General features: G+C 40.6%; 1 protein-coding gene across 1 annotated transcript; it reads left to right on the forward strand.

Annotated features, from left to right (window-relative positions):
• The first annotated feature begins 12,615 nt into the window (after positions 1 to 12,615).
• On the forward strand, positions 12,616 to 111,276 carry GLDC (glycine decarboxylase). The gene is made up of 25 exons (XM_046023674.1): positions 12,616 to 13,080; positions 13,622 to 13,700; positions 30,776 to 30,911; positions 36,655 to 36,819; positions 43,608 to 43,685; positions 44,733 to 44,880; positions 45,402 to 45,598; positions 48,686 to 48,782; positions 54,001 to 54,106; positions 56,306 to 56,445; positions 57,011 to 57,091; positions 59,259 to 59,356; positions 60,062 to 60,146; positions 60,309 to 60,350; positions 61,697 to 61,839; positions 76,736 to 76,811; positions 83,457 to 83,582; positions 85,210 to 85,359; positions 86,740 to 86,852; positions 88,252 to 88,393; positions 91,819 to 91,930; positions 99,172 to 99,267; positions 104,227 to 104,399; positions 106,090 to 106,170; positions 110,576 to 111,276. The coding sequence occupies exons 1-25, from the start codon at positions 12,826 to 12,828 to the stop codon at positions 110,717 to 110,719; spliced, it is 3,063 nt and encodes a 1,020-aa protein (XP_045879630.1). The 5' UTR covers positions 12,616 to 12,825; the 3' UTR covers positions 110,720 to 111,276.
• The last annotated feature ends 19,395 nt before the right edge of the window (positions 111,277 to 130,671 follow it).

Consider the following 130,671-nt stretch of genomic DNA (forward strand, 5'->3'; position numbering starts at 1 on the left):
TCTGTTGTTTCCAGAGTGTAGATCCTTTACCTTTTTGGTTAGGTTTGTTCCTAGGTATCCTCTTTTTTTTCTGTTATTGTATATAGAATTGATTCCTATTTCTTCTACTTTAGTCACATTGTTAGTCTTTAGAAATGCAACTGATTTCTGTGCACTGATTTTGTACGCTGCCAATTTGCTGAATTGCTATATGAGTTCTTGTAATTTGGGGTGGAGTCTTTGGAGTTTTCCACATAAAGTATCATGTCATCTGCAAAGAGAGAGAGTTTGACTTCTATTTTGCCAACTTGAGTGCCTTTTGTATCTTTTTGTTGTGTGACTGCTGAGACTAGGATTTCTAGTGCTATGTTGAACAATAGTGGTGAGAGTGGGCATCCCTGTCATGTTCCTCACCTTAAGGGAAAAGGTCTCAGTTTTCCCCCATTGAGAATGATACTCGCTGTGGGCTTTTCATAGATGACTTTAATGATATTGAGTTATGTTCTTTCTATCCATATACTTTGAAGAGTTTTAATAAGAAAAGGATGCTGTATTTTGCCAAATGCTTTTTCTGCATCAATTGAGAGGATAATATAGTTCTCATCTCTTTTGTTAATGTGATCTATCATGTTGATTGATTTGCAAATGTTGAAACATGCTTGCATCTAGGAATAAATCCCATCTGCTCCTGGTGAATAATGCTTTTAATGTACTGTTGAATCTTATTGGCTAGGATCTTGTTGAGTATTTTGTCATCCATGTTCATCAGGGATATTGGCCTATAATTCTCCTTTTTAATGGGGTCCTTGTCTGGTTTTGAGATCAAGGTAATGCTAGCCTCATAGAATGAGTTTGGAAGTTTTCCTTCCATTTCTCTTTTTTGAAACAGCTTCAGTAGAATAGGTATTATTTCTTCTTTAAATGTTTGGTAGAATTCCCCTAGGAAGCCATCTGGCCCTGGGCTCTTGTTTTTTGGGGGGATTTTTAAAAAAAGATTTTATTTATTTATTTGACAGAGATCACAAGTAGGCAGAGAGGCAGGCAGAGAGTGGAGGAAGCAGGCTCCATGCTGAGCAGAGAGCCTGATGTGAGGCTCGATCCCAGGACCCTGGGACCATGACCCGAGCTGAAGGCAGTGGCCTCAACCCCTGAGCTACCCAGGTGCTCCCTGGGGGATTTTTGATTACTGATTCAATTTCCTTGCTGGTTATTGGTCTGTTCAGATTGTCTATTTCTTCCTGTTTCAGTTTTGGTAGTTTGTAAGTTTGCAGGAATGCATCCATTTCTTACAGATTGCCTGATTTGTTGGCTTATAGCTGCTAGTAATAAGTTCTAATAATTGTCTCCATTTCCTTCTTATTAGTTGTGATTTCTCCCCTTTCATTCATGATTTTATTAATGTGGGTCCTTTCTCTTTTCTTTTGGATAAGTATGGCCAGAGGTTTATTGATCTTATTAATTCTTTCAAAGAAGCAGCTTCTAGTTTCATTGATCGGTTCTACTGTTCTTCCAGTTTCTATTTCATTGATTTCTGCTCTAATCTTTATTAATTCTCTTCTGCTGCTGGTTTAGGATTTATTTGATGTTCTTTCTTCAGGTTCTTTATATGTTAGGTTACCTTGTGCATTTGGGCTTTTTCTAATTTTTTGAGAAGGGCTTGGATGGCTATGTATTTCCCTCTTAGAACCACCTTTCAGTATTCCATAGGTTTTGAACTGATATGTTTTCATTTTCCTTGGCTTGCATGAATTGTTTAAATTCTTTAATTTCCTGGTTGACCCAATCATTCTTTAGCAAGATGCTATTTAACTTTCAAGTGTTTGAATTCCTTCCAGATTTCTTATTTTGGTTGAGTTCCAGTTTCACAGCATTGTGGTCTGAAAATACACAGGAAATAATCTCAATCTTTTGGTTTTGGTTGAGACCAGATTTGTGACCCAGTATATGATCTATTCTGGAGAAAGTTTTGTGTACACGCAAGAAGAATGAGTGTTCTGTTGTTTTAGGCTGGAATGTCCTGTAAAAATCTTATGAAGTCCATCTGGTCCAATGTGTCATTCAAAGCTCTTGTTTGTTTGTTGATCTTCTGCTTAGATGATCTGCCATTACTATGAATGGAGTGCTGAAGTCTCCTACTATTAATGTCTTATTATCAATATGTTACTTTATTTTGGTTGTTCCTTGGTTTATATAATTGCCTACTCCCATGTTGGGGGTATAGATAATTATAATTGTTAGATTTTCTTAACAGAGGGACCCTTTAGGTGTGATATAGTGTCCCTCTACATCTCTGACCTCAGTCTTTGCTTTAAAATCTGATTTTTCTGATATGAGGATTGCTACCCCAGCTTTCTTTTGAGGCCCATTGGGGAGATAAATAGCTCTTCATCCCCTCACTTTCAATCTGGAGATGTCTTAAGTTTCAAATTGAGTCTCTTGTAGACAGCATATGGATGGGACCTGCTTTTTTTGATTGAAACATTCAGCCCATTTACATTCAGAGTAATTATTGAAAGATATGGATTTAGTGCCCTTGTATTGCCTATAAAGTTCCTGTTTCTGTAGACTGCCTCTGTTTCTTTCTGGTATATATTACTCTTGGGCTCTCTCTCTCTCTCTCTATCTCTCTCTTTTTTTTTTAATTTCTTTTCAGCGTAACAGTATTCATTGTTTTCGCACCACACCCAGTGCTCCATGCAATACATGCCCTCCCCAATACCTACCACCTGGTTTCTCCAACCTCCCACTCCCCGCCTCTTCAAAACCCTCAGGTTGTTTTTCAGTGTCCATAGTCTCTCATGGTTCACCTCCCCTTCCAATTTCCCTCAATTCCCTTCTCCTCTCCATCTCCCCATGTCCTCCATGTTATTTGTTATGCTCCACAAATAAGTGAAACCATATGACAATTGGCTCTCTCTGCTTGACTTATTTCGCTCAGCATAATTTCTTCCAGTCCCATCTATGTTGCTACAAAAATTGGGTATTCATCCTTTCTGATGGAGGCATAATTCCATCATGTATATGGACCACATCTTCCTTATCCATTCATCCATTGAAGGGCATCTTGGTTCTTTCCACAGTTTGGTGACCGTGGCCATTGTTGCTATAAACACTGGGGTACCGATAGCCCTTCTTTTCACTACATCTGTATCTTTGGGGTAAATACCCAGTAGTACAATTGCAGGGTCATAGGGAATCTCTATTTTTAATTTCTTGAGGAACATCCACATGTTCTCCAAAGTGGCTGCACCAACTTGCATTCCCACCAACAATGTAAGAGGGTTCCCCTTTCTCCACAACCTCTCCAACACACGTTGTTTCCTGTCTTGCTAATTTTGGACATTCAAACAGTGTAAGGTGATATCTCAATGTGGTTTTTTTTTTTTAAAAGATTTTATTTTTATTTATTTGACACAGAGAGATCACAAGTAGGCAGAGAGGCAGGCAGAGAGAGAGAGGAGGAAGCAGGGTCCCCGCGGAGCAGAGAGCCTGATGCAGGGCTCGATCCCAGGACCCTGAGATCATGACCTGAGCCGAAGGCAGCGGCTTAATCCACTGAGCCACCCAGGCGCCCCTCAATGTGGTTTTAATTTGAATCTCCTTAATGGCTAGTGATGATGAACATTTTTTCATGTGTCTGATAGCCATTTGTTTGTCTTCATTGGAGAAGTGTCTGTTCATATCTTCTGCCCATTTTTTTTTATATGATTATCAGTTGTGTGTGTGTTGAGTTTGAGGAGTTCTTTATAGATCCTGGATATCAACCTTTTGTCTGTACTGTCATTTGCAAATATCTCCTCCCATTCTGTGGGTTGCCTCTTTGTTTTGTTAACTGTTTCCTTTGTAGTGCAGAAGCTTTTGATCTTAATGAAGTTCTTGGGGTCTCTCTTCACTTACAGAATCTCTCTTAATATTTCTTGCAGGCCTGGCTTGATGGTCACATGTTCTTTCAGTTTCTGTCAGTCCTTGAAGCTCTTTATCTCTCTGTCCACTCTGAATGAGAGCCTTCCTGGGTAAAGTGTTCTTGGCTGCATGTTATTCTCATTTAGTAACCTGAATACATCCTGCCAGCCCTTCCTGGCTTGCTTGAGTCTCTGTGGATAGATCTGATGTTATTCTGATGTTCCTCCCTCCATATGTAAGGAATCTCCTCTCCCTAGCTGTTCTCAGGATGTTTTCTTTGGCTCTAAGATTTGCAAGCTTCCTTATTATATGTCGGGGTGTTGATCTGTTTTAATTGATTTTGGGAGGGGTCCTCTCTGCCTCTTGGATGTGAATGCTTGTTTCCTTCCCCAGATTAGGGAAGGTCTCAGCTATGATTTGCTCAAATATACCTTCTAGCTCTCTCTCTCTCCACCCCCTTGGGGGTCCCAATAATTCTGACACTGGAATGTTTCATGGCATCACTAATCTCTCTAAGTCTTTTTTCATGGGCTGCTAGCTGCCTATCTCTGTCTTCTCAACTTCCTTCCTTTCCATCAGTTTGTCTTCAAGATCACTTATTTTCTCTTCTGTATCATTGACCCTAGCTATTAGAGTATCAAGTTTATACTGAATCTCATTCATAGCATTTTTATGATCAGCCTGACTGGATCTCATTCTGCCCTTATGCTCTTTTCAGGCCTAGTTATTAACTATATAATTGCTATCCTGAAGTCTATCTGTGACATCTTACTTATATCCATATTGATTAGCTTTGTGGCAGAGAACACTACCTTGGTTCTTTTTTGTGTGAGTTCCTCCTTCTTGTCATTCTGTCCAGGGAATGATGGTTGGGTGAATGAACAGAGTCCAAAATATCAACCATGACCCAAGCAAGATACACCCTAGCAAAATATGGCATGATTGGAAGCCATCACAGAAAAACAAAGCCAAAATGAAACACAAGAATAAAATTTTTTGAAAAGGGAGTAGGGGAAGAGGGACTATAATCTTGCAGTGTGGACAAAGCAGGGTGTTGCACTTGCTTCCTGGGTGAATTTTGTTCTGTGTGTTTGAAGACACTAAATCCCAAAACTGAAAGGAAAGTAAAACATATATATTACAAATATATATAATAAATATATATAATGTATAATATATAATATATAGACTATTATACATAATAGCATATATTATATATTTATAATATATAATGTATAATATATAATAATAAATAATATATATTTATAATATAATACATATATATGTATATACATACATATATATAGTTGAATAGAGTGAAAAAGGGACTAAAATGAAGCATGTATCTATAAATAAATAAAATGTGAAAAAGTACAGGTTAAAAAGTGACCATGAAATACAAGTTAGTATAATAAGCAACTAGTTGAAATGAGAAAAAGGTAAAAGAAAAAAAAAGGGAAAAAGCATAAGAAAAAGAGAAAAAAAAGAAAAGGAAAATTCTTCTGAAAAATAATGAGTTGTGAAGCAACACCTGGATCTCAATATACTCTTTCCCCTGTTGTTGGAATTTTATAGTCCTGTGGGATCCATAGACTTGTCATCCACCTATTTTTTCAGACTGTCTTCTGGGGGAGGGCCCTGCTGCATTGTTGCTCAGGTATCCCTGCCCGGGTGGAGATGTCCCATCCCCTATCAGGGGAATGGGCTCAACACAAACTTGGTCCTCTGTGTGGCTTTTGTTCCCTGGAAGCTTTCTGTGCCTCTCCAGAGGATCAGAACAAACATGGCTGCAGCCAAACCTCTGGGCCAGAACAGAAAGATCACTGTCTGCCCTCTTTAATAAACCCTTCAGGACAAACAGTCTGCACTTCTGTATGAGCCAAAAACTGCAGCCTCCTGCAGTGAGTGCTGCTGCAACTCCCTCAGAGGTAGTCCCAGGGGCCTGGGAGTGCCACTGCCCTTTGTAAATCTAAAACCAGGAATGGGGGCACCTGGGTGGCTCAGTGGGTTAAAGCCTATGCCTTAGGCTTGGGTCGTGATCCCAGGGTCCTGGGATCGAGCCCTGCATCGGGCTCTCAGCTCAGCAGGGATCCTGCTTCCTTCTCTCTCTCTCTCTGCCTGCCTATGATCTCTGTCTGTCAAATAAATAGATAAAATCTTAAAAAAAATAAAATAAAACCAGGAGTGGCTGGCTGCAGGCTTGCAGTCCTAGATCATGGCTGGGTGCTGACCTAATGTCCTTTCTGGGCCACTACCACCCTGCAAGCTTTTACCTGGTGGTGGGTGCAGGCTCCAGTCTTTCTTAGGCTGCTCAGGAAAAGAGGGATTACTGCCCTGCCAGGCTCATGGTTTATGGCACCCTCCTGGGCTCACTGACCATAACCTGCTTGCCAGCTCCACTGCTAGGGCACTGTACCGGTTCAAGCATCCCTGTTCACTCTGTGACTCATCGGATCCCCAGACCACAATGCCCTATCTAGAATTCTGTCTTTTCACTTCCAGAGTCCCTTTCAGAAAGGGATGTCTTCTCTAGAGCAGATTTCTAAGGGTTCTGATTTTGCACTCCAGTGTTATATCACTGTCCAGGAGCCAACATATGGAGGCTCCTTCCCCCTTCCGTTTATCTTCTGATACCTCCCCACAGATTCATGACTCTGCATGTTCTATCTTGCAAAAAGCAGTCGCTTTCCTGCTTGTAGAGATCCAGATATATATTCTTACATCTCAGGCTGATTTGTGTGTTCAAAATGATTTGACAGATATCCAGCTAAATTCTGGGGACCAGTTGAAATGGGGTCTCCTACCCCCCAATCTTGCCTCCCTCTCCCTCTGGCTTTTAAAAAGATTTTATCTCTTGGGGCACCTGGCTCACTCTGTGGGTAGAGCATGTGACTGTTGATCTTGCGGTTGTAATTCTGAGCCCCACATTGGGAAGTGATTATTTTAAAATAAAATCTTTTTTTTCAAAGATTGATTGATTGATTGATTGATTTACTTTTGAAAGAGAGAGCACACATGCAAGTGAGCGGGAGGGGCAGAGGGAGAGGCAGAGAATCCCAAGCAGACTCCAGCCTGGATTGCAGAGCCCAATGTGAGACTCAGTCTCATGACTGAGATCATGATCTGAGCCAAATCCAAGAGTTGGTTGCTTAACCAACTGAGCCACACAAGTGCCCCAACAATAAAATCTTTAAAAAATATTTTCATTTTTTTCCTCGGTTTTCTTTAGTCTGAATATGGTATGCCTAAGTGTTGTTGTATTTCTCTTGCATAGTGTGTTCTCTGATCTTCCTGTGATTTTTGTGTTTAATTTTTGAAAGTTTTCTTATTATTACTTCAAAAATTTCCTTTACTTTCTCTTTTTCCTCCTCCTAATATTCTAGTTATGCACCTTTTGAAATTCTCCCATAGTGCTTGGATGTTCTGATCTTGTTTTTGTTTTTGTTTTTGTTTTTGCTTTTTCATTCTGTTTTCTTCTTCTGAATTTCAGTTTGGGAGAGCTCTATTGACTTATGTTTGCATTCACTAATTCTTTCCTCAGCTGTGTCAAGTCTACTCATCATCACTTAGAAGGCATTCTTCATGTCTGTTATAGTGTTTTGATTTCTATCATTTCCTTTTGATAATTTCTTGGAGTTTCCATCTCTCTGCTTACATTGCCCATCTGTTCCTACAAATCATCTAGTTTTTCTACCAGAGTTTTTAACACGTTAATCATAATTATTTTAAATTCCTTGTCTGATGATTTCTACATCTGTATCATATGTGAGTTTGATTCTGATGATTTATGTCTCTTCAAACTGCTTTTTTCTTGACATTTTGCATGTCTTGTAATTTTTTTGTTGAAAGCTGAACATGATTTTTGTGTGATAAGAACTGAGGTAAATAGGGTTTTAGTGTGAAGACTGATGCTAGTTTGGCTAGGGTTGTATTGTGTTTAATGTTTGCTGTAGCTATAGTGACAGAGGCTTCCAGTTCCTCTAGTGTCCTTGTTTATCTTTCCCCCGTTGCTTGTAGGATTCCATAGTAGTCTTCTTCAGAGACAGCCTGTGTCTGGCAGCAATTTTAGTTGTTTCATTGGAGTCCTATTTATGTGGTGGTGTGTTGTGGTAGAGAAGTGGTTTCTAATGTTCCAGTTAAGTATAGGCCTATGTCTTGGGCTGTGAACCTCCAACTGTATCTTCCATGATATAGCTCTCTCACCCCCACCCCACCTCATACTCCTTTCCTTGGCTGCAGGGTTCCCAATCTATTCCCTCGAAGCACTAAACCTAGTTGAATTTTTTTCCTCCACTATGTGAGATAAGGAGGCTGGAGGAGGCTGGAGTGGGAGGAATTCCCTTCCCTAGCTTAGATAAACTCGGGAAGTCCTTTTCTTTGGAGAATAATTCTTTGTTGTGAAGATGGCTGCTCTGGACATATTTCACAGTGATTATTCTTTTCCTTTTCCTACCAGTGCTAGGGGTGGATATTTCTTGGATTTTTACCCTCACTGTGGTGGAGCTCCTAGAGGTAAAGTCCATGAAAGTGTGGACCCCACTAAAACTGTAGCTCCCAGAAGTTTCTCCCTCTCAAGTTAGTCCACAGTCAGCACCCAATGATCCATCATAATTATCATTACATATTCCTACCAGTTTCTAACTCTAGCAGCTTCTGCTCTAGGCAAGCAAATCTTGGCTATGTCTCTTTGGATGAGCCTGTCTTACCAGATTTCAAGGTGGCATTTTGTCCTGCAATGTCAGTTTTCAGAGGTGTCCCAAAGTCGTTGATTTTTAGTTTATCCAGCTTTTTCTTGTTGTAAATACAGAAGTGATGACATTCATGCTCTTTACGTATTGGAACTGAAGGCAGAAGTTCTAAATCTCCATTTATAATCAAACTTCCATAACATCCCACTACAATTAATGGACCAGAGTAGTTTGTTCTGGATCTGCAGAATTTAGCATTATCTTGGAACCAGGTTCTAGTAACTGCCCAAAGTTTGGGTATTTTCCTTTCCTTGGAGTATTAGTCAGTGTTCTCCAGAAAAACAGAATCAATACTATATATATAGATATAGATATCTATATATACATATAGATTTATATATATCTCAAAAGAAGTTTTAAGAAAATGGCTCCTGTTGGGACACTTGGGTGGTTCAGTCAGATAAGTGGCTGCCTTTGGCTCAGGTCATGGTCCTAGGATCCTGGAATTAAGTTCCATGTCCGGCTCCCTGCTCAGGAGGGAGTCTACTTCTCTCTCTGTCTGCCACTCCCGCTGCTTGTGTGCTCTCCCTCTCTCTGACAAATAAATAAATAAAATCTTTAAAAGAAAGAAAGAAAGAAATTAATTGAGGCTGCCAAGTCCAAAATCTGCATTAGCATGCTAGCAGGCTGGAGACATAGAGAAGAGCTAATGCTATAGTTCATGTCTAAAGATTATTACGGAAGAGCCAGTATTAAATCCAAAGGCTGCCTGTTGCAGAATTTCCCCTTGCTTAGGGGAGATCAGTTTTTTGTTCTGTTCAGACCTTCAGCTAATTGGATAAGGCTCACCCACTTTTGGAGGAGGTCAATCTGCTTTCCTCAAAGTCCACTGATTCAAATGTTAATGTCAACCAAAAGCATTTTCACGGGAACACCAGAATAAGGTTTGACTCTACATATCTGGGCATTGTGGCCGTTTAACCATCACACTTGATAAATGGCCACAGGTATCTTTAGGGGAGTTTAGGAAGAGGATTTTTAGTGTATATGTATAGCAGAGTTATAAGATCTTTTCTCAGGTGTTCTTTTTTAAGATTTCCTTCATTTGGGAGGCTCTGGGTCTATAAACTGGCTAAAGAAAACTACTTGAGAGGCTGTGTCTTTATTTGGGTGACATATCAAATTTTGGTTCACCAGATTAAGGAAGATTTTCTTGGGTTAGTCATTAATTAGCACCAAAGATCCTTGTGGATCAAGCCTGACTAGTTACTACTCTGACTCCGCTGCCCTTTACAGCAAACTTGCCTGCTTTTCTCTGTTTTCTAGTACTGCCACTGGCCCTACCACTCTGGGACTCTATCATTACCACTGAAAACAAGGAGCGCATTTCAACAGTGGTATCTTCTACCATCATCTCATATATGCAGACACAGAAAATACGGGTTGTTTTTTTTTAAGAATACTACTACTGTATTTAAGAATACAACTAGGGTTGAAGAGTACATTGCACATGATGAAACCCCAAGAGGGACATTCTGACAACTAGAGGAAATGTAGGAAGAGTTGTGTGGAAGGATCCAGTCCCTCTTGGCTTCTGGTTTGGGTGTGATTTGTAAATACCTTGTCCCTGCAGCTAAAGAAGTTAAGAGACTTTTTTTAGAGTGGTTGAGCTCTCTAGTTCTCCGAATTATCATTTTATCCTGTAAATTCTCTAGGGCACCTGGAAGCCACAGGCCCTCCCTATAGTCCTTGTAGATATTATTCACACCACAAAGGTCTATGGCAACTAGTTCATCTAACAAAGACGTCTCTTCAATAGTTACTTAATTCCCCATGATATGGGGAATTAAGTAACTGTTTCCATTTCATGACAAGACTATCATTATCTAATTTTCCACTAGCGACAGTGTTATCATGTACTTCAAACAGAACCAGGTCAGACAGTTAATCACAGATTCCTGTCTTTGAGGCTTAATTTCTTAAAGCTACTTTTTGTCTCTGTTACAGGCTCTCCTAAGATTTATTTAGAAAACATGGAGTATTTCAAACAGAGGAGGATTAAAATGCCAGGAATAGGTGGATATAAAACCAGTGAAAGAACTGCAAGAGCAAAAAACAGAGTAGATAGACCACCACTATCTTCAGGTAAACCACTGAAGTTCAATGAGAAATTTCTGCTGCCTCCTATGTTGGAAAACCAAAGGACATTTCCACTGAGGGACACAGCTGCCCTGCTGTACCAGCGTGGGTGGCTGGTAAGAAAGCACTCCATGTCTGCTGTCAGAGAAATAAGAAAATGATTTCTGCTATCCCATTTTCTAGTCCTCACAAAAGTCTATCTTGTTGATAGAAGATTAATAATACCCAGAACCCTGGAGCCAAAGGAATCTGGTAATTATAGTTCTCTGCCTTCTAGTCCCTGTGATACACAGAGTGTACTAGACAGGAATAGGGATGGGATCCCACACTGAGGGTATCTCTCAACTTTTATGAAGGCTGTAATTTCCATTCCAAATGAATGAAAACCTCAAAGACATTCAAACCAGCCCTTCTAGCTCACCACTGTCCCTGCTTGCCAGATGCACACATTTTGCTTACTGTTTTGTTTTATAGTTTCCGCCTCTTTGCCTAGTCTATGTGCCTGTCAGCTACAGAACCGAGAATGTACAGAGGATGATTGAAGGAGGAAGCTTAGAGGAGAAAAGAACAGGTTCTACTTATCTGTAGTCTAAGTGATGTTCTGATGACTTTTGGCCAGTCTTATTTTCCTTATATTAGGACAATCGAAAGTTCATTCTTTGTTGTTGTTTTTTTTTTAAGATTTTATTTTTCAGTAATCACCACACTCAGCGCTGGCTAGAACTCACAACCCTGAGATCAAGAGTCAGATGCTGTACAGACTGAGCCAGCCAGGTGCCAGAAAGCTCACTTTTTAAAAAAGATTTATTTATCTATTTTGGAGAGAAAGTGTATGAGGCTGGTGGAGGGAGGGTGCAGTGGGAGGGAGAGAGAAACTTTAGCAGACTCAGCGCTCAGCGCCAGCTGAAGTGGGGCTCCATCTCACCCTGAGATCAGACCTAGGCTGAAAGCAAGAGTAGCCTCTTGACTAACTGCATCACCCGGGTGTCCCTTCAAAGTTCATTCCTTTTTTTTTTTAAGACTCTACCTATTTGACACAGAGAGATCACAAGTAGGCAGAGGGGCAGGAGGGGGTGGGGGGAAGCAGGCACCCCGCTGAGCAGAGAGCCTGATGCAGGGGCTGGATCCCAGGACGCTGGGATCATGACCTGAGCTGAAGGCAGAGGCTTTAACCCACTGAGCCACCCAGGCACCCCTTCAAAGTTCATTCTTGATAAAAATGTCAAGAGATAGTTGGAGAACTTAGAGGTACACAATTTTCTAACTAAGATGATAGTGCAAAATATATACCTCAATATCTTTTGCATTCCCTCCCTCCCCACCTTATGTATGGGGAGAGATAGAGAAAGAGAGAGAAGTGATTCAAGCCTACTGTTGGGACAGTTCTTTCAATGCATAATCTCTTTAAACCCATCCAGCTGTGAGTTGAAAAAACCTGAAGCTCAGAGGTTGAGTAACTTGCCCACAATCATAACTATAAAAAAAACTTTCATCTGCCCATATGGATTTCCATGAAATATAGGAACGAGACCCTAAAATTAATTAATGGAAACTAATTATTTGAGCCTTGCTTCTCTATCAGAATCATCTTTCATTTCAGCTGAGTTCCCCAAGCACTTCGCCCACAGCTGTGCAGCCGGATCCCGCGCCAGTGCGGTCCCAGACCTTAACCCCAAGCGCATGGATCGCCCTGGTCTTCGCGTGAGCCAGAGACGGAGTAAGAGTGACTGAGGATGGCAGGCTCTGGGCCAGGAGCAAGACTGCCAAGGGCCGGAGACATGAGTAGGGGAGGGGGCGGGACGGCTTGTGCCCCGCCCCTGCCCCTCTGTCCACTCCCATTGGCAGAGCCTTTCCTGGCCCCATCCCACCGCCCGCCTGCAGGGCAACGCTTAAAGTGTGCGGAGCAGGTGCCTCGCGTGGAGCAACAACTTTGCGCGCGTGTTCAGGCTGAGCGCTGCGTCCATTCACTGCCCGCGAGCGTGCATCCGTCTCTTCAGCCGGTGGCCCAACGAGAAGGGGCTCCAGGCAGAAGGCAGCAGCCACCTGGCTGCGACCAGAAGAGGCCGACAGCGCGGCTGACCCTCGCGGGCCGAGGCAGGGGACTGTGGCCGCGACCATGCAGACATGCGCCAGGGCCTGGGGGCTGCGTTTGGGCTGTGGAGTCGGGGGCGGCCGCCGCCTGGCTGGAGGCAAGGGACTGCTCTGGGTGCCGCGGGGCCGTGACAGCAGTAGCTGCGGCGGGGAGAGCAGCAGGGCTGGGGACTCGCGCCTCCTCGAGCGCCTTCTGCCCAGACACGACGACTTCGCTCGGAGGCACATCGGCCCTGGGGACAAAGACCAGAGGGAGATGCTACAGGCCCTGGGGCTGGCGGTAAGGACCCCACCCGGCCTTCTAGGGCCTCCTCCCATCCTGCCCTGTTTCTGTCAGCGGGGCCTCTCGGCCCCGCCCGGAACTCTGCTTTGCTCCGCGTGGGACGGGCTCCCGGGTCTGGGGCCCTGGCATGGAAGCGAGCCCGCGAGTTCGGTACCTGTGCCCCAGCCTTCTCTCACCCATTTACTTTCTCCGCCCGCTCTTCGCGCCTCAGAACCTTACGTTTTTCAACCCAACTCGCCCTACTGATGAACCCTAACTTTGCAAAAGGAGGACCTCCTGGTTTATCCTATTATCTCCGGTTGCTGGCTGAAATCAAACCTGGAGTGGTCGAATCACTAACCGAATTCATTTGCTTTCCTCCAAGTGATTTCTGGTTTGCTCAGTTGCTCTTTTCTCTTAAAAAAAGAAACCGTAATTAGGCGATTTAAATGAGGTTCCCACAAGCCTTTGTAGATGCAAAACACAGAGGTGACTCTTTTTAACTCCCGAAGCACTTTCCTCTCCCTTTAGTGTTCATGAACTTCTGTTTTAATTTTAGAGCATTGATGAACTGATTGAGAAGACGGTCCCCGCCAGCATCCGCTTGAAAAGACCCTTGAAAATGGAAGACCCTGTTTGTAAGTTGCCGGGAAGACTCCCTTAGACTCCGCTTGCTTTGACCTATTTGTCTTCTATGGTCTCTGAAAATACAGCTCTGGGTTAGGATTGCCCAGGACTGGAAATATGTTTATTAAAATAAAACAGCGGCAGGAGACGGTGGAATATTTAGTTCCTGGAGCAGTCAGTTTTGTACCCTAGGTTGGAGTCCATGGCTCGCCTTTCTAGGTTTTTATCTAGGCGCCGCAAACTTCCCATCGGAAGGCAGTGCCCAAACGCGTATGCAGGACTCCCCACTTCCCAGGCAACCATCCCACACCTCGGTTCTCATATCCTTTGGGTTGAGAAGTGTCATCACCTCTGTGCAAGTCAGGATACTCTGAAGGGAAAAAGGAACTGCCAATATCATAGAACTACGGAAGTGGCAAAAACGGGAGGAGATGTAAACTGTCCTCCTAGCCCAATTTTCTTTATAGGACTGCAGTTTCACATTGTTTACTTATCTCAGGTCCAGTTTCATTATTTATGCATAGTTTAAGGCAGCAAGGTAAAATGATTTTTGTAGAGAAACATGCAAATAAGATTTGTGCTTGGTTGAAAAAGCTTAGTTTGCTTATAGAATTAGAATTTTGGTATACATTTAAATCTCTTTAATAATCTGAAGACTAACTTTCAGAGGTATTATTTAAAGATTTTATTTACTAAGTGAGAGCGTGAGAGTGAAAGTGAGAGCGAGCGAGCAAGGGAGAGAAAGCAGGCATGAAAGTCAGGGAGGGCCAGAGGGAGAAGCAGACTCCCTGCAGAGCAGGCAGTTCTTCATCCTGGGACTTGAGGATCATGACCTGAGCTGAAGACAGTCACTTAACCAACTGAGCCACCCAGTCACCCATTATTTTTATGTGAGCACTTGACTTTCATGGACTTAGGCATGAGTTCATATGTCAAAGGATTAGTCAGGCAGAGCTGAAGAGCACTCTCCCTCTCTCTCAACAGGAAAGAATTCTTTTGGGGGTTATCTGGTTGTGAATCATAGAGATGCTGTCTCTTACACTTTTATTGGAGTCAGGTGAAGAGAGGGTACTTTGTTTTGTTTTAGGTTTTAGGACAGAAAGGATATATAGATGGCAGACTTCATTTTTCTAAAGATTTTATTTATTTGTTTGTTTATTTAAGAGGGGGGCGCATTGCGTGCAATCCAAGAGAGGAGCAGAGGGAGAGGGACAGGCAGACTCTGCTCTGAGTGCAGAACCCAGCTGGGGGTTGGATCCTGCAACCCTGAGAGGAACCTGAGTGGAAATCAAGAGTCAGTTGCTTAACTGACTCAGCCACTCAAGTGGCCCAAACTTTATTTTGTTTTAAAATAGACAACTTGAGGGGTGCCTGGGTGGCTCAGTGAGTTAAGTGTCTGACTTTTGATTTCCACTCAGGTCACAGTCTCAGGGCCTTTGAGATCAAGCCCTGAGTCAGGGTCCCGACCTGGGTGTGGACTCTGCTTAAGATTCTCTCTCCCTCCGCCCCTTCCCCCCTCCAAAAAAAGGGGCAAAGAAACAACTTGAGATATGAAGCCAGTCCAACTCCAGTGGTCTAATGTAACTCAAGCTATTATGAGGAGTGCTTCCCTGATTGGTTTCAAATCTGAACCATTTCTTCTGCCAACAGGGATCTTGCCTTTCAAATAAAATCTGCACATTTTGTTCAGTTGAACTGATTGAGACCTAGGGATAGTTGGAAGCTTTATCTGTTTCAATTTTAGGAAATGATAATACTAATTTGCTGGACATTTAAAAAGTGAAGAGTTATATATGTTTTTTTTTTTTTTAAAGATTTGTTTATTTATTTTAGGGAGGAAGGGGCAAAGGAAGAGAGAGAAAGAGAGAAACTCAAGCAGACTCCATAACATAGGGCTTGGTCTGACAACCCTGAGGTCACAACCTGAGCTGAAACCAAGAGTTTGTTGCTTAACCATTATACCACCCAGGTGCCTCAAGAGTTTTACATATATATACGCATTAGATTTATTTATTTATTTATTTATTTATTTATTTTTTATTTATTTATTTTTTATTTATTTATTTTTGAGAGAGAGTGAGTGAGCAGGGAGAGGGGCAGAGGGAAAGAAACTCAAGCAGACTGAGTGGGGAGCCCAACTTGAGGCTTGATCCCACAATGCTGAGATCCTGACCTGAACTAGAATTAAAAGCCAGATGCTTAACCCACTGAGCCACCCAGGCACCCCCCCCCCCCAAATTGTATATATACTTAATATTTTTAAAATTCATTTATTTGACAGACAGAGATCACAAGTAGGCAGTAAGGCAGGCAGAGAGGGAGAGGGGGAAGCAGGCTCTCCGCTGAGCAGAGAGCTGGACAGGGTGCTCAATCTTTGGACCCTGAGATCATGACCCGAGCCAAAGGCAGAGGCTTAACCCACTGAGCCACCCAGGTGCCCCTCCAAATTGTATATTTTTAAAGCAAGCATTAGGTAATGCCTTTCTGAGACTTTCAAAAGTCAGAAAATGTTTAGGTCAGCCCTTTTCACAGTCTACTCTAAAATAGATGTTCTTTAAGAGCATTAGCGCCTAAGAGACTTGTCAAAATTGTCTGTCTAAAAAAAAAAGTTCATCTACTCATTTCCAGCTGAATAATGTGAACTTCGGGGGATTCCATTTTTCCTTTCTCATTGGAACCAAGCTCCTGATAAGTAATATGCAGCTTACTTATAAACTTTAAACCCAGTGGCTTCTGTGAGTTTTGGGGCTGGGTCCCTCCAGTTATTCTGAGGTGACTTAGAGAAAATATTGCACAGTCAGGAGGTCTCCCTGCCACCAACCCTGCCACTTCCTTGCCTTGAGTGGACTGGCTCTCCAACAAGGCTTGCTTCTTGCAAGAGTGAGGTCTGGTTGGGGTAAGTACAGAATGTGTCAGAAAGGCATCAATGTTTTACCAAAGTGTGCACGTGTCATAGTTAATGAATGTTCTCCACATGGAGAGAACAAATTGGTCCATGTAACTTCTCGTAGTAGTATTTCTGTAGCAGAGCCGCATTATCCAAATGGTTTAATGTTGAATGCTTGTGTTCTGTTGTAGTTAGAGAGGAATTCTGGATCTAATATTTGTTCACTGTATACACAGGAAACTGGGAAGAGCTAGTTAGTTACATGAGTCTTAAATGCCCTCATTGCTGAGTAAAAAGAAGACTGAGAGCTGTAAGTACCATGGAGATACTTGGATTAGTTCTTACACATAATTTAATAATCTCAAACATTTATGCAGGGCTTACCCTGTACTGGGCACTTTTAAGCGTGCCTTTTTTCTTTCTTTCTTTTTTTTAAAAAGATTTTATTTATTTATTTGACAGACAGAGATCACAAGTAGGCAGAGAGGCAGGACCCTGGGATCATGACCAGAGCCCAAGGCAGAGGCTTTAACCCACTGAGAACCCAGGCGCCTCAAGCGTGCTTTTTCATGTGTTAATTTAGTCCTAAGTGCAACTTTTTGAGGTAAATACCATTTTCTGTTCTAAAGATAAAGATATCATGGCATACAGAGGATATGTTATGACTTGCAGTGGAGACAGAATTTGACCCAGGCAGCCTAACTCCACTGTCCACCCTCCAACCACTAGTTTAAACCACTGTCTTCATTGTTTACAGTTATGCACAAACCCAGTTATACCAGATTCCCCCTGCCATTACCAACAGCTCTGGTGGAAATGCAGTGGCATGCAGAGAGCACAGATGTGGGAATAGCCAGCCACAAGCAGGGAGAGGGAAGAGGTCACAGGTGCAGGACTAGGGTTTGGGTATTGAAGGATGAGTAATGATGCTCTGCTGGGCAAGGCTGGTGGAAGGTGCTACAGGTAAAGGGACCATTACGTACAGGACAATGACATGACAGAATCAAGAAAGTACAGATGATTCATCTATCATGAAGATGCTCCCCTCCCCTAGGACATTTAAGTGCTTTGAAAGAATACCTTATAAGTTGGCTTCTCAGCAAATCATGCTTCAAAGAAATAAGGAAAGCTACTCGATTCAAAACCCTGTTGTCATCCTGTTCAAGTGAATCCACCCTCTCTCACCCACATACAGACATAAAAAAAAAAGAAAGAGAAAAAAGGAGCATTTATTTCCCTGGATGGGCCATGTTGCTTGATTTTAGCTTTCTTTTTTTATTACCTTTTCCTAGATTTTCTACAATGACTATATATTTATTTTGTAATTACTACCAAATTTAAAAGTACTTTATGAACCAACTCAGTCACTTTTAGCTATGGTATGCCTTAAACTGTGTAGTATTTTCAGTGAAGTCATCTCAAGCTAACTAGACTGAATTAGCTCATAACTTCACAGAAGCTGCAGGGTTTAAAGTTTACACAAAATTGCACGTTGCTTATTGTGAGAGTGCTTAGGTAGAGAGAGGAGAAACTTACTCCTCTAACATTCAGATTATTCAGCCAGAACCAAGCAGCTGAGCTGTCACAATGAAACTTCTGATGAACTTGTGGGAACTTAATGTTCGCCACATCGTTTAGAGTGGTGTTTAATAAATGGTTAATAAAGGGGACGTTGTGTAATGTAGCTGCAGGTGGTGATTATGTCATCTAAGTTGGGTTGGGCACTCTCCTGCACTGACCCCAAGTACACCTAAACAAAACAGCTGTTCCCCAGACTGTGGATGTCAGGTGTCTTTCGGCTGAATGGTATCTATCCTTGGGTTTTGCGTGTAGACTCTTCTAAGTTTGTTACAAGGCTTTCCCTTGGCTTATTCCTGACCAGGTTTCTGGCTTAATATTAATTATTTTGTCTTTAGGATAATACCAATGGATTTTCCTTATATGTTTTCCTTACATATGAAAATAAATGAAAACCAGCCAAAAGAGAAAAGTTAAGACTATTTATTCTGAACTTATTGTATGAAGGGAGTCAGACTTTTGTTTTGGCAGAGGAATGAGAAAGCCTTATAGTGAAATAAAGGAAGGACTTCAGAAATGCCCATGCATGCCTATTGGCATGCAGAAGATGTGGGGGTGGGGCGCAAGTAGAAACAGGGGATCCTGTGTGATTGGTTAAGGATGCATATTTAGGGGCTCCTGGGTGGCTCAGTGGTTTAAGCCTCTGCCTTCTGCTCAGGACATGATCTCAGGGTTCTGGGAGCGAGTCCCACATCGGGCTCTCTGCTCAGCAGGGAGCCTGCTCCCCTTACCCCGCCCCTGCCTGCCTCTCTGCCTACTTGTGATCTCTCTTTGTCTGTCAAATAAATAAAATCTTTTTTTCAAAAAGGATACATATTTGGCTTTATATGGTTGGTCCTATATTGGAAGCCAAGGCCAAACTTCAGCAAGCTGTCAATTATTAATCAAGTCCTGGCCAATAATTTTTTTTAATATTTTATTTATTTATTTGACAGAGAGAGAGGTCACAAGTAGGCAGAGAGGCAGGCAGAGAGAGAGGGAGAAACAGGCTCCCCACTGAGCAGAGAGCCCGACGCGGGGCTCGATCCCAGGACCCTGAGCCCATGACCTGAGCCGAAGGCAGAGGCTTAAACCACTGAGCCACCCAGGCGCCCCCCTGGCCAATAATTTTGGTCCACTACTATATATGTTATTGTGCTGGATTGTCACTGAAGATAGCAATTTGGCGTTCTGCAAGTCTAACTTAAGCAGGCTGGCTTCTGGTATTTTAGAAAGAAGTGTTGGTTTCTTGAGCAGGTTGCTGCAGGTTGTGGGTGAAAGTTACATGGTAATAATATGGTCTAGCCATTGTCTGTTTGTGTATTCAGTCTCACAATAGAATCTGTCTTGTCCTTAGATTTTTGTCATTAATTCTTTTTAGGTAGACAGCTGCTAATCTGAGTGATATCTTGGACAGTGGGTCTATTGCCTGAATTGCTAAATGTTCATTGACCATCTAGTATGTGCAAAGCACTGTGAGGAAAAATAGGTGAATAAACATAATCACCATCCTTGAGAAGCTTATGTCAGAAAGTTTAAAAGTCCCAGGTGCTGTAAGAACTATGGATAAATGCTGAGTGCTCAGAAATGTGAAGTTGGGAGAGAAATAGGGTTTCTGAAACAATGTAAAGAGTTAGAAGCAAAAGCAATTATCTTTACATTGACTGTTTTTTTGGTGTGTATATAAGGAAAAAATGCAAAGAAATAAAGATAGTATCTTCACAGGGAAAAAAAGGCAAATACAACATGACAAGCACAATTAGGGAAGTATTTTAGTATTGTTGGCATCTCATCATTGATGGAATCTTATCAGAATACTTACACTGTCATCATTTGGGGATTCTGGTGTATGTTCAGTTCAATCAACAAAGCAATTCTTCAACCAGGTGTTTTACAAATTCAACTCAATTCTGACACTATCTACCTGGAGATAGCATCAGATCCTACAGGGTAAGGGCTTGGTTCCATGAAACTGTCCCCTCTTTAGATGCCAATCCCAAGTCCACCTGTGCTTCTGACCGACAAGCTATATTTTGGAGGTTTCCACAACCCCATCCTTGAGTCTGATTAATTTGCTAGAGCAGCTCACAGAGCTCAGAAACATTTCCATGTTTGTCAGTTTATTTTAAAGGATGTTATAAAAGATACAGATGAATCACCAGATGAAGAGGTACATAAGGTGAGGTTCATAAGGGTTTTGAGCACAGGAGCTTCTTTCCTGTGGGACTTGGGGTTCACCACCCTCCTGGCATGTGGATGCATTAGCCATCCCAGAAGATCATCAAATCTTGTTGTTCAAGAGTTTTTATAGAGCATAATCTGTATTTTCCCATCCCAACCTGTTTCCTTCCCAGAGGTCTGTGGGGTGAGGCCAACAAAGTTCCAACCCTCTAATTAGTAGGTTTTTCTTGGTCTTTCTAGCCAGCCCTATCCTGAGGCTATGTAGGGCACCACTCTAAATCACTTCATTAGCATAAGACCAGGTGTGATCAGAAAGGCTTTAAAAAAAATTATTTATTTGAAAGAGAGAAAGAGTGCACCCCTCAAAGGGCTTCTTATGAATAACAAAAGAATCCTACTGTTCAAATTCCAAAGACCATATATATATATAATATATTTTTTACTATACCACAGTGACATTTCAGTTAAATGGTGGAGGCATATCCCAATAGAAGTGGAGAAATGAAAACAATAATCTTAAAAGATGCACCCTTGGAGTGCCTGGGTGGCTCAGTGGGTTAAAGCCTCTGCCTTTGGCTCAGGTCATGATCCCAGGGTCCTGGGATCGAGCCCCTCATTGCGCTGTCTGCTCAGCGGGGAGCCTGCTTCCCCCTCTCTCTGCCTGACTCTCTGCCTACTTGTGATCTCTCTCTCTGTCCAATAAACAAATAAAATCTTAAAAAAAAAAGATGGTACCCTAAAATAATCATTTTTCCCTTCTTTTTAAAGTAAGAATTCAAACTTGGTATCTCAGTCTTTATAAGTTATCATTTTTAGCATTGAAATGTTTTGGGGGTGCCTGGGTGTCTCAGTCAGTTAAGTGTCTGACTCTTTATTTTAGCTGAGGTCATGATCTCAGGGTTGTAAGATTGAGCCCCACGTTGGGCTCTGTGCTTGGTGTGGAGTCTGCTTGAAATTTTCTCTCCCTCTCTTTCTGCTCTTGCTATCTCTCTCTGTGTGTGTGTGTCTTTCTTTCAAATAAGTAAATAAATCTTTAAGATTTTAAATAAATCTTTAAGAAATAATAAAATGTTTTAGACTTCCTTCTTTTTTGACATATGAAGGATACAAACATGTAAACATAGTGAACAAATAAAATAGGTCCTGTGATGGGGACAAAGAACATGAAATGTAAAACCAACTTTCCCCCTCTCCATCTTGATTCCAAAGGATCATGGAATTTATCCAGTATCATCAAATACATTTTATATAAATGAGGTTACTTCTTTAATATTAATTTAAAAACTGACTTTTCTGGGGGGAGGAAGCTATTTTATCTATTATCTCTTGTTGTATAAGAAATTAACTGCAACATTCTGTGACTTAAAACAACCCTGAACATTTATAATCCTCACCATTTCTGTGGGTCAGGAATCCAGGAGCAGCCAAGCAGGATGGTTCTGGCTCAGAGTCTTTTGTAATATTGTGGTCACATTGGTGGATGCTCATCTGGGTCTGGAGGAGCCACTTCAAGGTGGCTCACTCACAACAGCTGTTGGGGGAGGTCTTAGTGCCTCCTCACGTGGGTCTCTCCTTCAGCTGCAGCTGGATTCCCTTAGAGCCAGTGATTCAAGAGAGGGAAAGAAAGCCAGGAAAAGCTACCCTTTTTATGACCTACCTGTGGAATTCCTTTAGCATCACTTAACACCACTTTCTATTGATTAGAGTGACTCATTAAGTCCGGCCTGAATTCAAAGGAAAGGGAATTAACTTTCACTTAAAAAAATTTTTATGCTTGAATATAGTTGGAACACAATGTTACATTAGTTTCAGATGTACAATATGGTGATTTGACAAGTTTATGCCTTTTCTGTGCTGACCACAAGGGTAGCTACCATCTGTCACCATAGAATGCTCTTATTATATCATTGACTGTTTTCCTTGTACTGTGCCTTTTATTCTCATGGCTTATTCATTCCTCAACTGGAAGCCTGTATTTCCCTTCACCCATCTTGCCCATTTCCCCACCCTTCCTCCCCTCTGGCAATGATCAATCAAATTCTCTATATTTATAGTTCTGATTTTATTTTTTGTTTGTTTTGTTTTTTAGATTCCACCTATGAGTGGAATCATATGGAGTCTGTCTTTCTCAGTCTGACTTCACTTAGCATAATATATCCAAAATATATAAAGAACTTATACAATTCAACACTAAAAAAAAAAATCTGATTTAAAAATTGGCAGAGGGCATGAATAGATATTTTTCCAAGGAAGATATGCAAATGGCTAATGGACACATGAAAAAATATTCAACATCACTAATCATCAGGGAAGTACAAATAAAACCACAACAAGTTATCACTTTATACCCATTGAAATGGCTAAGATAAAAATAAGAAATAACAAATGTTGATAAAGAGGTAGAAAAAGGATCACTTGTACCTTGTTGGTGGGAATGTAAATTGGTACAGCCACTGTGGAAAACAGTATGGAGGTTCCAAAAAAAGTTAAAAAAAGAGATAACATATGATCCAATAATTCCACTACTGGATATTTAACCAAAGAAAATGAAAACACGAATTCAAAAAGATATATGCCCCCCTATGTTTATTGTAGCATTATTTATAATAACTAAGATATGGAAGGAGCTGGGAGATTGTTGGAGAGTTTAGAGGTGGTATTTGAAATGTGCATTAGTTCAGGTCCACCAAAATGTACTCACCAGGATGACATTAGATATGCAAAAAATTTATTGGAAGTGGAAACAGGAGAAGGCAGGGGGTCTTTAGACTGCCTTGGAGTTCTGACCCTGGTGGAAAGGGAGAGAGATAGAAGGGGAGGAATGGCTAGAAAAATCTTAGGCTGCAAGCACAGATCTAAGAAAGTTTTGATCAGTCCAAATGGGAGTACTTGAGCCAAAGTCACCCACATCTTGCATGAATGGTTCTGTATTAGTTCTCTTGATGTTCTTAGTAACTGGCTGTGAGCAGCCTATGGGAATTATGGTTTTAGTATAAACATGGTGTTGATCCAGAGGGGCAACAGGTGGGCTGTTAGTTTCTAGATTGAGTGTCTGGAGGTGATGGTAATGTCATCAACAGGAAACGGAGAAGCAGAGGGTCCTGGAGGAAGGAGAGATCATGAATGTTTGAGCAGAATTAGAATTGTTTGAGGTATTCATGGAACATGCATTTGGAAGTGTTGAAGCAATAGTTGGAAATAATGCGTCTAGAACTCAAAATAGAGATGAGAGATGGGGTTCCAGATTTAGTGAGTATTCTATTTTTTTTTTTAGATTTTTATTTATTTATTTGACAGAGAGAGATCACAAGTAGGCAGATAGGCAGGCAGAGAGAGTGAGAGGAAAGCAGGCTCCCTTCAGAGCAGAGAGCCGGACGCGGGACTCGATCCCAGGACCCCGAGATCATGACCCGAGCCGAAGGCAGCGGCTTAAACCACTGAGCCACCCAGGCGCCCCTTTAGTGAGTATTCTAAACAAATTCATGGGAAGTGAGATGTCCTGGGGATGGAATATGGGGAGCAATTAGAAGTCAGGATGTTGGGAAACAGAGCATGTAAAAGGAGGCAGAGCTCTCTGAAGTGAAGTAATTAAAGAGGTTGGAGGATAAAATTTCAGTCAGGGGTTGTGGACCCCACTGGCATATTCTGGACTTTTCTTAGACAGAAGAAGGAATAAAGTCCACCTGAGGATATAAGGACACTCTGAAGTAAGAAGAGTTGAAGGGTTGCCTGTCTGATGATCTGAGTGAGGGACGGAAAACGTGAGACTGAATGTTAAAGAAAAATGGGTTAAGGTTCAGAATAGCTATTGTGAGCATCCAAGTGGAAAGAAACCTGGTATTTTTACAAAAAAAAAGTATTTTTGATATGCCCATATCATCAACATAAATTTAACAATGAGGAAATACAATTTCTAAGATTCTGAAATTAGTTGCATTAATTAATACACAGTGTTATTTCACAGAACTTAATAGCTATGGTTTTCCATCCATAAATGTCTCTCTGAAGCCCATACTTTTAGGGATGCAGTTGAACTAAACACGAAAACAGTTTGTGTATTGCTTTGTCATCATGAGATTTTGTGATGGGTGATTATGGTGAATATTTGAGCTAGCTATATGTGGGAATTTAGGCAAGTTTTTATTGCAATGCTTTGATTCATCTGTATTTTCTGAGCACCTGCTTTGTGCCTAGCACCCTGCTATGCTCCTGCTCACAAAGAGATTCTAATTTAGTGGGTGAGATTCTGGGTTGGACTATAACTTTCTCCTTATGCCTATTTCTTTGGTCTATAAAAAATTATCTCTTTCTTGCAAGCATGTTAGATTGTTTGAGTTGGACTCCTAGAACATATCCTTCCCTTCTTGTTTTTGCTCTGCTGGCTATAACAATGTCCCCACAGGGCAGCAAAGAGGAAAAAAAATATTCCAGGACTTCCACCCTGATTCTCATTTCAAACTCACCATTTGGCCTGATTATATAGGTAAATGGGTATACCAGATAGATGTGAATTGCAGTTTCTCTGTAAATTTCTTTTAAAAATGTTCATATATTAAATGAAGAGAGGTGGTAGAGGAGGCCTCCCACAGAAAGTAGTGTGACCCAAGACCAAGGAGAAAGTGACATATATGGTGCCTCTTGTCCCCACTTCCCCACTGTGGGATGTTCTTGTCTTCTTACAGTTAGTATTAAGATCTCAAACCTGTATTTTGGGTGAATGGGAAGGGCTGTAGGGACTGCTCACTCCTATGGAGACGAGGGACCAAGGAGCCATCACAAACACAGGTTGGACCTGCCTCAGCTCCTTTTGGCTTTGGAGGTGTCCGCTGGAGGGCTTTAACCCCTGGGGGTAATGAGGGGCTGGGTGCAGTGGAATGTTAATTAACTGAGCAATAAGATGGGAAAGAATCTGGCAGGATTAGGGCCAGGTGGATCAGAGCCCCAGTCAGGCCTGCATGGTCCTGTCCCAAGCATATCTTGTCACAGGTTTCCCTCTGTGAGTATCAAAGAGTGTTCAATTTAAAGAGTTGCTGTGTCCCTATTCTAAATGACACAGAGCTTACAGATTGGTTTACCTTTCTGGAATGGAGAAATTCTGTGATTCACAGACTTTGTTTGTGAAACTGTTCTTTGTTGGGGGAGGAAATTTAACACATAAGAGGGAGTAGCATTTATGGGTTCGGTAAGTGAGTTTAAGTCAGGCGGTTATGGGGGAGGAGTGGGGTGCTGCAAATGATTAGGCGATGATACAGAAAGGCTACACATTACAGTGGAATTTGTACGCAAATTCCAGGTTCAACTCAGAAAATCAGAAAATATCCTGACAAGGGCTATCATTCATGGTCTGTTTATCTTGATTGAGACCCTTGACCCCACCCCATGGTTTTCTAAGCAGCTTTGAAGTCAAGGATCTGCAGGTTGGCAAGAAAAATATGCTAAGGCAGTCTCTGTCCTAACATTCTGGCCCCAGCTTTCCCCTTCAGCCTCTGGCAGAAAAAGGCCTTTCTGGGCAAATTCAAATATGATTGTGTTGGTTTTCAGTCCTGATGATTTCCTTGGAGATCTTTTCTGAGTATCTTGCCAAGTACACGAAGGGCAGGGAGTGGGAAGGAGGCTCTGACATTGGCTGAGTGGCTGTTCTGTGCTGGGTGCTGCTGGACTTCCCGGAAAATGCCCTGTGGACCTTTGGCCACTGTGGGGACTGAAAGGTGTCTGCACTCATATATTTCACAAGGAGGATTTTGTTCTGCACATAACATTTTAATTGAATTTTTAATTTTTGGATAACATAGGCATATTGTCCAAAATTTTAAAACACAGGAAGATATGTAGGAAAAAGCAAGACTCCTTCAGTCTTATCCTGTCAGTTTCTTGAGAATCAGTCCCAAGATATTCTGTTACTATGTAGCATATGCATATGTATTTATTCTTTTTTTTTTAAGATTTTATTTATTTATTTGACACAGAGAGATCACAAGTAGACAGAGAAGCAGGCAGAGAGAGAGGGGGAAGCAGTCTCCCTGCTGAGCAGAGAGCCCGATGTGGGGCTCTATCCCAGGACCCTGAGATCATGACCTGAGCCGAAGGCAGTGGCTTAAATCCACTGAGCCACCCAGACGCCCCTTATTCTTTTTTTAAATATAAATGGCAGAATCCTTTCTTTTCTCTCCTTGGAAACTTTGACCTAAGATTTTAAGATTGCCAAGAAACAAAATAAAGCATGGGTACATTTTTTCATATAATTGACACAAAAAGTAATCATAGCGTTATGTGTTAGGGATAACGACTCAAGGGTGGGGAACAATGTGTGTATGCATGTGTGTTTCAGTATAGCAGGAACATTGACCATTACAGCCTGCCTGTCTATTCTAACGATATTTTTTTCCAGTTCTGGTCAAAATTCACATACATGGAAAATTAAGACCTGGGTGTATAGTACATGGAGTATTTAATACCTAATTGGCTTGATCCTGTTAGGAAGTATTTGTTTGGTGTAGTGGTCAGTACAAAGCCCCCCGTGGTATTTTGGGTGCTGGTGACAAGGGAGTTGCTATTGGAATTATGTTAAGGAGGAAGCATTCATTCTGAATTCTGCGAAGAGGAACAGCATGGAGATCCACCTGCAGATTCTTAAGAGAGTGGTGCCCAGGTCACTGAACTCTGTTCTTGGTACATTAGAACCAGGGCATTATGCAATGCTCAGAGGCAGAGGAATAAACAAGGTCAGAAACAGGCATTCATTCCATAAGAAAAGAACATATTGCTTGAATTCCTGAAGGACTACTAGAGGACTTTTGTGACCGAGGTGGCACAATAATGCACAGTGACAGACTGTAGGCAGGAACTTGGATAGTGACACATTGTTTCCAAGTGTTTCTTTCTTTTTTTTTTTCCAAGTGTTTCTTAATGGACACTCCCTTTCTCTTTCTGTCTCCTTTCCCCCTGGTCAGTTTCAAAGCCATTCATAAGAAAGATAGTTACTGGAATTGGGCCTGTTTACAGGAGGAAGCTGTTTTTGTCAGATTGGATGGAAGAGTGAGAAGAATGTGCACGGCTGTGGGGTTTGCTGTGGAGTAAAATGGGAAGCATTTCAGCAGCATGGCCAAGAACCTACACTACTCTTGATGACTCAGGAGTGTCCATTACCTTGGTGTACAGATGTCTGCTCATTTGTTTAACTCACTTTGTTCCGAAAGAAGGTAAATAAGAAAAAGTCAAGCTTGAGAAGCAAGGCTTGTTGATCCTATAATCTTCTGTCCTCATATGGTGTTCTCCTCATATGTGTAGCTCTGCATCCAAATTTCCCTTTTCTTATATGGACGGCAGTCACTGAATTAGGACCAACCCTAATATAGTATGAGTTCATCTTAACTTGATTACGTCATTAAAACCCTATTTCCAAATAGTATCATGTTCACCTGGGGTTAGGACTTTAACATATCTTTTTAGAGAACACAGTTCAATTCACGGCACTCCTCTGCCCATCTCCCTTCTGGACTAATGTACAAGCTTCTTACAATATCTCCATGTTTCTAGGGTCTCCCCTCTGACCTAGCCACCTTATCAGTAATTATCTTTCTGTAACATAGAAAAGATATTATTCATTACTCTGTTATTCCTAAAGGATAAACTCTTTAAAAAAAAAAAAAAGATTTATTTATTTATTTATTTATTTATTTATTTATTTATTTGACAGAAAGAGACACAGTGAGAGAGGGAACACTAGCAGGGGGAAATGGAAAAGCAGGCTTCCCACCAAGCAGAGAGCCCGATGGGGGACTCGATCCCTGGACTCTGGGATCATGACCTGAGCAAAGGCAGACTTAATGACTGAGCCACCCAGGTGCCCCCACCTAAAGGTTAAACTCTTGATTTGGCAGATAAAGCTCTTCACAGACCATTCTCATTTGGGAGCTAGACCTTTTGTCCTCATGACATAATACGGAACAGGGATCTGTCCTTCTTGCACAAGATCTTAATTGAAGCTGGCCTTGCTGAATTGTGTGCCTACCAGGCACTGCTAGTCAATCCCAACTCGAAATGGGTTCTCAATCACCCTCTCCTAAGAAAGCTTTGGGAAGTGAATGAATTTCTTTCATGACTGCTTCTAAAGATGCTGCACTTGCATAACTCCTCAGATATTGGTTTATTGAACTTTCACTTATATTTCCTAAACTTTCAATGGAAAAAGGTAAAATTGTCTATCATAAGGCAGTTGGATGATATTTACTCATGGAACTGATAACCTAGAAAACTGTCTTCTCTTTCCTTAACCTAGACTGGCAAAATGACACATCTCTTGTGAATTTACTTTTTGTGAAAGCATGTGGGGTGGGAGGGTGGGATGGAGGGTAAAAGTGTTTTCGTTGAGGATAAAGAAGGATTAATGAGAGCAATAGTCACAGAGTACAGTAGGATTAAAACAAAGTGAAGCATCCTCTTATCTAGTTTGCCATTTTAGAGACTGCTGTATATAGATTTTTCTCTGACATAGTAACAATAAAATCAGACAATTCTAAAATTTAAGTGACTGAATCCCTGAGAAGATCTTAGAGGAGCCAGATATTTGCCCAAGTAGTTAAATTTTTACTGCAATAATGTATCTATAGGCAGAGGGGCAGAAAAAGAACCATGTAAGTTCATTTGTATCTAGAAACTATCTTTTAGTCTAAGCGCTATGCCTGAAGCTGGTTTGTACCTGGCCTGCTGGGGAGAGTGTAAAATCTGGAGTCAGACAGACTGGGTTGTAACCATTCAATTGAAAGCCATGTAGCCTTGGGCAAGTGATCCTATACATGCCTGATTCCTAAGGTGCATGAAAAGCATTTGGTATGATTCCTGGCAAAGAGTAATGCTCAGAGGTCAGATTTTGTTGTTACTATATGAATGACCCCAAATAGGGTCTCACCTGCATCCAAGAACTTTTATAATTCTTTCTTAATTATCGAAGTGTCCTAATGGGAATGCTGGTTAAAACTGCATCTTCTATTACAGCTGTTACTTTACACTGTTGGGTGAAGGACTTTTTATAAGTAGCCCTGTAAGTGACACAAAGGAAAAAGCATCAGAGTTAGTAGAGGAGTTTTAGAGAAAAATATAGGTCATGTGTTATTTAAGACTTATATCAATATTGGTATTATAAGGCAATTTAAGAAGGAAAACAGTATTTTACTAAGAGAAAGCAGAATTTACTTTTTAAAAAAATTTTAACATATAATGTATTATTTGTTTCAGGGGTACAGGTCTGTGAATCATCAGTCTTATGCAATTCACAGCACTCACCATAGCACATACCCTCCCTAATGTACATCACCCACTCCCCATCCCTCCCACTGTCTTCCACTCCAGCAACCCTCAGTTTGTTTTCTGAAATTGAGTCTCTTACGGTTTATCTCCTTCTCTGATTTCATCTTGTTTCATTTTCCCTCTCTTCCTCTATGATCCTCTGTCTTGTTTCTCAAATTCTTCATATCAGTGAGATCATATAATTATCTTTTTCTGAGTGACTTACTTCACTTAGCATAATACCCGAATTCCATCCATGTTGTTGGAAATGACAAGGTTTCATTTATTTGATGGCTGCATAATATTCCTGTGTGTGTGTGTGTGTGTGTGTGTAACTGATACTTTTATATACACTTTGTATATATATGTATACACACTACATCTTCTTTATCCATTCATCTTGGATGGACATCTAGGTTCTCCGGAGTTTGGCTATTGCGGACATTGCGGCTATAAACATTGGGGTGTACATGCCCCTTTGGTTCACTGCATTTGTATCTTTAGGGTAAATACCTAGTAGTGCAATCACTAGGTCATAGGGTAGCTCTATTTTCAACTTTTTGAGGTACCTCCATACCGTTTTTCAGAGTGCCTTCACCAGCTTACATTCCCACCAGCAGTATAGGAGGGCTCCCCTGAGAAAGGTGAGGTTTTAAAAAATATTTTATTTATTTAGTGGGGGGTGGGAAGGAAATGAGAGATGGGGAGGGAAAGGGACAAACATGCTATACTGAAGAGAGAGCCCAGCATAGGGCTCAATCTCACAACTCTGAGATCATGACCTGAGCTGAAATCAAGAGTCCAACACTTAACCAACTGAGCCACCCAGGTGTCCCAAGAAAGTAGAAAGTGTAAATACCATAGGAATGTAAAGGGAACAGTAGAAACTCAGAATGAGGCAAATATTAAAATTGGGCAAGTCTAACAAAGCCAAAAAAAGAAGAGCCAAAAAAAAAATTATGGGAAACCATACTGGAGGGGTAATTGAGTGATGTTTTGGGATTTTTTAAAATTTCTGCATGCACTACGTAGTATTGTTGGGGGATTGACTCTTATATTTTTCATATAACTGTTTTCATATATATATTCAAAGAAAACAAAGCTCTTAAACTATAGTTAGAGTTCTCTTTTGAGATGTTTTTCTGCTTATAATATTTCTCTCTTTTTTATAATCAGGTGAAAATGAAATCCTTACAACTCTGCATGCTATTTCCAGCAAAAACAAGATCTGGAGATCGTATATGGGCATGGGCTATTATAACTGCTCTGTGCCACAGACGATTTTGCGGAATTTACTGGAGAATGCAGGATGGTAATGTATTACTAGATTGAAAACAGGAGTACTGTGTTTTGATCTGCGTGAGTTTCCCCATTTCCCCACATAAGCTTGTTTTTCCCCATTTCCCCACATAAGCTGGTTTCTGTGTGTTTGAGTCTGTGAGGAGTTGATGTTGTGTTTGGTCATCAATACACGCTGTCCTCCTCTGCTGCCTCAAGTCCAGACCTGCAGTTCTGAGGCACAAAGCATTTGTCTAGGCTAGGGCAGAGGTTAGCCTGGATGGATGAGAAGCACAGCACCTTTGTATCTTTTTCTGCTTTGAATAGCAAAGCAGTCCTGGTTCATCAGAGTGCTTTGTCCTGGATGAAGTCGCTCATGTCCCATCATTAGAGGAGCCAAATTTATTGGCCTAATCACTCCCGCCTCCTGGCCAGAGCTTTTGGTTTCAATATGCTCCATTTCTTCATTAGTAGGAGAACAGGAAAGAACCATCAAAGAACTAGGTGCATTTTGTTTTTGTTTTTGCTTTTTTTTGCTTTTACTGTGTGTGTGAATAATTTGCACTGCGGAGGTTTCTTTTCCACTGTGGTATTGACAAAAGTTTGCATGGTTGAACTCCAAGTTTGATTTCAAAAGCAAATGGCCTGTCTTTCCCCTTACAAAATAAGCCTCAAAAGTACATGAATGAGCTGCAGCATTTTAGCTCTCTGAATACTGGCCAGAGGCCTTCACTCTTGGTGGCCATAGAGAATATTCACCATATTGCTTCCTGGCTGTGAGTGGATGTTTTAATTTACTTTAGGAGCTGCCAGCATTTTGAGAGGGAAACAATGTTGTTTTGCTTTTTCAGTCCTGGTTTTTGGGCACATTTTAAATGCTGTTGCTTTCCATTCACTGAAAGTCGATTTGAATCTCAGAGAGTAATACTGTACTTCACCAGCACTGATAGAGAGGGCTGTGCACATGAGGGTGAGGAGATTTCACAGTATCACCCTTCTGAATGGTTTCCATAGAGACAGAACCAACAAATTCCGGTGACGTGAGGTGAAAATAAATGGACAACATAGCTTCAAAAGAATACAAACATTTGGGCTCTTACTAGAAAATTTACATCAGGTCCAGAATTTTATTTTATGGGGTCCACTGCTAAAACAAATCTTTCACTGCTGATAACATCAGTAACTAATAGAAAAAGACTTATATTTTCCTTGTGGCTGTTTCTGTTCTGTGTAACTTTGGCGCTGGGATTTAAAGGAGAAAATCTCATGAATGTTTGTCCTACTGCACTACCTCCTTCTTTCCCAATCCTACAAGAATGTCACAGCCCAAAATCGTAGAAAATACTGATTATTTTGGGATAAATGTTAATGCCATGTTAAATATATCAAGCATCTTGTTTGAGCCAGATAAAATGCTTTCTTGGATGTGCAGATGCTTTAAAAATACATTAAAATACATCTAGAAGCAGAAATGAATTGAGTTAGTCAGTTGAAGTAAAGAAAATGTAGGGATGGGTGGCTGCCTCTGTCGGTAGAGAATGAGACTCTTGATCTCAGTGTGGGGAGTTTGAGCCTCATGCTGGGTGTAGAGATTATTTAAAAATAAAATCTTTAAACAGAAGAAGAAATAGAAAATGTAGGTCACAGACACCCCATCTTAATCACCACATTTTGCCTAATTGAGTCAGCAAAACCTTTGTATAGATGACAGCAGGCCCGTGTTAGCATTTTTCTCCTGAAATGAGGGTTTATTAGTGTCCTTGGGCCTCAGACTCACTGTCCTGAGTTTTTTAATAGAGGCTTGTTAAGACCTTTAATACCTGTTATTATAGTCCAGAAAATGTGTAGACCAAAAGAAGTTCACAAATAAAAGAAGTGGGATCATATATTTATTTTTGCAAGAAAACAATTGTAAAACTCTCTACCTTTAGCAGGATTAATTACCTTCAGTCTAAGTTTGGCTTATTAGAGTGTTGAGCAAAGTGAGAAAAGCTGGCAAGAGAAGAAAATATTGAATCTCAAAGTCTGTTATCAAACGAACAGTGTGGTTTCAGGTATGGAGGACTGTACTTGGGACATCTGGGTTTTTTTCCTGCAGGTAATGGGGAGCCATCTCCATTTAAAAAGGGAAGTCAAATACTACACACTTCGGCACAACAGATTTTCAGTAAGTTCCTCTTTTAAGCACAGCATTAGGGCAGTAAGACAACAAAGGGCACGTTGTGGATATGGGGCATTGGAAGGAAGATTAATGGGAATTGATCATGATTTGGGCTCAGAAAACCTGCAGCTTCTACCTTGAGAACTGGCACAACACCTTTGAAAGAATAAGAATATTCAGGAAGAGAAACTAGTGTATTTGGGAATCTAGTTGGAAGAAGAATAGGCAATGTGAAGCTGACTAAGATGTGATAAATTTTCAGAAAAAAACCTTTCCAAATAGGAATACCTAATAATATCTGAGCAGAATTATGAGTAAATCCTCTTAAAGATCAAAATAAAGGAAAAAAAAACCTTTTTAAGACAACTAATATTTGGGCAGGATTTTACCATTTCCAAATGCTTTATATGTATTAACCTCCTTTGAATGCTAAGAACATAACGATATAGGTGATGTTATCTTCATTGATCACCAAGAGAAATTGGGAGAGAGAGATTTGGTTACTTGTCCCAATTCATAGGTAGTACGTTAAAGAATTAAGGCTGAAACCTAGGGCTTCTTAATCATAATAATGATCATAATAATCATAATATCATAATAGTATCATAATAATGCAGGGAAATGTGTGAATCACTATACTACTAAATAGAGTACAGAAGGGTATGATCTTTCTGGAGAGGAACATGGCAATATGTACTGAGAACCTTAAAATTAATTATCGATATCGTATATCGTATAGTTCAAAATTCTACTTTTAGCAATTTATCTGAAGGAAATAAGACAGGGTACTTAATTTGAGGGTACTTAAATAAATTATGATAAATAAGATGATTTAATGCTACATAACAGTTAAAATTATATCATTGAACAATATTAAAGTTATTAGAAATTATTCATGGGATAATGTTAATAAATAAAACAGGGCATAAAACTTTACACAGAGCATAATCTTATTTTAAATATAAATATGATTATGATGTAGAAAGAGTAAATTAATTAGCTTGATTGTGGTAATCATCTATCAGAATATGTTTATCAAATCATTATATTATATATTTTATTTTTTCTTATTTTATTTTATTAAGTAGGCTCCACACCCAGTGTGGGGCTTGAACTGACCACCCTGAAATTAGGAGTTGGACCTTCTACTGACTGAGCCAGCCAGGTGCCCCTGTACACTTTAAATATATACCATTTTCTTGATTATCTCAATAAAGCTGGAGACAAAAGAATTATAAAGAAAAGTCACAAGTAAACCGGGGGCAGATAGAACAACAGAAAAATGGGCAACATACTTGAGTGTGCCTGTCATAAAAGAGAAAAAGAAAAAACATTGAAAAGAAATGCATTTAAATGATGACTGTTGTTATCTTGGGAGTTTTCAGATAATGGGTGATTTTATTTTCTCATCTGAGTTTTCCAAATTTTTATAATAAAAAGGTGTAAGATAATCAGAAAAAGGTAAAATTTACAAAAATGGGATCATGATAGTTGACACTTGCACTTTAAATACATATATCAGAAGCATCTTCATGTCAGGAATTATTCTTTTACGCATTTTCAATAAATGTGTAGTATTATGTATGCATAATTCTCTTTTCAATGAACGCTTAATTTTGTTGCTTTTTGTTGTTGTTATTACTCCTTTTTCAATATTCAGTGCTGTGATGTATTCTTTGGAACATTGCTATCTCTATTCCTATTGTATATGCTGTGTCCATGGGTATTCTGAATCTTTCCTATTTATTGGATGGACCAGCTAATTTGTGTATGCTCACATGTGTGCCTGAGCAAGTTTGTGTGTCTGTCTATATGTAAAATAACAACTCTGAATAAAATGAAAGTTTCAGATAGCCAGGCAATCTAAGCACGTCTTTGTGGTGGCAGGCTATGCTGTGTGTGAAAGTCTTATCGGATGTGAGGTCACAATTGTTTCTTGTCTTTGCCTTTTGTGTGACCCCATTTCTACTCAGATTCCTTTTCTACTTTGTCTGCAACATGTATTGTGTGCCTCATTCATTCCAGTTCACCACCCACTTAGAATTTGGCAAACTGATTTACAGTTGCTAAGCCAGTCTGTTCAAGGAGTTAACTGGAGCAAAAATGTGCTCTGCTATACACCTACACACACACACACACACACACACACACACACACACACACAACTGTGCCAGTTAAAAGTTCTAAAATTATTTCAAACTCTTGACGTTGGACTGCTTGGTTAGGCAAGTTCCCCCACCCACTCCCCCTCAAACACAAGAAGTATTGATTTCAAAGCCTTCAGAAAGGAAAGAAAAAGGATGGAAATATCCTGCACATGATTACCAGAGCAAGACAGAAAGGGATAGGGCTTAAAAAAATACTTTTTTTCCCCTAATACTTTTCTGGCTTAGGAGAACAAAAACAATAGAATTATAAAACAATGTCAATCCCACGTGGGAGCATGGACCCCAATCTGACCCACTTTGGTGGTAGAGTGAATGGATTCTAGGTGAAAAGATAGCAACTGTGTCACGAGTCCTCAGTCACCCTCTATCATATCACCTGATTTTATTTTCTTAAAAAAAATTTATCACTCTGAAATGATTTCATTTATTTATTGTCTCTTTTCCCCCCATGACAGCATGTTATTTAGATCAGGGACTGTTATCCATTTTTTTATAATGTATCATGAGCAGAACATAGCTTAGTTCTTGGTGCTTACAGGCATGTAGTGAAGTTTGTAGGATGAGTGAAGTAATGAAAAAAAGGATGAAGGTACAAAATGGATTAGCTCAAATGCCTGAAGAAATACTTCTGGCTAATAACTAGAGGATATAAGACCAAAACTCTTGCTGTGCTGTCTTCTAACCATTTATATCCTTGAATTTTGATAGCTGCAGAGTTAACTTCTCCAGACTCTTAATAACTGAATAGTCAGGATTCTTAAATAGACCTCTCTTAATTTCCTAGGAGCACATAGAATTTCTACTGCTTAGTATAGAAACAAAGATCCCATAAAACAACACTTTTATGGGGCACCTGGGAGGCTCAGTGGGTTAAGCGACTGCTTTCAGCTCAGGTCATGATCCTGGAGTCCCAGGATTGAGTCCTGTATCGGGCTCCTGGCTCAACAGGGAGTCTGCTTCTCCCACTGACCTTTCTCCACTCATGCTCTCTCTCTCAAATAAATAAATAAAATCTTTAAAAAAAAAAAACCAACCATTTTTGAGTATAGATAGTAAATTCTTAGATGCTTTCCGGTTGTGGACTGTGATTGAGATAGGCTTTTAGCTAGAAGAAAGATACAGGAAGTAAAACTTCTGTTTATATTACTGTAGGTAAACTCACGTGGATTTAAGAACCGGGTTACAATAAAACACATACATATGATAAGATTATTAATACAGATATGTAATATTAAAAAGTAACTTAAAAAGATAGAAATGTAAGTACTGAATATGCCCAAACTGAAGATAATATTGTTACTGTGATTTAAGTCTAAGCATCCCTACTGATACACAATTCTCAAAGAAGGCAAACTTAATTCCAGTTACTGAATTCCAAAATGAACACATCCTGTGCACTTTTCTGATGTGAAGTCACAGTTTGGACATGACCTTTGTGTCTTTCACAGGATCACCCAGTATACTCCGTACCAGCCAGAAGTGTCTCAGGGGAGACTGGAGAGTTTACTAAACTACCAGACCATGGTGTGCGACATCACTGGCATGGACATGGCCAACGCATCCCTGCTGGATGAGGCCACAGCAGCCGCAGAGGCGATGCAGCTATGCCACAGGTGAGAGGCCCATGGACCGAGGGCTATTCTCCAGTGTCTTCGGCTGTGCAGGTAGAGCTGGCCCTGTTGGTGTCCAGTGACTCACTCACACACACACACACAGAGTAGCATTATACCAGTCAGCTGAGAGAACTAAAAAATCTGCAATAGTAGCAGCTTTAGAAAAGTGGCTTTTTAAAGCCGCTGTTGCTTACCATTTAACATGAGAAAACATTTGGCTCCTCTCATCCATTGTGTTGGCTCTGGTCATCCCTAGTGTTAAGTTCAGGGATGTTACAGCAGCTCTGAGATAGCAAGCTCCCTCTCTGTGCCATCTTCAGTGTGAAGCCTTTGTCCTCATGGTCACAAGATGACTGGTGGGGCTTTAACCATGACCTCTGCACCCAGGAAGGAGGAAAGGGGCAAGGGTGCTGCTAGCTAAATAAGGTCTCTTGAAAGAGTTTGTTGGAAAGTTGCATTCAGCAACTTCATGCTTTATTGACGACCCGTACCTATGTGACCTGGGGGAATGCAGCTTTTATTAGATGGGCGCACTGCTGCCCCCTGCGTTCTGGAGTTCTGTTCCTGTTGGTAAAGGGGAGAACGGTTATAGGGTAGGAACTGGTGATCTGTATTGTTCAAATACCATTTTCTTTCAGGAAGCATATTGTTTTAGGTTGTACTTAAATGTTGTATACCTTGTTTTCTTGTATTTAACAATACATTGTGAGAAGATTTGCTTTAGTCAGCTATCTAGGACATGGCTTTTATTGTCTACCTGGTATTACTCACTTGCATGAAAGTACCATAATTTATGTAACCTCATCTCTTTTGTTACACATTTACTTTGATACCATCTTTTACTGTTACAGATGCTATTGTTCTACATCTTTAGAATAAATTTTGTCAAGAGTTCTGATTGCGGGGCACCTGGGTGGCTCAGTGGGTTAAAGCTTCTGCCTTTGGCTCTGGTCCTGGGATTGAGCCCCACATCAGGCTCTCTGCTTGGCAGGGAGGCTGCTTCCCTTCCTTTCTCTCTGCCTGACTCTCTGCCTACTTGAGATCTCTGTCTGTCAAATAAATAAATAAAATCTTAAAAAAAAAAAGTTCTGATTGCATGGAGCACTGGGTGTGGTGCATCAACTATGAATCCTGGAACACTGAAAAAATAACAACTTTTTAAAAGAAACCTTTAAAAAAATTTTTTAATTCTGATTTTTTTAATATTTTATATTTTATAATTTTAAATGAAAAATTTTTTAAAAGTTCTGATTATTTCCTGAAGATGCTTTTCTAGAAATAGAACTGTTGGGTCATGGTATAGAGTTAACAGTTGCTTTCCAGTTCCTCACCTTCCTTTGTTCTTGGCTTTGTGAGTACTTTTGAGCTTACCTTCCTGGTAGAATTCTCCCATAGATGTCATCTGGTTGGGAAATCTGCCCATATTCATGGTATGTCTGAGATTTTGTGCCTCTGGCTCTGAATGCCCATGTAACTCTCTTTCTTGGCTTCCAGATGGTTAAATTGGTTCTGGTACCAATTCTAATATGTGCATGGAGGTTTTCCCCACACCAACAAACGATTCTTTGAAAACAGCAGGGTGTCTAAGAATACCTCTCAATTCTGACACTATCTAGAGATAGCATGGGATTCCAGGGCTTAAGGGTTCAGTCTCACAAGATTGCCCTGCCCCCTCACCACTCTCCACCCCACCCCACTTCATATGCCCATGGCAAGCCCATGTTATTTCCTTTGCTTCTGAGTGCCTGGCTATAAACAAGAGGTTCCCAGGACACCCTTAGTTAATTTGCTAGAGCGACTCACAAAACTCAGAGAACTCAGAGAAACATTACTTACTCGATCACTGGTTTATTATTAAGGAAAAAAACAGGAATAGCCAAATGGGAGAGATACATAAGACAAGTTATGTGGGAAAGGTGTGGAGCATCCATGCTCACTCTCAGCATACACCATTCTCCTCCAAAATTGCCACATATTCATTGACCTAAAGTTCTCCAAACATTTGGGTTTGATAAAGGCTTCATTACATAAGCAGAATTGATTAAATCATTGGCAGTTGGGTATTGATTTGACCTCCAGTCCCTGTTCCTTCTGAGGTCAGGGAGTAGGACTAAAATTTCCACCCCTCTAATCACATAGTTGATTCCATTGGCAACCAAACCCCATCCGTGGACATTTTCCAAATTTAATTAACATTAAAAAAGACATCTTTGTGTTCTCCACAGTTAGGAAGTTTGGGGAGCTATGAGCCAAGAACTGTGGATGAAGGCTAAATATAAATGAAAGTATGAAATATTTGGTATTCGATATATTAGAAACTTGGTCATGACCAAATATATATTTCTTATAAATCACAACATTGCAGTAGTGAACCCCAAACAAACTTGCTTAGCGGGTATGGAAAGCTCTAAATTTCCAGCCACAGGTTATTCTGCTTCCCGAGCAGCAGAGGTGGGTTCAGACTCTTCCACCTGATCCTGGGTGGACAGCCAGAAAGAATGCTTCTCTGTTCTCAGCTGTTCACATTTTCATCTTATCTCATCCTTATCCCCCTTCTTGCTGCTGCTTCATCTCCCTCTGCCTCTTTTTCTAAGCTTCCATTTCATACTTGGAGAACCTGAGGCCTTTCTGGTTGATGGTTCAGGGATTCGGTCCTGAACTGATTTGAATTAATGAGCTACAGCTCTGCAAATCCTCGATTTACTTCATCTCTCTTAATTCTCATACCTTCGGGCCTATGTTTAATTTGACCCTCGAAAAGTAGCTTTGTGGTTTTTATCTTTAGAAAAGATAAATAAAATAATAATAATAATAATAAATAAAAGTTAAAATAGCAGTATTTTTGTTTCCAAAAACAGATGGCTCTTTTCTCCCAGTTTAGATTCACACTGTAAAGAGCATTTTGCTTTGGATAATTAATCACTTTTGTATCTACCCAACTCTACTTAATCCTCTATTAAATTTATGTTAATTATAAAAATACCTGTCCAGAGGGGAAAATTATGTAAACAGTAGAGAATATAATGAAGTGAACCTACTGTTTCTCAGTCCTGTTCCACTGAGAAAGCTGTTGTTAACTGGTCAGTGTGTATCTTTCTGGGAAATTTAATGAATGTACATGTCGTGTTCCCCATCCTTTCTACCCAGATGTGCTCATGGTACATGCACTGTTATATATACTATTAAAAAAACAAAATTCAACTGAACATATCTGAAGCATATCTGAATTGGCTTTATTATTAAACAGTTCACAAATTGGGCAGCATTCTACCTAGCAGGTAGAAAGGCTCCCTGGGGAGTTGTACAAATGAAAGCTTTTTTTTTTTTTTTTTTTTAATAGGAAGGAGGGTGAGGCAAGAATGTGATAGGCAAGATCACCTTCCCTTAGGGGGAATGACTGGGTGTCTTATTATGCAGATGACCGCTTATAGCCTTTGGTCAATGGAGAAAGCCCACGTGACAGATTACCTCCTTTGTGCTTATCAGAAAATTCCTGACTCAGGGTTAAGACTACATTTCTGGAGGAGGTTGCGAAACTGCAATTAGTTTAGGTATTAAGCCCTGGTTTGGTGACTGGGCCTGGTGCAAGAAACACCATTTTGGGCCTCTGGTTTTCTTTTTTTCCCCTTTTTTTCCTTTTCTTATTTGACAGAGAGACAGTGAGAGAGGGAACACAAGCAGGGGGGGTGGGAGAGGGAGAAGCAGTCTTCCGGCAGAGCAGGGAGACATTGGGGGGGTGGGGGGGTGGGAGAATTCATCCCAGGACCCTGGATCATGACCTGAGCGGAAAGCAGATGCCCAAAGACCAAGCCAGGGTGATGCCCCACCCCTTCAAAAAAATTTTTGGTTTTCTTTTTAACAATCCCCATCAATTTTGGGGGCTTACCACGGAAGGGAATGGCTCCCTAGTGGTTTGCATAGGGGCCACTTGGAATCTTGTTGGTCCCTCACGGAGACATACTTCACAGGGAGAGTGTGGATGTGTGGTCGGTGACTCTGCCCCCCAGATGCTGAGGTGCATGAATCCCTGGCGCGGGTCATTACTGAGCTGTAGTTGGAGTAGGCTGTACCTTTTCAAGCGGTATCTATTTACAATGAAGTTGCAGTCTCCAGAATTCCAGTCACTGTTCACAGAAGGATTGAAGAGTCTGACAGAGTTATTTGTCAACAATCTCCATCAATTTTGTTTCCTGAAATCATGAACTTTTAGAAAACTCCCAGGATTTAGGTCCTTTGGTAGCTGTAAGGTACTGCCCAGGTCACTTCTCTGAGCCCTTTTCATGAATGAGGACATTTGGTTTAGATAATCTCCAAATGCTTCTTTGGCAGTAAAATTCTCAGATGTTTTTATTTCAACCTTTTTTTTATTTCTACTTGTACCCAGTCATTATCCTGTTTTTATTTCTTTTAACTCTTAACATATTTAAAAATTTAAGCAAGTTTAAGATTGATTTTGCTAAATAGGGTTGGAATAGTGTTTAAAAAAAAAAAAAAAAACCCAAATTCAACTGAGCAAATTTGAAGATCTAACTGGCTTTATTAAACGATTCATGCATTAGGCAGCATCCCCTCAAGCAAATAGAAAAGAGTGATAAAGGGCTACAGAAAGGGAAAGGTATTTTTAAAAAACATCTGATGATTTAATTTCTTTTTTCAAATTTTTATTTAAATTCTAGTTAGTTAAAGTGTAGTATTAGTTTCAGGTATAAAATTTAGTGATTCATCACTTTTATATAAAATACCCAATACTCATCACAAGTACCCTTCTTAAAATCTTTTTTGTTGTTGTTGTTGTTTTAAAAGATTTTATTTATTTATTTGAGAGAGAGAGAGAGAAAGAAAGAGAGTATGAGAGAGAAGCAAACTCCCTGCTGAGCAGGGAGCCTGATGGTGGGACTTGATCCCAGGACTCCAGGATCATGACCTGAGCCAAAGGCAGTTGCTTAAACAACCAAGCCATCCAGGCACCCAACAAGTGCCCTTCTTAATACCCATCATCTCTATTCAGCCCATTCTCCACCGATTGCCCTTCCACAACTCTCAGTTTGTTCTCTGTGGTTAGGAGCCTGTTTCCTGGCTTTCCTCTCTTTTTTTTTTTTTTTTCTCCTACATTCATCTGTTTTGTTTCTTAAATTCCACATATGAGTGAAATCATATGGTCTTTCTCTGATTGACTTATTTGGCATAACATAATACTCCCTAGCTTTATCCACATCGCTGCAAATGGCAAGATTTCATTCTTTCTTTATGATCAAGTAATATTCCATTGTGTGTGTGTGTGTGTCTGTGTGTGTGTGTGTGTGTGTGTGTGTGTGTATCTTCTTGATCCATTCATCAGGCAATGGACACTTGAGCTGTTTCCATAATTTGGCTATTGTTAATGTTGCTATAAATACTGGGGTGCATGTATCCTTTTGAACCAGTATTTTTGTATCCTTTGGGTAAATACCTAGTAATGCAATTGTTAGATTTTAGGGCAGTTCTGTTAACTTTTTGAGGAGCCTCCATACTGTTTTCCAGAGTGGCTGTACCAGTTTGCATTCCCACCAACAGTGTAAAAGGGTTCCTCTTTCTCTACATGCTTGCCAAGACCTTTTGTTTCCTGTGTTGTTGATTTTAGCTATTCTGACATGTGTGAAATGATATCTCATTATAGTTTTGATTTGTATTTCCCTGATGATGAGTGATGTTGAGTATCTTTAGTCATCTGGATGTCTTCTTTGGAAAAATGTCTATTCATGTCTTCTGCCCATTTTTTAACTGGATTATTTGCTTTTGGGGTGTTGAGTTTTATAAGTCCTTTATATATTTTGGATGCTAACCCTTTATCAGATATGTCATTTGCAAATGTCTTCTCCCAGTAGATTCTTCAGTAGATTGCCTTTTAGTTCTGTTGATTGTTTCCTTCCCTGTGCAGAAGTTTTTTATCTTGATGAAGATCTAGTAGTTCATTTCTGCTTTTGTTTCCCTTGCCTCAGTTGACATATCTAATAAGAAGTTGCTTTGGCCAATGTCAAAGACATTACTGCCTGTGTTCTTCAGGATTGTTGTGGTTTCAGGTCTCATATGTAGGTCTTTTATTCATTTTGAACTTATTTTTGTGTATGATGTAAGAAAGTGGTTCAGTTTCATTCTTTTACATGTTGCTATCCAGTTTGAAAGAGAAAGGTTTTTATTTTTTTATTTTATTTTATTTTTTAAGGATTTTCTTTATCTATTTGAGAGAGAGAGGGAGAGAGCATGAGCAGGGGGAGGGAGTAGATTCTCCACTGTGCAGAAAGCCCAACCATGGAGCTTGATCCCAGGACTCTGGGATCATGACCTGAGCCAAAGGCAGACACTTAACAGACTGAGCCACCCAACTGCCCTGAAAGGAAAAAGGTTTTTAAGGAAGTTACAAACAAAAGAGGGATTACTTAGAGCAATGTCACTTTCCTTTGGAGGACAAAAAGGGTCTTATTAGGTGAATTACCACCTCACTGGTGCTTACCAGGAAATTCTAGGCTGACCAATTAATATTGTATTACTGGGGATGTTTGAAACTATAATCAGGTATGTATTAAGCCCCAGTTTGGTGACATGAACCTAGCACAAGTGACTCTATTTTGGGCCTTTGGTTTTTTAAGAATAGAAATTGGATTTCAGTAGAATTCTGATCAGTAGAATTAATGACTCATTTTTTACATTGCATTCAGAGTTTCCCTAAGTACCACCTTTGCTTTGCATTCTTAGAAGCCACTTTGATTTCTTTAATGTTCATGTTTGAATGTGATTTTCCTTTTCAACAGATACAACAAGAGGAAGAGATTTTTTGTTGACCCCCGTTGCCACCCACAGACAATAGCTGTCGTCCAGACTCGAGCCAAGTAATTAATTTCAATCATATTTTGAACTCAGGGATAATATATATCATACTCATCTCTGTTGTTTCTCTCTGTTACTTTCAAACTGATTGGAGGTGAACCTGGTTTACATTGAGGTTGTTCAGTTTTACTTTCCCTCCCATTGTCTTCCTGAGATCTTGCCTTGTAAGTAAAATGTGTCAGAATGGAGAATATAGAAGTGGCTTTAGTTGCCTTTGCTTTATATTGAGTAACCATGTTGGTTGTTTTCTTTTTTAAAAAAGAAAATTAAAAATACTAAAATAATTTCAGCAATGTTCTGGAAAGCTTGAAAAGTAGGGGGGAAATGGAATTCTCACACAATTGTTAGAATTTAGTGTATACTACTGCAAACATAGTTTATAGGGAATCCAAGTAAAACCTAGGTGTGGTATGATATAGACAAAAACAAGCATACTATATTAGTTTATTGCGGTAATCAGATAAACACAACACAACTGTCCCTGGCCGGTGTATTTGTTTGCTTTTTTCTTGTAAGAACTGGGCAATATTATATTCCCCAACCCCAAACCACCATCCCTTCAGAAAGGTTGTTCTCACATAGGATTGGAACTGGATGGTTAAGAAAGGTCTTTCTCTTTGTCTTATTGATGGTTTTCCATTCACCTAAAACTGATCCCAGGTGAAAGTGGTGACTGCTGTCTGAAGTTGAGTTCTTTAGTCCTAGGAAGCCATGTTCCTGACCCTTTCAGGAGCAGGTTCTAGCAGGAAAGGAGGAATGAGAGTGGTAAGGGTGGAAGAGAGAAACAGAAGCCAAGCTGTTGGAAGCACTTGAGATGGTGTGAAGCTCTGTTAACAATGAAAGGTCAGGTGTGAGATGGGCATATGCATGTGTGTGTGTGCGTGCGCCTGTATGTGTGTGTGTGTCAGGATGAGGTGGGGTGGGGGACAATGAGGAAGGACATGGAATATGAACACTATATCACTGAAAATAAATAAATAAAATAAAGGGATTTTTATTTTCTCTTGAAAATCAAAAGCATGATTGCTCTTTGTCTTCTGTCTTTCCAGATACAATGGCGTTCTCATTGAGCTGAAGTTACCCCATGAAATGGACTTCAGTGGAAAAGATGTTAGTGGAGTGCTCTTCCAGTATCCAGACACTGAGGGGAAGGTGGAAGATTTCACAGAGCTTGTGGAGAGGGCCCATCAGACTGGGGTAGGCAAATCTCTCCTTGTGGGGGTCCACGGAGGTGTATCCCAACTTTGAATTAATGATTTTAATGCATCTTAGTTTCTATACCTGTATGGCCTAGAATGTTAAATTCTATCCTTCCTGCCTTTTTTCAAGTTTATTTTGTTCATTAATTCCTGGCACTCAGTAATTTTTTTTTTTTTAAGATTTTATTTATCTGAGAGAGAGAGAGAGCATCCGCATGAGGAGGGGGAGGGGCAGAATGAGAGGGATAAGCAAGCCCCCTGCTGAGGGAGGAACTCAATGTGAGGCTTGATCCCAGGACCCTGAGATCATGACCTGAGCTGAAGTCAGATGCTTAACCGACTGAGCCACCCAGGTGCCCCTTTGTAAATATTTTTGAATGAATCAGTGAGTAAATGGAATTCACTGGGTATGAAACAGCCCTGTCTGTCTGCTTATATTGAACATAATTTACTACTCTCCAACTGCTCTCAGGGGAAGGTGACAATTAACCACCACTTTCTCTCTTGTGTCCTTTCTAGAGCCTGGCCTGCTGTGCTACTGACCTTTTAGCTCTGTGTATCTTGAGGCCTCCTGGAGAGTTTGGGGTGGACATTGCTCTAGGTAGCTCACAGAGGTTTGGAGTGCCACTGGGCTATGGTGGACCGCATGCGGCCTTTTTTGCTGTTAGAGAAAGCTTGGTGAGGATGATGCCCGGGAGAATGGTGGGGGTAACAAGGTAACACAGCTCATGTTTCTCCACGTTTTGATTGTGCTTATTGTTTTCCCTGTCTCGTCTGATTACAAAAGTTGTTGATTTTTCTCTGAATTTAATCGGGCCATGCACGATAATTTACAGCATATTGGTATTGAGTCATATAAGTTAATTTAATTAGGTTGACAAAAGCATTGAAAGACTGGACATTTTAGGTGTATTTTATATCTAACCACTTTTATTCTCAAAAGCATTACCATGCCACACAGTTAGGTAAAAGCCATGCACAGTGAGAGATTACCATGTACACACTGTTATCTACATTATTTCATAGAGGCCTGCTACTTGTTTTTTCTGGTAATTTCTAAATGTATTCTCTCTAGTGCTTCTCATTGATATACTTCATCAGATTAAGAATTTAGATGAATGTTATGATTAGACCTTTCATTGAAGTTGGACTTATTAGCCTAAGTGAATAGTCTATATTAGTGAATAATTTGAATTTTTGAAAAGCAGCTTACCACATAATAGCAAGAAGCACCTCGATTTTTAGTGTAAGAATAGTTTCTTCAAGTATTCTTTTTTTTTTTAAGATTTTATTTATTTATTTGACAGAGATCACAAGTAGGCAGAGAGGCAGTCAGAGAGAGAGAGAGGGAAGCAGGCTCCCTGCTGAGCAGAGAGCCCGATGCAGGACTCGATCCTAGGACCCTAAGATCATGACCTGAGCCAAAGGCAGCAGCTTAACCCAATGAGCCACCCAGGTGCCCTCTTTTTTTTTTTTTTTAAGATTTTATTTATTTATTCAACAGAGATCACAAGTAGGCAGAGAGGCAGTCAGAGAGAGAGAGAGGGGGAAGCAGGCTCCCTGCTGAACAGAGAGCCTGATGCGGGGCTCAATCCAAGGACCCTGAGATCATGACCTGAGCTGAAGGTAGTGGCTCAACTCACTGACCCACCCAGGTGCCCCAATTTCTTCAAGTATTCTTACATTTGCTTCTTTCAGTGATGTATCTTCACCAGGCAAAATGAGGCAGAAAATTTTCTAATTAAAAAGAATTTAATATATTGTTGTCTGCTGATTTTTTTTAAAGATTGTATTTATTGGGACGCCTGGGTGGCTCAGTTGGTTGGATGACTGCCTTTGGCTCAGGTCATGATCCTGGAGTCCGGGGATCGAGTCCCGCATTCGGCTCCCAGCTCCACGGGGAGTCTGCTTCTCTCTCTGACCTTCTCCTCGCTCATGCTCTCTGTCACTGTTTCTCTCAAATAAAGAAATAAAATCTTAAAAAAAAATATTGTATTTATTTGTCTGGGAGAGAGAGCACAAGCAGTGGGAGAGGCAGGCAGATGGAGAGCAGGCTCCCCACTGAGCAAGGAGCCGGATGTGGGGCTTGATACCAAGACTCTGGATCATGATCTGAACTGAAGGCAGATGTCTAACTGACTGAGCCTCCCAGGCATCCCATCTGCTGACTTTTTTTTTTTTTTTAAGATTTAATTTATTTATTTGACAGCACAAGCATGGGGAGCAGCAGGCAGAGGAGGGAGAGAAGCAGGCTCCTTACTCAGTGGGAAGCTTAATGTGGGGTTCCATCTCAGGACCCTGGGATCATCCATGACCTGAGTTGAAGGCAGCCACTTAACTGACTGAACCACCCAGGACCTCCTGTCTGCTGATTTTTAAAAAATTTTTTTATTTTAGTTATTTATTTGACAGAGATAAAGAGAGAACACAAACGGGGAGCAGCAGGCAGAGGGAGAGGGAGAAACAGGTTCACCGCTGAGCAGGGAGCCAGTTGCGGGGGTCATGACCTGAGCTGAAGGCAGACACTTAACGGCTAAGCCACCCAGGTGCCCCATATCTGCTGATTTTTGTATTGAATTTCTTATCTCTCTGAAAAATGAAGCTTGATGACCCCAGAGCTTGATGAAATAAAGGATAGGACTGTTGAATCTTTCTTTTTTTTTAATTTTTAAATTATGTTATTTTTAAGATTTATTTATTTGTCAGAAAGAGAAGAGAGAAGAGAGCACAAGCAGGGGGAGTGGCAGGCAGAGGGAGAAGCAGGCTCTCCACTAAGCAAGGAGTCCAACTCCAAACTCCATCTCAGGACTCTTTATTAAAGATTTATTTATTCGGGCGCCTGGGTGGCTCAGTGGGTTAAGCTGCTGCCTTCGGCTCAGGTCATGATCTCAGGGTCCTGGGATCGAGCCCCACATCGGGCTCTCTGCTCAGCAGGGAGTCTGCTTCCCTCTCTCTCTCTCTCTCTCTCTCTCTCTGCCTGCCTCTCTATTTACTTGTGATCTCTCTCTGTCAAATAAATAAATAAAAATATTAAAAAAAAAAGATTTATTTATTTATTTGAGAGAGAGAGAAACATGAGTGGGAAGGACAGAGGGAGAGCGAGAGAGAATCTCAAGTAGATTGAGTGAGGAGCCCTACTCAGGGCTTGATCCCACAACCCTAAGATTGTGACCTGAGCAAAAACGAAGAGTCAGTTGCTTAACCAACTGCACTACCCAGGTGCCTCTATCCAAATTCTTAATTATAGTAGGAAAGAAGGAAAATTTTTCTTAGAGATAAGTGGTAAGATTATTAATATTCTTTTTTTAAGTTCTTAAAATCCAGGTAATATACAGTGTAATACTAGTTTCAGTTGTACAACTTATTGATTCACCACATTCTTTTTCTTTGTAGCAGTGCAGTTGCTTTAGGTTCTAGTGCAGAAGTTGATTCCTTTATCAGATATTTCCCTTTTTTTCTGTGTCTGCCAAGATGCTTAAAGTGAAATTTAATTTTCTCTAAATTTAATTTTAAATTGAATTCTCATTCACCATCATTATATTAGTCTGGGTAATTCCTGGGAAGTTTCCTTTCAAGGTTGCTAGTCTTATTGTACATATCTCAGTTCCTCCCTCAGAGTATATACTAAAAATTATTAGTCCTATTCAAAACAGGATGGCTTAGGAATTGTTTCTTTATGGCCTTGCAGCCAAATACATTTTCTGGGTTCCTTTCAAGCTGGGAAGGAAAGAAATAGGTCCATTTGTGACCACGCTTGGTGCTATGATCATATGTATTAACTAAGTATTTTATTCCCGGACCAGAGATGCCACTGGAAAAGAAGTGTATCGTCTTGCTCTTCAAACCAGGGAACAACACATCCGGAGAGACAAGGCTACTAGCAACATCTGTACAGCTCAGGTAGATCACATGCCTGCCTTGCCCACTGAATCGTTTAGAATCTACAGAAATGAGCTGCTCATGCGTTCACTCAATTGTTCTTTCATCCATTTACCACCTACTGGCCAGTGTTTGCATCAGAAATGGTGTGATCTTACTGGTAGAGAAGCCCTGTGGTCTTGTCAGAACCAAAATATAATGTATTTTCCTGGAGCTCTGTGTACGAATATTTGATACTTCAGTGTTTCTAGCATTCTTGGCCATTGGGCCAGGTCCATTATGGGTGGCGTGCGATTGGGCACTTTCCTTAGGGTTGAAATGGAAGCCCTCTAGGAATGTGGTGAGGAAGGCAACATGACTATGCTTGAGGGGTAATGAAGATTGACTGTTTGGTGGTGGTCATGGGGTACTCTTGCTGGGGACTCAGGATAAGCATTCCTGAAAGGATGGAATAAAAGAGGAGTAGCTTCCTAAGTTCCTGATGATTTTGGAAGTTACCCAGGGTTCATGTGAGAGGGAGTAGTGTTTGAGACCAGGCCAGTTTCTGGGCTTAGGTGGAGGATTCTTCTGGGCAACCAGTCCATTCTAGATCCATCTTCTCCTTCAGGGTGAGAGAAAGAGCTCTCTTCGACACCTCAGTGGGCAATACAGTGTTTTTTTCTCTTAGGGCGTTGGCTCAAAGCAACACCACAAGGTTTTAGAAAGACTCTCCAGGGGCAGTAGGTGATAAGATCTTATATTTGGTTCTATAGCCTTTGGTCTTTGGTCTAGTTTCCTCAGTAGGTTTTCTTGTTGTATTGCCTCAAAAAGGCGGCTGCTGCTTTTTAGATAGTTAAGAGCTCTTCTGTTATCACAGGAAGGAGCCAGCTGTCAAGAGTTTTTCCTCTGTTGATAACAAATTGAACTTTATATGATGCTATTACTTTCTGTAGTTTATCCCTCATTTGTTGAATTCCCTGCTTGCATATTTCCCCTTCCTTTGAAACTACTTATTGTTCCTCATTGTTCTGCTCATGTACTTGCAAAAGATATCTGTCTGGTTATAAATGCATTAAGGGGTTTTCTGCCTCAACGTTTGACATTAATTTTACAGGTGAACTTGGGCTGAACAAAGGTCTCCATCTTTTTCAGTGATTATTAAAGTGATGTTTGCCTTGGAAATAGCCCAACTCTGTCTTCTTTGATTTTTTTTTTGAAGATTTTATTTGCTTGTTTATTTATTCATTTATTTATTTAACAGAGATTGAGAGAGAGAAAGAGACAGTGAGAGAGGGAACACAAGCAGGGGAGTGGGCGAGGGAGAAACAGGCTTCCTGCAGAGCAGGGAGCCTCATGTGGGGCCTGATTTGAGGACCCTGGGATCATGACCTGAGCAGAAGGCAGATGCTTAACAACTGAGCCACCCAGGTGCCCCTTCTCTGATTTTTTTTTTAAAGACTTATTTATTTATTTTGGGGAAAGAGTGGGGCGGGGGCAAAGGAGTAGAGGAAGACAGGAGAGAGAATCCCAAGTAGACTCCACCACAGTGGGTGTGGAACCTGACGTGCTGCTCAATCCCAGGACCCTGGGGTCACGATCTGAGCTGAAAGCAAGAGTTGGACACTAACTGACTATGCCACCCAGGTGCCCCTGTCTTCTCTGATTTTTATCTTCTCATTCTGGAGAGCTTCTAGCTATCCATTGTCTATTTCATTTCATGAATTTCTTTTCATAATTGGTTGCATAAAGCAGTTGCTCATAATTCCAGTGTCATTTTCTGTAAGCATGTAATTAATTTTTTTGTTAGGAGGTGACTGATAATCTTTTGAGATGCTCTTTGAGCACTATTGCCTTTAACTCCAGCTCTCTGCTTCTTTAGCAACTGCTCTGTGTTCTCGTGACTGCCCCTTTCCTCTTGAGAATAGGCTCCACGCTGGAGTTGTCTTAGTTGTGCACTGTTGGAAGTACAAAGCCTTTTTTTTTTTTAAATCTCAAAGTGTGTTTTTGAATTCTTTTTTAAAATTCTTTCTATAAACTTGTGATACTTCACAGACATCTGACTTTGCATCATGTCCTGTTCTTTATGTCTTTTTTTTTCTTGGGTTCTACTACCACAAGCAATTTTTTCCACTAGCTTTTTCTAAAGTCATTGTGTTGAGGTATAATTTACATTTCATTAACTCTTTCAGTGAGCTATAACTCTTCATAAAATTTGCCCATGTGAAGAATACAGTTCAGTGGTTTTTAGTATTTTTGTGAACATTGTCATCACCTCAAAAAGAAACCAGTTTATGAAGCAATCATGCCCCATCCTTCTCCCCTCCCTGCAGCCCCTGAGAACTACTAATCTACTTTCTTCCTATATGTAGTTGCCTATTCTGGACATTTCATATAAATGGAATTTTTACAGTATGTGGCCTTTTGTGCCTAGCTTCCTTCACTTAGTATAATGATTTCAGGGTTCATCCATATTGTGGTATGAATCAGTACTTATTTTTTTTAATGGCTGAATATTATCCCATTGTATGGACATGCCATATTTTGTTTATCCATTTATCAAGTGATGGATATTTGGGTTGTTTCCACTTTTAGGTATTTTGAATAAAGCTGCTATGCACATTCACGTACAAGAGTTTATGGGGTCGTATGTTTTCAGTTCTCTTAGGTATATACCCAGGAGTAGAATTACTACACTATTTTATTTACCTACATTGAACTTTTTGAAAAACTTCCAGACTGTTTTCCAAAGGGGCTTCACCATTTTTTATTCCCTCCACCAGGGAATATTTTATTTGAGGGCTGTAATTTCTCCACATTTTCGCCAGTGCTTATTATTGCCTGTCTTTTCAGTTATAGCCATCCTAGTGAGTGTGAAGTATTATCTCATTGTGGTTTGAATATGCATTTCCCTTATAACTAATGATTCTGAGCATTTCCTTTATAACTAATGATTCTAAACTAATTATGAAGTTTTGATTATACTTTTTTATTACTTTATTTAAGTATATTAGTTATGTTAAGTTTGTCCAGGTTATCCAGGAAATTTGAATTTTCTTGGTCTTTATTTCTTTGAACTTTGGAGTTCTAAAGCCTTTCTAAGATTTCTAAAAGTGATTTTATATTTGTTGTCAATTTGTTGGCCAGTCACTTGATACAGTTTCCTCTTTGTGGAAAAGAACCATCTCTACATTATGCAAGATTGTTGTGATAAGAGGATTCCAGAGAATTCTGTGAATATCAGTCCTGAGTTTCTATTCCTCAGAAGTAGTCATAAGCATTTGGATATGTAGTGTCATGGGTTGTTGACTTGCCCTTTCCATGACTAGAAAGTATTGTAGTGCTTCTATATTTATTTCTAATTGTTATACAGAGTCCACAGAGCTTCTGTACTCTCTTGGGGGAATTTTTGTAAGAAAGTCTATTTCTGTGTTCTCAGATATCTTCTTCTTTTATAGAAAGGGAAAGAGAGGGAGAGGGAGAAAGGGACTCTTAAGCAGGCTCTATGCCTAGTGCGTAGGCAACGTGGGGCTTGATCTCAAAATCCCAAGATCATTACCTGAGCCAAAATTAAGAGTTACGATGCTTAAGAGTTAAGATACTTAACCAACTGAGCCACCCACGTGCTCCAGATGTCATCCTTTCCTTTGCATGTTGGCTTCACTTTTTGGCATCTTTTTTATTTTTATTTTTTTGCTAGAGAGAGAGTGAGAGAGAGAGAGCACAAGTAGGGGAAGTGACAGGCAGAGAGAGAAGCAGGATCCCCACTGAGCAAGGAGCCAATGTGGAATTCGATCCCAGGATACTGGGAACATGACCTGAGCTAAAGGCAGATGCTTAACTGACTGAAACAGCCAGGTGTCCCTTTCTGGCATCTTTTGAGAACTGTTTCTTGTTTTGCAGTGGTCCCGTGGATTCCTTCTGGCAGCCTCGCTGAGAAAATCATACCTAACAAAATCATACCTAACAAAATCAATCCAGTATTGAATATCATCCAACTTTAAAGCACTATGTTTCTCAGGTTCCCTTCCTACTCCATGGTGATTGGCTGTGAAGATGACTTGAACTAACTACTGACCTACTTACTATCTTAGGAGAAAAGTCACGAATGGGACTGAAACCTTCAGGGTTTATAGTGCTTACCTAGTAAAATGGGTGTGGCAGTGGGAGAATAGAGTAGGCTGGGCAGGGTAGGAATCTGAGACCTGAGTTGGGACCAGTTTCCTAGGGGGCCGGGATGGTATTGCATGGTTAGAAGATTGCTAATTGGCTGGATCTAGGGTGATAACGGAAATGAGGGATGGGACCAGGAAGAAGAGAAAAGCACGAGGTGGGCCTCCATCAATTTTTGCCACATTGTAACTCCTGTTGGTCTCTTATCCTAGCTATCTTATTTTATCCTCTTCCCTGACTCAACATACCATCACAGTGGGTCCTTTTCCTTGTTTCCCATGCAAGACTTTCTCACTGAACCATCCTTGAGCTGACTGTGCCCCTTACTCTGAGAAATTCCAGTGCCATTCCTTTCTGTTTTTCATCACACAAAACACAGGCTTCCCTGTAATGTTTTTGTGAAACCTCAATCCCGTGGTCAAGGAGATATCTTTGCCTGAGAAAGTGACCTTGCTGTGAACAGGGAACAGCCAATAGGTGCTGATTTTCTCTTTCTAATGTATGTCCTGCCAATTGATTGTGGCTTTATTCCCCTATGTCTTGCATTTTCATTTTCGGTAGTCCTTTTTCACACAATCTCTTCATCCGTTGTTTGGCTGAAATTCAGCTTCTAGCACTTTATTTAAGTTTTCAGGAGAATTGTGTTCTCTGAGTTCTTGTGTATTTGAAAATTGCTTGTTGCTTTTATCTTTGAACTGTTTGAGTATAAAATTCTTAGATCTCACTTTTTTTTTTCCTGATACCTTTATTACTCCATTGTCTTCCTATATGAAATACTACTTCTCAGTGTTTAATGACAGCCCCACCCCCCCTTATGGGTGATATGATTATAAAGTTTCATCCTCCTCCTTTATGGTGGTCAAATTTGAAGGTTTAGTGTCATGACTCCAGGGTGTCTTGGATGCTGTGTTTGCCCCTGAGATAGGCAGATTATAAATGGTCCCCCACTATCATAGAGAATGCAGGCAATCTGATCATTTTTTTGATCCCTGTTTTCAATTTGGCATTTCAAGTCAAAATAATATTTCTTCTCATAATTGTCTTCATCACATTGTTGAGCATGATTCCTTAAATGTTCTTATTGTTTTAGGCTCTCTTGGCAAACATGGCTGCAATGTTTGCAATCTACCATGGTTCCCGTGGGCTGGAGCATATTGCTAGGAGGGTACATAATGCCACTTTGCTTTTGTCTGAAGGTGAGTCACTTACCTGTTTAAAACTTTGGGACATAATAAGACTGATAAACTTGAGTAGGTAAAATAGAAAAATTGTGTCCAATACTGTATACAAAATTGGAAGTCAAATAAAGTATTTCAACATTTCTGGGACGCCTGGGTGGCTCAGTTGGTTAGGCCGCTGCCTTTGGCTTGGGTCATGATCCCAGTGTCCTGCGATCGAGTCTCACATCAGGCTTCTTGCTTGGCAGGGAGTCTTCTTCTCTTTCTGCCTCTGCCTGCCACTCTGCCTGCTTGTGCATGGTCTCTCTCTCTCTCTCTGACAAATAAATAAAATCTTAAAAAAAAAAACCCAAAACTATTTCAACATTTCTGATAGACTGGGTGTTAAAAATTTTAATATGGAGATCTCTTACTTGGCTCCCCAACACCATAAACATCTGAGGAATGATCACTCAGAGAAAAATGGGCAAAGGACATTATGTGTAATTTTATTGTTTACTTTTTCTTTTAAGATTTATTTCTTTTATTTTAGGGAGAGAGAGAACCAGGGGGAGGTGCAGAGGGAACAGGAGAGTCTTAAAGCACAGAGCCTGATGCAGGGCTCAGTCTCACAACCCTGAGATCACAGTCTGAGCTGAAACAGAGTCAGACGCTTAACTACGTCACCCAGGAGCCTAAATGTAATTTTTTTTTAAAGATTTTATTCATTTACTTGACAGACAGAGATCACAAGCAGGCAGAGAGGCAGGCAGAGAGAGAGGAAGGGAAGCAGGCTCCATGTTGAGCAGAGAGCCCGATGCGGGGCTCGATCCCAGGACCCTGAGATCATGACCTGAGCTGAAGGCAGAGGCTTTAACCCACCGAGCTACCCAGGTGCCCCCTAAATGTAATTTTAAAAAAAGCAAATATACAAATAAATGACCAATAAACATAAAACTTCAACCTTACTGTTAGGGAAATGTAAATTGAATCAATAGTGTTTCTCCCATTACTTGGTAAAGATTAAAAAGAATGCTGTTGTTGGTATAACTTTTTTTAAAGATTTTTATTTATTTATTAGAGAAGGAGGGAGAATACAGACAGAGAGAGATGGGGAGAAGCAGACTCCTCACTGAACAGGGAGTCTGACAACACGGGACTCTATCCTACCAGGACCCTAAATCATGACCTGAGCTGAAGGCAGATGCTTAACTGACTGAGCCACCCAGACACCCATGCTGGTATAACTTTTATGAGGGCATGTAAGCAGTACATTATCAAAAGCTTTAAAAATGTGCCTAAGTTTGAATAAAAAATTCTATTTCTTGGGGCGCCTGGGTGGCTCAGTGGGTTGAGCCGCTGCCTTCGGCTCAGGTCATGATCTCAGGGTCCTGGGATCGAGCCCTGCATCGGGCTCTCTGCTCGGCAGGGAGCCTGCTTCCCTCTCTCTCTCTCTCTCTCTGCCTGCCTCTCTATTTACTTGTGATCTCTCTCTGTCAAATAAATAAATAAAATATTTAAAAAAAAAATTCTATTTCTTACTTCAAGTAAGGATGTAAAGGATATCCACTGAAGCATTGTTTGTAATACCACAATCTTAGAAACAGCCTTAATGTTCAATAGTAAGTGATTAAACTTAAAAAGATGACATAGATATTGAGCTATAGAAAAACAAAATGTTCTTTATGTATTACAAATGTTTTAAAATGTAAAGAACCGTATGTGATATATCACACACACACACACACACACACACACATACACACACCCCAATTCTAGAGTAATATACAACAAATTGTAATCAGCAAGTATTTCTGGATGGTGATTATGGTGATTTTTCTTTTTTTTAATATGTATTTATTTTATAATATTCTATAGCATAGTAATAAGCATTTAATTTCTTAAAAAAAAAAAAAAAGCAGCTATCTAAACACTGGCTAAGACCAGGAACAGACTATAGGTAAAATTTACCTCTTGGGTCCCCTGGGTGGCTCAGTCAGTTAAGTATCCTACTCTTGATTTCAGCTCAGGTCATGATCTCAGGATCCTCAGGGCTCAGCGCAGAGTCTGCTGATCCCTCCCCTTCCCTTTGCTTGTGCTCTCTTTCTAAAATAAATAAATAAATAAAATCTTAATTAAAAAAAAAAAAAAGAGTTTACCTCTTTACTTCTCTGTGAAAGGTCAGGGGCTGCCGAACAGATTTCTGTTGGGGATTCATGGCTCTCCTGTCTTGTCTAGGTCTCAAGCGAGCAGGGCATCAACTCCAGCATGACTTGTTCTTTGACACTTTGAAGATTCAGTGTGGCTGCTCAGTGAAAGAGGTCTTGGACCGGGCCGCTCAGCGGCAAATCAATTTTCGGCTCTTTGAGGATGGCACAGTTGAGTAAAACTTAACCGCTTTTTTAAACTGCTTCAAAATTTCCTGACTTTTCTTATTAAAAATTTTCTTCTTAAAAAAATAAGCATTGGAATTTTGGGCACAATCTATGTTTTTTAAACAATCTTCATTTCCCACTAGAACATTGTGACTTTTAAATAAAGGATAATTCATTCTTAGCTTTACTGGAGGCTTTGTGTTTTCATGTATGGGACTCTAAGCCACATATTTTCTCATAATACCCTTCACCATATGACTGTTGAAGGTAAAACATGATAAGTGATATAATATATTAAGGAAAGGAAAGGGTAAGTGAATTTAGTGTCAATAGAGGTGACCTACAGGCACCAGACTGTTAGAGCCTGGAGGTGGCTCCGAAAACTCTAAACTTTGTGAAGCCTCAGACTCATCTAGTCATGGGCCAACTTGGATACAGTGGCACCCAGATATTTTGGAATAACTGAGGGTTTTATCCAGCATCTTCCTCCCTTTGACCTCTCTTGGGGTTTCTCCACTGGTCTTGGTGTTTAGGGCTGATGTTTGCCTTTTCATTTTCATTTCTGTAGCTTGGGATTTCTCTTGATGAAACAGTCAATGAAAAAGATTTGGATGACTTGTTGTGGATCTTTGGCTGTGAGTCATCTGCAGTAAGTAAATTAAGAAGGTGCATTTCTCATAATAACTGTTTGAGATGTTGTCAAAGATGACTTGGCCTCTTGTTCCATGTGTGACATTGGGTGCCTGCGTCTTAAAATTATGCCACTGACCATCCCTGATAGCTGACGGTCACTGCTGTGGGCCCTAGCTAGTACCTTGCAGCCAGGCTACATGGGAGGCTTGTTAATGGTGTTTAATTGAAACTACCCTAATATGGAGAATCATGACATTGGTGTCTTGGTTATGTCAGTTTTGGGAAAATACTCATTCATGTAACATTCATGTAACATTGAACACCTAAAACGTGGCAGTCCTGAGGCCCTGAGGATGGTGGTGAGTTAGACATGATTCCTGCCCTGACAGGGACTCAGACATGCACAAGATTAAAATCCAGGTGATAGGTCACACTAGGTGATGTCTGAAGATGCTCTGTGAGGAGGAGCTTCTCCCCAAGAGTTGGAGAAATTGTCCTAAGCTGAGTTCTGAATGATGATGGGTAGGAGTTATCCGATCGGAGATGGCACAATTGAAGAACAAGGTGGTTGGGGCCAGAGGTGTTCCGGACACTGGGTAGAACAATAATAAATGCTTAGAGGAGAAAGATTACAATGTGAACTAGGGGCAGTTCAGTGTACCGAGTTGGTTTCTAAAGCAGTGAAATAGCAGGGCCATGTGAGGAGAAAGGAATGAAGATGATAGAGAGAGCAGTCAGTAGCTACCTAAACCCGTGGCGAGATGTTAATCACAACACTCTACAGGACCGGGTGCACAGGAAGCACTCAGTAAACACTGTTGAATGCATCAGTGGAAGGAAACGTTTCCTATACAAGTAGAAATAGGTTCCAGAGTGCTGAACAGTGCCATCCTGGTCCTCTCTGTATTGTTTAAGAGAGGATTTCAGTACCAGATAACAGTTGTAAACCATCAAAGAGATAGCACACTGTTCTTTTTTAAGCCTTAGTTAATGAATCAGGAGTGAATAAGCTATCTTCTCCCTAGAACTCTGCATTTAATTTAACCCCAGTTTCCATGCATTTAAGGAATATTTATGGAGCACCCACCAAGGGCTCTAGATAGCTGTACTATTAGCCTGCAGCAGAATGAGGAACAAGACATGCATTTATATAATCTGGATATTAAACCCTTATCAGATACAATATGCAAACATTTCTCCCATTCTGTGGGTTGTCTCTTAATTCTTGATAGTGTCCTTTGAGATGCAAAAGTTTTTAAATTTAATTGAAGTCCACTTTATTTACTTTTTCTTTTGTTACTCATGCTTTTGATGTCCTATTTGAAAAACCAAAATCCAAATCCAAGATCATGCAGATTTGTGCCAGTGTTTTCCTCTGGGAGTTTTATACTTTTGGCTTTTAAATTTAGGTACTTAATTCACTTTGAGTTAATTTTTGTATATGGTATACGGTATAAGGTAAGGGTCCAACTTCATTCTTTTGTATCTGGATACCCACTTTTCTCAGCATTGTTTGTTGTAGGGATTATCCTTTTGCCCACTGAATTGTCTTGGCACATGTATTTTATTAGAATTGTTTTCACAAATGAAATCACTGACAAGGGAGAATACTTATGTGAGTGTTGTCATCATAACTTTTTTTTTTTTTAATTTACTTATTTGAGAGAGAGAGCGTGAACAAGAGCATGCACGGAATTGGGAGGCAGACAGAGAGGGAAAGAGAATCTCAAGCAGACTCCCCGCTGAGAGTGGAGCCAGAAGCAGGACCCTGAGGTGGTGACCTGAGCCAAAATCAGAGTTGGCTGCTTAACTGACTGAGCCACCCAGGCGCCCCCATCATAACTTTTCTGATAGCCCTTTAAAAGAATTTACTAGAACTTGCTTCATTACTCAAGGAACATGCAGGAGAAGTCTTACTGGGAGTTGGGGGAGGCAATAAAAATTGTAATTTTTCCTCTTTTCCTGTGGCAAATGTCGATAGAACTTAAAAATGATGCTCTGGAGAATTGCCACAATACAGGACTCCTGATACCTGTTACCTCACCATGCCAGATGCCAGGGGGCTGGGCAGTGGTAGTAGATCTCTAGTACTTTGTTGGGGTACATGCCGACCAGAAGCCTGGATCTCCACAGGTGGTTCCAGGCATGCTTTCCACTGTCTAGTCTGTGGTCTCTCCACATAGGAGCTGGTTGCTGAAAGCATGGGCGAGGAGCGGAGAGGTATTCCAGGGACTGCTTTCAAGAGAACTAGCTCTTTCCTCACACATCAAGTGTTCAACAGGTTTGTGTGGTTATGTGCACTGTGTGCTATGGCTTGGGAGTATAATGGAGAGTGGCTCCTTAATTTGTTTTAAAGATTTATTTATTTGAGAAAGAGAGCAAGTGAGAGTGTGCAAGTTGGGGGAGGGGCAGAGGGAGAGCATCTCAAGCAGACTTCCCACTAAGCATGGAGCCCGACATGGGGCTTGATCTCACAACCTATGAGATTATGACCTGAGCCAAAACAAAGAGTGGGAGACTTAACCAACAGAGCCATTCAGGCACCCATAGAGAGTAGCTTCTGGATCTAACCATGATACGCTCAGGTTATTGTAGCTCAGCCATGGATGGCTCTCTAATAAACCATCTCCATAAGGATTCTGTTCCTGATTTGGGCAAAGCTACCTCTTGGTGGCTCTGCTCCATTGGCAGTGTAACCCCGAATCCCACTTGTCAGGAAGAGAGGACTGTGGATACCCAGGAACTCAATGTACTCTTCTTCCCAACCGTCCCTCCTGCCCACAGAAGCTTCTTGTCCTACTGCATCCCCTGAGGTTCGTGGGGGTTCTGTGTCTTTCCTTCCCTCTGATGCTTTTGTTGGCATGTTGCCTATGGCTCAATTTGATCTGTATTTTGAAGGTGCATCTGTGTGTCTTAACTTTCAGGAGGATGTGTATAGACTCTTACCTCATAATAATGCCCCAAATCATGTGTTTTGTGTTCACAGCTATCACTCAGAAACAAATATTGTGCGATACATGAAGAAATTGGAAAACAAAGACATTTCCCTTGTTCACAGCATGATTCCACTGGTAATTGTTGTCTTTATTCCTACTTCTAACCCTAATCCTGGTCCCATCTCTTTGGATTATATCTGATATGCTGCAAGAGGGATGAAGGGATGGCCATGTGGGGAGATCAAAGGGTCAAGAGGAAATCACTAATGTAATACATTTTGGATATGCTTCTTAAAGGGGTCCTGTACCATGAAGCTCAACAGCTCATCTGAACTCGCAGTAAGTAGGATACTTCTCTTAAGAGGGAACTTAGTAGGAGCAGTGTTTTACCTTGTACATAATTAGGTAACTAGAGAAAGCTACTGGGATTGTGATTTAATAACTACCTGAATAATTCTTTACCTTGCTTCTCTTTTTTTTTTTTTTAAGATTTTATTTATTTGTTCGAGTGAAATAGAGAAGGAGCTCGAGTGGGCAGGGAGGGACAGAAGGAGGGGGGAAGCAGGCTCCCCACTGATCAGGGAATCTGATGCAGGGCTCAATCCCAGGACCCTGGGATCATGACCTGAACTGAAGGCAGACGCTTAATTAACTGAGCTACCCAGGCATCCCATCTTTACCTTACTATTCAACAATTTTAGGAGAAACCCCAATTTTATTGCAACTTGATCATTTAAATTTGAGTAAAATTATCTGAAATTAATACTCTATGTGAATTAATTGAATTTAAATTAAAATGGTTAAATATTATAATATTCATGCCTTACTACCCCCTATTTATTTATTTGTAGATTTTATTTTTAAGTAATCTCCATACTGAATGTGGGGCTTGAACTCACAGTCCTGAGACCCAAGAGTCACATGTCTACTGACTAAGCCAGCCACTTGCCCCTCCTATTCCCCCTTTTAAACCTGCAATGCTTTTATCAACTTGTAGTTGTTAAGCTCAGTAGAATTCAGAACCTTAAGTCTTCTTTCTAGAAATCCATTCACAGTGCCAGAAGGATAGAGACTGCAGGTTGTGATTTATTTCTTGTATCACCAGAAGATTTGTGTAACTTGCTCTTGTGGTTGATAACACAAATGTGGTTGACATCTCTCCTAGGCTAGGATCCATTTTAGAGCTGTCTTCTTCCTTTTTTTCCATAGGATTATTCTGATATGACAAACACATCAGACAAGAAAACCATTTTGTATTGTGATTGGAAGCATTTTCCCCATTTGCTTTTGTTTGTGTCTTGTTCTGCTCAGCGAAGAGTGGATAAATATATGTGCCATAAACCATACCGGAAACAACTCATTGGGTTTCATGGATATAAATCTATTTCGGGGACTTTTTGTTCCCGAAAAGATAGAAAAAGTTTATATTTTTGTGTAAGTTCCCTTTCTAGGCCTTTCTGACACACTTACAAAATGAAGGTAGTAAGAGTACTTATCTGGTAAGACTGTGGTGAGATTTAATGAATTAATGTATTTAAAGTGCTTAAAACAATGCCTGGCACATAGTAAACAGTCTTTGTGCTAGCTGCTGCTATACTCATTATTGTCATCATTATTAAAGTTAGTATTGTTCTTACTATTACAGTTGTACATATGCATGGGTTTTCTCCCCTGTTGCTCTTTAGCCTATCACATGGAAAGAATTTGCAAACATTCACCCATTTGTGCCTCTGGACCAAGCTCAAGGGTATCAGCAACTTTTCCAAGAGCTTGAGAAAGACTTATGTGAACTCACGGGCTATGACCGATTCTCCTTCCAACCTAACAGGTAAGAGATTTCTTCTGTCTTTTCCGCTATCTCTTTTGGTATATTACCCCCCCCCCCCCAAAAAAAAAACTTTGAGACTTGAAACAACAATTTCGTATCATTCTGAGAGTTGAGTAGACAGTTAACTCCAATGGGGTGGATGGCTAGAAGGTCCAGCTAGTAGCCACATTCACATAGATGGCAAGTTAATGATGGGCTGTTGACTGAGAGCTCAGTGGAGGATGTTGCCCTGGGCCTTGGTTCTTGTTCATGTAGACTTCTCCATGTGGTTGCTTGAGGCTCATTCATCCTGGAATGATGTCTAGGTTCAAAGTGGTGTGTTCCATGATGGAAGAATGTGGAGGCTGCAAAACCCCTTAAGGCTCAGCCTCTGGAGTTTCACAGCATGACTTCCAGAGAATTCTGTCTATTACAGCAAGTGACAGGGCTAGCCCAGTTTGAATGCAGGAGAGGACAACACATAGGTATGAATGTCCAGAGTTGTGTTTCATTGTGGGCCATCTTTGAAAACCAGTTACTATATCCATCAATGACATAGCATTAGAATTAGAATCAAGTACACATGTTAACTCCTAGCAAGCAGCAATGTCTCAATCCAGTAGGGTCAGGAGAACCTAGATCCTGGTTTGTGCTATCACTAATAACTTTGAAAGTTCCTGCCCCAATCCCGGCCTCTTTCTTTATCTGTAAAGTAAAAACTCTGAAGAACAGTGAGTTTGTTTTTTTTTTTTTTTTAAAGCAGAGGGCTCTAGCACCATTTTTGGGGTACTTAATAAAATACAAATGTCTGTGTCCCACTGTAGCCCTACTGATCATAATCTCCAGGAGTTAGGACTAAGACACCTTATTTTTAAGAAGCAAACAAATGATTCTGATATACATCCAATTTGGAATCCAGTTGGTTGTGATCTGTCTTCAAGGGAAAAGAGAGAGAGATGGGTAGACACTTTTATCAGCATGAATTCACATTTTAGGTATCTTCAGAAGAGTTGCGTTTCTGTGGCTGGATTCGCCACCTTCCGCTACTTGAAGTATAATAATTCTCCACCAGCAACCTCAGCATTTACATCACTCGGGAGCTTGTTAGAAATGCAGACTTCAAGATACAAAAATCAAGGGGAAAATAATACATTATATGTTGATAAAAATAATTTTAAAAATATACAAAAATGAATGTCTTTTTAAAAAGATTTATTTATTTGTAGGGGGTAGTAGCAGAGGGAGAATCTTCAAGCAGACTTCCCGCCAAGTGAGAAGTCTGACAGGGGGCTTGATCTCACAACCCTGAGATCATGACATGAGCCCAAACCAAGTGTTGGAGGCTTAACCAACTATACCACCCAGGCACCCCAAAAATCAAATGATTATAAAACTGAAACATTTATTGTCTCACTCTCTGAAATAGAAAATAATTAGATCTTAGCTACAATCAAGCCCTACCTCCTATTTGGTAACATAAGCTCTACAGCAAAGTCATGCACTTTGTAAAAACATACATCCTATAGAATACAAACCCTTTAGGAAGGGGGCATATGGCAAATGAAAGGACACAGAGCTCTTTTAATAATAGCTTCTCAAATCCTGATTTTATAAATAGGAAGGAATGACATACATGAAAGTCAGGCTTCATACCTTCATTAAAACATCATCCGTCAGCCCCTCCCCCTTTTCAAAGGAATAGAGGAACCTGAGTGAATTATTAATCTGTGGCAATAATACTTGAATGAAATGTTGAAAATGAAGAAACTTCGCCCTCTAGTGATGGAATATGATTACATCTTCTGTGTCCTATGGGAGAGTAATTGTTCAGGACTATTTTAAGTCTTAAGCCCTTAGCTTTTGCAGCTCAATGAGGGCCCAACTGGGGTCCTGAAAGATGGGACCTAAGGACAAGGAAGCTTGCCTTCCCTTAAAGCAATGGTTCCCAACCCTGGCTGGAAATTGGGAGTCATGTGGTGAGTTTATAAAAAGATTCTGGTGTCCAGATCTCAGTCCCAGATGGAATTGTAATCTTAATAGAGAAGGGCAAGGTAAGGGACACAGGAATGAGTGTTTCTATAAAGCTTCCCAGGTGATTCCAGTTTGAAGGCAAGGGTAAGAACCACTGTGGTAGAAGTTTCTCTTGTTTTTCTTATTATGTCTCTGTCCTGCTCTCCTCACTGGCAGTGAGATTCAGTACCCTGTCTCAGTTTTGTAGGAGGGAAGGAGATCGTTATTAGGATGTCCTTTCTGTCAGTGATGCCTTCTCCACCTTCACAGATTCCCAGATGTAACCCTCATTTCTAAGAGCTGATTTGAAAGTGACATGAGCCGTGCCGAAAGTTGAGGCTTATTGAGGGATATTTCTGGTTCTTAGCAGAGGCTGCTATGACAGATGAGGAAATGCCCTACTCTTTTGTTGGGAAAATCATGCTTCCAGAGATTAAAGTTTGGGGGAAAGAGGAAGAGGAAGGGATACACCATTTATTCTCTATGTGAGGATTTTATTTTTATCTTGTTAGAATCCTCTTGGTTTATTTGTGCTGATCTTCTCTCCACAAGTGAATTATATATCCAGGTCACATTATATTCTAAGTATTATAATTAGTCTACCCACAGGGCTAACTATTTATTGGTTAATTCATCATAATTTACTGCTGGCTATTGACCACTCCAATCCAAGGTATTGATGTAGCCTTCATATTTATTGTAAGAAGAAATATAAGTTTTCCTAGGTATTCTGTATTGAGGGAGAATTTACTATATTGTGTCAGCCACTGAAATTATACTTCTAAAATATGGGGTGAAGTTGTAATTATCATCAGGAGACTATTTCTTGGTGTTTTCATTTATACCTAATTGGAGTTGGTCAGTATATCCGTAGCGTTCTAGAGCCTAGTCACTGAAAAGTTTTCCATCTAAAATTTCTTTTCCTTTTTTGTTATCCTATGATTTTTATGATATAAACATGATATGTCATATTTATATTTATTATGGCAAAATTTTAAAGAAGTAGCATTAGAATATTTTGCAACTCTAAAATTTTTTATTGTGGTAAAATACACATGACATGAAAATTTAGCATTTTAACCATTTTTTTTAAAGAATTTATTTATTTGACAGAGATCACAAGTAGGCAGAGAGGCAGGCAGAGAGAGAGGAGGAAGCAGGCTCCCTGGTGAGCAGAGAGCCTGACGTGGGACTCGATCCCAGGACCCTGAAATCATGACCTGAGCCGAAGGCAGAGGCTCAACCCACTGAGCCACCCAGGTGCCCCATTTTAACCATTTATTATTAACCATCTATTAAGAATTCAATAGCATGAATTCACATTGTTTTGCAACCATCAGCACCATCCATCTCCAGAACTTTATCTTCCCAAATCAAAGCTCTATATCAGTTAAACAACAACTCCTCATTTCTGTCTTACCTCAACCTCTGGCAACCATGATTTTATTTTTTTGCTGCTATTAAGTTGACTACTAGGTATGTCATGTAGGTGGAACTATATAATATTTGTCTTTTTCTGTCTGGTTTATTTCATAATGTCTTTATCCATGTTGTAGCATATGTCAGCATTTCCTTTTTAAGGCTGAATAATATTTCCCTGTATGTGTGGCCCCACATTTTGCTTATCTCTGCCCATTGATGGACATTGGGTTCTTTCCACCTTTTAGCTGTTGTGAATAATGTTACCATGAAAATTGGTATACAAATACCTGAGTCCCTGGTTTTAATTATTTTGGGTATATACTCAGATGTTTTTTTGAGGCATGGCCATACTGATTTATATATTAATGCAGAGGTGTAGGTGGGAAGAGGTATATGAAAAGAAGGACAGTTAGTTTTCTCAAGGTGGTGGAACTTCAGTGCTTTTTGTCCTTTTTTAAATTTTTTTTTTTTATCTTGGTTTTCCCCTTCCCTGTCCTTATGCTTTGGTAAATTACTAAAAACTTTTTTAACCATGATAAATGTTAGTATATAATCTAAAAAGAAGTTAATTTTATTGTGGGGAGTATGCACACTATGAAACAATTAAACACAATGTAAGATGCTTACAGATTCATTTCTACCCTGGGTCTTCTGATCTCAGAGCATTTCTCTGTCAGCTGATGGCTTGATGAAGCTGGCTTTGACACCTGCCCTGGGTTTCGTTCCAAACCATATACTACCTCAGTCTTAGCAGCAACATAGTATTCAAACATAAAGTGAGAAAGTCTTGCAGCAAGGGCATAGGAAACAAGCTCTGCAGAACAGAATGAAATTTAACACCAAGTGGACTCGTAACACAGCTCTCTGGTTCTAAGATGATTGTGTAGGAGAACAGTTTTCAGGCATGAACCTGAGTGTTCGGCACGTGGTCCTGACTGCTCCGCCTCGTCTTTGCTGCTGGGCCTTTCTGATCTGATCCAGTAGAGTTCCACATTATGCTCACAGACGGCTTTTGGTCTTTCCATAATAGTTCCTGCCTAGGTATATACTGCCACAGGATCTTTCCCTTCAGTGGATTTTTTTTTTTTTTTTCTGAAAGGGAATTCAGTAACTCAAAAGAAGGGTTAACACCCAGAAAATGTGATACCTCCAAAGGACTTCCTCCTTAGACATAATGTAGGTTTCTACATTATGAAGAAGCAAGAAGGCACATGCTGTTATTGATCTGACTGAAACTTAATTGAAGAATGGCTGATGATTATGGTTGATAAAGGATTTTATTATGATCAACTGTGGCATGAAATCTTTAACTCATATGGCTAAACTTTTACTTGCTCCATTTCCTGGGACTGTTAGATTCCAAAGGTGTTTAAGACTTGAAACAAAAATGTTAAGAAGCTTGTCCCCATTTCTCGTATTTATTGCTGCATCCACAAACCTGGAGAGCATTTCCAGTTTGGTGAAGAAAGTAACCAGATCGAATTTCATTATCTTTCCATTTTCTACTGTGCCCAGCATGGCTTGCATTGGCTTTTTCCCCCAAAACACTGTGACACACTTAAAATAATTCAGCAGCACACAGGTACACTCCAGAAATTGCTGGGTTAGAGTTACGATGTAACGTTTAAGGCAGACAGAAACCGTAATTAACACCTTTCACTGATATCTAAAATGAAAGACAAACCGGGATTATTATTAGCTCCCTTGGCTTATAATAAGAGTAAGGAAGTTGTTTTCATCTTTAAAAACAGCAAACTATGATCATGAATATAGAGCTGTCAGTTAGTTTCCCAGAATCTCCACCTGGAAGGTTCTTAAACAAAGGTATAAACAGAATAATCTATAGATCTCAAACTTTATTGTGTGGGAGAATCACCTATGGGGCTTGTTAAATTGCTAAACTTCTCTGTCAGAGTTCCTGATTCAGTAAGACTGGATTGGGGCCTAAGAAACTGCATTTCTAGCAAATTTCTGGATGATATTAATATGCTGGTTTGGCCACCATACTGTGAAAAACACTGGAGTTGCAGGCATTCACAGTCCTGGCTGCTTATTAGAATTAGTTGGAGAGCCTGTGGAGAATTCTGATGCTCTCCCTACCCTACAAACTAGTATCAGAATCCCCCCCCCCGGGGGGGGGGCGGTTCAGGAGTCATGGTTTTTAATACCCAACCCAGGTGATTCTAATGTGCATCATTGTTCTGGAGAGCATGTTGCCCTGAACAAACACCAAAGGGGTAAGCTTAGTTAGATTAGTTAGTTAGAATATCTTCCAGTGATCTGAACTTTGAAAGTGCCCTTTGAAGACTAAATCACAACCGTCATGTGCCTATCAGGAGATAGAGCAAGGAGAACCAAACACCTGATAGTTGCTACCTCCCACAACCCCATCCTTGAGCTCATGATTGATGTCACTAATAGCTCTTTTTTTTTTTTAAAGATTTTATTTATTTATTTGACAGAGAGAGATACAAGTAGGCAGAGAGGCAGGCAGAGAGAGTGAGAGGGAAGCAGGCTCCCTGCCGAGCAGAGAGCCCGATGCGGGACTCGATCCCAGGACCCTGAGATCATGACCTGAGCCGAAGGCAGCGGCTTAAACCACTGAGCCACCCAGGCGCCCCACTAATAGCTCTTAACAGGACTCATACCATTGATAATCTCTGATCATACTTCCATGGAGGCTGGTGCAACTCCATAACCTCTCTCTCAGAACTCTGGGAGGCTAGGTAGCAGAGACCCTCCTCTGGTTAGAGACTGATTTTCCAGAATCCCAGGAAGAAGAGAATGGTGAAGGATGAAGAGAGGCATCTTGGGGTGCATGGGTGTCTCAGTCCTTAAGCATCTGCCTTCAGCTCAGGTCATGATCCTGGGATCCTGGGATCCTGGGATCAAGCCCTACATCAGGCTTCTGTCTCAGTGGGAAGCCTGCTTCTCCCTCTCCCACTTCCCATGGTTGTATTCCCTCTCTCACTGTCTCTCTCTCTGTGTCAAATAAATAAAAAATCTTAGAAAAAAAAAAAAAAGAGCACCATCTTTGAAGACATAGAACACAGTAAGGAGAAGATCTCCCCTTCCCCGATTTCCTTAACTCTCAAAAGTATATTTTGATTTTTGAAGTTTGTAGGGTTTGGACAATGGTTTTCTCACTTGGTCACACCCAAAAGATTTTTTTTTTTCCTAAAGATTTTATTTATTTGTCAGAGCACAAGTAGGCAGAGTGGCAGGTTAAGCAGGCTTAGGGAGAAGCAGGCTCTCCGATGAGTGAGGAGTCCGATGCTGGACTTGATCCCAGGACCCTAAGATAATGACCTGGGCCTTTGGCAGCTGCTGAGCCAACTGAGCCACCCAGGCATCCCCCCACAGGATTTTCTGATTCAGTAATTGAGAACTTGAATTTCTACCAGGTTCACAGGTGAGGCTGATGCTTTGTTTGGGAACTTAAGTTTGAGAACCCCTGCTCGAGGGTACTCTTCAGATATCAGAATGGTTAGAGCAACTGGATCTCTTCAGATGTTTCTTGACCATAATTTGAAGGTTAAGTATAAAATTCAGTTTATGTCAAATTAGATAAATATTGGTAAGAAAATTCCAGAATGATCTTTTGAGAGGTTTTTATTATATCCTCATTGGAAAGGAGATCCAGGCAGCTTTTGGGTGGGTACTTGAGGTAAGCAACAGCATTAGACTGATTAAATCCTATTGCTTCCAAAGTATGTGTATTGGAAAAGTGTCAGTTAACCCTGTTTATTCCATTCATAAGATAGGGATCAGTGCCATTTTTTTTAACCTTATTTTCTTAGGAGTGTCTGATGATGTTGCCATGGATTGAAAACTGGGATCAGTTTCACCATGTCAGTTCCTTAGCTAATGTTTCACTTGGATCACTTAGTCACTTCCTGAGCACTTGATGGTGGTATTTTTAAAATAAAAAAGTTTTTGGATGAGGGGAGTTTGACACCAAAATGTGCAACATCAAAAGAAATCATTAATTGGGTTTCCTTCTGGAGAGTGGGACTGGTAAAATAGGAGGGAGTTGCTTGTTTTACTGACACATATTTTTAAATCACATGAATGCATGATTTTTTAATAACAATAACAATAATAATATAATATAATATAATATAATATATAGTAGCATAATATAAACTTAAATCCACATATGAATTAGGTGGCAAGACCAAGGGAGACTGGCAGCAGAGATCAGGATTATTCCAGGGGAAGAGTCACCACTACCACTGGAAAATCTGTGATTGTCCCATTCCTTGTGTCACTCTTTCCAGATTGATAAAGTCCCAGGCTACTGGAGTATCCTATGGTTGGGAGTGGGTCATGTGTCCAACACTTTGTTAATGGGTAGTGATGGAATGTCTGGTCCCTTCCTGCTTCTACGGGTGGCTTTAGGACCCTGCCTTTCTCCTAGGCTCACACAAAATGGGAAATTCCCCTAATTAGTAAGGGGACTAAAAAACTTTGCATTCCCACATACACATAAAAACAGCAACAATGGGGGCGCCTGGGTTGCTCAGCGGGTTAAAGCCTCTGCCTTCGGCTCAGGTCATAATCCCAGGGTCCTGGGATCGAGCCCCGCATCGGGCTCTCTGCTTGGCTGGGAGCCTGCTTCCTCCTCTCTCTCTCTGCCTGCCTCTCTGCCTACTTGTAATCTCTATCTGTCAAATAAATAAATCTTTAAAAAAAAAAAAAAAACAGCAACAATGAATACCCAGTGAATCTCCAGCATCCTAATGGAAACCTTTCTCAGTATTTTTTTTTTTAAGATATATTTATTTGTCAGACAAAGGGGCATGAGGAATATACAAGCAGGGGGAGTGGCAGGGAGAGGGCGAGGGAGAGGCAGGCTCCCTGCTGAACAAGCAACCAGATGTAGGACTTGATCTTAGGACCCTGGGATCATGACCTGAGCCAAAGGCAGATGCTTAATCGACTGAGCCATCCAGATGACCCTTCTTTAGGATTTCTAAGTGCATTTCCATGTTGGATCATCACAGCACCATTTTCTACTTGGGCTGTCTTTGATGTCTTTACTGTTTATTTGATAAGTAGTTTGCAAATATTTTCTCCCACTTCGTAGCTTGTCTTTTTGCCATTTTAAAAAGGTCTTTTGCAGAGCAAAAGTAATTATGGTGAAGTGTAATTTATCAATTTTCCTTTTATGAATTGTGCTTTTGGTTTCAAGTCTGAGAACTCTTTGTTTAGTCCTAGATCCCAAAGATTTTTTCCATTTATTTCTAAAAGTTTTATAGCTTTATATTTTACATTTAAATCCATGATCTACTTTGAGATGATTTTTTTATAAGGGTGAAAGTCTTAGGTGGACCTACACGTGTCTAACTGCTCTAGCACTACTTGTTGAAAAGGCTACTGTTCCTCCACTGCATTGCTTTTGCAACTTTGTAAAAAATCAGTTTGGTTTATTTTTTGTGAATTGATTTCTGGTTTCTGTATTCTAACCCATTAATCTACGTGTCTGTTCCTCCCCCAGTAACACACAATCTTGATTCCTGTAGGTATATAATAAGTCTTGGCATCAGATAGACTGATTCCTCCCACTTTCTTCTTTTTCAAAGTGTAACTATTCTAGTTACTTTGCCTTGCATATGAATTTTTGAATAAACTTGTTTATATCTATAGAAATCTTATTTTTTTAATCTTATTCTTTAATAATGATATATATTCTAGCTTCCAGATGTTACAATACATACAATGAGCTAGAAGCTAGTTGTTAGATATTATAGATGAAGGGAAACAATTCACTTCATATTTAAATGTATAATTTATCATTCATAAAAGAATGATTTCTCAGGAAGAATGTCTTTTTAAATGTAATAGCTAAAAAAATACAAAAGGAAACTTATCAGGAAATTCAAATATTATTAAAAATAAAATAGGTTCAGGGCGCCTGGGTGGCTCAGATGGTTAAGCCTCCAACTTTTGGTTTCAGCTTAGCTCATGATCGCAAGGTCGTGAGATTGAGCCCCATGTCAGGCTCTGTGCTCACTGAGAAGTCTGCTTGAGATTCTCTCCCCTGCCCCCTCCTACTTTCTCTCTTTCTTTCAAATAAATAAATAAATCTTTATTTTTTTTCTTTTTTAAAAAGATTTCATCTATTTATTTGAGATAGCACAAGCAGAGAGAACTGCAGGCAGAGGGAGAAGCAGGCTCCCTTCTGAGCAGGAAGCCCAATGCATAACTCAATCCCAGGATTCTGGACCATGACCTGAGCTGAAGGCAGATGCTTACCTGACTGAGCCACCCAAGAGTCCCAATAAATAAATCTTTAAAAAAAAAATAAAATAGGCCTACTGACTTATAAGCAGCATAAAAGAGAACTTCTCTTAAGTCACACACTAAATGTGGCCATCAGTGTGCAAAAAATAATAATGGGAATAAAAATGGAAAATTATTTCCATAAGAATATCTAGAGAAAATTAATATAGGAACAGATCTGGTAAATCTAGGTACTTGATAATTCAAAAAAAAAGTATGAATCTTAAATTACTGACACCAAATTTTAAAATGGCAGAATCCATAACGTGATCATTTTCTTGAGAGCACATTTTTAGCTGCTTTTGATTTGTATAAATACAGTATCCTCCTAGAGAACACAAAGACTGTTTTCTTAGTACAGTTGCAGTATAATTCAGCAGGACTTCTGGTGACTACTGGGGTCACCTTAAATCATGAATTATCATATTCTGCAGTCTTGTAAAATGTGTTCTATGTATAAATATAAAAACCATGACATATTTCTTTTAAAAATAGTAGCTTTAGGGGTGCCTGGGTGGCTCAGTGGATTAAGCCTCTGCCTTCTGCTCAGGTCATGATCTCAGGGTCCTGGGATAGAGTCCTGCATGGGACTCTCTGCTCAGCAGGGGGCCTGCATCCTCCTCTTACTCTCTCTGCCTGCCTCTCTGCCTACTTGTGATCTCTGTCAAATAAATAAATAAAATCTTTAAAAATAACAGCTTTAATAATGTCTCTAAATATTCCAAAACAGCGAAATCCTGAGGAATTTCTATGGTGTCTATAATGTTAGCCACCATATTCTTTTTTTTTTTTAAGATTTTGTTTATTTATTTGACAGAGAGATCACAAGTAGGCAGAGAGACAGGCAGAGAGAGAGGAGGAAGCAGGCTCCCTGCGGAGCAGAGAGCCTGATGGGGGCTCCATCCCAGGACCCTGGGATCATGACCTGAGCTGAAGGCAGAGGCTTAACCCACTGAGCCACCCAGGCGCCCCCAGCCACCATATTCTTTAAGCAGATTGAGGAGTTTTTCCATGTCTCGTCAAAGATAACTTCTGTAATCAGTGATAAATATACACAGTAACTGACCAAAATTCCTTCTTTACAGGATGCAGTTCATTCATAATCTTAATCCATCATAGTTCTATGCTTAGGAAGTGCTCAGCTTTCTACCTGTGACCACTGGCCATGCATGTTCTGCACAGTCTGTAAGAGCATGCCATGTTCCTTCATCATATATAGACTGATCATCTGCTGTCATATTTCTAACATCTAGCAGAAGTCTCTAACTTTCCCTTGGGATTGATCTTGTGTAAGGGTCCAATAAAAATTTGTTCCAATATCTAAAAATGTAACCCTTCCAGGTATAACTAAGCTTTAGTATTTCTAAATTCCAACCTTTTTGCCCAGGGTTTTTAGCAAAGATAAAGGTAAAGTGATAAAAATCTTTGACGTTTATTGTGTCCTTAAACTCTTGTTTAGTCTTGGCAAAAGAGCTGAACCTTGGCCCTGTCAGATCATCTTCAGATTCCCCCTCCCCCTTCCCCTTTTTGATATTCACATTGAGTAGCTGCCTGAAATTATCTTGAGGATGCTGCACTGATACTAATAGAGTCCATGTTAAATCATTAAAAAACTGTGGAATTCAATCAACTCCATCTTATTTTCTCCCTGTGGGACTTCTGGTCTCTAGAGTGAGTCTGGGTTTTGCAGGAAGTCATCTGCTAGATTTCACTCATTCTGTGTTAAGCAGTATAATATGTAGCAGTCTGAATAAATACCAAAGTCTTTTACCAGTCTGAATAAATACCATGACTGGAGGACTTTGTTTTTCTAAGATAGTTTAAGCCTGTGATCTGTGGGTCTGAGTCTCCCCACCCACTGTTGTCCTCCTTTCTGTTGCCAGCTCTGCAGGTCCAAGCCACCAACGACTTCCGATTTAAAAGATGTCAGAAAACCACTATCCTTGCAGCTACTCCACGTGTAGTTTTCTGATAGACTTTCAATCTGGGTTATGGAGCCAAGCAGTTATTTTTCATAATACTTTTCCACCAACAGGTGGCACTAACAATTCCCCTTACTTTATTTTTCTTCTTCTTTTTTAAAAAAATTCCCCTTACTTTAATAGAACCGCAGTAATAAGGTTTATGTGGCCTTTAGAACATATATTTTGCACTTTTTGAGTTGCTTCATCCAGCATTTATGATGAAGTCTTTAGCGTATTTCCTTTCTCTTGGATTGCCAGCTCATAGTTCCAGTCTCTTTCATTCTTGGTCTGAATACTTTGGCTCTCCAACAAAACAAGATGAACAGAAATTGTGAGAAAAACACATGGCCATTCGTTGAGGCCCCTTTCCATGGAAGAAAGGATGACAGTGCTGACTGCCTGGGCTGGAGATGAAAACTCAATTTTGAACAAATTTATTCAGCATTTATTGCAGAGCTACTCCATGCAGAGTACTGTTCTATGTATTCTGAGACTTAGATCCTACTCTCAAAGCTTACACTCTGAGACAAGACAGGCACACAAAGTAAATGTGAGCTCTATAACCATTTTCAATGTACAGTACATGTTTAGGATTGTATTAACAGAAGAGTGAGCAAAATACTCTTGAGTGCATATGGGTGCAATTTATTATCCCTGTTTTAAAGATGAGAATACAGAGGCACAGAATGGCTAAGTAACTAGGAGTGTGGGTGGTTTGCTGAAGCATATTCATTTTTCTACTCCCAAAATAAAAACATCATGTGAACTACAACTATTTCTCCAAAGCCCAGAAAGTGGAAGACTGGTGTCTGCCTCACTCCCTAGAAGAGAGCAGAGAAGAGTTTTTTATTAAAACTAAGCAATGAGGAACTGGGTGCCTCAGTCTTACAGGGACAGGTCTTCTTTTATGTGTAGTTAAACCTCCTCATTCTATCACTCAGATAGGGGTTCTGTGAAGGAAAACCGTAACTCTGACTCCTTTGGGAAGCACAGCATACTCAGAGGAGTAGCACAGCTTACCTGGGAATCATCAGCCTCCTTGAGAGGCTAAGTGGTATGAAGTGTAAAATCTGCCACTGTGGGCCATTGGGCATGTAATACTCAGACCTCAGTTTCTTTTCATGCAAAATAGGAGCAATGGTACCTACTTCATGGGAGTATTGGAACGATTAAATAAGATAATGAAAAATGCTTGGTGGCAACCACCACAAGGGCTACCATTTCCCAGTGCTTCCTTTGTGCACTGTTCCTGGTAACTAGGACATGCTTGGTTAATGGAGCAGTTTATACTTATTACTGTTACTTAGCTCATCTACTCAATTTTATGGCTCTGCAAATCACCACTTCCCTTCTCTTTCTCCAGCCACACTCTAAGCCTTTCACCCCAGACGCTTCCCTGTTCTATGTCCTCCCCTAAGTCCTCAATGATCCTGTCTCCTGACACCAGATGATCAGTGTTCCACAGTAGTTTGCAAACATTTCAAATCCAACTAGTTCGATCCTTGTGTTCTCTTGAAAAATATTCCAGTACTCAAAATTTTAGCTTTTGGTTTATAAATAAAAGTTTATCTAGTTTGTCCTTAAGCCTTGTGCTTTTAGAGTATGATCTCAATATTGTGGGGTGATTAGAAAGGATGAATGCCAAAACCACTGGGCTTTCTACAGAGTTAAAGAATAGTATAATTTTGTGAAATAGAGGAAATAAGCATTTGAATGGGATTTAAAAACCTATTACTCACTTCCCTTTCTTTCCTGCAGAGATTACTGAGAACATTAAGTAACAGTTTATGATTGAGTCAGCACCACTCACTGGACTGTTAGTCATTAAGTGTGCTCTGAAAGTAGTGCCTTCCAGTACTGCTTAGTTGGGTATGGCGGGCCTAGCAACCACATGGATGTGGGGCCTGGGAAAGCTCACCCAAGAGACTAAAGGGAATGTTGACACATTCAAAGTGCATAGTTCCTTTGGGGTAATCTGATCACTGACTAAAAATGCGGTGGTCTTGAGAAATTGTGGTTTTAGGTGTAATACTTGTAGTTACCTATATATATTTTTGAAAAATTTTATTTTTATTTTTTATTTATTTTTATTTTTTAAAGATTTTATTTATTTGACAGAGAGAGAGAGAAAGAGAGAATGAGCACATAAGCAACGGGAGTGGCAGGCAGAGGGAGAGGAAGAAGCAGGCTCCCCACTGAGCGGGAAGCCTGATGCAGGGCTGGATCCCAGGACTCTGGGATCAGTGACCTGAACTGAAGGCAGACACTTAACTGACTGACCAAGCCACCCTATTATTTTAATTTTTAAATTTAAATCCAATTAATTTACATATAGTGTATTACTAGTTTCAGAGGTAGAGGTCAGTAATTCATCAGTCTTATATAATACCCAGTGCTCATTACATCACATGCCCTTCTTTATTTTAGAGAGAAAGTGAGAGAGAGAGAGAGAAAGAGAGAGAGCATGCATGTGGAGGGGAGGGACAGAACGAGAGGGAGAGAGAAACCCAAGCAGACTCTATGCTGAGCATGAAGCCCAGTGGCGGGTTTGCTCTCACAACCCTGAGGTGAGACCTGAGCTGAAACCAAGAGTTGGATGCCCAACTGACTGTGCTACCCAGATGCCCCTGTAGCTATATTTTAAAACACAGTTGTTATCTTTGAAAGATAAACAGTGAAGTTTGAATTGATAAAATGATATGATGCTTGAATTTTGCCTCAAAATAACATGGTTCAGGGTTGCCAGGCTGGCTTAGTCCATAGAGCAAGGAACTCTTGGTCTCAGGGTTGTGAGTTCAAGCTCAGTGATGGGCATGGAGCCTACTTAAATAATAATCTAGTTCAGAGTAAGGGGGTTAGTGAGGGATATGGTTGGAAAAAGATTGACCATATCTGAGAATTGTTAAAGCTGGGTGATAGGTACATGGCAGCTCCTTATATTCTTCTATTTTTGTATAATTTTGAAATTTTCTATGATAAATGAAATCTTAGGTGCATGGTCCCAAGCAGGGCTTGAAAGGCACTGAGTAGCAGTGGTTAAGCTTTACTACAAAGACCAAGAGCCATTCTGTGGTTGTTCAAGAACTTTTAGGCTGGTGCAGCGATCCTCGGTAAGCTTTCAATGGTATCAGGTAGTGTCTTTAGGTTGCATGTTGGTGAACATGCCACCCATGCCCAGTGAATATTGAATGAGTAAATGAAAGCAAAGAGCTCTGACCCTCTTCTTATCTTTACAGCGGAGCCCAGGGGGAGTATGCTGGGCTGGCCACTATCCGAGCTTACTTTGACGGGAAAGGAGAGGAACACAGGACAGTGAGTATGGACAAGTTGTGGTTGCTTACCACTGGCTGGCGGTGGGTCCCAACTCTCAGCATCCTCTTTGTTCTGTGGTAAACTTCCTCTGAGCCTTCTTGTAAGCAGCTAGGGAACATACAATCAAGAAACAGATGTCTTTGAACTGGCCATTGCGGTCCTTACCCCAGGACATTTCATGGGACCATTTTAAGGGAAAACATTTGGAGATAAAGGTTTTTGCTCAAACCCAGTGTGTAAAAGTCAGCCAGTTTTTAGATTCTTCATTGCAAAATACAGGCAACTAACTAGCCATAAACAATCTTCTCATTTTAATAAAACCAGAAATGGGGCGCCTGGGTGGCTCAGTGGTTTAAGCCACTGCCTTCGGCTCAGGTCATGATCTCAGGGTCCTGGGATCGAGTCCCGCATCGGGCTCTCTGCTCCACGGGGAGCCTGCTTCCCTCTCATTCTCTCTCTGCCTGCCTTTCTGCCTACTTGTGATCTCTCTCTGTCAAATAAATAAATAAAATCTTTAAAAAAAAACAAACAAAACAGAGGTGAGCCTAAGACTTGCTCATTTAAAAAAACAAACAAACAAACAAACAAACAAACAAACAAACAAAAAAAAACAAACCAGAAATGGACTGAGGTTGGGCCACCACCTACTGTACCCACTTACTTGGGCAGCCAGAACAAGCCTGACACCCTTTTCTCTAACTCTCCTGGAAGCAAAGGAAGGAAAAGACAGGAATGTTACAATTCCAGGTCTTGGGTCTGGACAAAGAGCAGAGACCAACCTTTAATTGTTCTGTAACTCCTACTGTGACTAGGCACAATTCTACTTTCTGTATGCTGAGAAAATTCTTATCAAGGGGTGCCTGGCTGGCTCAGTTGATGGAGCATGTGACTCTTTTTTTTTTTTTTTTTTTTAGGATTTTATTTATTTATTTGACAGAGACAGAGGGGGAACACAAGCAGGAGGAGTGGGAGAGGGAGAAGAAGACTTCCCACTGAGCAGGGAGCCCAATGCGGGGCTCAATCCCAGGACCCTGGGACCATGACCCGAGCCAAAGGCAAATGCTTAACTGACCAAGCCACCCAGGCGCCCCGGAGCATGTGACTCTTAATCTCAGAGTTGTGAGTTCGAGCCCCATGTTGGATGTAGACATTGCTTTTAAAAAGTTTAGGGAGGGGCACCTGGGTGGCTCAGTGGTTTAAAGCCTCTGCCTTCAGCTCAGGTCATGATCCCAGGGTCCTGGGATCAAGCCCCACATCGGGCTCTCTGCTCAGCGGGGAGCCTGCTTCCTCCTCTCTCTCTCTGCCTGCTTCTCTGCCTACTTGTGATCTCCATCTGTCAAATAAATAAATAAATAAATCTTTAAAAAAAATGTATAGGGAGAGGGAGAGAGAGAATCCTGAACAGGTTACCTGTCCAGCACGGAACCCAATGTGGCACTCAATCCCTTGACCCCAAGATCATGACCTGAGCCGAAATTTAACTGACCGACCCACCCAAGCACCTCATAAATAAATTTTTAATAAAATATTTACTGAATAAGTAAATTCCCTATTGAAAATTGTCATCTCTAAGCAGCAGAAGAAGTCATGGAGCAGAATTCATGGTTCTGCTTCAGTTTTTGCTTGGAGTATGAGAGTCTAGTCTCTAGGGACCAGATTGCTCTTGGAGCCTATATAGGGACTGGCAGAGGTGCTAGTGGGCTTGACTGGACTCCAGTAATGCCCAGAGGCAGTGCTTGTAGCAGTTATACAAACTTTGCTTCCAAGTGTGGTGAAAGGGACTGTGTTTTAGGGAGGTCTTCATTTTGGTGATGACCAGCACTAAGCTAGAACTTCCACTGAGTTGTAGACATGGGCTGTCCACATGAGCTGTAGACTGAGCTCCCTCTTAGACCGAGCAATGGATAGGTGTTGGGAGCAGGACAAAAGTGACTGCCCATCCCAGGAGAGCTAAAGAAAAGGGTGCCAGGCTTGTTCTGGCTGCCCAAGTAAGTGGGATACAGTAGATAGTAGCCCAATGTCAGCCCATTTCTGTTTTTTATTAAAACTAGATTATTCATGGCTAGTTGCCTGTATTTTGCAATGAAGGATCTAAAAGGCATTTCACCTCTCTTTCAAAAAGGAGGGAAGAAAGAACATTTTCTTCCTCCTTCTGTTCATTTATCCTGATTCCACAGGTGTGTTTTCCCAGGACTTTACCCTAGTTGGGCAGTAAGTAGAACTGATTTTCAAAGAATTTTGAAAAAGAGGACATTCATTACAGTAATTATTCAATACTGGTCATACACAAGGTACTGTTTGTACCAGTCCAGAGTTACATCAAGTCATAACTCAGATAGACACAGTCCCTGATACACCAGTTTGGTTTTTTTCACTTGGGTTCTCTAGTGGATTTGAATTCTTTCATTTTCTTTTTTTCTTCTTTCTTTCTTTCTTTTTTTTTTTTAAGATTTTATTTATTTATTTGACAGGGAGAGAGCATAATCGGGGGAATGGGATAGGGAGAAGCAGGGAGCCTGATGTGGGACTCAATCCAAGATCCTGGGAAGGCAAACGCTTAACCTACTGAGCCACCCAGGCACCCTGAATTCTTTAATTTTCTAAGGAAGGGTTAGTTTAGAACTACTATTATTCTTTAGCATCATAAAGGAAATACTGAAGCTCCTGTTGTTCAGGGAAAGGATGCCATGTGACTGACATTAAAAGTCCCCCATCTGTTTTTCCTCTGTGGCTTCCTCAGACTGAGATAGCCACTAGAACTTCCCCTTGTTATACTTTTCAACGACAAGGTATCTGAGAATCCTGGGAAGGGATCCATTCATCCAATGTGACCACGTTGCCTCCTTTGCCTCAGCCCCCTCCTTCCCAGAGGCTTTATAGAGAGGCCTCAGAGATCTACACTCTGGTGCTTATGGAAGGCAAGCGATGAGCCTACCTTCTAATAACTAAAAGCCAGCTAACATACACTTTCTGTCTACTCCGTGATGCTTCCCACCCCTCATTGTTTCCTAGTTCTCCAGTGTGATACCAGGAAGTATCTGTGAATGTTCAGGAGTTGGGGACCAAACCAGAAAGGTCAAGGAGAAAGGATGAAAAAACTTTTGATTGCACCTGAGCGGAGATCTCAGACTCATAGATTTCTTTCTTGCGCCTTTCCCCTCTATGTGTTTTTCAGTCCTTCCTTCTCTCTCTGTCCCCTGTGTGTGACATTTCCTCTCTCACCATTGTCTACACTGTTATCATCACTTGTCCTTGTTCATTCTGAAGGACAGAGGGGAGCTAGGTGCAGCAGTGTGGGGAGGGCTCTGGAAAGGAGAGGCAGGGAAGGCCACTCAGAGCTTATAGAAATACAGAATTCTTAAGTTTGGAGATGTTAGCATCCTTTCTAGATTAAAGATTTTAATTAAAGCCAATGTTTTCAGTTGGAGAACAAGAAAATGACTTATTGCTCAAATAATCAAGGATTTTTCCACATCAGAGAAGTCCAAGGCAGCTGCTACTGCACAATAGACTCTAATGGAATCCAGTAAAATATATCCTTTTTTTTTTTTTGAAAAGGAGTGTGGGGAAATCATGTGCCTCAGAACCTCCCAGGTTCCTGATGGTTCTCTTATTTCAAGCTGTTGGGTAGTTATTTTCACACTTGCTCTTAGGTTAAATTTCAGAGGTTCCTAAAATGCAACAGCCAAGTTCCTGATTTACCAGTTTAATTTGGGGGAATATAAATTTATTTAACAAATACTTTCCAAGCACTCTCCAAAGCCCTTTATAATTAATAATTCAACTTGCTAGTCAAATATTAACTTAGATTTGCTGATCAGAGATGAGATTCTTATACAAAGAGAAAACATTAACCCCTAGAAAACACCAAAAACCACTCACTACCCACAAATGTATATGGGAATATTTTCGCTTCCCACCTGCCTGAGATGAAATAGTAGACTTTGGTTGTTAGATTTTATTAGTGATAAGAAATTTATTTCCCTTACAAAGGAACATTGCTCCTTAATCCCTCACTCATTCAGCAAGTGTTAGAGGATGAGCTCTAGGTTGGGTCTATGCCAGGTACACTGGGGAGTTGGAAAAACATAGCATCCACCTAAATGGGCATGAATGCACCAAAGAGGAATGTTTTATATAAACTAAAGCAACAAATCTGGGTCCTACTATTCCTATGTTCCTTGTGACCCCATAATTTTAAAGTGAGAGAAAATTACCATTAAAAAGTCCCCCCCAAATTATTAAAAATAAAGTTTCCTATTTCCACATAGAAAATCAGAAATATATAACAGCAACATATAAATGATCATTGACAAAACTGCCGAGACTTTTTTCTTTCTGCTGCCTTATGTCAGGATATGTATTAGTTTCCTGTGGCAGCTGTAACAAATCCTCATAAACTTAGTGACTTGAAAAAAACAAAAAATTATTTTCTGACAGAGTCCAGGAGACTAAAATTGGATTTCCCTTGGCTGAAGTCAAGGTGTTGGCAAGGCTACCTCCTTCTGGAGGATTCAGGAGAGAATCTGTTTCTTTGCCTCTCTAGAGGCCTCCTGCATTCCTTGGCTTGGGGCCCCTTCCTGCCATCTCTCCATCCTCCCATTCATTCATGAAATTTTCTACTTACTTCATAGTCAAACCTCCCTCTGCTTCCCTCTGCTGAGAATACTGGGGAATATATTTAGGGCCCAACTGGTAACCCAGATTTCAAGATCCATAATTTCTCCTCTGAAGAACCTGATTTAATCAGTCACAAAGTCCATTTTGCCCTGAGATAACATCCACAGATTCTGGGGATCAGGTATGGACATTTTAGGGGATACATTATTCAGCTTACCACAGGACAGTTGACATTTTTAGCTTGAATGCTTTTTTCTTTTTTTTCAGCAGAACTTCACTGGTACAAATTCTAACCAATATTTTATATTTATTCAAAAATTTTTAACTTGAATAAGTTGACTATATTAATTTTTCATATTTGCCTTTTCCTTCTTGATCAATGTTCTGCCCAGAAGATGTCCTTTTATCCAAAGATTCTGTGATAGAATAAAAATACTTCATAGGAATGGACAGGTGACTTTGGTTGAGAAGTTAAAGAAAGTCAATACAGTAGGGAATCATTTAAGCTAGAAAAAGGATTTGAGGACACCCTGCATAATCAGCATGAGACCAGTAACCATTCAAAAGAGGCACAAATGTTCTGTCAACAGAAAAGTGACAGTTTGCCTTGTGTACGCACGTTTTTCTTCAGTAGACAGCTTTGATGTTTTTGAGGAAACAGCTGTAAGCCAAGTTTCCCCTTCATAAGCCTGTTTCTGTAATGCCCATCCATTTCTCTTCAAGGGGTTGCAGTGATGGTTCTGGGATTTAGAAATAGGAGGATTATTTTCAGGGTGATCATTGCTTCTCCTGCTGCTTTCTGTTGGGAAAAACTCTTTGATGCACTTTCCTGTAGTGCAGCGTCATCACATCTACCCAAGGATATGCGTTTGCTTGCGACCATGTGATTTGTAGGAGGAAATGAAAATGATTTAAATCTGGGAATTCTAAAATTGTACTCACCATCCACCTTCTGTAAGAATTCAGCTCATCTCTTTTTTTTTTAAAGATTTTATTTATTTATTTATTTATTTTTTTTCCATTTTATTTATTTTTTCAGCGTAACAGTATTCATTCTTTTTGCACAACACCCAGTGCTCCGTGCAAAACGTGCCCTCCCCATTACCCACCACCTGTTCCCCCAACCTCCCACCCTTGACCCTTCAAAACCCTCAGGTTGACAGAGAGAGATCACAGAGAGGCAGGCAGAGAGAGAGAGAGGGAAGCAGGCTCGCTTCTGAGCAGAGAGCCCGATGTGGGACTCGATCCCAGGACCCTGAGATCATGACCTGAGCCGAAGGCAGCGGCTTAACCCACTGAGCCACCCAGGTGCCCGAATTCAGCTCATCTTTAAAGGATAGCTTGGGCTCTAGCTCTGGAAACCCTTTCCCTTTCCCTCTTCCGCTTGAAGTGACACCCCCTTATTCTGAGTTCCTGGGGCCCCTGTTTATACATTTGCTAACATTGTCCATGAACACATGGCATGCTTTCCTTCTCACCTTATGATTTGTGTGACAACTAACAATTCATTGCACAGGTTAAGCATCCAGTAAATGCTGACATAACTGATGTATCAGCCCTGGAAGACCTTGGAATTATGTCTGCCATTGCCATCTCTCCTGGATCTCAGCAAAGCCATGCTGAGCACTGAAGCTGTGATTTGGGCACTTGGGTCCTAGGGTTTAACTTCCAACCTCATGTTCTTATAAGATGCCTTCTTTCTACATGTTGTAACTGTGATAAGGTCACAGTAAACCTGGGTCTGGTTTTTGCTATGCTGAGATAAGGGAGGAGAGTACTAATATTACATGAGTCTTTAAAGAGCAATATTTGTGGATTCAAAGGCAGACTCCTTTCGGACATTGTTTTACACTAGAGTAATACCGAAATAATAGCAGATTTTAAGGCAGTAGTGACTAATAAACTAATAGTTTAAATAGTTTAAATAAAGCATATGGTGCCGATTTAATCTGTATTCCAAGCATTTGTAGGACTTTTCTGCCATGAGTAGCCGGGTGATGATTTTTTCTCCTTTTCATTCCTAAGGTTTGCCTTATTCCAAAATCAGCACATGGGACCAATCCCGCAAGTGCTCACATGGCAGGCATGAAGATTCAGCCTGTGGAGGTGGATAAATACGGGAATATTGACACAGCTCACCTCAAGGCCATGGTACCCGTCTTCCACTAAACAGATGGGCGAGGTCTGGGTTGGGAAGAGGTAGTGGGGAGAAGGGACTGGATGGTTTATATCAATTCTATCTTTCTTTGCATTCTAATTAAGAGACTGCAGTTCCTCCTCTGAATGGGGCTGGGTAAAATGGTGTAAAATCAGAAAACCTAACCATCTCCATTAGAAAAATAAAAAGCAACAGTCACGTTTTTGGTCCATAATAAAACTGAACATAGTCTACTTTCTTCACTAACCGGGAGAAGGTCCTTTAAACTGAAATCTCATCCTCTTAATGCATATGTAAGAAACTGAATGAATTATTCATGGTCATAGTAAGGCGACTCCTTGCAGGGCCTGCCTGCCTCCTCCTTTCTGCCCATCCTTCCCCCGTTTTCCCCATTAATAATCAAACTAGCGGTCACAGTTTATTCTCAATCTTTGTGTTGGGAATTAAAACATAAATGTAGATTTTGCAAATGTGTGTGACTGTCCCAGTTGTTACCTGCTGAAATTCAGGCAGCATTCCATCTCCTTCCTGCAACATCAACCCCCACTCCCAACCTCCCAACCTCCAGGAAGAGGTTGCCTAGCAACTGTATCTGCTTTCCACTGGTGGACTGGAGGCTGCATCTTTAAGAGAGAAGGAAATCAGTTGAATAGCAATGTGATTTTGTCAGGATTACTAGGCATGGAGACTGAGAACTTCATGTAACTGCCTTCAAAGGAAGCTGAAAACATACAGCACTGCTTGTCTCTCCCATACATCCCCCCTTCCGGAGCCCCACAAAGTTTATACCATCAGATATTTTGGGGTAGTAGTTGTAATTACTAAGTTTCCCCAATATAGGATATGACCTTTAAAAAAATTTTTTTTTCATTTCCACATAAGCGTGCTCTGACTCACTGGCCAGAACAACAGGAATGTGCTTTTTATATATGTTTGCTTTCTGTGAAAAGGAAATGTGAGGGAGATTTCTTTTTATCAGAGCAGAACACTCCTTATGGGAATTCTAATTTCAACAGAATGAGAGGGAAATGGAATAGTGGTGGATATGGCAAGATGAGCAGAGAGAGATTAACTGTGAGAATAGACATGTCTGGAACCAAAAAGATCTGAAATAATTATTCAGATGACTAAAACCAAGGAAAACCTTGGGGAGTTGAGCCTAAAATACCCAAAAATCTTTTTTAAAAAATATTTTATTTATTTATTTGAGAGAGAGAGAGAGAGAGAGAGCGAGCATGAGAAGGAGGGTCAGAGGGAGAAGCAGACCCCCTGCCAAGTCCCTGATATGGGACTCAATCCCGGAACTCCAGGATCATGACCTGAGCTGGAGGCAGTTGCTTAACCAACTGAGCCACCCAGCCGCCCCCCCCCCCCCAATCTTTCCAATAGTCTTTTAGGTCTTGATCTTGGAGACCTAACCTTAAAGGCATTTTGTTATTTCTTTGGAATGACTTAAGAAAAGACTAATGGCTGTGAATTGTATTGCCATGGTACTTTGAGAAAATTCCAGAAATGGAAAGTCCAAGATTTCATCTTTCCTAATTCTGTAAAGTAAAAAGAAAGGGTTTGGCCAATAAACATATCCTCCTTTGTCTCCCTCTGCTCTTTTCTATCCAACAGGTGGATAAACACAAGGAGAACCTGGCAGCAATCATGATTACATACCCATCCACCAATGGAGTGTTTGAAGAGAACATTGGTGACGTGTGTGACCTGATCCACCAACACGGAGGACAGGTCTATCTAGATGGGGCAAATATGAATGCACAGGTAGGCAACACAAAGAGGGACTCCCTGGGAAAATGGTTAAGTCAGAAAAAGATTTCTCCTCTGACTGCTTGACAGTTGTCTTAAAACATGATACTGAATTTAGAACTGTGGTTGACTTTGTTTATTGCCAATTTCAAGCAAAGTGCTTCAATTTCTCGGAGGTTAGATTTGAAGGAGGTGATAGTGGAGGTTGGGGAGGAGATAAAGAGAACAACAGGATATAGGGAATGAACTGAGTGTCCTTAGTTCATCAGAAGTTGGGATCTCTCTCGGGGTGCTACTGGTAAGAAGGTCACTTGACTCCCTGCCTATGGGAGTTCAGACCCAAGTTCTGGCCACTCTGGATGTTGATCTCTCACAGTATCCCTTGACAATGAACAAGCCATTAATCTGGCTTCAACTTTTTCAGTGTAAAGTGGCTGAATAGTTCTGTCCCTGAAGAGCCAATCCTGATTACTTACATGGTGTGTGTGTGTGTGTGTGTGTGTGTGTGTGTGTGTGTGTGTGTGTTAGAGTGAGAGAGGGAGGGAGGGTTGGATAGGGTTCTGTGTAATATACAACCCTGAGCAAATGCTATAGGGGCATTAGAGCAGAGGATGTCATGATCTTTCAGAGTTTTCCTAACTTCTTGGTGATTGTTTGTTGTTATGATCGTGGGTTGGTTTTGTTTTTTGTTCATTTTTGGTTTCGGTTTGTTTTACTTAGCCATTTCAAATTCTTCCTGCTTTTCTTTACTTCTGTCTGATTGTTTCTATAAGTGTGGTCCAGGAATTGTCTGTTGCTTCACTAGCATTAATGCACGCTTCATCTTTGGCTACATTGAAAATTAGTCCTAATGCCGAAGTGACAGGAAGGCCTGTTGAATGTTGTGGCTGGTGTTAGGGTGGTCTCAGGAAAACTGTCAGTCTCCCTCCCTTCCTTGGCTCAGCATCCTCTCAGGTGGCCTTTCATCCCCTTCCACTGGTGTGCCCGAAGTACATGATACTCAAAGCCAACCACACAGGAGGAGGTAACGTTGCTAGGGTGAAAGTAATCTCTCTGTGCAGCAAGGAGGTACTTCCCTTTCTTTTGCTTAGGGTGCTTCCTCTCCTCCCTCTTGTGGTGGAAAATTAGGAATTGACTGTATATTCAAATCTGCATTTTAAAATCTAAATTAGGCTAAATGGTCAGTTGCTGTTTCCATAGAAACTATAAGCCAGGCTGCCTGTGGGATGTGAGGTTTTGACTGCAGAACTTGGCCAGTATTGAGAAAATTTCTGTGAACAGCTCTGCCTGCCTTTTCCTCTAAAGGGAGAGGCTGCAGTAAATAGGATGGCTACCTTTCCAGAGCACCATTTCAAGCTCTTGACTTTTGATTTTGGCTCTTTCCTTTTGTGGTAGGTGGGAATCTGTCGTCCTGGAGATTTTGGGTCTGATGTCTCACACCTAAATCTTCACAAGACCTTCTGCATTCCCCATGGAGGAGGCGGCCCTGGCATGGGGCCCATTGGCGTGTGAGTTCTGGGCTGCTTGTTTCAGGAAGGTTTTAGAGACTAAAAATGAAAGAATGCCCCTAAATTTGCTGTTCTTCTCATCAAGGTCTTCAAGTGTCATGGACACCTTCATATCTAGTGTGCTTGTAGGGGCTGGGAGAGAAGCAGTGAGAAGGGTGATTAAGGGGATGCTCAAAGAGGAGCATAAGTAGATTTTATTAACCATAGTGCTCGATTGGCTGCACTAAGCTCCTAGTCATGTGTAGACAGAGCCGTTTATTAGCAGAGCAATGAATAGGGAGTTCACTGAGGCATTACGTATCTGAACTGGAATATTAGCACCTGCAAGTGTCCCTTAGACTTTAATAGATTTCCAAGAAGCTTTTCTTTTTATTCATTCTTTTTAAGAAAGAAATCAGCTGATGGTTATGTTGAAAGTGAATTATCTATCAATAACAGAAAGAACTCATAGGAAAAAATTGCTTGCCAGGAGCTGGGGAGCTGGGGGTGGGGATGAGTGGGGAGAGGTTGGTAAAGGGTATAAACTTTAAGTTATGAGATGTGTAACATGTAAAACATGTTGATTACTATTGATAACACTGTATTGTATATTTGACATTTGCTAAGAGAGTAGAAATTAGATGTTCTCAACAAAGAAAGAAAAAGAAAGAAGTGAGTTGCATGTAAAGTGTTAAACACTTTGCAGGCTGGATTCTTACTATATCTGAGAGAAGTCAGAAGGAAACAGACCTTAATACTAGAAATAATTAGATGAGGTCAGAATAGCACTAAAGGAGTGTCTCATAGCTGTTGATAACTTTTTACACTGTGAAGTTGAATCATCTTGTGAAAATGATGCTGAGTAGCCATTTCCTGAGTTTCTTCATTTTTTCAAAAATGGACCAAAGGTCCCAGACTTCAGGTTGCTGGGAACCTGTCCCTCTTGGTTTTTCCTGTTTTTCTTTTTGATTATTATTATTTGTAACTAGTGGGGTCACCTCAGTACCTCAGCTGTGGGGAGGTGGGACAGTAATGTTCAGTGCTGGCCTCTGATGTTTAGGCCCATAGGGCTCCCTCTCAGCAGCACTTTCTGTCCCTTAGATGCCTCGGGAAAGAATATGGGGCGTGAGGCTGGGAGGTCCCCACATCCTGGTGAGTTCATTGCAAGCTATTTCACAGCTGCCTATCTGCCAAGTCATCTGCCATAGTTCTCTGGTGAGCCACTGGGACACTGATGACTTGTGAAGAGGAGGAAGGAAGGAATATTTCCTGAACATCTGTTTCTTAGCAAGTGTCGGGTCCTCTCCACTCTGAGTTCCTCTACTAGGAATAGAGCTTTTGGAGAGGGCTTAGCACTTGCCTATTTGTTTGGTCTGGATCTTTTCATTATATCTTCTGAATTTGTGTTTAAAAATAACAGGAAGAAGCATCTTGCCCCTTTCCTGCCCAGTCATCCCATCATCTCGGTAAAGCCAAGTGAGGATGACCGACCTGTGGGTACTGTTAGTGCAGCCCCATGGGGCTCTAGTTCCATCTTGCCCATTTCGTGGGCCTATATTAAGGTAAGGCCTGTGACTGTGTTAGGCAGGCAGGGAATGTGATATGTGGGTGGGAAACTAAGACTTTCTCCTTGACTTAAAAATGAAGAAATCCAGGGGTGCCTGGGTAGCTCAGTTGCTTAAGTGTCCAACTCTTGGTTTCAGCTCAGGTCATGATCTTGTGGTTATGAGATCGAGTCCCACATGGGGCTCTGCACTCAGCTCAGAGTCTGCTACAGATTGTCTCTTCCTTTGCCACTCCTCCCATCTCTCTTTCTCTCTCTCTCTCTCTCCCTCTCTGCACTCAGTCAGAGTCTGCTACAGATTGTCTCTCCCTCTGCTCCTCCCCCACCCAAATAAATAAATAGATAAAATCTTTAAAAAAGAAGAAGAAGAAATCCATGACCTGAGATGTGGTTCAGTGAAGATTGCTGACTTAGGTGGAAGAAACCTTCTTAAAGAGATGAGATAAATTTTATTTCATCTCTTCTCACAGTGCTATTTCCTTTGGTTTTTCATAGTGGGTTTAACATCACAGAAACTAGACATGCCAGATATGTTTTTCCAGACCAAGTTAAGTTCCATGAGTCATATGCATGTTCTGGCTACGTCATTTTAGTTTCCTGTAGGATTTGTATAGCCTCTTGTAAGTGAAAAACAGTGCATGTACTAATTATTATACTTGGTTGAAATCCTGAGGTAAATCTTTAGGAATAAATCTCATGTTGCTTTTTATTTCTTAGGTACCTTGAAGATAAGACTAAAAAATAGCAGAAATTTGCTTATGTGGTAGTTTCCCAAAGCTCTTTGCCCTTTAGAGCCTGTGGAACTATAACTCTATGGAGTAATTAGACTTTGTTAGAGAACAGCTTTCCTTTCTTTGTGTTTCTCCAAAAAACTCTAGAGCCAGAGTTTATTTCATACAGCTCTTGTTCAAATGGGCCTGCCCACCTCCTGTGCATTGGATAGGAACACTTGTTCAGCAGCTAATTAAGCAGCATTCCCAAACTGGCTTCCCTCCTTAAAGGAAGAGTGGCTTCTAGTGAAATAAGACTCCAAAACTCAGCTATTCAAGTCATGCTGAATGGCTCTCTGGGGCTGGCTATTACTCTGAAACAGTGCGGCATTTATGATTCTTAATGAAAACTTTCTGGGAAGCTGAAACAACAATTCTGTACCTCAGAGACTAAGACCTCCTTTTAAAAGTGATATTCGAGGGGTGCCTGGGTGGCTCAGTGGGTTAAGCCTCTGCCTTTGGCTCAGGTCATGATCCCAGGGTCCTGGGATCGAGCTCCGCATCCGGCTCTCTGCTCGTCGGGGAGCCTGCTTCCTCCTCTCTCTGTCTGCCTCTCTGCCTACTTGTGATCTCTGTCAAATAGATAAATTTTTAAAAATCTTAAAAAATAAAAAAATAAAATTTTTTTAAAAAAAGTGATATTCGAGTTGTTTTACAAATAGTAACAACAAAAACAATCATAGTAAAGGTCTGCTTCTTTACAAACAGAATCTTATTCTCAGGTTCCTTTTGGTTCTGAGATCCTATAAACCTGGATTATTTATTATGGTTATTTTTGAGTTAGAGAGTATTTCCCACATAGCAGAAAATAATGTCCCAAGTCTCGTTTGGCCATATGCCAGGAATACCAGACATTTATAATCTCCACTATAAATGAAATAAATAAAATAGGTTTTAAACTACCCCCCTCTCTTTATTTCAGGCTGTTGCCTGGGTTCTAGAACTACCTTCTTCCCTGCTTCAGTCCATCTTGGACACTCTGTAGTATAGCAGGATTCCCCTAAAGGCCCAGATTATCTTCTAGTTTCCTTTTGCCTTTTCTGCTCAGTCTTATTAGCCTACACAGAGTCCTTAGGGGATTCTTCGCAAAATGCACATGCCTAGGCCCCATCCCAGAGGGAATCAAATTCAGCATGTGGGAGGTGGGGGTTGGGTCATCAAACTTTCCAGGTGACCCCTGAGTTGAGAGCCATTGACTGGCTGAGCCAAATCCAAGTTCTTCATAGCAAAGGTTTGAATCTTATAAGAGGATTGTCACAGCCCACCACCTCGACAGTAACCCCCAGACTGCAGCCCTGTGCCTTCACTTCCACGCTGCCATGGTTTTTGTCATTCTTATCACCTGGAGCTCCTTCCCCTTTCTTTTTGCCTCTCCAAATTCCACCCATTTTTAGATTTCCACTCAAGTTCTGACTCATACTCTGGTAACCCTTCTTTGTCCAGCTTGGCAAGATATGTCCTCTCCTTACTTTGGACATTGGTGTCACTGTTTTATTTGATGCTTTCTCATGTGCTTGATACTAATTATGTATTTAATATATGCCAAGCCTCCATCATACATGAGGTATTCTGGAAAGAATGTCAACAATAAAAATTGGTGCAATCTTGATTTTAAGCTCTTTGCTGGTGATAATGTTCACCCTGTGTAACCACAGGGATTTAGAAAGTATCAGAAAAGGATAATATCAACTCTGGCTGTTGTTAAACATATAAATGACCCTGAGTATGGACAACTGTAAGACAAACCACACAGAATTGATTCGGGGGGATTTGGGTCAAGATCGCATGAGATTTCTGGCAATTACCAAGACATTTCAAATTCACAGTAATTCACAAACACAAATTCACAGTAAATTCACAAACATAAGCTCTCCCAAGTGCATGTAATCTAAGATGCTTTTTCCTCTTTTTTTTCTTTTTTTAAAGTTTAAATTCAGTTAGTTAACATATATTTTTTGTTTCAGAGGTATAGGTCTGTGACTCATCAGTCTTATATAACACCCAGTGCTCATTACAACATATACCCTCCCAATGTCCTTCACCCAGTTACCCATCCCTCCACCTTCCTTTCCTCCAGCAACTCTCAGTTAATTTCTTGTGATCAAGAGTCTCTTATTCTGGGGTGCCTGGGTGGCTCAGTGGGTTAAAGCCTCTGCCTTCGGCTCAGGTCATGATCCCAGGATCCTAGGATCAAGCCCTGCATGGGGCTCTCTACTCAGCGGGGAGCCTGCTTCCCCTCTCTTTCTCTCTGCCTGCCTCTCCACCTACTTGTGATCTCTGTCTGTCAAATAAATAAATAATAAATCTTAAAAAAAAAAGAGTCTTATTTTTTTTCTTCCTTGGATAAAACACAGCCAGCAACCAATTTTACCCTGTTGTAAACTTTGTTACTTTGTTCCTTATTGTTACTTTGTTACTACTTTGTTATTTTTATAAGAAATATAAAGTTATGTTCCAAGGAGAAAACTAAAATTAATTTCAGACTTAGAAAAGACTGGCAGACCTCCTTGTTGGGATTTTATACCCATCTGTAATCCAGAGTGATAGTGGGATGACTCCCTTTGTAAATCAGATTTATTTGGGTGTGTCTTTGATTGGTGTCCATTAGTTTTACTTATTCTGTGGTTGATGACTCTTTCTCTCTCTGTTGCAGATGATGGGAGGCAAGGGTCTTAAACAGGCCACAGAAATTGCTATATTAAATGCCAACTACATGGCCAAGCGTTTAGAAAAACACTATAGAGTCCTTTTCCGGGGTGCAAGAGGCAAGTATCAACCTTAATTTACCATCACCTTGGTTTTTTTCTTGACCAAGTTTGACCTAATGGTTTTCTACAGTGGGTAGGAAACTTCCGTTTCTTAGCATATACCAGAGGAAAGCATAGATTTTTTGGAAATAATTTCTATTTAGTGAACAGTTTAGGAGTATTAGTATTAGTATTTGGAAGGCTGTGTAATGCCATTAGTGTACACAGCCCAGGTCAACAAGGAGCCACACCCACTGAGAGATGCATACATAAATATTGAGAGCTTATTACCTCACAAAGTGCTATGGGAATGCCTCTTGAAGAGTGGAGTAATTCAGACTGGACAGAGGAGGGGCAGAATAATTGGGAGAGACTTCTGGCAGGAGCCCCTTGAGATGAACCTGGATGAGAGAGGAGCAGACCCCAGTAAACAGAGACTGCAGCAAGCCAGAGTTGTCTAGGTGGTGGGAGGCTTTGGCCGGGGTTGATGGATGGGATAGGAGGAAGGGAAAGAGATGAAGAATGAAGTTGGAGAGGCAGCTTGGGGCCTTGAAGGTCTCAGAAGGCTCTTAGCTTTACCCTTGAGTCAGATGACAGCCATGAAATGTTTTTTTGATCAGAGGAATGACAGGATTAGGAGAATGATAAAGTCATTAAGAAAATTTGCAGGGGATGAACATCCTATTAGAAGTAGAATCAATAGGACTTAGTTACTGATTATTTGAGAGTGAAGAGAATTTCTGTGTAAGCCTCTTAACTCTGATAATAGAGGTACAATAGTTGGAATAATAGAAAGGGGAACAAAGTCACCCTGGAAGATGGGGAGGGGATGGAGCCAGACATATCTGCAGAAATTTAGCTTTGGGCACAGACTCTACAAGCAGACTCTTAGAAATGGTGAAACCCAAGAAAAGAGTTTTGAGAAACTAGAGCAAAACCCGTCAAGCAGATGGTTCCATTAACAGAGATGAGCAGGAAAGGGGCACCTGGTGAGGGAGGATTCCATGCTTGAGGCAGCCTTAGGGCCTCTGCATTTGTCACAGTACCTCTCCCAAGAAAAGCCCCTGCTTGTCCTGTGTGTCTCTGTTCTGGCTTCACCTCCCCCCTGAAGCCCTATTTTCCTGGCAAAGAGAACTACTCCTTCCCTTGTTCCCTCCATGACTGAAGATTTCTCCCTCTCCGTTTCTTATCTGGCTCTCTCCATCTGACCTTGACTCCTGCAGGATAAAGACTGTCTGCTTCCACTCTCTAGCACCTATACCTGTCAGTCATGCCTGGCCCACCATAATGGATATACCAGGATCTAGGTATGCAGTGTTGCACAGCAGAAACAGACTGGTCTTATGACATGAGTCTTAAAAAGAACCTTGCCTTTAACAATTATGAACATTTTGGTCACCTTTGAAAGAATTAGGACAAAAATGATAAGGCAGATGCCAAATGGAAGTGAGCTGAGAAATGGACTGAGGGTGGGGAAAAGAAGGGAGAGGCATTCATGGTTTGGGGGAGTTTGGTGGTGAAGGCAGGGGACAGGTGGAAGCTGCTCCAATAGGACGCAGTTTTGTTTTGAAATAAGAAAAGAACATGATTTTAAACTGCCAGAGAAAAGGAATTGAAGAGGGGAAAGCGAAGCTACAACAGAAGGAATAATAGATGGGTGAACAAAGTCATCCTGGAGGTGATAGGAGGAGAGGGTGCTAAGAGCCAGGTAGATAGGCAGCACGTTGGTTGTGGGCACAGAATCAGAGACAGGGAGGGATGGGGACTTGAAGCTTGGAGCAGAGAGACGACAGTCAATAAGCAGCATGGGCCACAAGAAGGAGGCCATTCTGACTCTGTTTCTCCAGCTCAGGTGGAGTAATATCTACATCTGGGATCTTGCCTTAAAAATATGTATTGAAAGGGTTAGTTCTGGAGTTTGAAAATAGAAAAGAGCTAAATAACTAGAAGCTCTGGTTAGGAATGCTCCCCAGAGATTAGGGAAGAAAATTGTGGACCATACGTCTCTAAGCAATACAGTAAAATGCTTCTGAGGTGGGTATTGAAGAATCTACAAAAGCTACTAATTAATTTATTCAAACAGAGCTCCATGCATCCTGCTTATGTATTGACCTTCAGGATTGATTTAAGTATTTGTTTCGTCAGCGTATGTAAGTAATTTGTGTATACTGAACAAAAAATTTGGGAAGATAAAAACCATGAGGAAAGAAATATAAATGATCTATGGTTTCGTTGAGCAGACATAACCACAATTAATATTTTGCTATATTTTTTCTTGAAATCACATTACAAATACAGTTTGTGTACTGTTTTTTAAACTTATCTTATATTGTGATCATTTCCCCTTGTCATTAAATGTTCTTTGAAAGTAGCTATGTTGATTCTATTATATGGATATACCAGGATCTAGGTAATCCTATAATGTTTTCCCCCTCGTTGTTTGCTTTACATTTGTAACAATGCTGTGACAAATCTCTTTTTTATTTAGATTTCTAAAAAACATTTCTGATTATTTCCTGAGTTTAGAGCTATAGAAGAAAAATTGTTATCTCAGAGAATGAATGCATTTAAGCTCTTTGTATGTGTGGCCTGGTTGTCCCCACAGAGACTTTGTACCAATTTATTTCATGCTATTAGCATATGAAGTAACCATCACATGAGGGCCTAGTGAATACCAGGAGCCAGGCTGAAAAGACACCACCAACAAAAACAAAGTTATCTTTGCCATTCTGGTGGTTGAAAAAATGATCTTTTTGCTTTTTTTTTAAAAAAGATTTTATTTTTTTTATTCGACAGACAGAGATCACAAGTAGGCAGAGAGGCAGTCCGAGAGAGAGGTGGAAGCAGACTCCCTGCTGAGCAGAGAACCCAATATGGGGCTCGATCCCAGGACCCTGAGATCATGACCTGAGCTGAAGGCAGAGGCCTAACCCACTGAACCACTCAGGCACCCCCTGACCTTTTTGCTTTAATTGACAAGCTTTAGGGGTTTTTTTCTGTTCATTTTTTTAAGGTATTTGAAATTTACTTATGATTAACTTTATTTGAAAACTTCATTGAGGCAGAATTCACATACTATACAAATGACCCACTTTAAATGTACGAGTCACAATTTTTAGTGTTCACACAGTTGTGCTGTCTGAAGTTTAGTTTTTTAAAGCAAGAATGCATGTAATCCAAAAAAAAAAAAAAAAAAAAAAGAATGCAAGTATCTGGATTGCATGGGGGGGTACAATGGCAGCCTAGCAGAGAAAGTAAACAAGCGTCTCTCAGGTGCCCACCATGAGCTTAGCATTTGAGTGACTGCTTTAAGCAGAGACGGTCTCAGTCCTAGGGTATTTGCAGCACAAAATGATAGATGCAATTTCCATTTGTTTTGACATTTCATCCCAGAATTAAATAATAAATTGTATTTCTCATCCCACGCAGAGATATATTGGTGATTACAGATTTTACTACATAATCCCAAAGTTCATGAAATAAAAAATTGTCTCATGTTTGGTCTGGTAAACACATTCCTTATATAATTTGAAGCTGAGTATTCTAGGGCCTAGAAAAGAATTGTCACCATACCTCCCGAGGGCCCAAAATAGAAATGTTCTTAATAAACACATTGCATTCCAACATGTCTAATGGCAATGTTAAAAGACCATTATTCATCTTAATCATATTTACTAGTTCTATATAAAGGACTTTGGAATTACAGATGACTATGAGGCAATAATTTTAATGAACTCCAGGCTTCATAAATATAATGAACTCCTGGTTCATAAAGGAACCAGGATCAATGGTTCCTTTATGAACCATTTCTTTGAGAGATTTGAAAATACCAGCTAAACCACTGAGGCTTATGGTTTTCTGAAGTAAGGAAGTGACAAGCAAGAATTGGGTTGGGGAAAAAGCAGTAGTATTTAGAATGAGGAAAGAAAGGAATTACCTCAGGTAGAATGGTATCTTTTTTTTGTTTGTTTGTTTTAATGATAAATTCTTATTTATTGAAGAACAGGGGCTCCTGGGTGGCTCAGTGGGTTAAAGCCTCTGCCTTTAGCTCAGGTCATGATCCCAGGGTCCTGGGATCCAGCCCTGCACCGGGCTCTCTGCTCCGTGGGGAGTCTGCTTCCCCTCTCTCTCTGCCTGCCTCTCTGCCTACTTGTGTTCTCTGTCAAATAAATAAGTAAAAAAATCTTAAAAAAAAAAAAAAGAAAGAAAGAAAGAAAAGAAAAACATCCAGTTGAGTGTTTTTTGTTTTAAGATGGTACCTTTTTTAAAAGGAGGAATTAAAAAAATTCATAGATGTCTACTCTTGTGGGAGGCTAAGCTTACGGATCTAAATGGAGTTTTTGTCAGTGGAGTAAGCAACTTTATTAGTATCCCAAAGTTTTATTTAGGTTTTAATTTCTTAAATGCCTATCCCTTTTTTTACCTCAGACAAACCTAACACTGCCTGGAAATTCCTGTTCCTCAGTTGGTTTCCCAGTGGCCTTTATGGGCAGACATGGGCCTCAGGGGATGGGCCTACACATCCCAGGCCAGGAAGTGACCCTCCTGAGGCCAGAGGCCCCACCTACCCGACCTCATTTCCAAGGAAACATTCAGTTTTGCAGTTTTGATTCTATTAGTTATGGTCCCTGGATTGCAACTGAAAAGCTTGACCAAGCCCTGATTGCCCTCCTAATAAGCTTTATGAGCAATTAGTCAGTGAGTTCCATTTATTTTTTAGGTAGTCACTCTGAGGATGCGGAGCTTAGAGCCAAGCCACTTTTATTCTGGTTTTCCATCATGCCACCCTCCCCTCCTTGGTCCTTTAACTTGTTATCTTTTCAGACTCTCAGCTATAGTCATGGTTAGGCCCAGCAGGAACATCAACTCCAGAGAAAACTAAAACTTGTGCTGATCAGTTTATGTAATTTCTACTTCAAGTTGCCCTGACTCACCATATGCCATAGAAGGTTTGTGTATCTTTTCTCTTTAAAAAATATAAACAAAGATGAACATCTTGGGTTCTGGCCTCTAACAGCCACCAAGAATCAGTTTCACCCCCTTCAGGGCTCAAGTACAGAGAGAGAGAGAGAGATACACTGAAATTACACTGTTTCCATTTGAACACCTTAGGATATGGATTTAGAAAATAACATCTGAACCTTATTTTGAAAATGGAGCTCTTTCCAAACCGCCTGGCTGTGGTGGGGGACTTGTGTAACAATACCGGGCGGGGCTCTGTGAGACTGAACTTCTCTTTGGAAGACTGCCCTCTGCCTGCCGGCGGGAGTGACTCCTTCCCTTCATCATGTGTCCCTCTTCCCCTTTAGCCCACTGAGCATCCTTCAGAGCAGTGAGCTCTGTTAGCCTTCTTTCTTGGGTCAGTGTCACAGTGGTGGGGTAGCTGCCAGAGGCTCAGGGAAGAACGGTTAAAGGTTGAGGCTGGGCTACCAAAATGGGGTAGGGACAATTTTGTATTTAGGATTTCTAGACTTACATGATCTCACCATTCCCACTCTCCTTGGCCACCCCCAGCCCCCTGCCCCACCCAGCACTCCCAACTGGTCACTCCTTCTAGGTACCTTTTCCTCCCTGACTACCTACCTAGGAATACAGCCTTGTACTTTGGAATCCCACTTCCTACAAATTTAATCCCCATCATTGTTAGGAAGAATATTTTAAAAATATTTAAATATAAATAGTTAAATATTTAAATATATTTTATTATATTAATTATAAATATAATATAAATTATATATATATAATATAAATATATATAAATTATATATTATAAATATAAATTATTTATATTATAAATTATTTATATTATTATATAATTAATATTATATATTATATTATTATATATAATATTAATTATATAATAATATAGTATATATTATATATATAATATTAATTATATAATAATATAGTATATATTATATATATAATATTATATATTATATATATTATATAATATATAATATATAACTGTTTTCAGTTCCTGAAAACAGTGTCAGTGTATCTTTAGCTCTAGAAATAATTTTGTAATAAAAGAGTCAGGCCCATGATGATATGTTTAACTGTTGGAATTATTATAAATTATTTATATTATAAATATAAATTATAAATATTAATATATTTTTAAAAATTTAAATATAAATATTTAAAAATATCAGTGACAGTATATTTAAAGCTTCAGGTTCTCATACTTTCGTTTTCTAACAAAACCAGTCCCTTCTCACCTAGTCATTACATAAGAAGCAGAGCAGTTACAGATGGTCTCAGGAGCTAGTAATGACTGGAGCTGTTCTCAGGCTTGAGGAATTATGTCCACTCTGTATTTATAAGTAAGATTCATTGTTTGCTGAGATTCAGGAAAAGTAGGTTAAGACGAAGGTGTACATTATTATCTCAGGAGCAGATACTTTCTTAGAAGGAAACTCGTCAGTTGTGTGGACCAGGGAATTTGGATTCCCCCAGAAATGTTGTTCTATTTATGAAAATGCTGACTTAGTTGATGACTTATTCCTGCTGACGGGTGGGTGATCAAATAGCTCATGCTGAGGAGATAGCAGCCTGGGCCTGGAGGGCCATTAGTGCAAGGACTAGAGCAAAGTGAACTGACTTCCAGAGCCTTTGGCTTCTTCAGCTTCTTGCCACTTGTGGTGTGGTGTTTGACAGCCCCAATTTCTGATTCTCAGCTTGAAGCCTGAAACCAAAATCCCAAGAGCCCCTTTGAAGAATCACATACGATTACATATGTGCCCTACAGATACAGGTTTACTATATATTACATAGACTCAGAAGAAAGTTATTTGATGCTGGGAGCAGAGTTCCTTAAAACAGTGTCAGTGTATCTTTAGCTCTAGAAATAATTTTGTAATAAAAGAGTCAGGCCCATGATGATATGTTTAACTGTTGGAAGTAGATTTTATAACCACAGAGGAGAAGAAATCTCATCCCTAGGAACCTCTAGGCAAATCCTGCAGCAGTACATCGGCACCTGAGTCCCAGCTCCATCAGCCTCTTGGCTCAGGGGTGTGTTTTGCACTGAGGATTGGACACACTGACCTGATGTGTTAAAAACATCTTTATTTTTACAATTATTTTTATATTTTATATTTGATAAAGTGGACGAGGTCTTTGTTGCCAGCAATAAGTTTGGCAAGTGACCATGGCTTCTTGGTACTTTGTTGATATGTGTTAAAAAGCTGATTTATTTGTTCATTTGGTTGGGTAAAACAAACTGATGCTAATCTTGAGCTGAAACAATTTTCCAGGTTATGTGGCTCATGAATTTATTTTGGATACAAGGCCCTTCAAAAAGTCTGCAAATATTGAAGCTGTGGATGTGGCCAAGAGGCTTCAGGATTATGGTGAGTGAACTTGTGGGAGCAACTCCTTTTAGGGCAACTCAGGTTTTTGACATTCATGCAGTTTTCCATGCTGGCTGTGGGCCCCTTCCTCAAGGCACTAACCACATGTGCAGGAACCATAATAAACCGACCATTGGCTAAACGGTGAGCACTGGGTTCTAGGCAACCTTCAAAATGATGAGGAAACACTTTCCCTATGACTGCATTGGTAATACCCTTCAAAAGATATTGAATCATATATTCTGAATCGATTGGCATCCTAGAAAAGAAGTCTTTGTAGTTAACATAATTAAAAACCCCAGAGAAAATGGCTGCTATTTCCTATATTTCTTTATTTTTTTACATTTTTTTTTTAAAGATTTATTTATTTGACAGATAGAGATTACAAGTAGGCAGAGAGGCAGGCAGAGAGAGAGAGAGGAGGAAGCAGGCTCCCAGCCAAGCAGAGAGCCCGATGCGGGGCTCGATCCCAGGACCCTGGGATCATGACCTGAGCTGAAGGCAGAGGCTTTAACCCGCTGAGCCACCCAGGCGCCCCCATTTTTTTACATTTTTAATTAAGTTTTTAATTTAAATTCCATTACAGTTAACATACAGTATTTGTCAGTTTCAAGTGTACTATGTAGTGATTCAACATTTCCATATATTACTCAGTGCTTATCACGGTATAAGTGTACATTCCCAGCACCTATTTCACACATCCCCCCCACATCCCCTCTGGTCACCATCAGTTTGATCTCTGTAGTTAAGAATCTGTTTCTTGGGGGGCGCCTGGGTGGCTCAGTGGGTTAAGCTGCTGCCTTCGGCTCAGGTCATGATCTCAGGGTCCTGGGATCGAGTCCCACATCGGGCTCTCAGCTCAGCGGGGAGCCTGCTTCCCTTCCTCTCTCTCTGCCTGCCTCTCTTGTGATTTCTCTCGTAAAAAAAAAAAAAAAAAAAAAAAAAAAAATCTGTTTCTTGGTTTGCCTATCCCTCTTTTTTCCCCTCTTTGCTCATTTGTGTTGTTTCTTAAATTCCACATATGGGTGAAATCATCTGATATTTGTTTTTCTGTGACTAATTTATTTTGCTTAGCATTATACTCTCTAACTCCCATCTATGTTGTTGCAAATGGCAAGATTTTAATCTTTTTTTATGGCAGAATAATACTTCATGTACAACATCTTCTTTATCCATTCTGCAGTTGGTGGACATTTGGGCTCTTACCATAATTGGCTATTGCTGATAGTGCTGCTCTAAATACTGGTGCACTTGTCCCTTTGAATCAGTAGTTTTGTGTCCTTTAGGTAAATACCTACTAGTGCAATTGCTGGGTCATAGGGTAGCTCTATTTTTAACTTTTTGAGGACGCTCCATGCTGTGTTCCAGAGTGGCTGCACCAGCTTGCATTTCCACCTACAGTGCAAGGGAGCTCCTTTTTGTCCACATCATCGCCAACGCTTGTTGTTTTTTGTGGTTTTTAATTTAGCCATTCTGACAGTTATGAGGTAATATTTTAGAGTTTTGATTTGCATTTTCCTGATAATGAGTGATGTCAAACATCTTTTTTATGTATCTTGTGGCCATTTGGATGTCCTTTTTGCAGAAATGTCTGTTCATGTCTTCTGCCTTCTTTTAATTGGATTATTTGGTTTTTTGTATGTGTGTGTTGTCTTGCTTATGTTTCTGGTAAATTCTTACTCCTTTTCCTCTCTTGGTAAACAAAGGAGTCCATAAAGAGATAAGTTGATGGAATGGTGAGGAAGTAGAGCAGGTAATGAATGTAAGTGTTCGAGACCAATGAATGGCATTTGAGTGTTACAAGCACCTCAGTTGTGGCATAGCTGTTTTAGCTGTTTCTATAGATGAAGGAGTAGGCTTCCTTCACCTTATGAAGAATTTCTTCCACCATAGGAATATGGTTTCATAAAGACAGTGCAGTTTTCTGGGAAGAATTTTGAAAGACACAGGCCCTTCGTGAATTAGTGGATGTTCATTCAGCACAGTCCTTATTGAAATATATGTTTTAGTGCCATTATCAATAATATCAAAGACACTTCTATTCTCAGGCTAAGGTGGGGAGAACTTTGCCTTTCAGTGGGTGTGGAGTTCTATCTGAATTTTAATAATTTGAATAACTTCTCTTAATAAGGAAAGTGAAAGCTTCAAAAATTTAATAGTTTCACTAGTGCATCATAATGGGAGTCCCACATGTGTGGCTCATTCCTCTCCTGAATGCATGATCTTATTATGCAGAGTTATACTGATAATAAATGGGAAAGCCAGAGAAAGTTTTCATTAATGAAATTAGCAGTTACTCCCTCAAAATCTCTTGGTTGCTCCTGTAACCTGACGTGGCCTTCTGGCTAATGATGAGTGATGGGCGGATTCACGCAGGCTATAGCTGCACCTCTGAGCTTTCTTGTCTGCCTTACATGTCTGGCAGCAGCAGCATCTGCAGAGAGGGACAGGGCAGGTGAGGAGGAAGTTGTAACTGAAGTTATGACCCAGTACTTCCAAGTCTTGGTCTATCTCCAACCTTGACATTATTTTGACATTTGATAGGGTGATTGCCATACTTGCCCCAAGTCTAGGTTGTACACGTGCCTTTGTAAACACCTCAGAACGTACGTGTTTAATAAGTGAGAGAATGAGATGCCTGGCTAGCTGGCTGTGGAGCATGCAACTCTTGACCGTGGGGTCGTGAGTTCGAGCTCCACACTGGGTGTAGAGATTACTTAAATAAATAAACTTTAAAAAAAATGTGAGAGAATGAGTGAATAGCTAAGTAAAATAAACAAACAAAAAACCCATTAAAAAACCCCAAAACAGCAATTGAGAATGACAACACAGATTCTTAATCACACCTACTGGATCAGAGTTTCCAGGTAACCTGTATATTTAACAAGTACCCCACAGATGAGTACCCCACAGCCCAAAGATGGAGCACGCTGCCTTGGGGGAGAAGTTTCCAAACTTAGTAATAAAAGTCACCAGGGAGTTTTTAAGACTCATAGATTTCTGAGCCTTACTTTGGACTTCCTGAATCAGGGCGAAGATACAAGAATCTGTGTTCCTAAGATAATTCTGATGGTGTTAAGATACGGGAACCGCTATAGCAGAATATATTGGGCTGAATTTGCTCACACATGAAATTGAGGTTGGACTTAATGGGTAATGAGATTAGCTTGTTTTTAAAAAAAATACATGTTTTTCTGGTTTGAGTGACATAGTTATATGTCTTTGTGAAAACTTAACTAAATAATTTCAGATTTGTGCATTTTACTTTATGCAAATTTTATCACAAATACATGTGAACAAATACTAAATTCTAGTTCATAATATGCATGCTGGAGTATTTAAAAGAACAGTGCACTGATGACTGAAGCATACTTTGAAATGCATCAAAACTAAGGTGGAGGGGCGCCTGGGTGGCTCAGTGGGTTAAAGCCTCTGCCTTCGGCTCAGGTCATGATCTCAGGGTCCTGGGATCAAGCCCTTTGTCGGGCTCTCTGCTCGGCAGGGAGCCTGCTTCCTCTTCTCTCTCTCTCTCTGCCTGCCTCTCTGCCTACTTGTGATCTGTCAAATAAATAAATAAAATCTTAAACCCCAAAACTAAGATGGAAGAATGAATACATACGTGATTAAGCAAACAGCATCATTTTAGAATCTAGGTGAATGGTATATGGGTATTCATTCACTCTGTAGTCTTCTCAACTTACTGTTTGAAAATGTTTATAACATGTTGAGGACACAGTCCCTTCAAGCACATAAGCATGACCCTAAAATACCCCATGTGATTTATGCAGATCAGAATTTGGGAACTATTTAAATTTAACTGACAGGTATATCAGCTTTGGGGCTGTTCATCATCTTTTAACAGTTTCATAGAAGAAGGTAAGAAATGGGAAAAGGTGTTTTTTGGCCTTTGTCCAAGAACTCTCTCTGAAGCCTGTGTCTTGTTGATTCATTTTACATATGAAAACTTTTGGAAACAGAAATACCTTCAGCTTCTATTCAGTGTAAAGACAAAAGGCTTTCTGTGTACTGGTCAAACCTCAGTTTCTTCATCTTTGGCTGTTAAGACTCATCTGTGGGGGGTGACTGGGTGGCTCAGTCATTAAGCATCTGCCTTTGACGCAGGTTGTGATCCCAGGGTCCTGGAATCGAGCCCTACATCAGGCTCCCTGTTCAGCAGGAAGCCTACTTCTCCCTCTTCCACTCCCCCTGTTTGTATTCCCTTTCTCGCTGTGTCTTTCTCTGTCAAATAAGGAAATAAAATCTTAAAAAAAAGACTCACCTGTGGGATGCTTATTAAATACACAGGTTACCTGGAAACTCTGATCCAGTAGGTGTGATTAAGAATCTGTGTTGTCATTCTCAGTTGTTATTTTGAAGTGAGTCATACTCACTTCAGGCTTATGGTTGCTATATTGTTATTTAACTTGTGACAGGCTATGATATTTTAATTTCTCTTAATTACCTGTAATACATAAGCATTGTAGATTCTGAAACAAAACCAAAGGAAATAAAAATAGTTTATATTTTGGTGATAACCCCTATTAAAATTCTAGTATTTATTCTTCAAGGTGTCTTCCTTCGTAATAAATACTTTGTCACTTTTTTTTAATAAAAATGGAATATCATTATTATGTAGCTTGCTTTTTTTGACTTCATATTTTTTAATGTTTACCCAATTTACAAATACAAATTTACTTACATTTGAATGGCTGCATATTTATTGTTTGGATACCCTGTAAAACTTAGTTAACTGATCGTCTATTGTTGGATGTTTATTTCCCCTGTTTTTCTTTTTTCTTGCATACACAGTGCTGAGATGAATCCATATACATATGCAAATTATATATGTAAGCACATTTATCCAGTGATTTCCTTAGGGTAAATTATAAGACAGAGAAGGTCTCTTCTAAATTGGGGAGGTCAAAGTTAATGACACAAATTCCCCTATTTCCTTTGCAGGCTTTCATGCCCCTACCATGTCCTGGCCGGTGGCAGGGACTCTCATGGTTGAGCCTACTGAGTCAGAAGACAAGGCAGAGCTGGATAGATTCTGTGATGCCATGATCAGCATTCGTCAGGAAATTGCTGACATTGAGGAGGGCCGCATTGACCCCAGGGTCAATCCACTGAAGGTGAGTAGGCACTGGTACTTTATCCAAAATGTTCCATAGAGAAGATTGGGTATGACAGTGTGCCAGCAACTCCTGAACTCCCATCAGAAGATGAGATTATTCTTGCCTAGAATAAGATGATTCTTCTGAAAAAGTTCATTACTTGCAAATTTAAATCTTCTTGAACAACGTAGTAGCAGTTACTCAAGCAAATGTGGATGTTTTGAGATATGTTTAAATTTTGTTTATGTAGTTGTTTTGTCATTGTGGGAGGTATATCTCCCACATGCACCCGACTGGTTGCCAAAGGAGGGAGCAGAGGCTGAAGAACTATGTAGTTGGGGAGTCTTACTATTCTGTGTCTCTTTGATACACTCCAGTGAGATTATTTACCTCACAAACTCTGGATAAAGACAAGTTCTTATATAGGAGCAGTTATCGCTTAGAACAACTAATTGGTACTTGGCCTTTTATAATGTTATAGCCTATTTTGGAGAAATCTGAAACATGTTTGTTGTGAGCTTGTGAGCCGTAAGTCTCTTTTTAGGTCCAGACATTAAGCTGGGGGTGGGGGGTCATGAATTGAAAATACTGTGAAGACTGTGGTTGTGCTATTATGGTCCCAAGTCAGAGAACAAGTCTGAGATGATTGGGGAAGCTCAGTCAAGTTCCAGAGTGTCCAGCTGAGGGTAGAGTACCTGGGCCAAAGGCTGGCAGGAGAAGGGATCTTGCTTATTATTACTTCTCTTTTCTGTGGATACTGCTGATTCTAAGGACTTAGGCCATTTTTAAAAATGGCAGTAGAAATCTAAAGAACATAATACCAAATTACAAAAACAAGTGGGGAATAATATTCACAGGATGATAATTAAGATTTTAAAATGTGCCCAACTGTGCTATATGCTATTTATGCATATATGCAGTAATAATATAAAAACAACCAGCATGGTGAACACCAAATTCAACACAGTGGTTATCACCGGGGGAGTAGGGTTAAAGATGAGATGGATGGGATATATAGGCAGCCTCAACTGTATCTGCAAGTTTTTTTTTTATTTGACACAGAAAAGGAGAGCACAAGCAGGGGAAGGGGCGGGCAGAGGGAGAAGCAGCCTCCCCACTGAGTGGGGAGCCCTATGAGGGGCTTGATTCTAGGACCTATGGTTCATGACCTGAGCTGAAGGCAACTGCTCGACCAACTGAGCCACCCAGGTGCCCCTGTTTATTTTTTTAAAGACTTCTTTATTTTGAGATAGTGAGTGAGCACATGTGGGGATGGGCAGGGGCCGAGGGACAGGGAGAATTCAAGCTGACTCCCAGCTAAGCATGGAGCCTGACACAGGGCTTAGTCTCAGGACCCTGAGATCATGATCTGAACCAAAACCAAGAGTTGGATACTTACCTAAAGGAGCCAGCCACCCAGGTGCTCGTCTGCAATGATTATTCTAAAAAGTTAAGCAAATATGACAAAATGTTGATTTATGTTGGTTGGGTGGTAGATGTTCTAATATATTACCATAACTTTCTGACATTTGAAATGTTTCACAATAAAAAGTATCCTATCAATTTTTTCCCCCTTAAGTTGAAATTAAACAAAACAACAGCCCTGTGTCCCTGGGCTTCCATCAGCTAGCTCACTGGCTGAAACAAAGCACAGGAGGAGAAGGCATGTTCTAGTCTGATCCCTTTCCCATCTGTGTGTCTGTTTCAGATGTCTCCACACTCCCTGACCTGCGTCACATCCTCACACTGGGATCGGCCTTATTCCAGAGAAGTGGCAGCATTCCCACTTGTAAGTTCTCCTCTAAAGCTGCACGCACCAGCTGATAGTGTTCATATGTGTATGAAGGGCCATCGCTGATCCAGTGGGGCTCCCATCCTTGCAGCTGCATTATAGTAACTATATGTGGGATGCTTTTTTTTTTAATATAAAGATTTTATTTATTTATTTGAGTGCAAGAGGGAGAGAGAGTAGGGGGTGGGGAGGAACAGAGAGAGAGGTACAAGCAGACTCCATGGTGAGCACAGAGTCCAATGTGGGGCTCAGTCTCAGACCTTGAGACCATGACTTGAGCTGAAATCAAGAGTTGGATGCTTAACTGACTGAGCTGCCCAGGCGCCCCTATATGGCACACTTTCTTAAATGGGTCATGACAAGTGATGCAGAGCACAGACATTGGCTTTGAGAGGTCTGAGGTCAGAGTGTCAGCCATAGGTTTGGGAATCCACCAGGTACACGGGGGAGGAAGACCAAATAGGAAGGAGTCCCTGCCAAATTTCTACTGTCATCCAACAGGGAGATAGCTCCAAATGCACTAAATATAGTCTTTGTTTCATTTCTGATTCTTATATGTAAAAGATGCTCTATAGTCTGTTTGGCAGGGTGGAGATAAGAGTCAAAAGTTGGGATTTTGTGATAAGCCATTGGCCACACTAATCCAAAAGAAAGAGAGAAAGCCCAAATTAATAAAATTATGAATGAAAAGGGAGAGATCATAACTAACACCAAGGAAATAGAAACAATCAGAAATTATTATCAACATTTATATGCTAATAAGCTAAGCAACCTAGATGAAATGGATGCATTCCTGGAAAACTATAAACTCCCAAAATTGAACCAAGAAGAAATCGACAACCTGAATAGACCGATATCTAGTAACGAGATTGAAGCAGTGATCCAAAACCTCCCAAAAAACAAGAGCCCAGGACCTGAAGGATTCCCTGGGAAATTCTACCAAACTTTCAAAGAAAAAATAACACCAATTCTTCTGAAGCTCTTCCAAAAAATTGAAGCAGAAGGAAAACTTCCAGACTCTTTTTATGAAGCCAGCATTACGCTGATCCCCAAACCAGGCAAAGACCCTACCAAAAAGGAGAATTTCAGACCAATATCACTGATGAATATGCATGCTAAGATTCTCAAGAAGATCCTAGCAAACAGGATCCAGCAGCACATTAAAAAGATTATCCACCATGACCACATGGGATTCATCCCTGGGTTACAAGGATGGTTCAACATTCGCAAATCAATCAGTGTGATAGAACAAATCAATAAGAGAAGAGAGAAGAACCACATGGTCCTCTCAATTGATGCAGAAAAAGCATTTGACAAAATCCAGCATCCGTTCCTGATGAAAACGCTTCAAAGTATAGGGATGGAGGGAACCTTCCTGAACTTCATAAAATCTATCTATGAAAGACCCACAGCAAATATCATCCTCAATGGGAAAAAGCTTGCAGCCTTCCCGTTGAGATCAGGAACACGACAAGGATGCCCACTCTCACCACTCTTGTTCAACATAGTATTAGAAGTCCTAGCAGCGGCAATCAGACAACAAAGAGAAATAAAAGGTATCCAAATTGGCAAGGAAGCAGTCAAACTCTCTCTCTTCACAGATGACATGATACTTTATATGGAAAACCCCAAAGACTCCACCCCCAAACTACTAGAACTCATACAGCAATTCAGTAACATGGCAGGATACAAAGTCAATGTACAGAAATCAGTGACTTTCTTATACATTAACAATGAAAATACAGAAAGGGAAATTAGAGAATCGATTCCATTTACTATAGCTCCAAGAACCATAAGATACCTGGGAATAAACCTAACCAAAGAGGTAAAGGACCTGTACTCGAGGAACTACAGAACACTCATGAAAGAAATTGAAGAAGACACAAAAAGATGGAAGACCGTTCCATGCTCTTGGATCAGAAGAAAAAAACATTGTTAAAATGTCTATACTGCCTAGAGCAATCTATACTTTTAATACCATTCCAATCAAAATTCCACCGGTATTTTTCAAAGAGCTGGAGCAAATAATCCTAAAATTTGTATGGAATCAGAAGAGACCCCGAATTGCTAAGGAAATGTTGAAAAACAAAAACAAAACTGGCGGCATCACGTTACCCGATTTCAAGCTTTACTACAAAGCTGTGACACCAAGACAGCGTGGTACTGGCATAAAAACAGACACATTGACCAGTGGAACAGAGTGGAGAGCCCAGATATGGACCCGCAACTCTAGGGTCAAATAATCTTCGACAAAACAGGAAAAAATATACAATGGAAAAAAGACAGTCTCTTCAATAAATGGTGCTGGGAAAATTGGACAGCGATATGTAGAAGAATGAAACTCGACCATTCTCTTACACCGTACACAAAGATAAACTCGAAATGGATAAAAGACCTCAACGTGAGACAGGAATCCATCAGAATCCTAGAGGAGAACATAGGCAGTAACCTCTTTGATATCAGCCACAGCAACTTCTTTCAAGATATGTCTCCAAAGGCCAAGGAAACAAAAGCGAAAATGAACTTTTGGGACTTCATCAAGATCAAAAGCTTCTGCACAGCAAAGGAAACAGTCAACAAAGCAAAAAGGCAACCCACGGAATGGGAGAAGATATTGGCAAATGACAGTACAGACAAAAGATTGATATCCAGGATCTATAAAGAACTCCTCAAACTCAACACACACAAAACAGATAATCATATCAAAAAATGGGCAGAAGATATGAACAGACCCTTCTCCCATGAAGACATACAAATGGCTATCAGACATGAAAAAATGTTCATCATCACTAGCCATCAAGGAGATTCAAATTAAAACCACATTGAGATACCACCTGGCACCAGTTAGAATGGCCAAAATTAGCAAGACAGGAAACAATGTGTGTGGAGAAAGGGGAACCCTCTTACACTGTTGGTGGGAATGCAAGTTGGTGCAGCCACTTTGGAGAACAGTGTGGAGATTCCTCAAGAAATTAAAAATAGAGCTTCCCTATGACCCTGCAATTGCACTGCTGGGTATTTACCCCAAAGATACAGATATAGTGAAAAGAAGAGCCATCTGCACCCCAATGTTTATAGCAGCGATGGCCACGGTCGCCAAACTGTGGAAAGAACCAAGATGCCCTTCAACGGACGAATGGATAAGGAAGATGTGGTCCATATACACGATGGAGTATTATGCCTCCATCAGAAAGGATGAATACCCAACTTTTGTAGCAACATGTACGGGACTGGAAGAGATTATGCTGAGTGAAATAAGTCAAGCAGAGAGAATCAATTATCATATGGTTTCACTTATTTGTGGAGAATAACAAAGAACATGGAGGACATGGGGAGATGCAGAGGAGAAGGGAGTTGAGGGAAATTGGAAGGGGAGATGAACCATGAGAGACTATGGACTCTGAAAAACAACCTGAGGGTTTTGAAGGGGCGGAGGGTGGGAGGTTGGGGGAACCAGGTGGTGGGTAATAGGGAGGGCACGTATTGCATGGAGCACTGGGTGTGGTGCAAAAACAATGAATACTGTTACACTGAAAATAAATAAATAAATAAAATTTTTAAAAAAGTATACCAAAAAAAGTATACAAAGATACGTGAAAAAGAAGTTGGGATTTTGGGGGACAGTAACAAAGGGGTTGTTTTTAGCTTTTTTTGTATTGGAATATAGTTGACAATGTTCCCTTAGTTTCAGGTATACCGTATAGTGATTTGACAACTTGGTACATTGTGCTGTGTTCACCACAATTGTAACTGTCATCTGTCACCACACAAAATGCTCTTATAATACTCTTGACTCTGTTTCCTGGGTTGTATGTTTTATCTCCCTGACTTATTCATTCCATACCTGGAAGTATGTACCTCCCAATCCCCTTCACCCATTTTGTCCATTCCCCTTCACCCATTTTGTCCATTCCCCACACCCTCCCCTCTGTCAGCTGTCAGTTCTCTGTGTTTATGGTTCTGTTTCTTTTTTGTTTTTTAGATACATGTAAGTGAAATCATATGATACTTGTTTTTCTCTGATGTATTTCACTTAGCATAATACTCTCTAGGTCCATCCATGTTGTTATAAATGGCAAACTCTCATTCTTTTTCATGGCTGAGTAACATTCCTGTGTGTGTGTGTGTGTGTGCGCGCGCGCGCACGTGCCCGTGTGCACCTGCATTCACCCACATACATATACATACACAATGTCTTTATCATCTGTTGGACACTTGGGTTGCTTCCATATTTTGGCTACCAAAATTATGCTGCAATAAAAATAGGAGTGTGGGTTTTACCTTCTTATACTTTTGGGCACTTATTGGGGGTTAGGCTATGGGGACATCACTCTATCTCTTCTTTCCCCAAGAGAAATGTTTCATAATACCCCAGAACATTTCCATCTTTTGTCCCTTGCAGCCCTTTGTGAAACCAGAGAACAAATTCTGGCCAACCATTGCCCGGATTGATGACATCTATGGAGATCAGCACCTGGTTTGCACCTGCCCACCCATGGAAGTTTATGAGTCCCCATTTTCTGAACAGAAGAGGGCCTCTTCTTAGTCCTGTCTCCCTAAGTTCAAGCAACTGACTTGATGTCTTACTCTGGAGCATTTGATGAGCAAGAACTGTATAATTCTCCATCCCAGACTCAACTTGGGGTTTTGTATACTGTGTATATTTTTGTAATCTCTGTCAAGGTAAATGTAAATACCATTAGCACAGTGAGTGGAAACTCATTGGAAGCCTGATATGCCTCAGTGGCTGCTTCCATATGTAGTAGTTGATGTTCAAGTTGCCTTGATTGGGGGCCATTTAGTTTTTTGCATAGAAAATTTTGGGTGTGCTAGGAACTTTAACTTTCAATGTAGGAAGTTCAGAGACATGATAGAGATTATACTTTAAACTCTGATAGATTCTTGTTCCAAATAAGTCCTCGTGGACTGTGCCATCTGTGAGGAATCCCAGGGCAAATGTTTACATTTTATATACACTGAAGAAAATTTTTCTCTAATTTGCCTAATCTATAGTAGCATTTCTGAGTGTTTTCAGTTTCCCAGGTGTGTGGTTTGCATTTATCTGCAATTATTAGTATTCTAATAAAAGCATTTCAGTTTGAAGAATGCCTTCTTGGTCTGTCTTTTCGATCTTATTTCCACATAGCCCAGGTTCGGAGAGATTTGAAGGGCAATGAGAATACCCAACCCAATAGCCATTTTTTTTTTTTTTTAAGATTTTATTTATTTATTTGACAGAGAGAGAGCACAAGTAGGCAGAGAGGCAGGCAGAGAGAGAGGAGGAAGCAGGCTCCCTGCGGAGCAGAGAGCCCGATGTGGGGCTCGATCCCAGGACCCTGAGATCATGACCTGAGCTGAAGGCAGCGGCTTAATCCACTGAGCCACCCAGGTTCCCCCCCAATAGCCATTTTTACATGAACAGTTTTGTCTAGCACTTTTTCCTCATTAGACACTAACACAAAGATAATAAGCCAAGGTCTAGTGTTCTTCAGTCTTCCTGTGCCTTCCTTTGCATGTTGTCATCATCCTCATGGTCTTCAGATGGCTGCTGCATAATGACATCACATAACCATTCTAGATAGGAAAAAGGGAGGAAAACAAAAGGCAAATTCCATCCACATTAACTTCTTTTGAAATGCTTTCTCAGAGGTTCCACCCAGTAACTTCTGCTTGCTTTTACCTGGCCAGAATTGTTTCACATTGCCGCTTCTAGCTGCAAGGTAGTATGAGGAGGTGTTTTACCTGGCTATGTTAGTGCCCCAAAGAAAATCAGGAGTTTGTTAGATAAATTAAAGGGAGGAAATGGGTTTTAGGTACAAAACAGCACACCTGCCACAAAATAACTTTCCCCTAGAAACAGCAAATATTTCAGAGTTTCTTCCCTGAGTCCCCATTGTTCGATTCCTGATTCCTGATTACTTTGCAGCTTACTCTATCGACTGTTATTCAAGCTATTACGATAGTCATCAGAAGAAAGATCTTAGGCTCTATTGAATACTCTGCAAGTGGACCACTTATTCACACACTTAAACATTTGTAGAATAATTTATTACAGCCTAACTAAGCAATAGAGAAGTGATGAGATCCATGTGTGGGTTTTTTTTTTTTTTAACATTATAATTAAATGGTTAATATTTACTGAGTTCTCTGGGGTCAGGTAGTATTCTCAGCGTTTAAGTTGTATTATCTCATTGGAGCCTCACAACAGTCCACTTTTACACAAGAGGGTATGGTGTAATGCCTAAGGTCACACAGCTGATTAGAGGGAGAACTTGAATTTGAACCCAGGCTGCACAACTCCAGTGGCAGCTGGTCAAAACAGGTTACCACACTACCACGGTCACTGCATATCTGGAGACTGTCCTTCCTGAGCTGGAAACCAGGCTGTCAACACAGACTAGCCATCAGGGTATGGAAAAGCCACTCTGGAGGAAGGACAGGATATGAAAACAAATCACCGAAATGAACAGCAGCTCTTTTCTTACCACTGTAAAGTATATCAGAGGTGCAGGTGAGCAAATATTCAAATTGTCCTTGACTGTTAAGTCGCTCATATATTCACATGATGCTTGTACCCATCTTTCCCGCCCCTGGGTCTCTCCCTGAGTGGTGTCCTCCACCTGGAGCACTCTCCCCTCCTACCTTTGCTTTACCAGCTCCTGTTAGTTCATCTTAGCATTTCCTTAGGAAGATTTTCCATAGTCTGCTCCCCACCCCTGGAGTAGCTATGAGAAAGCAGAACCAGGTTTCATACATGTGGCCAGCCAAACCGGTGTTCTTGGCCTGCTTCAGAGAATGGGTCAGCTATAGGGAGGAGCCTACCGCAGGAACCAAGGTGAGCCCAGGCCAGTTATGTCACCTCAGAAACATGGGCTGCCCTGCCACTTCCGGCTTCTTCCTGGACTTGGAGGCCAGGCTGATCCTGTTCAAAAACCTATAGATTCGTAGGCCCAGGAGGGTATTTGTCATTTTTCGTAGTGCTGTCGTGTTCTTGAAAATGACTTAATGCCAGTAAAGAGCTTTGTCCTTGGTAGATGGTTAAGAAAGATCACTTTTCCTCTCTCATCTTATTTGCTTATCCTAAAACCTATAGTTAGCAGGATGAGTGGTAGTTTAGTCCCATTTTCCAGATAAAGAAACTGAGGCCCCTTGATCAAATGACCTGTTGTCCTAGGTCTAGAGTCTGCAGCATCTTTGGAAGAATGCCATGGATCTCTTTTTATGCTTTGTTGTTTACTGCATCGCCTCTCCCTGCCCCCCTCCCCCCGCAACAAGCATGTTTAAGAATATCCTAGATCTAACTGAGCCCTGGGTGGTTCAGTTGGTTAAGCAGCTGCCTTTGGCTCAGGTCATGATCTCAGGGTCCCTGCTCAGTGACTTAGCAGGGAGTCTGCTTCTACCTGTTCCTCTAATCCTCATCCTTTCATGTGCTGTCTCAAATAAATGGGTAAAATCTTAAAAACAAAAACAAAAACAAAAAAAACCCCCACCACCCTGGATCTAAGTAGAAGAGGAGCTTCAGGAAAGAACAACACCTGAATAGTTTAGGGATGAGGATTGGTGGGAATCAACTTCTGAACCCTCCTAGGGGCTAATTGGTTCACACCAAAACCTGCCCTACTTTGAATAGGAAGAGACTGTTATGCATAGGTATTGTGTGGAGAAATAAAGAATTCACTTAGGGAAAAAAAAAAAAAAGGTCTTCCACACATCTGTGAAATGTGCTATGATTTTGTATCTTGGCACTCAGCTTGCTTTTCTTTACCCTTAGCACAAGTAATTACCCTGTTTACTTGGTTTTCTTCTACCCCAGCAGACTAAGTTCCCTGAGAGCAGGGACCGTAAATCTCATTCATCATTAGATTCCCAATGCTGAGCCAGGGTCTTCCACATAGTATACACTTGCTCAACAGCAAGAAATAGGAATTGAGTAAAGGAATGATTTTTTTTTTAAGGTTTTATTTATTTATGACAGAGTGAGAGAGGGAACACAAGCAGGGGGAGCAGCAGGCAGATATAGAAGCAGGTTCCCCGCTGAGTAGGGAGCCCAATGTGGGACTCAATCCCAGGATGCTGGGATCATGACCTGAGGCCAAGGCAGATGCTTAACAACTGAGCCACCCAGGCGCCCCTGATCTTTTGTCTTAAAGAGGGACACTCTTATGGAAACCAGTATTTCCAGTGCCTGCTGCAAGTAGTTGTTCAAGTACAAAATGCCAGGCCTTAAAGACAAAGCCTCTAGATAGGCTTTGTATAGGATGCTCCCCTGTCCCCACCTTTTTTTTTTATTGTGGTATAGTATACATAAAATTTACCATTTTAAATTATTAAATTCAGTAGCATTAAGTACTTATACAGTGTTGTGTCGAATGCACCTTTTCAGCAGATTTGAAGATGAGGATCTGAGGTAGACATGCACATGCTTCGTATAAATGGGGCATTCCCCTCTGCCCTCTACCAGCCCTTGGAACAGGAGGCCACTGTTGGAGCAATCCTTGCCTTGCTGCTGTGAATGATAGAGGGCAAGGACCCAGTGTGGAAACCTCACGAAACCACTCTGTAAACATAGGGGTCAAGTGTTCCAATGACAAAACTGGTGCCCATCATCCAAATAAAGGATGGAGGTGCCACTTTGGGGTATAAGAAGCCATCTGGGACAAGTCGTTTGGGAGCTGAGATGTTGGCACTTTCGGAGGGTCAGAGGACTCTGGGTCAGAATGCGTAGGGTTTTTAATTGGTCAGGGATGTGTCCTAAGGCAGTGATTTTTAAACCTTAGCATGCATAGACCACTAGGAGGGCTTGTGAGTCCCTGGCCTCAGTTTGATACAGTTCTTGGGCAGGACCAGAGAATCTGCATTTCTAACATGCTCCAGGTAGTATTTCTCAGCCTTCTTTGTTCACATTTCAGACTTTAAAGGATGGGTTTTGAGAGGCTGAAGGTGGGTAAGAGGCTGGATTTAGTCAGCCTTGCATTTTTTTGTGCAAATCTTACCATTTTGAGAAAAATGCCTCTTTCCCCTGCTGTCATCGAGGATCCTAAGGCAGGAGAAGGCTTTTCAGGAGTGGAAGCAAGCAGGGCTTTGGCCACGTTCTCTGATCTAGTAGGCTTGCTCCTACCAACGTGGTATCAAGGAATTTTTCTCTTTCTCTCTTTCTCCCTTTCTTTCTTCTTTCTCTTTCTTTCTTTCTTTTTTTGAGTTCAAAATAATCAGCTTTATTACTAATAAAGCTGATTGGTAAATGGTGTTTTTAGTTGAATCAGAAGGGCTTGCTCTCCATTTTTGTCACTCTGATGATTCTCCAATCTAAGCCTGGGATAGCCACTCAGAGAGACAGTTTGGGTTTATGGAGCAGATGCACCGGTGCAGAAGTGCCGCCCCATGCTGATCCCAGGTGAACAGGGGAGATACCAAGGGGTCTCCCCTTACTAGTGGAGCACCATGGATGAATGGATGTGATCATCAGTTGTCTCCTCGACGGACAGCAGTGAAAAGTAGGTCAAGAGGCAGGACTGTCCCATTACCTGAGATCATTCCATGAAGAAAACAAAACCCAGGAAGCAGGACTTAGTGCCCAACACACAGTATTCCACTCTTCTTTCTGAGAGTAGTGCAGGATGGCAATTAGAGTACTTGCTCCAGAGTCAGATCTTAGCTTCCCCATATCCCAGCTGGATGACCTTAGGATAAATAGCATCTCTCAGCCTCAGTCTTCTTACCTGTAAAATGATATTACCTACCACTCCTAGGTGAAGTGTCAATATATTGCTCCAAACAGTGCCTGACACAACATAAGTGTTTATTAAGTTAGCTTACTTTCATCTTCATTTAGGATCTTGTGTCCTATACTGTAAATCCCTGCACTCTCTTCTCCAGGAGTGGGATGCTGACCCCAATTGGACCTACCTTGCAATCAGATCCATTTCCTTTGCTTTCCTTTCCATTTCCTCTGGATGGCCAGAGAAAGTAGAAGGAACATGGGCTGAGACTTCATACAGATCTAGATTAAATTCTCAGATATGCCAATTTTTTTGAGACAAAAGGCAAATTCACTTATCCCTTCTGCATTTGAGTTTGTTAAGGTTTAAAATAGCAATAATATAGTACTTATTTTAATTAGTCTTGTTCTAAAGATTAAATGAGATAACACAAAGTGAGCACCTAGCATAGTGTTCATAGAAATCATGAACATATTCTGCGAATTCTGACCGAGCCATTTTGTACCAGCACAATTCTAAATGACACCTCTTTCATGGTGCACCAATGCTAGATGTACAAAGAGACAACACATCAATCAAGACTTCAGTGTTAAATATTCCTTAGAAAACAAAAATCGAATGGTATGTATGGGGGATTTGGAACCTTTTCACACTGGGTGGGTAGGAAAGGATTCTCTGAGGAGGTGATTGTTCAACTAAAATCTAAAGAAAAAAAGAAGCCAGCCATAACTAGATGTGGGGAAGGGGTAGGGGAGTGTTCAGGAATAGAGAGAAGCATGTTTGAAGCACGTTAGTATCTCCATTGCAGCACTTGGTGATTTTCATATGTAAAGGTTGAATCCCTGGGAAATATGGAGAGAGAGAAGATGAGGAATAAAAGCTGAGGCTGGGGAGATGTGTGGGACTCCTTCCAGGAGTTATGAGTGGTGAGGAGGGGTTTTAGCCTAGAGTCAAGATCACAGGGAATGAAAATAGGGTCCAGAGAAGAAAGGGACACTGATTCAGGTGAAGAGTTTTGAGGAAAAGGAAAAGGAGAAAAGAAATGGGGTGGATGGAGGTCCTTGGGTCGGGAAGAGAGGGAAGGATCTATAATCGGGGACAAGAAGGGAGAGAGTAGGATAGAAAGTGGGAGAAATATGCAAGAAGGAAATGGTTGAGGAGGTAGAGAAGGGCCTCTGGTAGGGATGGGGACAAGGAAGGGATTAAGATGTGGAAAGAGGAAGAACATCATCAGCTCAATGACTAGACAGAAGAGTCAGGAAGTGCTGGGGTAGGAGAGATGGGAGAAGGCTCTCACAGTGGGAAGTAAGAGAAGGGAGTCAAGAGCACGAGAATGCATGGATCAAAAAGTGAGAGACGACTCTGTCAAATTAGGAAGAGGACAGGGAACAAGATGAGAATGGGAAGGGTGATGGTTAATAAATATGCTGAGTGCAAAAGTCTGGGAGGGTCATTGGTCAACTGCAGGCGGCCTCTTAGTAAAGGGGTAGAGAGAGAAGCCCGTGATTGGAAGGGAAAGGTGTGTGAGAGGGGAGGACCCTGAGAGAAGAGAGGAGGTAAATCTTTTTTGGAAACCAACTAGGCAGCGAGATTGTTGAGGTGAGGGAGCCTAAACCTGAGGCCAGAGGTAAGGAAGCAGAAGGCAGGGAAGGGAATGCCCTAGGGTTAGAATGTCTGCAAAATTGAAATCTGAGCCCAGGTTGCAGCAAAGTCCTGAATATAAGGCTGGTGGAAACTTCCCAGGACTATTGCAGTAACCCAGAATGAGAGGCTGAGGTGCTGGAAGACCCACTTGCTCATTACCAACTTTATACATATACAGGTGCCCTGATATGCATGATTTGTGTAGTGTGTTTATATATATCAGAGTATGATGTGCTTTTCCTACTGCTGCCTTTTTCTTCCTGCTCCTGTTCATACACAATTCTCATTGCTTGCTTCACTGAATACTCTATCTTACCCTCTTCCCCTCCTCCTCATGTCCTCCAGTCCTTCCGTTCAGGGGTGCTTCCAAACTGTTGCTTTACCTTGCCAAGCTTTAGCCATCCAATTTTGTATACATTGTTCCTTTCATCTAGTGATTTCCCCATAGCTCCCACCTCTCATACATACAACTCACTGGGGATGGAGGTAAGTCTCTGATATTAAAGAAGTTACAATTTGTGCTCCTGGCTCACCCATGCCCAAATTTGGAGAAATTTAGTTGTTTTGGGACAGGGATGGACTCTGGGGCCTGGGATTGGCAAGGGATACCTTTTCCATAAAAGCAGTTTTGCTAAATTATGGTTTAATAGGCTTCTATACATTAACCTGGGAACCTACCCTTTTCCTCTGTATCATTGTTCCTATAGGTAATATTTGTACAAATTCATACAAATGAGATTATTACATTTTCAACCTACATCGAGTCAAAGATCATGGCCTTCATTCTTTTACAAATTAACTTCTAAAATGCAAGTTGAAAATTGCCTGAAATTTCTTCTAAATTCAACAGAATTGATGGAGGGTTGAAAAAAATGAAGTACAAATTTTTTTAATGAACCGATCTATCTGACTCTCTGGGTGTCTGGACCTCTCTTATTTTCAGAACCAAAGCAAGAGAAATCTTAGTGTACTTTTGATCTGTTTGTGGCACTGTATTTTAACCTTGCCAATAAAGTGTTATCATTCAGGGTGTGGCAGATCATTTGGGAAAAAAAAAGAAAACATAAAACTTGGTGAGATTTCAAGATTTAAGGGCTTTAAGTAGCAGCCAAAGTTATAAATTCCCGGAAAAAAGGGTGTAATCCAAAAGCACCAGGAGCAATGTCAGTCATCCTAAAAATATGCAGACTTTCCCCCCAATAGTGCTGCCACTGGGAACTTGATCCAAAACTGCTACTCACTGCAGTATGAGCAGCCAAAGCAGAATTAGATGCAAACAGATCCTTTCTTTAAAGTCTGGGCATAAAGAATGGAAAGAAAAAAATAACATGTTCAAGACATTCTATCCAATGTGAACTACAGACGAATATTAAAGCTCCCCAAAATATAAGAACTAGATGTTTTTATTGGTTAAAAGAAGCTGCTTCAAATGCATTCCAAAAGACTATGAGGAAAATAGTCACCTTGGAAAGAGACTGCTGGGTACACTGTTATATAAACTCGCAAATAGCAAAGGAGTGAGTATAGTAAGTGGTGCTGGCCATGCTGGGAGGGAGGGGTGGACGGTGGGGGGTAGCGCCATTTCTGTGGTTTGTCAAAGACAGGCTTTAGCTTGGGACGTATCTGCCATTCAGAAAATTGCTGTTAATCTGCAGACTAACGGTCCTAAGCAGGAGGTAGTTCTGGGAGGAGATGCTAAAAGGTGCCACAGGCAAACAGGCTCAGTACAGTTCTTAAGACAATTTTAGGATCTCCCAGAAATTAGTTGCCTTTAAGAATGAAACCAGGGTTTTTAAGAGTATGAAAATGAGAAGAGCCTTTAAAAGAAATATGCACCAGGCAATAACCATTTGGATATTTTGAGATGAAATTAAGTCAGGTTGCACATGAGTTCCCTTTAAGATAGTGTGCAAACCTGGTTTTCAAAAGCAGAAGGCTGTAGTATAAATTTAAAGTAAATACTGTAGTAAATAACACACTGAAGCAGAAAAAGTAGCAGAAAGTAACACATAGCCTTTTAATTAAAATTAAAATTAAATTTAAGTTTAAATTCTATCTGCTGCCAACTACCTGTGACTTGGAGTGAGTAACTCTCTGAAATCACTTTACCTTGTCTGTAAAATGGACATAATACTATTTACCTCACAGAGTGTGTATGAGAAGTGAAATAATGTTGAAAAATGCTCATAACACTCTTCTTTTTGGACACAGACTCCACAGATGTGAGAACTATTGCCATCCCTGCTGCAAATGAACATGTTGGGAAAATACTTCTTCCTCCCAATTAAACAAACAAACAAACAAACAAACAAAAACCAGGAAAATAAGAACTGGTTATTGAGGAAGAAAAGGAAAACTCCAGGTGGCAGTATTGAAGAGGGAACCCATAGGGCCTGAAACTACCTGGGCCATGAGGAGGCTGGACTAGATGTGTGTCTTATGATTGGGGTTTCAATGATGCCAGGGAACGAATGTTAGAATTTAAAGCTGTATTTATAATAGATAATAAGGAGCAGAAATGAGGCATGTTCAAAACTGGGAAAGCTCTATTCCAAGAGAACTGAACTGTCATTATTCTACTAGCCCAAGGTCACAGCAGGAATCAAGCTTTCTATGTGAGGCCACAGATGAAAACAAATTCAATAAAATTCACATAACAACTGGTTCAGTTTTAGGAAACCTCTAAAGGGCCCTAGAAGAAACAAATCTAAAAATTTCTCCAAAGGAAGTGACTACACACAAAAATAAGCCATAAGGAAAACTCTCTGAGAAGAAAATGCCACAGAAGATGAGCTCACAAATTTATAAAACATAATGAAGTTCAACGTTAAGCACCAACAAATGGCAGAATTCTTACTTAAGGAACCGGAAATGACAGAAAACAACTTTGAAATAAGTATGTTTTAAATGCTCAAGGAGAAAACAGGATTAACATCCATAAACGAGAACAGGAGATTATGAAACAAGAACAGATAAATGTGACTACAAAATTAGAAGAAAACAGTTGTTAAAATAAAATATAACATTAGATGGTTAAACAGTAGGCTAGACTAAAAAAGAAAATTCAGTGAATTATAAGATATGAGGAATCAGTTCACCTGGGTGGCTCAGTGGGTTAAAGCCTCTGCCTTTGGCTCAGGTCATGATCCCAGGGTCCTGGGATGGAGCCCCGCATCAGGCTCTCTGCTCAGCAGAGCCTGCTTCCTCCTCTCTCTCTGCCTGCTTTTCTGCCTAGTTGTGATCTCTGTCTCTCAAATAAATAAATAAAATCTTAAAAAAAAAAAAAGATATGAGGAATCACCTAGAATATAGCACAGAGTGGGTAAAGAGATGAAAAATGTAAGAGATGTTAAGGTAAAGCAGATCAAGAAGACGACAGAGGAAACAGTAAAAGTTCATTGTTTTTAGGAGAAAGTAAAAAATTGCCAAAATGAAGACATGCATTCCCAATTCAAAGGCATACAATGAGTTCCAATACAAGCAAATAAAAACTAATCCACACCTAGGTGGATTTCAGTGAAACTCCAGAGCTATTAGAGAAGCTACATCCTTCAAAAAAAAAAAAAAAAATGACAAATTGACACCCAACATTTCAGTAACAAGAGATGTCAGAACAGAATGGAATGTCTATAAGGAGCTGAACAAAGATAACTAGCAACCTAGATCTAATCCAAACCAATTTTTCTAACAGTGTGAAAAATAAAGACATTTCCAGACATGCAAGATTGAGAAAATTTATTGAAAACAGACATTCACTGGACGGTCTATGGTACAAAAACATCTTTAAATATTCAACAAGAAATAGTGAACAAGGAAATAGACAAAACTTGTCAGTAAATCAGTAAGTCACACATTTTAAAAAACAACTCAGGTTTTAAAGCGTGAGATACTTAGGAAAAAACAGAGACAATGGCCATTTTATAAATATTTATATGCTCCAAAGTATAGGTATGTTAAAAACTTAAGAATGAGTACAAAATTGGGGTGGCTCGGTGGCTCAGTTGGTTGAGTGTCCAACTTGACTTCAGCTCAGGTCATAATCTCAGGGTCCTGGAATGGAGCCCTGCTTTGGCTTCTTGCTCAGTGGGGAGTCTGCTTCTCTCCCTTTCCCTCTGCTGCTCCCCCTGCTCTCTCAAATAAAAAATAAAATTATAAAAGAGTAAAAAATAATAACTGATTTAATATGTGAATAACTTTTGGTCCAGTGCAAGAGAAAGAGGGTAGGTTCAACCCTTTTTAGAGGTAAGGACAAGAAGGAAAGTTAAGACAGGAATTACTCCTGCCCTTTTCATAATAAAGACAAATAGAAAACAAAATGCAATGAGAGGAATAAGTCTAAATATTTCAGTATCATAACAAATTTACCTTTTTAAAAGAGAAAATTAAACCAAAGCACAAAGTTGGTAAAAAAGTGAATTGCAGAGTACATACAATATACCATTTACATAAAACTTAATACTTGAATACTATATTTTATGAATACTTATAAATATGAATACATAATAAAAAGTAAACTGAGAAGGCATCACTAAATTCAGGATAATTTCTTGGGGTGGAGGGAAATATGGACAGGATGACAAAGTTGTCAACTTCATTTGTAGTTATTTTGTTCTTTATTTAAAAAAATATGTTAACAATGATTGATACTGAGTAGTCTATATGCAAGGTGTTTGTTACAATTTCTTTGTAGTTTTTCGTACTTTAAAAACAAGCAGGCAGGGATGCCTGGGTGGCTCAGCTGGTTCAACAACTGACTCTGATTTTGGCTCAGGTGTGATCTCAGGTTCAGGAGATTGAGCATCTGGCTGGAGTTTGGGCTCAGGTACTCAGTGGGGAATCTGCTTCTCTCCCTCTGCCCCTCTCCATATTCACAAACTCTAATAAATAAATCTTAAAAAGAAAAAAAAAAAAAAAGCAAAACCCCCACAGGCATAGAAGTTACTTTCCTTCCCCTGGCTAGAGTGTGTTTTATAATAGAAGGAAATGATCTTCTTGGTTTGTTGGAAATTTTTAATATTACTTAGTATAGTGTCTGATACCTAAGTGCTTAATGTCAGTTTCCTCTCAAATAGAGTTCTTTTAATGTTAAACATGCTTTAGTTTCTCAGTAGGTAAAAATCTGTTTTTGAAAGGCTATTTGGGGAACTTCAAGTTTCACACAAGATGAAGTAAGTATATTCCACTCTATCCCTGCCGCTAAATATAACTAAAAACCCTGGAGGAAATACATAAAGCAACAATTAAGACCCTGAAAGGTGGAAAAAATGAAGGTAGCCTGGGGCTAGGCATTTTGGAACTTGAGGAATGATCTGGCAGTAAAGTTTCCTGGGGGTTTTCTTTTCTGCCTTCTTTTTACCTTCTTTGCTTGGGTGCAAGGGAAGTTACAACCTGAAAACATCATGGGCACAGCCACCCTGCTCCTGCTCCTCCCCCGACTCCTCCCAACAAAGCCTTATTTCAAAGCCAAAGGAATGGGAAAAGGGTGACCTGTAGGAAAAACCCAGTTGATTTTACCTGCCCCACTCCTGGTGAACAACCATCTCCCTACTCACTGATGTGGCCAGGCCTATGGGGAGAAGCCTTGCAGACCATCCCTAAGTGACCAGCTGCAAAGAGGCAGCACCTTAACTATCTCTACTGGAGACCGAGGGAGGATTAAGAAGGGAGCTGGGGCGCCTGGGTGGCTCAGTGGGTTAAGCCGCTGCCTTCAGCTCAGGTCATGATCTCAGGATCCTGGGATCGAGTCCCACATCGGGCTCTCTGCTCGGCGGAGAGCCTGCTTCCCTTCCTCTCTCTCTGCCTGCCTCTCTTGTGATTTCTCTCTGTCAAATAAATAAATAAAATCTTAAAAAAAAAAAAAAAAAAAAAAATCTACCTGTCATGGGTATAGAGTTTGGGGCGCCTGGGTGGCTCAGTGGATTGAGCCGCTGCCTTCGGCTCAGGTCATGATCTCAGGGTCCTGGGATCGAGCCCCGCATCGGGCTCTCTGCTCCGCAGGGAGCCTGCTTCCTCCTCTCTCTCTACCTGCCTCTCTGCCTACTTGTGATCTCTGTCTGTCAAATAAATAAACTCTTAAAAAAAAAAAAAAAAAAAAAAAGAAGGGAGCTGGAGAAAGGGTTCCTTTAAATCTGTATATGAAGTCCTGGGGAATTCCCAAGCAGACCATGCATGAAATAAACCATAATCAACACAGCAAAATGAACTGTGTGGACTATTGCCCAGGTTTCAGATTTCTGGGTAAGACCCAAGTGGATGCAGACCAGAATGGCAAAGCAAAAGTTTAGAAAATTAAATTGACAAGGACCCACATAAGTGGAACAGAATATGCATTCTGAACCTAAGTGGTTTGACTATCATATAAAATAGAAGATTTAAATAGGAACAAGAGTTTCTAATACTCAAAATGTCCAGGATACAATAATTACTCATCATATCAAGACCAGGAAAATCCGAATTTGAACAAGAGATATACAGAAGACCCAAACAAAAATTTTATTTTTTAAAAGATTTTATTTGAGAGAGAGAGAGCACAAGTAAGGTAGAGCAGTAGGTAGAGGGAGAAGCAGGCTCCCCACTGAGCTGGGAGCCTGACATGGGACTCGATCCCAGGACCCTGGGATCACGACCCAAGCTGAAGGCAGACGCTTAACCTACTGAGCTACCCAGGTGTCCTCCGAAGAGAAATTTGCTATGCTTTCCACCAGTATCATTTCTCATCTATGGCACTTCACCAGAGATTTTTTTTTTTTTTTAATATTTTTTATTTATTTGACAGAGAGAAATCACAACTAGGCAGAGAGGCAGGCGGAGAGAGAGGAAACAGGCTTCCTGCAGAGCAGAAAGCCCCATGCAGGGCTCGATCCCAGGACCCTGGGATCATGACCTGAGCCGAAGGCAGAGGCCTCAACCCACTGAGCCACCCAGGCGCCCCCACCAGAGATTTTTAAAATACCTATATTTTCTCAAGGAGAGAATGCTATTGAGTTAAATTCTTGGGTATGAGGGAAAGAATACTTTCAGAAACAAAGTGAATTCAGGGTTAGGTCATTAGAGATCTTTTTTTTTTTTTTTTAAAGTAAGCTTCACACCCAATACAGAGCCCAGTGTGGGGCTCAAATTCATGACCATGAGATCAAGACCTGAGCTGAGATTGAGACCAATGCTCAACTGACTGAGCCACCCAGGTGTTCCAGTCATTAGAGATTTTTTTCAAGACTTATGTATTAGAGAGAGAGAGAGAGAGAGAGAGGCGAGGCAGAGGGAAATACAGATTCCATGCTGAGCACGGAGACATGGAGCTTGGTCCCACACCAGTCATTAGAGACCTCCCCTGAGCCTATCAATTACCTAAACTGGGGCACTTTATTTTTTAAAAAGATTTTATTTGGGGGTGCCTGGGTAGCTCATTCGTTGAGCATCTGCCTTTGGCTCAGGTCATGATCTTAGGGTCATGGGTTGAGCCCTAATTCAGGTTCCCTGCTCTGTGGGGAGCCTGCTTCTCCCTCTCCCTGCAGTTCCCCTTTCTTGTACTGTCAAATAAAGAAATAAAATCTTTAAAAAAAAAAAGATTTTGCTTAGAGAGTTCAAGAACAAGTATGCGAGTGGGGTAAGGAGCACAGGGAGTGAATCTCAAGCAGACTCCCTGCTGAGTGTGGAGCCCGACATGGAGCTCAATTCCATGACCCTGAGATCACGACCTGAGCAGAAATCAAAAGTAAGATGCTTAACCAACTGAGCCACCCAGGGATGCCTAAACAGGGGCACTTTATATATTTTTAGATTTTATTTAAATTCTAGTTAACATATAGGGCATTATTAGTTTCAGGGGTAGTATTTAGTGATTCATCAGTTGCATATGCAACATCCAGTGCTGATTACATCAAGTGCCCTCCTTCATGCACATCACCCAGTTACCCCATCCCCCACACACCTCCCCTCCAGCAACACTCAGTTTGTTTCCTAGAGTTAAGAGTCTCTTATGGCTTGCCTCTCTGTTTTGATCTTATTTTCCCTTTCCTTCCCCTATGTTCATCTTTTTTGTTTCTTAAGTTCCACAGGAATTAAATGATTCAATTAAACTTGAAAGACAAAAGATATTTGTCTTTCTCTGACTTATTTTGCTCAGCACAATACCCTCTAGTTCTATCCATGTCGTTGCAAATAACAAGATCTCATTCTTTTTGATGGCTGAGTAATATTCCTGTGTCTGTGTGTGGTGTGTGTGGATACATACATCTTCTTTATCCATTCATCTGTGTTCCTTCCATGTTTTGGCTATTATGGACATTGGGGCTATACACTTTAGGGGTGCATGTGCTCCTCTGAATCACTGTTTTGTAGCCTTTGGGTAAATCCCTATTAGTGCAATTGCTAGATCACAGGGTAGTTCTTTTTAACTTTGTTTTTAACTTTGTTACTAAAGTTACTAAAAACTTTTATAAAGTTTTTAACTTTGAGGAACCTCCAAACTGTTTTCCAGAGTGGCTGTACCAGTTTGCATTCCCACCAATAGTGAATGAGGGTTTTCCTTTTTGACATCCTCACCAACACCTGTTGTTTCTTGTGATGTTGATTTTAGCCATTCTGACAGGTGTGTGGTGACATCTGATTGTAGTTTTTATTATGATTTCCCTGGGAACCAGTGATGTTGTTTTTCATGAGTATGTTAGCCATTTTTATGTCTTTGGAGAAATGTCTGTTCATGTCTTTTTTTTTTTTTTTAAGTATATGCACTGCCGAAGTGAGCACTCTTCTGCCCATTTCTTGACTGTGGATTTTTGTTTTTTTCTTAGGTGTTGAGTTTGAGAAAGCTCTTTACGGGGGCGCCTGGGTGGCTCAGTGGATTGAGCCGCTGCCTTCGGCTCGGGTCATGATCTCGGGGTCCTGGGATCGAGCCCCGCGTCGGGCTCTCTGCTCTGTGGGGAGCCTGCTTCTCTCTCTCTCTGCCTGCTTCTCTGCCTACTTGTGCTCTCTCTCTGTCAAATAAATAGAATAAAATCTTAAAAAAAAAAAAAAAAAAAAAGCTCTTTACGGATCTTGGATAGTAGCCCTTCATCTGATAAGACATTTGTAAATATCTTCTCCCATTCTTTCAGTTGTCTTTTGGTTTTGTCAACAATATCCTTTGCTATCCAAAAGCTTTTAATCTTGATGAAGTCCCAATAGTTCATTTTTGCTTGTTTCCCTTGCCTCTGGAGATGTGTCAAGAAGTTGCTGCAGCCATGGTCAAAGAGGCTCTTGACTGTGTTCTCCTGTAGGATTTTGATGGATTGCTGTCTCACATTTAGGTCTTTCATCCATTTGAGTTTATTTTTGTGCATGGTGTACGAAAATGGTCCCGGGGTGACTGAGTGGCTCAGTCAGTTGAGCATCTGACTTCGCCTCAGGTCATGATCTCAGGGTCCTGGGATCAAGCCCCACACAGAGCTTCCTGCTCAGCAGGGAATCTGCTTGAGATTCCCTCTCCCTCTACCCTTCCCCCACTTTCTCTCAAATAAATAATATCTTTTAAAAAACAATAAAGATTTTATTTGAAAGAGAGAGCACACATGGACCCATAAGTGGGGTTGCCGGCGGAGGGAGGGTAAAGAAGGAGAAGCAGATTCCCCACTTAGCAGGGAGTCTGGTGTAGGGCTCAATCCTAGGACCTTCAGATCATGACCTGAGTCAAAGGCAGATGCTGAAACAACTGAGCCACCCAGGTGTCCCAAATAAAATCTTAAAAAAAAAAAGTGGTCCAGTACTATTCTTCTGTATATGACTGTCCAATTTTCCCAACACTATTTGTTAAAGAGAAGGTCTTTTCTCCTTTGGATATTCTTTCCTGCTTTGTTGAAGATTAGTTGACTATACTACTGAGGGTCAATTTCTGGGCTCTCTAATTCTGTTTCACTGAGTCTGTTTTTGTGCCAGTACCACACTGTCTTGATGATTACAGCTTTGTAATACAGCTTGAAGTCCGAGATTGTGATGCCACCTGCTTTGGTTTTCTTTTTCAACATTCCTCTGCCTATTCAGGGTCTTTTCTGGTTCCACAGAAATTTCAGAATTGTTTGTTCCAGTTCTGTGAAAAATGCTGGTATTATTTTGAGAGGGATTGCTGGGACACTTTACAAGAGGAGAAGTGAATTGTATTCATAATCATGCAGGGACAACAAATACAAGTTGGGTTTGTCCTGGGCAAACTGACACTTAAGGCTACCCTATCTGTAGTAGTCACATATTGCTACATAACAGATTACCCCAAAGTTTAGTAATTAAAACAACATTCCTTATCGCAGTTTCTGCGGGTCTGGAATCCAGCAACAGCTGAGCTGGCGCCTCTGGCTCAGGGTGTCTCGGTTAGAATGAACAGTGAAGTCATCTCAAAGCTCAACTGGGGAAGAATCCACTTCCAAGCTCACTCCTATGGCTTAGGACCTTTTAAGCCACTGGTTGGAGACAAGTTTCTTGCCACATGAGCCTCTCCATAAGGTAGCTCAAAACACAGGAGATAGCTCTCTTAAGTGAAAAAGAGAGGGTACCCAAAGTGGAAGTCACATTAGTTTTAACCTAACTTTGGAAGTGATATCCCATCACTTTGACTACATCCTATTTATTACAAAAATAAGTTCAGGGGTGCCTGGGCAATGCAGTCAGTTAAAGCATCCAACTCTTGGTTTCAGTTCAGGTCATGATCTCAGTGTCATGAGACTGAGCCTCACAATGGGCTCCATGCTTAGCACAGAGTCTGCTTAAGACTCTCCCTCTTGGGACGCCTGGGTGGCTCCGTTGGTTAAGCATCTGCCTTTCGCTCAGGTCATGATCCCAGGGTACTGGGACTGAGTCCCACATCAGGTTCCTTCCTCGGCAAGGAGCCTGCTTCTCCCTCTGCCTGCTGCTCGCCCCACTTGTGCTCATACTCTGACAAATAAAATCTCAAACAAAAAAACCCAACCAACTCTAGACGGTGATGAAACACTCTGACTAGACGTGACACACAGCATTTATTAAATAACTCACTGATTAACTGGTCATATGACCCTAGCCAACCACAAGGAGGCTAAGATGTACAATCCTAACATATGGACTTGAGAGCCAGAAATACCAGAACAGTATTGATGACTACCTGTCATTCTGGTCACTAAATATTCTGGTCACTACAGAAACTACACATCCTCCAGAATGGTTACAGTGAAGAGGACCAAAACAAAGTGTTAGTGAGAACTCTCATACACGACTGAAAGGAGTATAAAATGGTATAAACCACTTAGAGCATCTCTTCATTTGAGTAAAAACTAATGAAATTGACAGGTTTTGAACATATTTCATAGGAAACTTTCAAGCTATTTCCCAAAGACTTCATAGCAGCTATTAATAGCAAAATCCTGGAAACTCAAATATCCATCACCAGATGAATAAACTGTGGAATATCCATATATAATGGAATACCTACTAATACATTCAGACTTTGTCCACTGTTTTATTATTTTGTCTTCAATCATGTATTTCCAAGAATTCTAATCTCAAAATACTTTTCATACAGTACCTTATTGTTTAGTAATGCAATGTAGTTTTATACTTGAGGATATAGTATAAAATTCATTCTTTCATTTTTTTTTTAATAGTTGTTACTTGGTCTGCCTGCCTGGTCCCTCTAGCTAGTTCTTGATGTTTTGTGTTTGGTGTTTAATTTTCTTCTTTGTACTGTCTGATTAATCCAGGTTACTAAATAATCAGTTCTTTCAGGGATTCAAACGTCTGGTGTGTGGACCAGTCAGCATACAGTAGATAAGCATGGAATCATCAAGCTCAGTTCCCTAAAATCAGTTAGAGTCATGATGAGCTCTATATTTCAGGGTGTCCTGAAGAATGGGAAAAGGTTCAGTCCCTAACAAGCAGAAAAGAAATAGTACATAGTGGGCAAGTCAGAGCAGATCTCTTATCCAGTTCGTATATAGGCTCTATACTAAAATCTAAAGCTATAATACAGGCAGGTCCCCTTTCTGTTAGCCAAACTGTCTTAACAAGCTTATGAGAGAGCTTAGGGTGTTTCAGACTGCCAGCTCCCCAAAGTTTACCTAATATTCTTAAACATACTAGCATGTCCATATTTGTTGAACTCATTTAGAAATGAGAGGCACTGCATACGCTAATAAAAAAAAAAATCCTACCCATATGAAAGTGGCTGAGTACTTAACAGCAATCACTGTCACCTACTACATGTAAAAGAATCCAGTGAGAAGCTGCTCTTTCAAACTTTAGCCTAAGAGTCAACCAGATACCATATACCACCTGAAAGGATAACCACACCACCTATGAAGAAGTGTTGGCTGGGGGTGTGGGGGATGTGGGGGCTGTATCAAACATGAATCTGGTCACACTTGAATTCCAATTACCAATTTACATAGAATAAAGAGAAACAGGTTAAACCATACCACATGATTATAATCAGCAAAATCTTGCTCTGTCAGAAAGCCTCCAGAATAATTTAAACACACAAATTGCAAAAAGTAAATTGAAGGGATATGTTCAGATTAAAAGATATGTAAGTGATAGCAATTAATAACAATGTAAGGTCCTTATTGGATCCTGACAAAAACAAACCTAAAATATCTACACGACGTTTTAGCCAATGGAAATTTAAACATTTATTAGATACCTGATGATATAATAACTATTAATTTTTTTTTCCACATGTGTGGCAAAGGTATTGTGGTTATTTCCTAAAAGTCTGTATCTTTTATATCAAACCAAAATATTTATGAAAAAAAAAAAAAAACAAAACAAAAACCAAAAAAAAAAACCAACCCTGAGGTCTTTTGAAAAAGTTTAATATCAACATACAATTGCTTAGTTTTGGGCCATTCTTGGCTCCTGAACATGTTAAGCTGGTATTCACTTTCTTTCCTAGTCCATAATATTATAGCAAAGTTAAGATAAAACACAGCCTAACTGTGGGAATCACTGATTTTGCTAGTAAAAGCAGAACTAAACCAGTTCAAGTAGCTGAACTAGGGGATATTTGTTCCCCACCCTTCACACAGAGAGATGGCCAGTGCCAAAGGAAACACAACACTAGATGATACAATTTAATGCTTCATTTCAATCTAAAAAGGTTCTATTTGATTCTTCAAAATGAAAATGATTCCAATGT

The sequence above is a fragment of the Meles meles genome, chromosome 11 (assembly GCF_922984935.1).
Source record: "Meles meles chromosome 11, mMelMel3.1 paternal haplotype, whole genome shotgun sequence".
NCBI lineage: Eukaryota > Metazoa > Chordata > Mammalia > Carnivora > Mustelidae > Meles > Meles meles.

What these genes read in the sequence shown, in the direction of transcription:
- GLDC (XM_046023674.1), top strand. Translation starts at nt 12,826, where the DNA reads ATGCAGACATGCGCCAGGGCCTGGGGGCTGCGTTTGGGCTGTGGAGTC. An exon ending in GCAACATCTGTACAGCTCAG is followed by an intron (nt 48,783 to 54,000) that starts GTAGATCACATG and finishes TTATTGTTTTAG; the next exon opens with GCTCTCTTGGCAAACATGGC. An exon ending in CAGCTCACCTCAAGGCCATG is followed by an intron (nt 83,583 to 85,209) that starts GTACCCGTCTTC and finishes TCTATCCAACAG; the next exon opens with GTGGATAAACACAAGGAGAA.